We start from the raw sequence: 144,179 nt of genomic DNA, 5'->3' as shown, positions 1-144,179 counted from the left end.
ACCGTCCCCTTGACGCATATCTGAGCCCCCGCCGGCCGCCTGCACGGGCGCCGGGAGCGGCGGAGGCGGGCGCGGCCGCGGGCACCGGCTCCGCCACCGGCTTCGGCTCCGGCTCCGGCCCCGGGCCGCCCCGCAGGACTGCGCGCCCCGCCGCCGCCACCGCACGCCCAGCCCCGGCCGCTCCGGCCCCGCTCCCGCCTTCTCCCCTCTTATTTTTGCCTCTTGCTCCCCTTCCCTCCTGCCCTCCCCTGCCTCCCTCTCTTTTGTTGTTTTTTTTTTTTTTTCTTTTCTTTCTTCCTTCCTTTTTGTACAGAAAAGAAATGTTTTGATGTTCTTGTAATAATAATAATAAATAATAATAATAATAATAACGAGAGAGAAAAAAGGTAACGGTTGCTTTACTTACCTTTTTTTTTTTTAGAAGGACTAGTTTATGAAACTAGTTTTAGACTGAACTTCTGTGTTTTATCGAGACTTTTTGTACAGTATTTATCATTCACCCAAGAGACATAGAGCGTTTATTTGCAAAAGAGGAGAGAGAGAAAGAGAAAGAAAGAAAAAAAAAAAAAGACGGCGAAAAGACAAAAAATATCAATAATAACCACACAAAGTTGTAGGCGATGCCAACTTTTATACCGCGCGGAACCGCTACGATTTCAGTCACGGATCGCTTCTTGCGAAGGCTTTTTATTGCCTAATTAACTCGAAGTTGATGGGGAAACAGTTCTCATTTATTACTCATGTACTAAGGCAAATCCAAAACAACACTTAAAAGTTTTTTGTAGATGTTCTCGCGTTTTTGTTTTTGGGTTTTTTTTTGGTTGTTTGGTTTGTTTTTTTATTTGTTTGTTTATTTATAAAACTTTTTTTTTCTTTTGGAGGCTGCAATGTTGGTTTTTTTTCTGGGTTTTGTAAAACTTTATTGTATCTGGATATTTTTTGTTTGTTTGCTTTCTCTTTGGTTTTGTTTTCTTTTTGTATCATTTCTTGTAAATGCATTGTGAAATAATTTTTATTTAGGCTTTACGAGGGAATTCAGATTGTGTATATAGTTTACTAAAAAGCCTTTCTGCTAAACAGAAATCCTAAGGATGCGTTCAATTTTGAGTTAAATAAATTTCAAAGCGGAAAAAGTCACCTGTTTTTTTTTTTTTTAAAAAAAAAAAAAGAAAGAAAGAAAACTTAACAGTAGAACACAGCAGTGTTTACCATCGTGTGCCTGGAAATACAGCAGGTAAACCTAGAATACGGGGAGGAAGTTTTAAACCGGAGCGGCAAACAGAACCAAGTGCGATCCCGCAGTAAATGTCGACGTCTCCTAATCCGTATAAATCAGAAGGGATGAAGGTAGATTTCTTTTAATACTCGTTCCGTCTTGAGAGGGAAGGCGACTCTGAATTACTTTTCCTAGCCGTGAGCGTTCATTTTTGTGTATTTTATAGCTGGGCTGACGGTCCGGACCTTGCCCGGGGCCGTAACTTTCCCCGCGGGGGGAGGCCGGGGGCTTCCCGCCCCTGCCCGCCCCTGCCCGCCTCTGCCCGCCGCTCGGCCGGGAGTCCCTGCCGGCCCGGGGGGCACCGACCTCCCCGGGGGACGCGGAGTCACCGGCCAGCGCGCCACTTCCTCTCTAATTAACACCATGAAAAGCGAAAGCGCTTCGGTTTGAGCGTCCCGAAAAAAAAAAAAAAAAAAAAAAAAAAAAAAGAAAAAGCGACCTCTAAACGCCCAAGCCCGAAAAGCAGCCCCATCCCTGCCCAGCATCCCGGGGGGCGAGCGACGAGCGGTGGGGTCACTGAGGCGCCGGTTCCAGCGGCTGGTGCGAAAGATGTCGAGCAAAACCAAGAGCGTCTGTTCATTGCAGAATGTTGTTCAATGTTGTGAAATTTAATTTATTATTTTTTTTTTTCCCAGCTGTTGATCGGTACTTTTCGATACGCTCGAATTAAAAGTTGGCTGTAAACTTCTTCTGATAGTCATAACAGCATTAAGCGTCGCACTTAAATATCATGCGGTAGCAAACAAAATTTGAAATTAGTCATAACTGCTGAACCAAAAGGGAGAAAAAAATACTTGTAGCTTACAGGGCGGTAATGTCGGTCGCAACGGGCTGCAGGGCTTTTTAAACCATCTTTTAGCGCTGGCGAATGAGTACTTCATCCACCCAGGAGTGGGGAAGTGTTACTTGGTTAATGGGCAGGGATTTCGGTCCGTGTTAGAGATTGCATTTTACCTATAATGCTGACATGCCAATTGACATATATAACTCTTCGGAGTCATTTTGATAATTTTGTTTAAATCACTCGTTCGTTAAAGTGAACGCAAAATTTTCATGGAAGATGCCTATTGATTTTAAACCAGGTAACAATTTCCCAATTTCCACCACCACCACCCTTTTTTTTTTTTTTTAAATTAATTGAACCTTTATTAAAGCGAGGTATGTGCTGCGGGTTCGGACAGTCAGCAGGGTAGTTTTGGAGATGCTCGGCGTACAAACAGTGCACATAGAAAGCAGGAACCTGTGAGAAACCTTCTGTGGCGTTGGTTACCTCCAGCCAAGCATGATCTTATATGTATTTTTAAAATATTAATAGGCATACCTTTAAATATGCAGAATAAGTTGAGTACCTGTTGAACTGTTTCTTGAAACGCCTTATCCATCCTGTTTATACGTACTCATAGATATCTATACACACTATAGGCAGCACCATGACTGAAGAGAAGTGTATGTGCGTGTGTGTACGTGTGCACATGCATATACATCTGATGCAACCTTGTTACGTGCCTTTTCTTTAAGGGTCATAGCTATTGAGAATCACATTTACTGACAATGCGGAAGAGAAAAATCCCGGGGAGACGATCCCGTGTCGCTGAGCGCGACTGATGGAACAGGCGGATTGGGGCGGTCAAGGGAGGAAAGCAAGTAAACATCTGTAGACGCCCAAACAACAGATATACTAGGAGGAAGTGCTTAAAAAAAGAAATATTAAGGATCTCGAAATGAGCTCCTTTTAACGAGTACTTGCCTCCTCCCCTCACGATTTAGCGGCTCAATGGCGTTACGCTTTGAATAATAGGAATACCTGCACTTTCAACACGAGGGGATTAAACAGACCCAATCTCGGCTATATTCAAATAAGCTTCGAAGATTCTCAGCCCGCCTTTCAAAGAAATGCAATCGCCTCTGCTAATGACCAAAAAAAAAAAAAACCACCCCCAAAACCAGCCCCCCAAACACCAGAAGGGTAGAGTGTTTTGCTGTTCGCCGTTTACCGGTTTGGCAGTTTAGTTTAATTTGAGTTAAACTTCACGTCTGGGTATACAAACAAAGTTAAAACAACTTTGCTAGGCAGACTAGTTGGGTTTAGATACGGTAAAATAATTCAGTCTTCGGGCTTTTTGCTATGCGGGTTATATATAAGAGAATAATTGAATATGCAAAACTAAGAATAGGTTTAAACGATTTATGGTTTAAGTACATTGCATTTAAAATTGTATGAAATGTTCCTCCTATAACATGATTGACAGAGCTATTAAAATCACCTATGTGAAAGAATTAAAAAAAAAAAAAACCTATCTCGTTTTCAGTAAAAGGAAGGAAAATCCAGGGAGTAAGGCGAAGGGGAGTTGGGCGGAGGTGCCCTCTCTGTGAAGTTAGGCTGCGTGTAGCGTGGGGGGCTTGGGGTCAGGCCCCCCGCGGGCCCGACCGTGCCTCCCCCCCCTTCACCGTTCTGCCGGCTGGTCTCTCTGCCCTGGGAGGGGGGCGGTGGCAGAGGAGCCAGGAGGACACGAGGCACAGTGAGATAACAGGTTTGATCCGCTTCAAACTTCGAGCCAAAACGCAAACTTGGCCTGAACTACACAGCTCTTTTCCCAACCATTCTCCCAACCATTCTCCCTCTTTTTCTTTCTTTTTTTTTTCTTTTTTTTTTTTTTTTTTTTTTCCCTTCATTCCCCACCTCCCTCCTTTTTCTGTGCGTGGCTCGCTGAGCTCTTAGGAGTGGCGCTGGGCCCCGGGGAAAAGCCTTTCCCTCCAGCTCCACTCCTCCGCGCCCTCAACTGGAGTCACACCGCAGCAAAGCCCGGGGAGAGGGGAGGGAGGGAGGGGGAACGGTGTGGGGGGGGACATCGATGGGACGGCTCCGGGCCTCTGGGAGCAACAGAGCGGGGGAGGGGGGACACACACGTGAAATTGGCCATGAAAATAAAAAGAGGGACGGCTCTAGAAATCTGCGCAAGGGGGCCGTGAGGGCGCAGCCCCAATGCTCCCGGGAGGAGCCACAGCGGGGCAGAAAGCCCCCCGAGATGCCCCTTGGCAGAGCTGGGGGGGCTGGGTGGGGAGGTTCCTCCCTCCCAGCTGCGCCACACGCAAGCAGCATCAGGCTGGGGGCACCTGAACGGCTGACGCCGTTACAGCTTTTTATTATCATGCGTAAACTGCCACGGAAGGAAAAAAAAATAATTAAAAAACCCCCACAAAACACCACCCCACACCGCCGAAAACCAAAGCAAACAGCAAATCTGAGCGTTGCTGTAGAGTAAAACGCAGCTAAAACACGCGAGCTGGCAGCTGCTCGTGGGTTTAACGCGTGAGCCGGAGGGGATGCGCTCCCGGGCCCCGTGACGCCCCCACCTTTCCCGGGGGCTCATCGCCACCTCGCCGGGCCCTTTTCTGTCCCGTCCCCCCTCCCGCACACTTTCTGGCCGCTCCCCCCGGCAGTCTCCAGCTCTCCCCTTCCCTCCCACGCTCAGCAACACGTGGGGAGCGCCGGGAAGGGGCAGCCCCGTGGGGGCGGGCGGCGTCAGAGCGTGTCTGTCCGTGTGTCCCTGTGAGTGTGCAGGGGGCTGATCTTGCGGGAAGGCCCCTCCTCGCTAAGCAAGACACCCCCCACCCCATCCCCCCGGGGCCATGGAGCAGTGGGCCTGCGGGGTGTTGTTCGCGGGGTGTGCGTGGGTCTGTCTCTGCGAGATGCAGCCTCGCGGAGTGAGGTGCCCCCGGTGCCGTCGGAGGGGCTGCAGATGAATGATGCAAGAGGAAGACGGGGATGAAGGGGGAGGAAGAGGGAGGGAGGGAGAGCGCGGGGGGGGGGGGGGGGGGGGAGGAGGGGGGCCGGTGTTTGGAGAGCGAGGGATTAGCGAGGAGAGTCCTGACCCCGAGATCAACGGCCAGTCAAACCCGTTTACAATCACCCAGCGGAACACCGACGGCTCCCGCTGCAAGCCAGCGGCCGGCCGGGCAGCCAGCGAAACCAGAGCCCCCCCGTGGAGAGAGAGGCTGGTTGGGGAGGCCCCGGGCCGGCTGCGGGGAGAAGGGAGACGCCACAGCCTTGGCGGGGTGGGAAGAGAGGTCCCAGCGGGAGGTCCGGGGGGCTGCAGCGGGCGGCGGTGGGGCGGACGCTGCTGTGCGCCCCGTCTCCCGGCCGCCCTGTCTCTTCTGGCCCCTCACCGACGAGCTGGGGCGGGGGGGGGGGGGGGGTAAGGGAAAACGTGGACCGGCCAGAAATAGCTGGGAAAACAAGAGCGTTTCTGTCAACCGGGAAAGGCCGGTCTTGAACTCCACACGGGACCCTCCTGGGCTGGGCCGCCGGGCTCCCGGCGACACCAAAGCCCGGCTCCAGTCATGCGTTGAGCGGCGGGCGGGCCCAGGCCGCCCTCCCGGACCGCAGGCCATCTGCCGCACGGCTACCGGCGCTGGGGGGCAGGAGGGGGACCGCCCTCCGGGGGGCCGCCGCCGAGGCAGGCCGGCAGCAGCGGGTGGGCGCCACGGCCGCCACTCCGCGCCCCGCGGGGCACCGGCGCCGCCGCTCCGCCGTGCCGTTCACACCCCACGCACACAGACGCTGCACGGCGAGGGCGGCGGGGGGACGACACACAACATATACTGACTTTTTTGGAGGAGGGGGGCAAGCAAGCGGTCCCTCCAGCTCGCGGCATTTTGGCCCGTCCTCTTCCAGAAAACGCAGCACCCCACAAAACGAGGATGCTCGGTGGCTCGGCACTACCCCATGAGCGACGCCGAGCACCGATGCGGACATCGGCCGAGCTAAAGGGGAGCTACAGTAGATGGGCCTGGCCGGCTTGGAGGTGGCAAGCAGGGGCCGGGAGGTACGGGTCAAGATTAAGCAAGTCTCTGTGGGTTCGTGCTAAGGTTAGGGGGTGGATGCTGCTTCCCAGGGGGAAACTGAGGTCTGGGGCAAGTGGATTCACGTGGCTGAGGGGTCGGACAGCAAAGCTTGGCTGAAAAGTCGCTTCTGGGGAGGCAAGGCCAAAAGAAAGGCAGAGGAGACGAAACAGAAAGGGTGGCAGGACACGGTCTTGCAGAGCTCCGAGCCGGGCACGGAGGAGAGGGCTGGCGTGAATGGGGGCGGTTGCGGCGAGGGGCGTGGGGGAGCGGTGGGAACCGATCCCCCGCTGCCCGGGCGGCGGGAAGGAAAGCAGAGATTATGCATACGGGGCGGGCAGGGCCTGGCCTGGCCTGCCTGCTGCTTGCCTGCCTGCTGGCTCCGGCCCCGCCGCGCCTCTGCTGACTAATGTCAGGAGGAGCCGTGAGACGGGCGGCTCCGAAGGGGAGGGCGGCTGGCGAAGGAGCTGAGGCTCCGGGCACCGGCTGTGAAGCTACAGATGTAACGGGAGGCTTTCGTTAGCAGGAGGTCGAAGGGAAAGCCCGTTGACTTTTACGTGCAGTGAGCCATTCTGCTGAAACTTTGAGAAAGTGAAGGTTAGCAACCCAAAGTTTGGAGACTCCGGGCACTTTGCTGTAAGAGCAGTGCGGTGTATGGACATGGTAAGGGGTGCTTGCAACCCACCTAGTCCTTCCTAGTCCTCCTGTCTAAAATCGGGACACCTCTGGCGAAGTCAGTAGGAGCTGGCTGAACTGAGTCGCACTGTTGCATGAGGTGTCAAAAAGTCTGGAAATACCAAAGGGCAAGGACCAGAGAAAATACCAGCCTCCTGGTGTGGAGTGAGGAGCCGCCGCCCAGGGAAGGCAGGCTGGTCCCTGTCTTTGGGGTGGAAGCAGTGAGGCCTTGTGACAAAGAACCTCCCAGCATCCTATTTACAAAGCCTTGGGGTGTTCCTGTGCAGTTTCATGCCTATCTTTCCTGGACGGTGTAATTCCCTGAAGGGAGGAGCCTTCAGAAAGGTCTCGTTTCAAGAAAGTCATTCAAGTGCTGTAGCATGGCCTGTCAGGATGGGTTTGGGGGTAATATGCTTCATGCTCGGTAAAATCCCATTGTCCACGCTTTCAGCCTGGGCACCTCTCATTGATTTGGAGAAGACGTGTGCCACAGTTAACTGCGGCTCCCAGACAGAGGGACTATCCCTCAGAAAGCTTAAAAAAAAGAAAAAAAGAAAAAAGGACAATGAAACCGAGGAGAAGCAGGAGAGCATCTGGCAGTGGTCAAACAATTGGGCAAGTGCTAGAGGGCGAGCTGAGCTTCGAGGAATGGGAAAAGGCGGCTTCAGCTCGGGGCAGACCAGCATGGGCTGAGGAAGTGCAGCTGACACGGGGGGGAAGGACCGGAGTCTGCAAAGTGTGCGTTTAGGAAAAGAATAGCTTTCACCGGGAGGAGGTGAAATATAGTTTACCAAGGCGTAAAACTCTCCATAGCAACTAGGAACTAGCGGTGAACAAAGACACCATACATTTTGGGCAGTATAATTTATCCACGGGGGAGATGAGCGTGCGGGAGGGGTGTGAGGGGAGTAGGGAGATGTTTATTTCCTACTGAAAAATTGTCTCACACAAATTTCAGAAGTACTGAATTCAGCTCTCTCTCTTTTTTTTTTTTTTTTTTTTTTTTTTCATTCCAATGCAGAAAAAGTGTATTGGAAGATTGATTGTCTTACTCAAACTGTTGAACAGTGAATAGTTCAATCCTAATCAGATTAGCAGAATGAAGTAACAGGCTCTGCAGACTTGAAGCTGCAAATGCAAGATGTGCTTGAGGAGATAACGAAAACTCCAGACACGGGAGTTCACAACGAAGTACCAACACAAAAACACCATTCCCACGCAGTGCGCAAAGCTGGGGGCTCTGAAACTGTCTACGGTGCCTCAGAGTTACACATACCCCAACCATGGTCTTCCCCCTCCTGCCTTACACACAGGTTAATATCTTTATCTTTCGGAAAACTCTTGAATAATCACCTGGATTAGCTTTCCTTATTACCTTTTGTTTTACCTGTATGTAGCAGAAGACAGCAAGGACTTTGCTTTGGTTTAGGATTTGTTTGGGGTTTTTCCATTATCTACGCCTTCCTGCGTTATCAGTCCGTCCTTCCTCTAGATTGCTTTTCAGCCACAGAGCAGGTGAGGGCTGCGTGTTTCTCCCCTCGATGTTAGAATGTAGAAAACAATGCGAAAAGCAAGATGCTTGTACAATCGAGTTCCTGTGAACAAAGTGTATTTCCTACCTGGAAGGACAGTGAAAAAGAAAACTCGATGGAAAACGTCCTTTAAAATACGCAGCAGCAGGGGAGACGAAGGCTGCGTGTTTCAGGACGCAGATATCTGGAGGAAAACTGTGAATATCAGATTCCAGAAATATAGCTCAGGAAGATTAAAATTTGGGGAAATAAATAAAAAAAAAAAATAAAGGGCGGAAGGAGGGAAGCGTGGAGTTTAGCCTAACAGACTTCTCAGCGGTGTGTCTCGAACTGACGTAAGAGTGAAGAGGAAGGAATACAGGCACGCAGTGCCTTTTCCAAACGGGGACTTTCCATGCTCTGGTATCGCATCATTACTTATGTGTCTTGCAGAATAGACGAAAGAACTAAGAAATGAGAGCAGAACATGCATTTCTTCCCCCCAAAGCACTTCGTCTGTTAATGTCCCTCTCAGTTTCTAACTTTCTAGCAAGGCCGATGAAGTTTCCGCTAACTCTCCATCCAAAAGGTCCATTTAGCATACCAGCCTTTGGGTCATTACATAGGGACAAAGAGTCTCCTAATCGTTTTGCTTTGAGCAGACGGCTGAAGGGAAAAGCCCTGCATGATTTTCCCGAATATAGCAACATCTCAGCTTTAGGAGTCGCAGAGCAAAGCTCACTAGGTAAGTGGGAGAATCTCATCATGACAAACGTGCTACAGATCCAGGTATTTAAGATAAGGAAAGCAATGAAATCACATTATTGCAAAGGACATCCTTGGGCGACCAAATGAGGTATTCGGAGCAATTTGGTAGGAGCTTGCTATTTAGTTGTATTATTTAGTGGGTAGTTCCGGGTAGATAAACTAAATGTGTTCATGTGTCTCAGACATGTTTTAAATGTTTTGTAATGCCTAAATCGTATGTTCATGTATTCACAGTTACGTTGGGTTCCTATTTAGGCGGCTGTATTTATCATCCGTCTTAGAGTAGCCTTAGATGCTGAATAAGAGAAGAAGATGCTACAATTGAAAGGTAATTTATTTTCATTAGAAGGGCCAAACTCGGAGTCCCCTGTTCAAAACATGGTCTCTGCTTCTCGGGATATTCAACTTCACTAAAAATATGCCAGCGCGTGGATAGTAAGTGCTTCATAAATATATGTCATGGAGTCATTTACTTGGGAACATCCCGTCAAACTGACGTTTGCTGAAGAATGCAAACCTCTCTCCGTACGCACACGGGTGCGCACCCGAGTCAGATGCCGGCGCGCCAAAGTGTCTTGTCGTACCTTTTAGTTGTAATATCACATGCCCATTGCCTAACAGGTAGAAGACCCCCTTCAAACATGAAAACTAAATGATGAATGGAAGAAAGGAGGCGGAAAATCAGAGCTAAAATTCACGGAGGATCCGGGCTGGCTTTTGTGGTCCGAGACAAAATTATAAAAACTTGAAGAAAGGACAGAAAACGTATTACAGAAGCTCCGTTCCCATTCTGTGAAGCAGCCGAGCAACATCTGGAATGGAGTCCTTTCCCTCCTCGGACGTCATACACTAAAAACTGCCGCAAAACACTTGAAGGGAAAACTTTGGCGGTGCGCACGCCTCGGTTAGCAAAAACACCCGGATTAAAGGGATTTCGAGTGTCTCTCTGGGGATGACAAACGGAACGTTGAAATGTTGTTTAAAAAAAAGAAAACAACAAACACAACCTCTTCGTGCTTCACTGCCTTTTTCCTACGAAGAGGGAGAAAAACGCTCTTGCGTGGAAAGGAAGGGAGAAGGCAGCTGCGGGGGGGTACTCTCCCGCCACCCCGCGGGCAGGGTCAGCCCTGCCTCCCGCGAAAAGAGCTGCTGACTAAAACCGGGCCAGGCTTTAGCGTCCGTTACTTACTCTGAAAATCAACCCCATTAATCTAACTAGTTGCCAAACGCCGTTTACTGAAGTCCCGGACCCGACTATCCTAAACGCAATCCCTCCCCCCTCTCCCCCCCCTCCCCGCCCTCCCCGACAGAGGCGAATAGTTTCTTACAGTAACCGGTGTGAGTGGCCCCTTCCCGCCCCCCCCTCCCCCCCCGTGACACTGCCACCCGGGGGACAGCCGCCCCACGGGCGTGGTTCTTTCATGGAGGAGGTTCAGATCTCCCTCTCCGCCCACCCTCATGGCGTCGCAGCGGGGATAACCGCCTCTCGCCCCTGGCGAGAAGGGGACACGGGACAAAGCCGTGCCCCGGATCGAAGTCGGGGAACCGGCGGCAGCCGGGCTGCGAGGGCCTCCACGCTGCACTTTCCCGAGTGGGACAGGCGGGATCTGGCCCCCGGCTGATTTTAGCGAGGGCTGGATGAGCCCCCGGGGTTGTTCCCTGGCCGGGGAGCCCGCAGGTGGCTCCAGCGCAGGCACCCACTGCAGCTGGCAGCCCGAGATCCAGCTGTGGCCCAGAGGTTGCCGTGCGCCATAGGCTTTCTCCCGATTCCCTTCATTTTTGTTCACCAGTGACCAAATAGCAACTTCTATGATCTAAGTCATGGAATGGGTCGTTTTGGGTGAAGCCAGCTAATTCTGGGAATTTGAGAAAGCACGACTGTTTTTAGAAACCTTTTTAGGAGACCTGTGAAAATATTAAGCTTGGGACTGCAGTATTTTTGCCCATGCACAAGGCACAAAATATGAACCAATTTAAAGGAATACGTCAGAGGGGAAGAAAAATAAATCCAGAGTCATTCGCGGGTAAAACAAAAGGCCAAAATATTTTCTCGTCTTAAACGACTAGTCACTAAAGAAATATCTTCCCTTATATCAAATGAGAGATATTTTGAAGAGTTTTCCAAAACGAAGCGCCTCTGTGACGCGAATTTTTTGCTTCAGCAGGAATCTGTGTTTTGCTGAGTATCGTTGTGCCACCAACACAGGGAATACACAGCTGGAGAAGCAGAGTGTTGACATACAATTTAATAGTTAGTGACTTTCTCAAAGAACAGGTTATCTCCACCTGACAGGAAGTTGCTAATAGAAAATAATAGTAGGAATTTTGCCGCTGCACAAAATACTTTCTGAACTTGTAAATAAACATAAACCCAACAAATATTATTCTCATTTTGGAAACTTTACAGTACAATTCCTGCAGACTACTAAGATCACTCCGCTGACCCTCAAGCATACTACACAGATATTGCCAAACTGAATTCCCTTATTATTTCTCAGAGCCAACACTTGTTAAAAGGAGAATGCAGCATCCCTAATTTAAATGTTAGTTTTCCGGGAAAAAGGAAAAAAAAAAAAAAAAAAAGAAAGGAAAAAAGAAAGCAAGAAAAAAAAAAGGAGAAAGCTGTATTTTAAAATGAAAGCAATTTGAGAAGTCTGTAGGAAAATGGTCTAAAACTGACTAGACTAGTGTTGTCTCTTGTTCAACCTACAAGTCTTCTGCAGGCTATTTTTCTCTAGTACAAATGTAATTTAATAGCCGAGATGGATATTGTTTCACTTTCAGCTATCTGCTCTATAGTCCGGTCTCATTCTACACTAGATGATTACCTTACTGTCCTATATGCACAATTTAAAGGGAATTACCTATTACTTCAATTATTTGTTTCTTATCAACTGATGTTACACTACAAGGATTTGCATTGAAAGGACACAAAGAAAGAGCAAGTCATGGCACATTGCCAAATAAAAGAGTAATGTTCTGGTGAATTTAGCCTAAATAATTTACTGCTATATAAAAGTGGAAAAGTGGAAGGTGAACCCTTTGACCAATAAATCTCTTCTGCATGTGAAACCCTTATCTTGTCCCCTCCAATATATTCCACACTAGGAAGCCATCATCATTGGCTCTGGTTTGTTATTTGTAAACCTTGATCTTCTGCACTCGGTGTCCTAAATATGGATAATTAGCATCAGTTTATCACGCCTCTGCATATTTTCTCTTCTCTCCAAACATGCATGCTTCTATTGGCTGCCATTCTGTCACAGAAGATTATGGAGACAGATTGCAGAGAATGAATGTGCTAAACGAGATTAGGAAGGAATAGAAATAGCAACTTGGCCAATAAATTCCTCGTGAGAGCCTTATCATACAATTACACGTTGACTTGTTTCACACTCTCCCAGCCTCTTAATCCAACGCCCCCACCAAGAATAAAATTTCACTAATTTCTGAATTACTGCATATCCTCATGACTTGTCACTGAGAATGGTTGGAAGAAGCAACACGGTCGAAAACAGCACATCAAACTTCCAAAAAGAAAACAAACTTTAAAGACAAAAAGAGATGGGACTTTAAACCATTTGAGGTCACATGTAGAAGTTTTTGTGCCGCCGCAGTTTCAAGGGTCAAGACTTCAACATCACACGTTTTGCTTTACGATTTTACTCCCGGATTCTTTACAGTGGGTATTACGTTATCCTTTAGAGAGACTTGGGGAGCAGAATATGATGCACTGATGCTGCTAAACTATTTTACGTGATCGTCTGCTGTGCAATCAGTTCTCACAGCTGAGCCCTTACAAACTCGTAGGACACTAATGGCAAAAACACCTACTGCTGTCATCGATTTCTTGGACTTTCCTGAAGATGCGATATTAGAGAAGACGCCAAAAGCATGACAGCAGAGTGCGATAAAATCCTGCTGAACTTACAAGAAACATCTACCAGCTCAGTGGAATTAATTCTGTCCGTTTTGCAGGGCTTATTTCAGTGTGGACGTCAAGAAAACATGATTTCCATGACGTAGTAAAGAGGCATGGCAAAACCCTTCAGGACACATCATCTCTGGAAATGCTAGAAGTCTCCATTTCCCCCCTTATACTAGCCCAGGAGGACTTGCAAAAATAATAGTGTTGTTTTCATTGGTTTAGATAGGTGTAGAAAAATAAGAAGAGTAAAAACCCCCAAGATCCGACGATAAAGCCTTGCTCAGTGGATCTATATACTCTTAACATAGACTGGATGCCACAGTGCACTTGTCTTACAATTTTAGCAGTTTGTAGGGTATTTTATAGCGTTTATTACTGTGAAAGGGCTGCTTTAGAAAGCAAGGTATTTGTATAACTCGAGTAACTGTACCCTCTAGTAAATGTGAATCTTCAACCACATACAGACCTTCAGAACCCAGATGAAAAGCGTGACGAAGTCGTGCTACGTATTTGGAGATGCTTAACGTCACACCTGCCTGTGCAACGAGATGCCGGGGAAGTTTTAACGTAGCAGTGAAGCGGTACATGTCGCAAATGTTAAGGATGCTCAAAATAAGGCGATTCCCTCCAGTGGGACCTTCCCTTCGCACTTTTCTCTGGGGTGGAAGAGATCCAGGCGGCAACACAGCATCCCCACTCCCCCTCGAGTATGGCAAACCCATCCTGCGAGTACGATAGAGCACGAAGCACCCCGTGAAAATTTCACGCCTGGGCTCTCTGTTATCTTACCATAAAGTGGGTTTATTGTTTGTGGTGATGGTGTTGATTTTTTTTTTTAACCTGCTCATTACTTTTCTCTTACTCTCCCATGGAGTTTTGGTCGGTACTCAATCACCTCCAGATCGAAAAACCAGGCTGCAACGGAGGGTCACTTTCACGCACAACCTTAAAACCACACCGTTGCAGAAAATACTGAGACGATATAAGTGTGACCTTGTGGGACAGCAAGACAGCCCACTACCTGTTTGCTGCCACAAGAGCCTCTGAACGCTTGTGGTCATATACAGTTAGTTATTAATAACGGTCCCTTATCTCCTTCTTCCTTTTCTTGTTATCCACATATGCATACATACATATTCATATGCAAGTATATCTATATGCATAAACACACACACAAATATATATATATATATGTACACACACATCTCCCGAGTGAATTGGTTAGCTGCAGCAGGGAGAGAGGCGTTTGCCATTAATCTGGGAACAAACCGCTAACCTCGGTGACTGGTATTTTAGCTTTTCTTTTCTCGCCTCTCTCAGTGCGGGGAGAGCAGTAAAGCTTGTGTGGACTGATTGTGAGGGGCTCTGCTGGAATTTGGCAGGCCAGGGGCTTGGAGAGAAGCCCCATGCTGACTCCTATTCAGCGGGCCAGTTTTCTGCGAGCTTTGGAAGTTTCACTCAGCCGTGCACTCAATGGCTTCACAAAGCTGATTACAAGCTTCAGCGCATTCCTGAAGGAGCCAAAAGCGACGCAGGTGCAAACGAGCCGAGGGAGCCCCTTATCCCGGTGACAGAATGGGACAAGCTGGGAAAGGCTTGGACCACACAAATCCAAGGCTCACCAGGCAGCAGCAAGCCTGCCTTGGGAACCGGGGATCATTATCCGCTCCATTCAGCGGGGACCCAGCGGCGGCAGCGGCACGTCCCGGGGCTGGGGACGGCTCCCGGGGCTCTCCGTCCCGGGTGGGAGCCGAGCCGCTTCACCTGACATCCCCTCCCCTCTCCCTTGGCAGCTGCCTCACGCAGGGACCCGAGGTGCCCCTGCTCCCCCGAGCCGACGTCAGCCCGAAGCTTCACCCGAAAAGCCCCTCTTCCCGCCCCTGTCCCTCTCTCCCTCCCCACATTAGCACCGCGCTTCAGGGTCTGTCTGGAAATCCAGCACAGAAAAAGCACTGATCAGAAATGGCAGGTTTCCTCCCGACTGAAGTTCTCTAACAAACACCCTATTTTGAAGACTGCCTTTAATTCCAGGGAGAAACCAGCCGAGAGTGCACCCCTTCCCCCCCCCGCCCCGCTCCGCAATTACTCGAGCCATCCGATTCCCACAGAAACCTCCCGCCACACAAACGCCTGGTGAATGCTTTCTGACTCCGTGAAAGCAGCCCACGGTCCTTGCCCTTCCTGCCTCCCCGGGGAAGTGAGGGGGTGGCGAGGAGACGAGGGGGGTCTCGGTGCCGGAGAGGGTGAGGCGTGATTTTCTTTAATTGGGGGTTCTCGGGGGGAGTTCCTCTCGCCTCCGCTCCCTCGCCCCCTTTCCTCTCTCCTAGCCCTTCCCCTCCAGCCGGGAGAAGAAGCTGCACTTTACTTCGCCGCGAAATTAATTACGGCCCTTCCCCGCTATCAATTACGGAGGAATCAGCCTTTCCTAGGGAGAGGAGAAATAATCAAAAGGCTTTTCAGTCTGGGGGGGACCTCGGACCGCCGAGCACATAATGCGGCAAGGGGACTGCCGCGCTCCTGGCCGCTGGTTTCATATGCAAATGGCGAGCTGCCTCCAAGTTATCATTACGGTTTTATTTTTTTCCCTTTTTTTTTTTTTTTTAATGTTATTATTGTGTCGGGGTTTTAATAGCCACATGCTCTCCCCCTTCCCTTTCAGCGAGGTTTCCTTGGCGATCAGCCACGCCGCTTCTTCCCCGGGCGCGCTGCCTCCCGCCCCAGCGCCTGCCCCACGTCCATGTTAATTTCGCCCTATGGAAATGAAAGCGGCCCGGCCGGGCAGCTGATATTAAAGCGATCCCCCGGCCCCGGGGCTCGCCCTCCCCTCTCCTCCGCATGAGCCTGGCGTGGGGGAGCCGTGAATCCCCCCCCGCTCCTTCTCCACGGCTCCCCCCCCCCCGCCCCAAGCCCCCGCCGCCCCTTTCATGCTTGCGAGATGCTGGGGAGGCAGCGGTGCGTTTTGCTTGTGCGGAGCACACCGCCTGCAAGCGGTTGCCTTGGCAGAAAGGTGCAGCTTTCTGATGTTCTTTTGTCTGATAACTAATTCAAGTTAATGCGATCTTTATGTAAAGCTAACAGCGGATAATTGTCTATTTTCTCGCCAACAATCTCCATCACAATCACTTATCTGGAAACCTGCGGTTGTATTAATCGTTATATTCCCCGAGATAAGCGTCTCTCGAATTATCAGTAAACACTGGAGGGAAATTAAACAAACTCCAGAGCCACTTAAGTTTCCTCGGCAGCTTTTAACCCCCTTCTCTAGGGGGGGAAACACCCCCCCCCCCTCCCCAAACCAACCTGGGACCGGAGCACAAGATGAAAGGGGGTGTGTGTGCGTGCGAAATAGTGGAGAAGGGCCTGAACTTGGGGATGATTTTGCAGAGCCGAGTCCTGCTCAACGCTCCTTCTTTCCGAGGTGCCCGCGTTGCAGAGGCCCGCTCCCACCTTACGCCCCGCTCCTCCGGGAGGAGGTCGGTCTTTAGCACCCCTGGGACCATGTTGGCAATTCTTATAAATCATGTAATTAAGTGTATTAGTCGCTGCAGGGGAAAGACGAGCAGCTAGGAGAGAATACACCGGGAGATTAAGCAGAAGGCGGATGGCTTTAGGTCTGCCGTACGAGGAGGAGAGAGTTCTGCTTCCTTCCGAGAATCACCATATTAGCACAATTATTGGCAATATTTATACCAGAGAGTGATCTGAACCCCAAGAGGGTAACAGAGAGTGCGAGAGCGCGAAACTACTGTGGGAATATGTTTTACTGCTCAGATCCCATCAGTTCCGTTAGGTGTAAAGAAATTATAGCAAATTGTGCTGGAAACCCCTCCAGGGAAAACATACTTGTATGACAAAGATTTTGTCTTTTTGAGATGAAGTCAAAACATCGGTGTCGAATGAAACTCAGTTTAGGGGCGCTGCCGTGTGTGTGTTTACTCGAGTGCCTTGGGGAAGCGGGGCGGGGGGGGGGAGGGAGAAAAAAAAAAAAAAAAAAGCCCAAACCATGACATTTCAGTCGTGAATCCGGGCCAGCACAGAGAGTTTGCAGTTTCTCCGGGGAAAACGAGGCGTGCTCCAGCCTTCCCCCCCATCCCCCACCCCCCGCCCCGCAGCCCCCCGCTCCCAAGCCGGCGCCCAGGCTGGAGCACGCCGCGGTCCCGCCCGCCTTGTGCGGGGCTGGCTAACAGCTCTCTTCCCGCTTTGCATTTCTAGGAGGGTTTTTGCACGTCGAAAGCACTTTATGAACATTAACTAATTAATCCTGGCGCTTAGTTACGGAGCAGGCATCAAGGAATTTCAAAAGTCGCCTCTATGATGGGATTGATTTATTGTCGTCTTACGATTTTTAGTAAGCAAACTTGGATTCACAAGGGTTTCCAATGGCACAGCTCCCATCTTAGCCGGGGGAAGGTGAGGTCTGGGATGGAAAAAAAAACAAAAGACAAAAAACCAAACCCCACAACACAATCAAACACATACAAAAAAAAAAAAAAATACCGCAGCGAAACACACAAACCTCCTGTTACTAGTTTGTGTGTCAAGGCAGCGTATTTCCAAATACGATGAGTTTCTTAAAAAAAGGAAGAAAGAAAAAAAATCCTTTAACTGCTTCAGTTCTCGAACTGTTTCTCTTGCGGTAAAAGTTCCCAGGGTAGCTTTTTCTTACGGCATTTGAGAATCATCCCACTTCATCTCTCACCTGAATCTTGTCATCTGTGCCATCTTGAAGTGATCTGTGAACAATGCTGGTCCCTTGGACAGCCCAAGCTGGTCAATCAGGCAGAACAGACTATGCAAATGGAATGGAAAGGCGAAGCGATGGAGAACAGTGGCCCCCATTGTCTTGGGCATTTCAAAGCGAAGCCCAGCTGCAGCAGGCGTTGCTGTCTCGGACCCTTGGTTGCTACTCTAATGTCATCATTGCAAAACATCACATTTTGAAAACTCTACAGTCTGAATGCATGAGCAGCCCTCCGCAAAGATTTCACTTTGCCTTGACATCTTTCGGAGTCACCAAAAAAAAGAAAAAAAAGAAAAAGGGGGGAAAGACACCCAAAACACAACAACTGGGGACTGGGATCCCAGCCACATTGCCTGCTCACATCCCCCAGTCCCCTTCCCTGTGCTCCTAATAACTGCGGTACAGCTGACGTTAAAAGCCTTTTGCAACCTTTTGGTGAACGCATGGCCTTTTTCGTTGTTTTTACAGTCGAATCGGATGATTTAAGTTGCATTTAACTTATTTTTCTGTCAGCTCTCTTTCAGGCACTCTAATGAGCTAACGCCGAGGAAACGTTGCTGTGAGCAAGCAGTGAAGTATTTATTCACAATCGCTTCCAAAACTTCATATATGCAGGGCTTTAAAAGAGTCAGGCAGTGTCTTTGCGAGTGATTAAACCGGCAGCTAAGCTGGGTATTTACAGGTCCGTTAGGAGTTTCTTTGAATACTTAGTTTCTTAATACAATCCTGCAATTGCTGTTTCTAAGTATTGCTGCCAGCCCTGCTCCAGCTCTGCTTCCCAGCACTGGTCCCAAAGTTAGCCCAGCCATGAGAAATGAACTTTCACTGCAGTAAAGCTGAGGGCTGCCGGATGATTAATGTGCATTTTCAAGGAACTAAAACATTGCCCATGTTGCACTTACCCTTCCTTTTCATTTTCTTTTGTCTGTAGGTGACATTTGTGATCACCATGTGGTGAGCAGAGCAAACTCCCCTCTCTTCCACCCTCATGTCAGGAGCCTAGGCTCAAGGAGCAAAGGTCTGTGCTATCAGTATCTTAAAATGTTAAGGGTTACCCTTCCCTCCTCATCATCTCTTATCTCACAGGAATTAGCAAATCCAAAGCTTCTTCTCTAACAACAGCCTTACTACAGTGAGCCTACAGAGATGGATAACGCCATAACCAGCCTCAGATGCTGTCCAGCTCAGAGATGGAGCGGTCACACATTTTAGTGGTCAACTTGGAGTGCGGACAATGTTTTGCATTCACACAGGAACAGAGAAGAAAGTTTCATCGGGCTAAGAGACCTGAGCTAAGAAACTCTTAATTATGTTCTTTGCAGGACCAAGAATAGTTCAGCGTTTCTTTCCCGCTCTCTAAACTGGCTCTTTCCCTTTTACTAGGGTAATGTATTCTGTAATAAGGTGACATAAATTACAAAGGAAGCAAAGGATGGAATTATTTAAAAGTAAATACTTATCCGTTATGATTTGATTAGCTTCCTAAATTTAAGTTTGCCCCTTTCAGAATGCAGTGTGTTGGTAAGAAGGAAAAGATGAGAGTAATAAACAAAAGCAAAGAGAGGTTGAAGTGAATGCGGCAAATAAATTACTGCATAGGTGCCATTTAATCTTCTGGCTGGAACTTTCTTTCCTCTCACCAAAGAGTGTTTTCCAAGGACAAGTACTGGATTAAAAGAAAACCAGTTTCCAGCTACATTGGCGTCTTGGTCAAATGAGCAGCAGCAGGAACTCAGACTGCTACCTGCTTCATACAGATATTTCAATAGAGACAATATGCACTGTAAGCACCCTTCCCCGCCAGGTATTTGTTAGCAGATGTCCCCAAGACTCTTTCCCCTATCAGTTCACCATCCTAAAACTTTACCTACTTGACAAATGGATCTCCAAAATTCTCCTAGGAGGTCTTGAGCATGATTCAGGTACCCTCCAGGCCCTTCACTTGCTAAACTGAATGCAGAAACCCAGAGGAAAAGCAGCCAAAGCCTACACAGAGGACAACAGCAATGCACATGGCCAATAATGCACATACCCTGTTGCTGTAAGCGGGTGAATCTCCATCTGGATCTCTGCTAAAATACTTCCAGAAAGAGGTTGTGAAGGAGGAGGATGCAGCAGCTTTCAAAGAGGAGCAGCTGCTCTGTATATCTCCCATAGAGGTGTTGCCATGGGGCTACACAGAGATGGGGGTCCCCTCTGTGGATACCACTGCTCCCACTTGATGGTGGCATGGATGGTGCTCATCAGGGTCCAGACCATGGGTGGGGGACAGGGGCCCACCACCCAGACACGTCCCTCTCCACCAGCAGCCCTATTCCCAGCCCATGTTGCCATCCAGACCTCAACCCCTCTCAGCAGCCCGCCAGCCTCACACCCATGGTTGAAAGCCCAGGGGCAGATTAGGCACAACCACCAGGCTTGCTGTCCCTCCACAGCAGCAGACAAGTTCCCATCACCCAAGGTTAATGGGATGGGAGGGAAATGGCTCAAAATCTGCCCCTCAGGCAGTGTTCTGGGATAACCAGGGACAACTTCCTTTCCCAGTGGCCCCCACGTACCCCTGCACACGGGAGCTAATTTGAAACAAGAGCAGTTCCTCCCTTGAGGAGCTGAACTTCCCTTTCTTTCACAGCTGGAACTTCTGCCCCTTCCCCCTACCCGCCCCAGCCCTGGTACATTCAGCCACAGTTATCTCTACTCGTGCACTGACTGTATTTTTCATGTTTATTATCATCCAACCCAGTGTAGTGCCATCTGGCACATGCACACACAGGGGGAAGAAAACCATATATTCAGCAAATGGAGCATACAGGGTTTAGGTTTTGTTTTGTCTTGTTTCTCTTATTCTTCCAGTTTCTGTTTAAAATTATGTGGAAGGGATAGCTGAGCAATTCACCCTCATGAAAAATGATCAAAATCCCCAATTTATGAAATTAAAAATTACAGGAGAGCAGCGACGCCAGAAAGGGACAAGAACACTCCTGCTGAAATGCAGTTTCTTCTTTTCCTCCTTCTATGTTTCATTTCAGCTCATACTTTAAATTGTTTGTATTAACTCTTATTACTGAGGATTTGTTCTGGTCTTTCAAACAGTTACTTTGCTGTAAGACATGTATTTTTAGCAAGTGATACGTAAAAAAACCACACTCCTCCGAAGCACTAGGGCACTGCGAGCCATGCTGCAGTCCTTGAGATCTTTGCTATTTTCGCTGCTACAATAAAAATGGATATAAAAATACATCTGCAGAGTAGATGTAAAAATGCACATAGTAGTTTCAGTGAAAGCTAGCAACTAAAGCATCACTACCTTATTTCAAAGATACTTTTGTAACAGAGTTGTATAATCAAAGCATTTTTCTTCCCTGATAATTCATGCACTGTAAGATTATCAGTGGAATTGCCTATGGAAAAAATACTACACAATGTATTGTATTACTTGATTCATTTTCTTTCAATTTTTACTTTAATTTTGTCTAATTACTATATTGTGATCTAAGTCAGCAATCTTAAATTAACTATCAACTTAACTTTTGAAGAAACCCTACAAATACATGATAATGACAAAATTTAAATTACTGTCAGTTATTGTGTAATATCTACACCACGGAAAAGCAAACCTTCAGGTATTTTAGTTCCATTAGCATACATAGCATTGTATTTTTCCTGTTTCATTTTTCAGAGTAGAATTCTCTGCCATTTCCAAACTATAAAAATACTATTAAAAAAAAAATGTTTGGGATAGTTATGGTTTGTTTTGGGGTTTTTTGGTGTGTTTTTTTTTTTTTTTTCCCAAATTAAATGATAGCCTTGATGAAAATGTGAAAGAAAATAGTTCTTGGAACTAAATTGTCAGCTACTCGGATTTCTTCAGAAAAGCAACTTCTTGTTTTACAGATACACATGCAGAGTGGTAAAACTGTTCCCTGATCCTGCTGAAACAGAGAAAGACATTTCAGTGCAATTGATACAGTATCTGTATATTGAGCTACATCCTGGTCTCACATCTGTTTAAAATTCAATATATCCTTTGCTCAAGCCCTGTTCCAAGTGTAAGTGATGTCACTGTAATGACTTCAAGCGGGCTTTGGATCAACGCCTTTTACACCACTGTGCCTCACGTCACTAGGCTGAAAAAAGCTATTTTTACTACATCTTTTCTTTCTTGTGAAACCAGATTAATTTGGAATGAATTAGAAATGCTTGAACAGAGATGCTCAGGGTTACTTTTTATGACAATACTTTTCATTTTAAATATTTCTTACAAATACAATTTGATAGCAAAATAAAAATTTGCACTTTCCAGTATATTTCGCTCATCTGTGGTTTTTGGGTGAATCGCACTTTGCTTTTACATGCATGTGTTCATTGCCTTATTTCTGGCAACAGAGCATTGCAATTTTTATGTAAATAACAAGCGAAAAGAGAATCTATTGTAAAATACAATGTATGACAAATTCATTGAAACAAGCAAAATAATTTAAATAATGGTTATTCAATAAATGTCAGGAAAGCAATCCCACACCTTCGCTGATCGAGGCTGCTATGTAACTTGGAAGAAAGCGAACAAGGCAGACTTTTTATGCAGTAATATATGGAGCCTGTTCCAGTTGTTAAGCACATAATTAGAAATTCAGCAAGTCTTACCAAAGAGGGTCATAAACAACGACAATTGAAAACTCAAATCTCTCTCTGCTTTGTATGGCAATGTGTATGGGGGTGGGGGTAGCAAAACCTGTTTGGTTTTTTTGGTGATGACTCAGATTAGTTCCAATTAAACTTAGCTTTAACTCTGAGATCTGCAAAGCGAAGCAAGCAGAACTTTGCAGCTTATTGTTAGAGGTTGTTTTACTTACAAACCAGTAGAATTGCTTTGAAGCATCCCCAACAAAAGAGGTATAAAGGAGAAATCAAGGTGGAAGTAACAGTTAGGATGCTAGAAGCATAATGCAAAAACCTTATGTATGGGTAAGCGTTAATAGGTAACAAAGCAAACTTGAATCAACGCATTGATTTTCTTCACCCTGTATGCACTGAACAGATTGAATTACAAGAAAATCTTCCCGTAAATTACTTTAGTTTTTAGAGTTTACGGTGTTTCCATACATATTATTAATTCTAATTTCCAGAATCAGTGTAGTCTGGTTAAATAATCTATAATCAGTAAATTCTGAGCAACGATCAGACAGCAGCAGAATGGTATTTCCATATATTGAAACTACCTCGTGCCACTTAAGTGAACTGAAATGGCAGAACAGACTTGCCTCATTAAACCATGTCTGGGAAGACAATACACGGGGAAAGAAACCCCATCATAATTAAGCATCACATCTAGATTATCATATTAGTGTTAGGTCATTATAAATGGCTGGTAAGTGAAGCAATGTTTCTTTTCAATGGTAAGTGCTTTGAAAATTTTAAGGAAATTAAATGCTTGAAAACATTTTCCAGCTCACCTACTTTCAGCGTCAAGTTTTGCCCCTGATTTCCCTATTTATTCCTCTAGCTCTCCTGAAGTGGCCTTCAAAATGCATAAGCGTGGATTTATTGTAAACTTCACTGTTGCAGCTTCACTGTGGTTGTTCTGATCATTTCAGGACAAATGTGACAGTTTAAACCAGTGACTGAACATCTATTGTGTTAGTGCTGTTTCCTGGTTATCTAGTTATTATTTATTTCCTGCTTGTTCCATTGTTTCTTGCCTTACGAAGACTCCTGTTTGCTCTGATAAAATTCCTTATAACATGGCTGCAAAACCAAGGGTTGGGTAAAAGGGGTCCTCTGAACGATAACACAAAGAGCATATAAAGAATCCATCACAGCAGTCAGTAGTATAATGCAATTTATTTTCACGAGACATCCTCTTCACTACTGGATTAGTCACTTCACTAATGAGCAAATGACCTATAACTCACAGGAGTGGGAACTTAATGTGCAGGTCTTGCCTTCACCACTGCAGATGAACTGCAGCATGCTCACCATTATACAATCACTTAATATTTATGGCTCTTCCCATCTTCCTTGGGCATTCCATATGCGGTGAGTGTTTCAGGTGGGTGAAAAATGCAGGACCTGATGGCAAAACAAATACCGGGCTTTATATTTTTTATTGTTCCAGAAAACATTAATAGAAGATACCTCTTGCATCCGGATTCCACCAGGAGCCCATTAGCAGAGAATGAACCGGCTTTAAAAAGCGATCTTTGTACGTGCTAATGCATTCAAGATGCTATTTTCTACCACTGTACGCTAGGCATCTTTCAAATTTATTGTCCAGATCTCACTTTAGCATGACTTTAAGTTTAAAGAGAATTTATCAGGTCATTCACTGTATGAATGCAGCTTGTCTCCCTGTGCTAGGAAAAGTTGACACTGTGAAATCTAAAAAATTCTGAGTTTGTCAGTAAAAGGAGAGTTTACACTTCCAGTGGAATGAAAGAACTTGTGACATCTTGCTTTTAAATGTGGTTTTTTTTTCCCCTTTCCTTAATTTCACTTATTGATTATATGTATTTACAGAGCCCAGAAATTTGAGTCTATGATTATTAATTATTATATACTTGGAGTTCAGAATGAAATTCAATCAAAAGGAAAAAATATTCAAAATTTTGAATTGATGGATCACCCTATGTGACCAGGAAAGAAGAAATGGAAGCAAAAGTATACTCTGTACCTCATTTAGTAAAGAATAATGACAAGATTTCCACACCCAGCTTTATTTTAAACATTTTACAGTAAATTCTACGACTCATTTTGTTCACTTAGTCCAGAAATAGTTTCTTAGAGAGACTTAGAGAGGCTTATTGTGTTCTTAGAGACACAATAACTTTTAGCTTTCATGGTAGGGCTGCAACTCTTCTGCTGAAATCCCCAAGATAAGTTTATTCCCAACTTTATACCCAGCAGATCACGGAAAATTTACCTGGCTGACACAATGAACCCCATGGTAATTAGAAGGATTCTAAGCCTTTAGAAATATTCTAAGCCTTTACGCACTTACAAATAAGGCCAGAAAACATTTTTTTTTTCTGTTTTCTCAAATCCCAAGTAAGAGCCTGGACCAAATCCCACCAAAGTCAGCTGGACTCTTTTCTATTGACTGCCTTAGATCTGAAATCAGGATGTATCTGCAACGCTCTTTTGTTGTTCTGCATCAGTGATGGTTTTGTGCAAAACCTTGGATAAAGTATTGCCAACAACTCTCAGGATAGAATTAGCTGAGCAGTAAAATGGAACGATTGGCCTGCTGCTGTGTTATGTATTACATTTTACTGGTACAGCAAGTACTATATGTGTTAGGTCTATGAATGCCTCTGATCTTTCCTGAATTAATTCCTCTTTTAAATCAAAAAGCAGTGTTTAAACTGGTGTATGCTTTAGAAACATGTTTTATTTGGAGAATTTTCAAGAACGAAAAACCCATCACAGCCTTCAGTAGACAATTTTAGTGGTTAGTTGCCATCACCTTTAACCATTTAGGCCTTTCTTTTAAGTCAGAATTTATCTAGTTTGAACTTCCAGGTGCAGTGTAACATGTATTCTTTTGTCTGCTAGACTGAAGAGTCTTCTACAGCCATCCTTCTGCCCCCATATAGATACTTACATGATGAAGTCACTCCTTAACCTAGGCTTTAATATGATTTATCTGAGTACCTTCCCTTTCTACTACATACACTACCAATAATGCTTTCCAGGCTTTTAATCATGTTACTGCTTTCCTTTGAAATCTTTCCAATGTCCTCTAGGTTTATAGCAAGGTGTTCTCAAGCTGCTACGCAGAATTAAGACTATTTTAAACCTGGAGCAGTGACTTATATTAAGTTCTTATTAGAATCACATTAGTCATAAATGCACTGGAAATAAATAGCAACAGCTGGCAAAAAAAGGTGACATACCAGCTAGTACTTCAAGGTTAGAGCTTTAGGGACAGGGGCTTAATGGGAAAATAAAAAGTATTTGTGCCTTCAGCACTTAAAAAAGTCAGCCTTTGTTTGGATTTCTAAATATAGACATAGGAGCCTGACAAGAGGTGCCATTTCATAACCTAGAAACACCCTCCTTTTATTTATTTGTAAATGTGGTTTAACATCCTAAATTTTTCCATGTTGCTTTGGGTGAGGGCATCATCATAGAATCATAGAATGGTTTAGGTTGGAAGGGACCTTAAAGATCACCGAGTTCCAACCCCCCTGCCATGGGCAGGGACACCTCCCACTAGACCAGGCTGCTCAAAGCCCCATCCAGCCTGGTCTTGAATACTTCCAGGGATGGGGCATCCACAACTTCTCTGGGCTACCTGTTCTAGTGCCTCACAGTAAAGAGTTCCTTCCTTATATCTAATCTAAATCTCCTCCCTTTCAGTTTAAAATCGTTGCCCCTCATCCTATCGCTCCAGTCCCTCATAAAGGTTCCCTCCCCATCTCTCCTGTAGGCCCCCTTTAGGTACTGGAAGGCTGCTATAAGGTCTCATCCTTCATCTTGTTCTTGGAAAGTTGCCTAATATTTGTGTCCACTGTCAAGGTGACTGCAAAAACACGGTCAGAGGACTAATGTTGTGTAAAGCAACGATCCCAGTAAAGTTTATAAAGCACTTGCCCTGGCAGCAAAAGTAACTTGTTAAACTTTATCATAATTGCATTTTGTTTGGAAAATTATTTTGTTATACTCATACCTGCTATAGGATCTCCAGTGGAACAACTTCATGAAAATGTTGCTGTGTCATGTGAAGAGGCTTATAAAACTTCAGCCAGTAATTGATAGTCAGTAGAGTGGTCTGTGACACAGATATTTCATGCAGTGAGCATTTGGCATTTCCCACCCAATCACGCCGGTACCTTATGAAGTTGCTCTAAAAAAAAAAAAAATCCCGTCAAATTTGGAGCACTGAAATATTCTACTTTTCTCTGTTTTGCTGAAATACATCCTACCAGTAAAGAAAGCAATACCTTTGTAAAACTGTATATCTGTTAAAACAAACAGACAAACAAACAAATAGTTCAATGTGTTATTTAAGCAAAAATGCTCAGTTTTCCCATGATCAAGTTTTTCTGCTAGCCTTTTCTGTCAGGCTTTTTACTTCTGCTTCTGTTGGTTTAGTTCGTGCTCTCAATCCGTCATTGTTTCGTACGCTCCTCCTTTTTTTCTCTCCTCTCCATTTCCTTCCACCTTAACAAGACCAGGTGGGATGAGCAGAAACACAGACTTTTCTGACCACTCTGGTTTTTGAACATGGGGTTTTTGTGCTCTAAACAGAGGTAAACTAGGGAATGGCTGAGATCGGGGCTACATTGTTTGTTTAGAGAATTAAAAATGAGACTACTGGGAGAAAGAAAGCAGGACTGAAAAACAAATCCTGACAAGAAGGGGTTTAAGAAATCCCACCCTGTTGTGCAAGTCTAAAGCCAATTTCTGAGGAAGAATATGTCTGTGCAATAGCCCTAAGCCCTGGTCCTGTCAGGGCAATTTCTCCCATTGTACAACTTCAACGCTGCACTAAAATTGTGACATGGTTTCACAAGTCAGTTCAGTGCACAGCCATTTCACCTTCCCTCATCCCCTCTCGCTCCTGCGAGATGAGTCTAGGGTGCAGCAACAGCCATGAGTCAATCAAGGATGGTTCTGATTGTAAATGCCTGCAATGGTATAAATGACAGTGTCGAAGGTGATTATATTCAGAGCCACATACATGCTGCAGAGGTCCCACCTTGAGATTAGCCTAAAATACCACCCAGATCTCTAGGTCCCTCTCAATTAGCACAGCCAGGCAATCTTCCTGGCACTACAGAGGCAAAGACATATTTTTAGCTCAGTGCTGTGCTCTCTCCCCTGAACTCTTGGAGCCCTGCTGAGCCAATGGAGTCCCAATCAGTGGGCTAGCTCTGATGCTGCCCCTTCACAAAATTGCCTGTAAAACCAGTTCAGCGAAGGGATCTGTAATGAGCTCGGCAGCTTGGGGCTCTCAGTAAACCACAGTGGTGAAGTGAGTTCATGGCTGAAATACCAGCCCTTTTATTCATCGGAAGCACATCAATTAGTAGTTCAACAGGCAGAGGAAAGATACAGCGAGTGTTCATTTAATATTAGGCTGATTGTAGTCTGCATTTGTGCTAACTCTGGCAAGTTTTCCACATTTTAGTACTTGAGGAAGGTCATTTTCTTAATTTAGTTTCTCCGCTCCCCACACTACAAAGAACCTGCCAGCTAAGTTCCATTGCAATGTATAGCATCAAAACGTAAAGACTAGTAAATAAGAAGTTAAAACAATTCTTCTAGTGGATTGAACAATTCATGAAGAAAAAAAGGTGTCCTAGGATCCCATAGGATTCATATATGACTTGTGATATTGTTGCTATACTTACAATTCTGGTTTATTACTCTCAGAGAGCATTAAGCATTAATGATTTGCATTATACAGGAAACACTTGTGAGTTAATCAGTGCCTCAAGTTCTTCAGTGGTTCCACCCTTTCTTTCTTCCTGTCTTACAAAGAGCTGATTTTATTACTTAATTAGTTCCTCTGGTCAAGGACTATGGACCCAAGTGTTGTCAAAGTTAGCAGAAAGAAACATCTGTCCACTCAGCCGGAGTTCTCTCCCATCAGCGGGAGGGACAGACAAACAGTTGATGGCAAACAGTATGTTCACCAAATGATGGGCAATTATTATTTAACAAACTGATTGGAGGAGTTTAGGGTTTTTTGTATTTTGTTCTTATTTATAAGTATTCGAGAAATAATTGATGGGAACATATTTCAGCCAATTTCAGCCTATTACACGTTGGATCTGTGCCTTCATTATTCATTGCTTGTTGCTCTCCCGGAGTAACCAGTCCTCCAAGTCACACAGAGTTTTTTCTTGCCCATTGCTGGGTGAGTGGAACTAATAAATAGGGGTGAGGAATTATGAATTAATTTCTGCTTTCTTACTGGGAAATAGATTCCCATTTTCTTTGTAGGCAAGCACAAGCTTATCTAGCTCAAGCTTAATATATGATATTGGAACCCTGGGCTCTTGATTCCTTCAGAAAAAAAAAGAGAAGATTTTTTTTGAAAACCAGCAATTATAATGAATATTTCAGATTTTAAGTTGTTTTCTACCGTGCTGTTCCTAGGACTCTATGATGTGAAGTCACAAGCTTTGGACAAATTTAATATTAATTCTTATTCATGAGTATTGCAAAGAAGTCTTATTCTCAAATATTTATTTGCTCTGTTCTGAGGCAGAAAAAGAACAAAACAGTTCAGAACTTTTTACTATCCCTATTTTTTAATATACCTGCGTAATCACTGCTTTTTCTGTTATCTTAAAATGTATTCTGCGAATCAACTTCATGACAAATCTACCGACGTCTACCACATGACAGAATACTGACACATTTATCCTCCCATCCTGCCTAGCAGTCTCTGTAATAGACCATCAGTCAGTTTTACTGGGCTATAAAAGCATCTCTGTGTCTCTGCCGCGTGTTGGGGCTCCCTAGAAATGCAGCTTGATCTCTCCACCTCATTCACCTTTTAATGGCTCAGATTTTCAACAAACTCTGCCACAATTTTCATAGTCCCACTTTTCTATGTGTTCTGAGACTAAAATAGTCCTTTCCAACAAGGCAAAATTGTATTCCATGCTACAATGTTTTCTTTTAATTTATTACATGCCTATTACTCTGACAGTTACGTATTTCATGTTTTCTGAAACTCCTCTCTCACGGTTGCTTCACCCATCTGACCCATTCTTCAATCCACATGTCTTGCCCCATGAACTGTCTGTTGCCTATGGAATCAAAAGTTTTCTCGCTGTGCCTTCAAGGGTCTGCATCGCTCTGCTCCTGCCTTTACTCTAAACCTCCCTGCTAAGGATGGTGTGGTGGTTTAACCCCAGCCGGCTACTAGGACCACACAGCTTCTCACTCACTTCCCCCATGGCAGGATGAGGAAGAGAATCAGAAGAGTAAAAGTGAGAAAACTCATGGGTTGAGGTAAAGACAGTTTAATGAGTAAAGCAAAAGCCAAACACGCAAGCAAAGAGAAACAAGGAATTCATTCACTACTTCCCATCGGCAGGCAGGTGTTCAGCCTGTAAAGCAGGGCTCTGTCACATGTAACAGTTACTTGGGAAGACAAGATGCCATCATTCTGAATGTGTCCCCCCCCTCTCCACTTTCTTCTTCTTTCCCCAGCTTTATATACTGAGCATGATGTCACGGGACATGGAATACTGCTTTGGTTGGTTGGGGTCAGCTGTCCCGGATGTGTCTCCTCCCAACTTGTTGTGTCCTCCCAGACTACTCGCTGGTGGGGTGGCATGAGGAGCAGAAAAAGCCTTGACGCTTAACAGCAACCAAAAAACATCAGTGTGTTACCAACACTATTTTCATCCCAAATCCAAAACATAGCACTGCATCAGCTGCTAGTAAGAAAGTCAACTCTATCCTAGCTGAAACCATGACAGCTGGTCAGAATGATTGTTGCACAAGGGGTTTTTCATCAAAATATGTTCTTTTTTTGTGAAAATGCCTGAGTTATTGCCAGTGAGAACAAAACTGAATGTTACAACCTGGGAAACTGTCAGAATGTAAAACTGTTGCCATTGGCCATGTCTGCTTCCACCTGTTGTCCCTGTTGCCGCCTTCTTTCTCTGCTCCCCAGCAGACATCAGATCCAATATTCATTTTATCTTCCTTCTTCAAAAGCACCTATACTCAGTCTCCCAGACCAGCCTTTATACAAATAATATTATTTCCCAGATGCTCTAAGTATTTGACTTTGCGTTTTTTCCTGATTCTCCTCCATTCTAAAAGGAATAAGTAAGGAGGAACAGCTGAGAAAGCAGTCAATATCTCATAGAATCATAGAATGGTTAGAGTTGGAAGGGACCTTAAAGATCATCAAGTTCCAACCCCCCTGCCACGGGCAGGGACACCTCCCACTAGAACGGGTTGCTCAAAGCCCCATCCAGCCTGGCCTTGGACACTTCCAGGGAAGGGGCATCCACAACTTCCCTGGGCAACCTGTTCCAGTGCCTCACCACCCTTACAGTAAAGAATTTCTTTCTGGTATCCAATCTATATCTCCCCTCTTCCAATTTAAAACCGTTATCCCTTGTCCTGTCACTACACTTCCTGACAAAGAGTCCCTCTCTGGCTCTCCTGTAGGCTCCCTTCAGATATTGGAGGGCTGCTATGAGGTCTCCCCGGAGCCTTCTCTTCTCCAGGCTGAGCAACCCCAGCTCTCTCAGCCTGTCTTCATAGGAGAGGTGCTCCATCCCTCTGATCATCTTCGTGGGCCTCCGCTGGACCTGTTCCAACAGGTCCATATTCATGCCCATCTCATTGATAGGACTCATCATATGGATTTCTTATTAGATCCATGGTCCAAATGCTCCTTTTCCCCTCTTATTCCCTTTCCTGTCTTCTTTGATTTCTCAGCACGTTGCTTGTTTCCCATCAGATTCAGACATTGTGCTATTCTGGGGAAGTAGCACAATGTATCTTTTTTGGGCTTTTTCTGGCACATCTTTAAAATTTTCGAGTCATTAAAATATTAAGAAAAGTTATAAATTATATAATAGAAAGTATAAAATATAATAATATAAACACATGGCAATGGCATCTACTAATGCAAGTAATTGGACGTAACACATATATGATAAGTCCTCCTTCTGAATGGCATGACCAGATCTTTGTTTGCTCCTCAGGCCTCTTGGGAGGCGTTCCATGATGCCCACACAGTTTTGTCAGTTTTGCATAAAGGCAGAGCTACCAAGGCTTTGGTTGGTGCTTGGTAGGATCTTTGCTGCATGGTGTTCTTCCCCACTGCGCTCCTTCCCAAACTAAAAACATATATTAATATATTCACAAACTGAGTTATGTTGGGTGCAGCCTCCAGTTTATGGACAGGCAATAGGAACAACTCCACAGAATCCTACACCAGGGAAGAAGGAAGATGTATAGGTGGCCACAGCAAAATTCACCCTATTTTGGAAGGATCTGTACCTCGCATCCTCAGAAGCCTCGTGCTGGCTGCACTGTTGAGGTTGCCACAAACATTTGCCACCCATTGTGGATCCCCTACATTTTCCCATCTGGGAAAGACAGAGCTAGGTCCCTGCAAGACCTTCCCCATCAGAGTTCCAGCTGACACTATGAGGAGCAACTGCACAAGGATCTTCTTCTGCTGTGGCATTGACAAGTAAACAAGAAGCAGCAGCAGATGCTGAAGGCCACAGAGAAAGGCATGTGGTCCTCTCGTGGGTACTGTCAGTACAGCTTTCTCTTTCTCTGCTGCCCAGAAAGGGAGGCAATAGGTGAGCTTGGCTGAGGGAGGCAGTGGTCAGGGAGAGAGGGAAGTTTCTTTAAGTAGCCGAGATACTGTATGAGCTGTTGTGCTATTACAGGATGCTAGTGGAGACAAATTCAATGTAACTGGGGGAAAAGCGGTTGTGTGTAGAAGATGCCTTCAACGTATCTTTTTCCGAGGCAGCAGGAATAATGTTTGTTCCCTCTGTGGAGATGGGATAGGGAGAGATTTCAGGTCACTGTCCTCAAAATTGGGGCATGTAGGGAAAAAATATGGGTTACTAATAGCAATATATCCTCATATATGTCTGAGAAAGAAAATCTGCAAGTAATGGCCTTCATTAAAACTCGTGGTTCTTTTACTGGTGATAACCCTGTATCAATGAGTCAAATGAATGCAGGGATGAGGACCCTTTGCAGAGCCCTCAAGAACTGAAGTGTTGGTGCTAACCTGACACCAAAAAGGGTGCATAGGGTCCAACCTAAGCCTGGCAGTCAGGTCCTTGTGACTGTCTTCCTCAGAGGCTGCAATTGGTATTTAAAAGTTGCATTCATGCACAAGCTGGTGAGCATCCAGCAGATTCTGGAAGGCAGAGGAAGCATGGCTTCATTTCATGGTTTATTCATGATTTTGGAGGAGCCTTTAAATAGCATATGATATGAGAGAAGAAAACTTGATGATATTCCTGAGATTTCTGTGGTTTAAAGATGAACAGGGTACTTCTTTGACCCAGCAGACTACGTCTTACTGTGAAACTGCTTCTGGGAAAAACTGAGAGGATAGGTGGTCTTGTCATCTGAGATATACTACACCCATGAGCCTAAATTATATACAGGAAAAATGAAGAGTATTTTGCTTTCCTGAATGTTTGTAAAAAATCTGCAGAAAAGGAGAGTTTGGATTTAAAATTAATCTAAATATTTAATATCTGAGTTTAGATAAAATTTCAGTTTCTGCTTTCCTTAGTTGTTGCTCCTGGAGTCTTCCCAATATGTTTTCGATTTCTGCTCAGCAGCCTATTTTTCAGAGTTGTATAACTTTAAAGTTTCAAAGAAATATATTAGTCAGCAGCCTCACCTTAGCAACTGTTTGGATTTTTTCTGGTATGTTGTCTTGTAAATATGACTAGGTCTAATAATCTTCTGCATTACAGCTTGTGAAACTCCATTAACATTCAAAGGTCTGCATAGGTGGAAAAACTGGTTTTCATGGTTATTTAGGATTTTTTTGTATGCTTTTTAGGCCTTTATCGGGTTTTTGGCATTATTGTACAAGAGTAGGATAGCACAATGTTAGTAGGAGCTACATATTTAGGAAAACTTCTTAGCAGCATTATAAAACATGTTTAAAATTGTCAACACTTGAAATTATCATACCACTTACTTTGACCTTGATACAGAGTGAATTTATCTTCCCTTCTGTATTTGTATAAACCTGTTAATACCTTATCTGGAATAAGAAAAATTGCAATGCATCTTTTTTAGTTCATACGTAGGAAACCTCTCTCTTTATATAGCAATGGAAATGGGAAACTGTACAGTATAATACTAATACAAATGGTATCATGAAATCCCACTTCAAGAAGATTTCAGTGAAAAATAGAAAGTAAATCTGTCTTCAATATATTTGATTAACAGAAGTAAAAAATTTTTGACACCAGTTTGTTCTCCCTCATTTGGACATAGCCAAGTGTTTCTTTACTCATCAGAGATCCGTTGCCAGTTTTCAGAACATACATTGCAATGGCAACTGTTCCTCAATAACATCGTAAATAGTGTGTGAATACAACACAAGGACTGCTGTGAATACAATACCTGATGAAGTTCTTGAAGTTACCAAGTAATGGCAAGGGAGTTTTAGACTGAGAAGCAATCAGAGTTTGTTTTAGACTCAGAAGCAATCAGAGTTTAAACAACTGATCACAGCACTGCTCTCCAGTGACTGTCACCTAGTGCTTTGGACAACATCTTGGGGTGTCCAAGGCTATTTTTCCTCTACTTCTCAGTAACTGCCCAAAACACTGGGTGCCTCACTGTTCAGCCTGAGTTTCCTAGGTGCCCAAAGTTAGCTTTCAAACACCTTTAGAAACTCTGAGTCTGGAAATCTTGATGACCAATCTTTTGCCTAAGATACTTTATGATCTAAATGCATTCAAAGGGATCTAAATGCCACCTAAGTCCCGGAAGAGGAATTTTCTTTCTCAAAAATAAACAAAACCATTTTTGCCAGGACTGTCTACTCCTCAATGAGAGCCTAATCCTTTGCCATCTTGTACATCCTCTTGCTGGGAAACACGTAATGGTATTCCTCTTCCAGCATCAGCAAGATGGATGAACAATGTGCCCACCGAGTGATGTGGGGCTACCTTGTGGGTGCTATAGGTTCAAACCTTCTCAGGGTCTCTGATCCCTGTGGAACCACTGCAGAAAAGGGTCAAAGCACGTTTTTACCTGTGCTTCAGACTGAATGTTGTTTGAATATGTTGTTTCACTTTTTGTTCCTGTGGTGTGAGCCAAAGGAGGCCTTCTCATCGTTGTTGGGATACCACTCCACCAAAATTGACTGGGCACTCTTGAACCAAGCAGACTGAGGTGGTACATGTGCAGTGCAGAGCTGAGCCCTGCTGCCTGCAGAAGTGTTGAGGAGCTCAGACGGACCTTGCTTCTGTGGCAGCTCTGGGCAGCTGCCTTTGCAGCACACAGTCTTTGGATGTGTCCCACCTCCTTTGGTGGTTTCCCACCAGCCAGCAACTAGGAACACACAGCCACTTGCTCACTCCCCCCATGGTGGGATGGAGGAGAGAATTAGAAGAGTAAAAGCGAGAAAACTCATGGGTTGAGATAAAGATAGTTTAATAAGTAAAGCAAAAGCTCTGCATGCAGGCAAAGTGAAACAAGAATGGGGTTGTTCAGCCTGGAGAAGAGAAGGCTCCGGTGATACCTTATAGCAGCTTTCCAGTATCTGAAGAAAGCAAGCTGTAGTGATAGGATGAGGGGTAATGGCTTCAAACTTGGAGATGGTAGATTTAGATTAGCTATTAAGCAGAAATTTTTCACTATGAGGGTGGTGAAGCACTGGAAGAAGTTGTCCAGGGAAGTTGTTGAGGCCCCATGCCCGGAAATGTTCAAGGCCAGGCAGGATGGGGCTTTGAGTAACCTGATCTAGTGGAAGGTGTCCCTGCCCATGGCAGGGGGATTTGAACTAGATGATCTTTAAGGTCCCTTCCAACCCAAACCGTTCTATGGGTCTATGATTCTATGAAGTGGAAAGTCCTGTACCCAGGGAGGATCAATCACAGGTACCAGTACATGCTGGGGGCTGCCCAGCTGGAAAGCAGCTCCACAGAAAAAGTCTTGGGGGTCATGGTGGACACCAAGTTGAACTTGAGCCAGCAATGTGTCCTTGTCACAAAGGAAGTTAATTGTATCCTGGGCTACATTAACAAGTGCTGCCAACAGGTCGAGGGAGGTTATCATTTCCCTCTACTCAGCACTAGTGAGGCCACAGGAGGAGTACTGTGATCAGTTCTGGGATCCCCAGTACAAGAGAGACATTGACACTCTGAAAGAACTCCAATGAAGAAGATGATTAAGGGACTGGAGTACCTCCCATATGAGGAGAGACTGAGAGAACTGGGACTGCCCAGCCTGGAGAAAAGAAGGTTCAGGGTGTATTGTATCAATGTATACAACCACCTGAAGGGACAGTGCAAAGAGAGTGGATCCAGGCTCTTTTCAGTAGTGCCCAGTGATAGGACAAGAGGCGTAGGGCACAAACTGAAACACAGGAGACTTCTTTTAAATGTAAGAAAAGACTTTACTGTGAGGATGATCAAGCACTGGCACAGGTTGCCCTGGGAAGTTGTGGAATCTCTGTCCTTGGAGATACCTTGGAGTCCTGGGCAACTGGCTCTATCTAGGTGTCCCTGCTTGAGCAGGAGTCAGACCAGATGACCTCTGGAGGTCCCTTACAACCTCAACCATTCTGTGATTCTGTGAAGTTTATGCAGCTAAAAGAACCACATTTCCCCAGGAGTCCTAATGGTTTGAGGACCTCCAAGCCAATGAAGATGACATGCCAGAAGTACATCTGTGCAGCACAGTTATATACACAGTGGGTCAGCTAGCCAGCTACACTGGCCTGGTGAGATGAAGCTTTAAGAGAGCCATGGACCATCAAGTGAGGGCAAATCTCACAGACAAGGCAGGTTGATGTTTGTCACAACAATGACAGAGAACAGTGTTTTTGAGAACTGTTAGACATAGTTAATGTTTAGATTAACATGTTCTTTCATAAAGAAAGGGGTCAAATTAGGAGATTGGGCTACTGTATCTTCTTTCTTCAGCAGTTGGGGATCACAACACACTCTTACCATGTAAAGGAGGGGTGAAATAACAGATCTTTTTACACTGTTTTTTGAGCAGACAGGATTACAGTGCAGATTGTGTTGTGAAACAAAGAATAGCTCCACAGGAGCCATGACTCTTCCTATGAATCATTCTGTCTCCCCTCTCCCCTTCCCATATACCCTTTCTTTTTGTAATTTTTCTTAAAGGCAAATATCTCCTAGATGGGAATGTCATACTAACTGAATGGCTGGACTTAAAAATGGCTAAAGTTGGCAGTTTACTAGCTACAATTTTATTAAATAAGCAGTGGCTGATAATGGTTATTTGCCTTCCTACTCAAAGACGGAAAATACACTTTAAACATAAGCATATGCATTGTCAAAATTATAAACATACCCTTCCCCTAAAGAGCCAAATAGAAATAAAAGTCATAATACACCTCCAATTTCAGGAAAGAAATTGGGGTGGAGGGCCTGGAGAGATGGGGTATATGTTTTTCTGCATAATGTTATGTTAACAACAGCTATGAGTGAAGAGAAATTACATATGGAGCCATGCTGATATTTACAGGAACCGTTGTGGAGAACCTGAAGTATATAACAGAGAAAATAAGAGATTTGGAGTTAAAAGGTTACATCACATTTAAAAATCGAAGGAAAAGTGTGTTGTGGTTCATGATAATACAGGTGGAGAAAGGATTACATGTGTGTCTAAGGACTGCTTGGAGAGAATTAATGGATGTTGTTTCCCTGTAACTTTCAATGGGCGACTGGTCAAATACTCCCTGATGTGTGTTTCAAAGTGAGTGCTTCTTTTTGTGCATCCAAGGTACTCTGTTCCTATTCCCAAGGGCTGATTTTTCTCCCTGGAGTAAAAAAAGAGCAGTCATGAGACTGCCCTGACTTGCAGAGGCTGGAGTAGCCTTTTTGGACTGAGCCTAACATCCAGTGATTACAACATAAGGTGACAACAAAATCTTATTTTTCCTGGCCCTCTATCTTGGAGGCAGGGACACAGTGGACAGATAGCAGTATAGCAAAGAAAGATAATTTTAAGCAAGAAAAATGCTATCTAGCTGCTGAAGCCTGCTCTGTCTCTCCCGCAATGCTCAGTGGCTGGCCACGGTCTGGCCCAAAGCACATTCACTTGCAGTAACACTGACAGACATTATGTGTCACATATCACTTCACAGTAATTTCCTGGATTCAGCAATTATTTCACTAATGTTTTGTTTCAAGTCTTCAAAAGTGTCTAAGTGTCCAGATTTGATTTTTCATGCATATAAGCAGTCTTAAGAAGCTGTGGCACTTTTGTACAAAAGATGATGTTTCAGGAGCTCACTACAGCATGAATATCTACTATAAGTATTATTTCTGTGTTTGTGCTCATTAAAATGTGAAAAAGGAATATCTGAATGCACATGCATGTTGCAAATATTTTTCTGAGAAAATATTTTTTCAAAATATTCTTACTGACTTACTGAGATGCTATTGACATATGAATCACAGAATCACAGAATCACAGAATCTTCATGGTTGGAAGGGACCTTTGAGATCATCGAGTCCAACCACAAAAAAAAAAAACCAACAAAACAAACCCAAAAAAACCCCCCAAAAAAACCAACACCAAAACAAACACCCTCCCACAACACACCCACAACCACACACCACACCCACCCACAAACAGACACAAACCAACAATCTCGGGCACTAGAGCATGCCCTGAAGTGTCATGTCTACATGTTTCTTAAATACCTCCAGGGATGGCGACTCCACCACCTCCCTGGGCAGGCTGTTCCAGTGCCTGACCACTCTCTCAGTAAAGTAATTCTTCCTGATATCTAACCTAAACCTCCCCTGCCGCAACTTTACATGATTTCCTCTGGTCCTGTCATTATTCACTTGGGAGAAGAGGCCAACACCCACCTCTCTACAACCTCCTTTCAGGTAGTTGTAGAGGGCAATGAGGTCTCCCCTCAGCCTCCTCTTCTCCAAACTAAACATGCCCAGTTCCCTCAGCCTCTCCTCGTATGACTTGTTCTCTAGAGCCCTCACCAGCTTGGTGGCTCTCCTCTGGACATGCTCCAGCAGCTCAATGTCCTTGTAGTGAGGGCCCAGAACTGAACACAGTACTTGAGGTGAGGCCTCATCAGCAACAAACAAGTGCAAATTCCTATGAAAAAGGAAAAGGAAAAGAGGAAAAGGAAAAGGAAAAAAGGAAAGAAGGAAGGACAGGAGAGGTGAGGGCAAGAAAAGGAAAAGGAGAAGAGAAAGAAGAAAAAGAGATCTGACATACAGAGGAGTGAATATGAGCTTTAAAACAGTTTAAGGACTGGTCACAGGAAAAACACAAAGTAGGTACGGCTTTATGTAGGAGATACAAACAAGACATTCAGCTTGTTAAAAGACATTTCTAAGCACTCACACTTCTAAAGTACCATCTCCAAAGAAAACAAGATCTTCCTTTTAGTAAGTACATAGCACATCAAGGCTGATCAATTTGTTAATGTGAACATTCGAGAGAAGAGAGATTACAGCAATAAAGGTTCTGACATGTAAATTAAAGTAGTTGGTTTAGAATGAAAGAATATTGTAAAACGCCACCTGTACCCAGCTTTGTAGACAAAATCTGTAGGATTTTGGGGGGAGCTTTGTGATCACAAAATTAAGGACTGTGACGGTGCTAGCACAGCTGGGTTAGAATGAGTTTTGTCGCTGGTTTTGTGAGCACAGGTTTAACCGCACACGTAGCCCCATGAACCCCATGTTCCTGGGCAGACTGGGGACAGAAGCTTCACCATTACATGTTTTAACTGTTTTGCAAAGAAAATCCAGTGAAAGCTTTTGGACAGGAAAATTGCAGGATTTAGCCCAAGAGTGAGAAATCTTTGGATCCCTGGTTAATTACGGATCTGCTTTGTTAGAGTAACAGAAATAGTGCTAGACAAAATGAGACAGTTATTCTTTTGAAGATAATGTGCTCTTACTATTATTTTATTTGTGTTCTTCCTCCTTAAAATTAGCCAGTGCTTATAGAGTATCCACAATAAATCCAAACAGTGGGATGGAGACAGAGATTGACTAAGTGAAACCTGCCCTAAGTGTACACCCAAGAGATCAACAGAAATCAATTGTCTTGCAGAGGTAGGTGGTTATACATAAAAGCTGAGAAAAATCATACTGGAAACCACGGGAACACTTTCAAGTGGGAAAATTGGGGGTTGCCTACTGCATGTGCCCTTGCTACTGGAGAGTGTGTGTATGTGTGTGCGAATCATGGGGAGAGATACCAAGAGACAGAGAGTGGAAAAGAGAGAATAAGAGAAAGGGGCTAAAACAAAAAGGGAGGAAAAAAGAAATCACTAGAGACACACAGATGCAACAGCACAATGGTTGTATTAAATTATTTTGAGCTTTTCGTACAACTTACATAATTCTCAAGTAGAAGAAAATAAAGCCATAATTTATGCACAGTTCTCCCTAGCAAGTAAAAAAAAAAAAAAAAAAGAAGTTATTTTTACAACCCCCTATATTGATTGTATTTTTAGAACACTTTCTAAAATAAGTAGAGAATTCAATCCTACTCTCTGAGGCATGTCAATTTGTGCCCACATAGTGGATGGAAAGATTGAACCCTAAGTGCAGATCATGACATTCTGCTGTGATAAAAGCTGTTTCTGTTTGCTTTAACACTCATGCATAGTGGTAAATGCCACCTGTGACACATTGGGATAAGTATAACTATCTCTATTGCATCCAGTGATTGCAATACACTGAAAGTTGTTTCTGAAAGTTACTTGACTTTCTCTACTTCTATAACTTAATTTTCTTCAAGTGTTTTAAGACAGGAGAAGGCAGCCAAGCAAGAGATACAAATAAATTTCACTTTCCAGGAGGTTTTTTTCAGAACATGATACAAATTAACCAAAACCAATACACGTCTTAACAGAAAATCAGTCTGTGACCTACTTAGGCATGTGCTTATTTCTAACCCTGTTCATGAAAAGCCTTGAACTCTTGCTTAGATCCTCCTTAATTGTGCCTGTAGGCATTGCTTAATCAGCGCTATGGTAAATATCCATTCGCCCCACCACTGCCCACCATATGTTTTACGCACGTAAGGGCATGTTTATATTAATAATCAAGATCAGGTCAGAAAAACATCCTTCAAGCCTATTCTTACCATTGCCTTCCAGACACTGGCCGCTGTTATTTAAGTCACTGTGGCTATGAAGGCAGAACCAGAAACTGCCAGAACAACCCATATCAATGAAAATCTGTTGCTCAAGAAACCTGAACATGTCTCACAACATTATGTTCCCAAATATAAAGGCTATAAGCTAGCCATGCTGCCAATGGCACATTTCTTTTGTATGGTATGGAAACACAGGGAGGGCAGCAGGGTGGCAGATTGCTGTCCCATGAAAACTTGTGCAACTTTTCCAGCTGTCTCTTCATCCTCTGGGTGTTTCCTGCTTCAGAAAGCTGTTCACTGTCACAGACCTCCGAAGGAAGCCTGTGTACATGTTTTTGATTGACTTTGGTGCCTACTACACCTATTATTTATTAATCAGCTCTTTGGGTGGGGAACCAGCTGTCCTGTTTGTCTGGGAGCTCATATGCCGAGGTTGTGGTCAATGCATGGAGCTCCTGCACACAGTGCCAGCCCTTGTATTATGAATTACATGGCAAGAACAAATTTTCTTCTTCTCTGGCTGTGCTGGCTGTCCAGGTCCTTGTCTGCCATAAGGATGGAGAACTGTCAGGTTCCAGCTCCAAAAATCCCTCCTGTTCCCTCCTCTGTGCTGCAACCCACGCTGGCCTAGATTTGAAGCATGCGGGATAATGGATGTGAGCAGCTATAATTTCCTTCCATGTAAGCTAATGTGCCCTAATATTAATATTTCTAATATTAATTTCAAGGCGACCTCAAACTCTTTAGCAATTTAATAAATCCAAGTGGACACCAAAAAAAATAGTGAGTATTGGCAGATCCTCTGATAACAGCAAATAAGTGAAAATGGCTGTTCTTTAAAATTTTGCTGAGAAAATATTTTTGTCCTTGGGCAACATTTTGTTACTATGCTTGCATGCCTTGGTGTTTCCCACTGAGCTGGCTATATAGCTCTATAGATATAACAATGCATATATGCACGCATGCATTATCTATATATCTCTTGTTTGCTAAACCTGAAGTAATTTATGTAATTATACACATAATGTATTTTAGCCAAATACACAAAGAAGATTTTTTTTTAAATGCCACTTAGGATCTAGATTTAACTTAAACCACTACTTAGTCTATCTTCCTTAATAGGATACTAAAAAGGAATTTTATGACAACATTATCAGTAGCATTTTGCTGATAATTAGAATAACAATAATAATACTGAGATATTTTTTCAGTAATAATGGTGTTATTAATGAGATTTTTATGAAAGACAGACTTCTTTAGTATAATTATGAAAATTGATCTTTTGCATTTTACTTATTCACTGAAATCAGATAAGTGGCTTAACTACATGTATTATTTCTAATAAATATTCAAAAGAATGCATTTAAACAAGGCACCTCATTCTATTCTTGCTCATATTCCTTGCATTTAAATAAAAGTGTAATTGCTCTGCTTTTTTAAACTGCTAGTTTGGATTAGCTGTCTAACCTGTACAGTGTAGCTGTTTGCTGTTTGCATTTTTAATAGCTTTATTACCATTTGGTGAAGCCTTAATTTCTCACTCCCTTGAAGAGTCCTGCCTTTAAGTCAGCTCTACAATTTAACCAGCAATAATCTGTCAAGATAAGATAAAGACCTACACCAGATGAAATGCAGTATTTTTGTGTAGCATTCTGTCATTGTTAAAGGAAAGATCTGAGTATGTCAAAATGTAACACCTGAAAGTTTAATAAACTTTGTAGCATAATTTTACAGTTCACATTTTAAAATAAATTGTTCTAGAATAAATTAGCTTGTTCACTAGTGAAATCAGTTAAATATCTATATAAATATGTTTGGGTGAAGGGAGCCAGCAGTTTTTCAACAAGGATAAAAGTTCTTTCAGTTTTCAAGCCTCGGATTAAGTAATTTCTAAAAATCCTTGCTTCAATTCAGTTCTATTAACTCTGCAGTTTCCTTGCAACTCCTTCATAATATTTGGCCATAACATCACTGCAGAGGTTCATTAAATATTGCAAACATTCTTTTTTTTAGAGTTGCTAATACTGGGGTAGTTGAAGTGAAGCATGCTTAACTCCTCACTTTCAGGGCTCAGGCTGTGATCTTTCTCTGCACAACCCAGGAGGGGAAGAAGCTTTAGGATTTCACACCCAAGATTTTAGGATTTTTTTTTTTTTTTTTTTGAGTGACTGAACTCTCATGAATATTGGTTTGTTTGGTTTTGCTTTTTCTTTTTTTTTAAATTTTAAATAAAAAGGTGCAGTAAGATAAAAACTAGTTGTTTGTGAACATTCAACTCAGCTCAGTCCTTGGGCTCAAGCTGTTGTCTCTCTCCACAGTGACCAGCCTTCTCCTCTTAGGTTGGTTAAACCTTCCCGGGGCAGCTTTGCTAAAACATACGCTTCCATGAAATGGTTCTATTTTGATGAACCATCATTTTGCAGTGAAAAAAAAATCTGATTTGCTGCCAAATTTCTCTATCTGTTTAACTTCAGTATTCCATCTTCCTGGGCTAGTTCTGCACTGAACTATATTAAGCAGCAGCCCAAAATGCTCTTTTGGAGGGCTCTGAAGGTTTGGCACTGCAGATCCTGTATTAATTACAAATGCCGTAGTACAGTGTATTTCCATTTCTCACAGTCAGTGATTTATGAACTGCAGAGCCATCATTGAATAGACTTTGACTTATGAGAACCAGGCCCTGCCTGAAACAGCAAAAGTTGTTAATTTCACTCTGCTTTGACATAAACTTGGTAGTTCTGTGGGGCTTGGTTATTAGTTATGAGCTACAGAATCTGATTTTTAGAACAAACAGGAAAGATATATCTGCAATAAATACATCCACTGTGTGCTTCATCAAACACACTGCTGCCAGAAAATCTGTTCAATTTTAGGCTTAAGGCCATAGGACGATTCTGTATTGCTCACATGAGAAAGGCCCATAGTATGTGGTCTTTCCAGGAAAAGCACTGAGATACAAACCTCACATTTAAGAAATAGGTGCATTTAAAATTAGGCTGCTAAGTCCATTGTTAACGACTTAAAAAATATTCAGGACTTAAAAAATATTTAGTAGTGGCTGCTACTTCATGGCTCAGTGATAGTCATTATCCCTATTCCATAAACAGTAGTACGTGATATGTCAATAGTAATTCTAGCACTGATGTGTGTTGGAGAATTTTCCCATGATAATGATGCTGATAACTGGCCTGGCTTATAGCTGCTAAAATACTTTTTAAAGGAATCTCAAAATATGTAAATATTTTCTAATTTGACTTTGCAGGATGACCATTTTTTTTTTTCTACATGGATATTTGGGAGCTAAAAATGGGAATTAAGGCAGCTTATGAACAATGTCACAAGCCCATAGTCCATGAAAAATCATGAGAGAACCTGCAGTGGGCACAGTCCTTAACAAATGTTGAATGTCTGTGTGTCTGCTTGAAATATACTTGCTACAAGCACAGGTCTCCGTTCAACAAAGCATTTAATCACATTCCTAGGTCTACGCTTGTGCTTAGGGCCTGATCTCTGTCTCAAGGACTTTTTGGAATTGCAAACTGACATTCCTATGCTCTGGCTCCCTCTGGGAGATACAGTTTATGCTAAAAGAAAAGGTTCTTCAGAGGCTGAATTAAATCAGTTCACAAGACCACAAAATATACAGGGGCAAGAGAGCTCATCTGCCAGCATCAAGGGCTGGGAGATCAGCATCTCTTACACAGAGGAATGAAGCTGTGTAAGACGTTCCCTCTTCCATCTGTACTAGGTGAAAGTGGTACAGTGTGGAGATGTTGATCCCTGACCATCACAGGAGGTTCTGCTTCAGCAGCTCTGGCTGCGTGAACTATCCTGTAAAGCACTTTGGCCAAAAGCAGCCAGGTTAATGCCAGCTGCCCAAGTAATCCAAGCTAACCCCACCAGCTTTGCCTGCAGAACGGCAACAGCAGTGACCTCTAGGAACAGGCTGGTGACACCCTTGTCTCACACAGCTCTTTGCATAGTAATTACCAAGTGATTATTTTCTTCACTGTCTGAAATAAGGCATGGATACAAACATGTCTTCATACTAGCAGCCCAAGCCTACATCAACCTGGAAAAGCATTTATACAAGCCTGAATCAAGAGAGGAGGAAGGGCAGGTACACCTTCCCACCGAGCAGGATGGGAAGCTCTGATGTGCCCAACAGAGCTGAAACCAGTTGGACTTCGAACGTGCCCAAGAGCCTTCCTAACTACAACCCTACAGCTGCAGTCTCAAAGCAGTCTCAAAACAGGATCTCACATAACATGTTTCAGACAATTCTCACCACACGAAAACAACCTGAGTTTGAGACTAATCCAGGCTGGAAACACATGTACATTTGAGGTGAACGTAATGGACTCCTTGTCTCTGTATCTCATGACATTTTTTATTTTTTAAAAAATAGGAGCGCTACCCCACATGCGTATGATGCAAGGGTATGTGTCAATTAAAGGTGTGAAAAATGATTACAGCAAAAGGCTCTGACTAGAATAACCACAGAGAAGCCAAGAGGCTCGTGGTTCAATAACGAGTTCATTCAGAAAATCACAAGGCAATGTGACAGCTGGAGTGAGGAAAGACTTGTGGCAATATTTTTTTAAGAATTGCATGATGAAAAAATAATAATAAACATTAACAATGTTTTTGTTGTTTTGGTTTTTTTTTTTCTTCTTTTTTTCTTTCCCATGACATAATAGTACTCTGGTCATAAGCCAAAACCTGACAAAGGTCCAAGGTTGAAAAGGGTTTCTTTGAGCCTGTCTTCCTGGTATAATTATTGTAGGTTCAGAGGAACCAGATCTGGAGTGTTGTAAAACTCAACACAATGAACTTGACAGACAGCCAGATTTCTGTTTTCAGCCAGTTTAGGGTTACTATAATCTCATTATTATGCTTGAAAGACAACAAGTAATAGAATCTCAGGTAGCCGTTCTGTCTTTACTCAGCCGCATCTTCTCTTTTATGCCGATTTCCCTTGATTACCTGAACTAGTGAGGCTCGGTTTTCAACCACTTATCTTCCAGAAATAATCATCTGATCAGCCTTACAAGGTTCTCACTGCACTCAACGGTTTTAATGGGTCAAGCGTTAAATTAACCCTTTAACCATACCCCAGGAGAATACAAAACTTATTAAAAAACAATTTACTATTCAGTCATTGTTAACTTTGTAGAGGAGAAGGAGTTCCTTAGCCAGCTTTGCTTGTTGTTCCCTCCACTCATGTCCTGTTTTACTGCATCTTTGCCCTTTCTAACACACAACATCTTTTTAAAGCTTCTACTTAAGGAAACATTCTTCTGGTTTCTTACTTCTACAAAAGCATAACATGAAGCCACAGGAAAAAGGGGAAGTATCTTACATTGTATTTTAAGGCAGCTTTTTACAAAGGTTAAATTAATTTTTTCATGTATGGAAAAAACACATCTGCAAAAATGTGACTCATGACAGTCAATGCTGAATTGTAAGGTCAATGAAACTCCTATGGACCCATCTATGTGATTGGAAAGGATTTGCAACTCTCTCTGGCACAGGACAGTGTTTGCACCAGCTTCAGCTATGGCAGGGAAGCAACCAAGGAAGAGGTCACTTACTCGTGTGGATCTGTGATGGTGTGAAGAGCAGTCAGCAGCTGTGCTGTCACTTCCAGCCAGCCTCCCCAGAAAACTCCGGAGTCCCCTCTGGGAGGAGGCTGGAGGCAGGAGCCCAAGCAATGCTCTCTGGCTTCATCTTTCCCCGAGACAGTGCACAGCCAGCAGAAATATGCCTTCTGCCCTGACTCATCCCCAAGCTGGGGAAAATGAGGGTGGTGTGAGAGGATGTGGTTCTGAAGAGGCAGCCTTGGCAAAGCTGCTCCTAGGTACAAGTCTCCACAATCAGGGAACTGCACCATCAGGAGGGGCTTGAACAAGAGGCAGACGGCACCAATGGCTGTACCAAACCTTAGTTGTTCTTGTGAAGCTAATGCCCCCTGCATACAAGAACTGCCTTTGCAGAGCAGTCTATCCATTCCACAAAGGGGCAAATTCTCCCTTTCAGCAATATTCCAACAGTAAAAGGAGACCAGAGCAGAAATATTTTATGTAAACCAAGGCCAGAAAGAGCCTCAATTTACTAGTTGTTATGAATGAAGGGTGTGCTCCATCCCAGTGTTGCTTCTTACAACAATAGTGTAGTAGAGATGCCCAGGGTCTAGATCTGCCTTGCTATCTTCAACCGATTCTTGCTCACACAAAATTCTCACTGCCATTCACAGGGGTATTGCCAGGAAATGACTTGAATGAAAGATGTGGGGTTTTTTACAGCGAAATCTCATCCAACACTTTCATCACTTTTAGTTTGTACAATCCCAAATCAGATCTTTGATGACAACCGGAACTGCTTAGGGGTCTTTACTAGCTCAGGTTAGTAGTCATCAAAGGAACGTCAGGACTATAAAATTTACTATGTGTGTGTTTGTCATTACTGTGTATGTTAGTCATTATGTGTTCATAGAAAAATAATGTGGTGATTTCAGTCTCTTCACAATATATTGGTCCTTTACAATGGAGGATTGGAAAAAAAGAATGAACAGTGCCTAAAAGTTAGATGGCATAATGATTTTGAGTATATGGGCTTTTAAGAGGAATCTAGGATGAACCCCCAGGCCCTTACACAGAAGAGGGAAGAGCCAGTGCTAGGGATGTTGAGCGTCGTCAGCCTACTGGGCAGGGCACTGCCAATAGCCAAGAGAAACACTAAGAAGTAGGTTTAATGCTCTGCTGGGAGACCATTGGATCTATCCTGCTCTCCCAAAGGCATAAAATGCCTTAAACTTGTCAAATGTAAGATTATTCTCTAAATATTATCTCACAATGTAGCTCTGAGTCACCTTTGGATCAAAGGCTAACTTCTTACTTGCTTTAGCTTGAACAAAGTTTCCTCTAATTTAAGGGAAATTGCTTATAGTTAAACGATAAAAAATGGCAGTAAACAGTACCCAAAAACTATATCAAAAAGTGCTTCTGAATTAGGGGTGATTTTCTAATAGATAGGGAGTAGATATAGTATAATACATAATAAGAAATCAATGGAAAGTCTTAGTGGTTACAACATAAAAACTGTTAGCAAAATAAAAATATATTGCAGCAGAAAATATGCAACTCAGGCATGATATTTCTGTTTTCTAAAACTAATTTTCTGCTTTACACACAGAGAAATTTATCAAACTGAAAACTCCTTCTGTAAGTTGACAATGGTTTTTAGGTTTTTAAAAGGAGTACGGACATAGTACCTGCATAGCTGTGTTGTAATTCACTTTGAATAGCAAAAATGGGAAGTTCTTAGTAAATTTAATTAAATCTTTTCCACTGTTAAGACAAAGCTTTTAAGGATGAATAACCTGACAAATAATCAAAGCATAACCAGACAAATTATTTTTTATGAGTGGGGCTGATGGCAAATTCCACTTGAATTGCTTCCACAAAGATCAGGTCTGTGAAAAATGTGTGTGCAAGCTCTTTGAGTGAGAAGTCAGATTTTCATCTATTTGTGCAGTATTTGTATGCTGAAGGTCAAGATGCCATATAAACATATAAAACCAAGGAGTGAAACCTTGGCCTTACTGAAGTTATAGCATTATTTCCAATGCGTAATTTCTCGCATCAGATTTCAGCTGTCTGAAATTTGGCTGTCCAGACTAAACTACTTGCCGAAGCTCTTTCTATAACCTTTTATACCTATAAAACTCTGTAATCTCTCTATGCCCCTTTCTTAGAGGGCAATTCATGCCATCCTCAGATCAGTGTATAAAATATATGGTCCTCTTTGTCTCTATTGGCTATAGCAGGGTCATAGATATCTGGCTTAGACTGGTCATCTAGATTGCTGAAACCATCATCTAGATGGCTGAAGACAGATAAGAGGAAGTCTACTCTCCATGAGGGTACCACTTGCTACTAAGGTAATGTAAGCAGAGAACAATTTCAAAAACCTTCAGGGAAGTCAGTCCTTCTTTGGATGATGGATTTTTTTATGTATTGGGCAGTTTCTTACATATTTTAATGAATCAAATAAAACTCTACACAACCTTCCCATGTTCTCCCAGACACAAATACCCAATGACTGCTCACGGAGGGGTGGCAGTGGAGGAAACAGATGGAGTTTTGCCTAGACTTTAGATCTGCTTATCCTTAGTAAAGCCCTAATGGGCAGTGGGCTCAGGAGAGGAATCATTATTGCGGGACACAGGGATGTCTGCTCCACGCCTGCTTCTCCTGCTGACCTCCTGTGTGGCCTTGGGCAAACTGCTCCACCATCTGCTTCTTTGCCCTGCTTTTGTCCTTGCAGGGGATGGCTACAGGGCATTTTGCAGTCAGATGCAAGCAAGCTCTCTCCACGCGCTCACCCAAAATGGCATGACCAAGGTGGTGTGGTGCCAAGCCTGAGGAAACATACCCAGAGCCTTAGAAAGGCTCTTCAGCTCCATCTTTATGCTTTATTAGCCATAGTGACACTGCTTCTGCTCAGCTCGTGGCATCAGCAGAGCACAAGTTTAGGTAGACAGATCCATAGGCTGTGAGCACCTTCTCACAGGAGTCTTGTGTCTTTTCTTCAGTGCATGCAGAGCAGGGAACACAAAGGGATCTGTAAACTCTGCCCTAGAGATTAATAGCACTGACTGCACATGTGAGTCCGTTGGTCTGGCTAGCCGCATGGTTCATGCACCCACAGGGTAAGAGCAGATGTTCAGTTAGCATGGTGGCATTTTTAATTAATCCTTCACTTCCTATAAAGAGCAGAAGCAGGCTGCAATTAACCATGGAGGTCAAATTTAAATGAATAGTATAAATGAAAAATAGTGCGTGTATATACCTGTATATGTATCTCTGTGTACTTACACATTAACCTTGTTTCCTGAAGAAACTACCTTGTTCCTCTCTTTCTTTTCCCCCTCCTGCTTTCACTTGGAATTTTTGGTTCAGTCAAGAAATGCAACCATCTTGTCTTTGGAATCAGTGAGTTCACTTACTACCCAGGACATAAAAATCACAGAGGTACTGGAATCTGAAGCACTGCTATGAATAGATACTTAGCACACAAGAATCCTGTGCTTCTCAGCTATTCAGAAATGATCTTAGAAATAAGGAACCAGCTTATGTTAAAAATCCATTAACCATAGCAGGATAGCAAACCATTTTAGAACAAAAATGATTGTGCATATTTGTACTGAAGGGCCTTGTCTAATGCATTACTCTCATGCCAGGCTCTCATACTCCAGGCTTGCAGTCTTCCAACAAAGTTTCAAAAGTTCAGAAGAGGGTCAAATGAATGTTGCCGGAGACGATTCACAGGCATTACATAAACTGGACATTAAAAGGTAGTAGTTGTTGAAAGAAAACTCTCCCTGAATCTACCTCTTTTGGGGTAGATGCTGTGCATCTCTTTCCAGCAGAGCATGATCCATTACCCCATTACACCAAGCGGGTGCCTGCAGGTGTAAACTCCCAGCAATGAGTTCTTCTTTCATACATGAGGGAGATTTTGTGTAGGAAAGTTGATCCAGCTCTCTCAGATGAGAAAAGCTCATAATTCTCCTTCCCAACCTGCCTTGAGCTCCTGTACTGGGGCTTCACACAGGGCATGGCTGATACAGAAGCCAAATTGGGTTTCTTTTGCATATGGTATGCCACAGTGTGGTTTATGGTCTGGCAGACTTAGAATTGAACCAGGAGTTTGTGGAGAAAAGGGCAAGACTCTCTTAAGTTTGAAATGCAGAGCAAAGGTTTGGAAGTCTGTCCTTTGGATTTGCAACAAAACCCGTTCAGTTCTGGCTCAACCTCTCTGCTATGAATATTCACCCTTCCCAAAACCATGCTTGTTTAATAACTGCACTTGAACTTTGGGCCTGTAAAAGAAAGTACAAGCCACAGTAAGTACAAGTTTGATCTAAGACTCCATGCTGACAGGTGTAACAAGTGCACGCTATTAATGTTACTGTCACCTCTCTAAATGCCAAAATCTAAGCTTGCTTGTTCTTTCCCTTGAAAATATCTTCAGAGGAAGTATTGAAAGCATAGAACCCGAGTAAGAACGAATCACTCTTTCCTGCAATACGTCTCCTCCTGCATTTGTCCAAGACAATTCAGAAAAATGTGTAGAGTTTTGCTTCTCTTCCTTTCAAAGCCTCAGCACTCTCCTTTCTCCACAACTGACAAGCTACATCTATACCTCAGCTGCGGGATCCAGAAATATGTGCTGGGCACACCTTCAGTATAAGGCAGCCAGGAAAGCCTGCCATAAGGTCCGCCCTTTGAAGAGTGAGAGGTTTGCCCCCAGCATGGTGGTGGGTACCAGAGGATATGTATGTCAGTTCAGCACAGTCACAGATTTCCTAAGGCTTCGAGCTCTCAGGTTGGCAGTGCGAGGCCATCTCCAGGGATCCCTGGCCTTGGGCCTCCCACCAGGCATCCCACCTTCATATACACTCATTATATGCGCTTGCCAGGAGATTTCTCTGCAGAAGAGGGGAGCAGTGTCTCCACCAACGCCAAAATCACAGATGCATAAACTGAAGACAAACAACGAACAGCAGAACATCAGACTTGGTTTTCTGTATCACACATGCCTCTACCTTTCATCCCATGGACCTAGACAGCCAGGTTAGTCAGGCAAGCATTTGACAAACTAAGTGTCATAGGTGGAGGAGATACAGTATAAGGGAAGTAAGGGAGTAAGGGAAGTAAGGTAGCTCTGTCTGCCCTGAGGTCTGGAGGGGTGGGAAAACAGCCAAACAAGCTGTAATCCAGCTACCCAACTACAAACAGCATGAACCCAGTGATGCTCTGACTTCACCACCACGAGCTACAAGATTAAAGCAAAGTACATCAACATAAGAAGCCTGGGCATGGTCCAGTCATCCCTCTGGCATGAGCCCCACACGGAAAAAGAGCCCTTTGCAGAGGCTAGGGATGGTGATAGGGAAATACTCCTCTTGCCTCCCCCTGCAACACTTCTAGAGAGAGAGATTTGTCCCAGGCCCGACTCAGTGCTCCTAGCTAGTGAGCACAGCTACAAGTCCCACCCTGTTTTGGAGCAGGTCCTCCTTTCTATCCAAGGAGCGCAAAGGCTTTACAATAGAAAAAAGCCCCAGTGCACAGGCAAGTTCTCAGGTCAAAATAGTTCTCTGATCACCAGTCACCTGCCCATCAGCTGAGCCCTGCATCTTTGCTCATGTCCAGCTGATCAGGTGGTGTTTCATCTTTCCATGTTGCTGTTGGAATGTTCTGCGGGACTTCCTATGGGGAGACTGTGATGACACCTAAGGCTATCAAAAAGTTGAGGTGATAAATCATTCAACTAGTCAACTTTCCCCTCATAGGCAAGATTCGCCTCCTTTTGCAGCTGGTCTTGCAAATTGTAGTTGTTAGGAAATGAAAGACATCAGGCAAGTCTGCTGAGCTAAATGGTTTTGTCATTCACCCCCCCCCCCCTTCCTTTAAACTTAGGTTGCTGTGGTGACTGAAATAGTTGCCCTTGCTTGGGTAGACCAGCACTATAAAAAATCTACAGTCTTGTAAGAGTTAAACTTATGAGCTTTAACCATTCAACATACAATCATGTATGTCACTTTCGTAGGGGTGCTCACACTTTCCCTATCAGGAAAAGAAAGGCTTTGTAAAGTTTACTCCCCACCCTCATCATTTCCTCTCAAAACTTTGTTCTGGTAAAAATTTGGATTATCATGCATGGCGGTTTACTCTTGCAAAATCTCCTCTACAGCAATCAAATTTCATACAAAGAAAGAGAGATGAATATTATTGAGCGCTCCATTAGGGATCTGGGATTTCACAGCCTTCAGAACAACATTTCCATGCAGCGTAAATTTGTTTGGAAAATAAGTCCATCTTTTCTTTGAAGTAGTTAATTACCTTGCTAGAGGAACCAAATGAAATAAAAGATTTATGGATCCCTCTTTCTCATAGCGAAGGAGAAAGTGATCTGTTTGCAGGAGTTATATTTTCAGGCACTTTGCTGAGACACCCCAACCCCCCTCGGTTGCTGACTGTAAAATAAGAAAACTATTACCCAGCTGGGGTAACAATAGGCTCCCACAGTGCTTTTCTGCTCAGCCCGCAGCTGCCAGTGAAAGTGGAAACTACAGCAGCAGGATAACATTCTTTTCTTACAGCCTGTTTCTATGGGCAAGGAGCCCTCCCACTGCTTCAATGTATTTTCTATGCAAAACTGTAGAAGAAGTGACATTTTAAAAGTTTTGACCTTTGTTTTTTTTTTTTTCTTTCCTCCCCCCCCCCCCCCCTTTTTTTTTCAGGAACCAAGGCATACATTTTTTAAACCTTCTGACAGGGTGTGTGTTAGGAACGACAATAGCCATTACTATAATAATAAAATGTTTCAAAATTTGAAAATTCTATATTGAGTGTAGTGTACTCGTAACCTCTGTGCAGAAAAAGATAGTGATGAGAGATATAGAACTCTTCTGGTTATTGTCACAGGCAAACACATGATTGTGGCAGGGCTCATACACCTTTGCAAGATGGTGTCTTTGAACACCACATTTTCATTTGCTGATTTCAGATTTTAAGGCTAAAATTTTAAAGGATTTTGCAGGGAAAGATTTTTTTCCCCATCACTCTGCAAGAAAAAAAAGAAATATTAGCCAATTTTATTAAAATTGCCTTTTAAAAAAAAAGTGTTTACAAAAGTAAAATCATTGGATAGAATAATGCTAGTGAACAATAGCAAATTAGCTACATATGCATGTATCCAAATTATATGGATCTAATTTGATAGGAAATTGGCATAGTTCCCAATTAGATTACAAATACAACAAAAAAATTACCCTACTGGTTAACACATAAAATAACACTCTAAATCTCAGGAAATGATAAAGGATGTTAGAAATGTAAAACATATTTTCCCAAACACAAGCAAAATAAATGAAAACTGTTCAAGTGAGATGGGGAGGGGGGAAGGGTTGCCCATGAGTCATTGAAGTGAATGCAGAACAGATTCCAAAAACAAGCCTGGCAGGTTAACCCATGTGAGAGTCTTCCATTCACTACTGATTCCCTCTGCTAGCTTCCACCACTAGCTATCACCAGCTCACCCGTATGCTCACCAAGGGCACTGGCCCTGCTGTGGGTCCATCTATGTATCTGTCTCTCGGGGTCTGACCCCACATTCTTTTATATCCAACCCTCTCCCCTTCCTGCATTGAAATCAATGGAAATTTGACCGATGCAAATGATGACAAATAGGCCGATAGGGCAGCAATGTTCTGAAATAATCAGGTTTAAAAGCTGTTTTAAAATTCAGTAAGATTTAGAAGAGAAAGTAGAAAAATCCCATGTTTTAAACTGGTGGCTCCACTGGTGGATTGATAAAGAGCTAGGAAGACTTCTTGGTAACGTGAGTCCTCCATCAGAACAAGATAAAATCATCTCTCACTCTACAACACACACACTGTAACCAAATCCATCATTAGCAAACTACATCATTCATCATCAGGCAACAATCTGCTATAAATTACAATGGGTCCATTAAAAGATCTTGAAACCTAACAAAAAAAAAGCAAAAGAAAAAAAAAAAAACAGCCCTCCCGGGAGGATCTGTGTCAAGACAGAAAATTCTTTCAAGTCTCCTCGATCTTTGCCTGAGACACTGACACTCCATCCCCAGGTAAACAGGGCAAAGTAAGTCCTAATTTCTACCCAAACTGTCTGGTTTTTTGTTTCCCTGGGCAGAAAATCTGTAGATTTTCAAATCTAAAGTTGCTCTTTCCGGTCAGTGAATCAACAGCTTAAAAAAAACCAAAACAATCAGAAATGTTTTCATGACAAACCTTCCAGCAGCGACCCAGGGACCAGTAATGGCTCTGGAGAAGCCACCAGGGTACCTGCACCTTTCCTGAGGGCTCTTCCCGGGCTTGGGCACAGCACTCTGGAGGAGTTTCCTGCCAGACCCTGCACCCACTGAAGGTCTTCTCCTTGACTTTGATGGAGTTGCAACCAAGTCAAACTAAGTTAGCAGTTCGAAAGAGTGTCTCTCGTCATCTGCTGTATTAATAGTTATTTGCATGTTATTTCCTGGTTTCTTTGCTGTGATATGTGGGTGCAGGCAGAAGAATTCTAAAGGATTTTTAGGCTGATAGTACTTCCATTATTCAGGACAATGTGCTATCCAAGGCAGGCAGCTATTTGGGATAAATAGCATATCCCCATTTGTCCAAAATAGCCAAATGTCTGGCATGAGTCATGCCAAACAGGCAGCTGCTCGGCAGGAGCGTGGTACTGGCATACTAAAAAGCAGAAGATATTGGAGGGGGCAGAGAGAGCTAAAGGTGGCACCAAGGTACAGTGGCAGAGGGATTGTGGGGTCAGTAATACACAACTATCACACTCACTAAAACTGTCAGACAATGCCATCATAAATGTCAGCATTTGTCTGCAGTTTGCACACAGCAGTTTCCAAGACACCACTCATCTCCTTAGTACTTAAAACAGACAATAAACGAATATCTTAGAGGCCGCTATGGGGGCCTCCCACCACTGTGGGAGGTGCTGGCAGGTATTACCTCTGGAGCACACATATTGCAAGTATTATATCACCGCCAGAGAAACACACTGAGCACGGACAGAAAAGTCTTGAGAAAGAGTTTCTTTAGTAAAGGTGTTGCTGTGTGATTTGCACGGCACAGGGTATTTCCTCAGCTGCCTGAGGTGGCTTCCTAAGAAGTAGTGGCATTCACAAGGAGCAGGATGGGTGTCGCAGGGAGGTACGTGAATAAATTCCCAGGTGAGTGAAGGTATCCGTGTCTTTAGTTGGCTGCCGGGTCAAGCCATGTATGTGCAGACTTGTGAGCACAGTACATATCCGTGCTGTGCACAGGCACCCTCCTCCCCTGTCCAGGCTATGGAGTCCCTTCCTCCCTTGGCATTGCACGAGTACTAATGATTTAAGCTGCAGATACTCCTGTGAAGTAAGCAATGAACTTCATTTCACAGAGAGAGAAACCAAAGCTCTAAAATTTGTGCCAGACCCAACGCTGCAAAGGAAGCATGGGGCAAAGCCTTGAATAAAGCCAGCTACTGAGAAACGGTCTTCTACTACAAGAATATCCTTTGTCACAGTCACTGCAATGCAAGCTCAGCAGGTGCCATTTCAAATTCAGTATCTCAGCCATCTACTTTTCTTTTAAAATAAATGAAAACAGTCCCTGGCATGTAGTAAACTGCTTGCCAAACTTAGGAATTCTTTAGCTTACATTATCTTTAGCGCATTTAAGTGCCAAAAAAATAAAAATGAAACTGGGTAAATGTGTAGTTAGTCATGCTTGTAAAAATGTCAACGCTGTCAAAAATATTTGTGTGAAAATCATAAACAAAATCTGCTGCCATGAGAAGTTATTTGGTTCTTAATTATGGGACAAAATGACTTCTTTTTCATGAAGACTTAAAAAAAAGAGCGCTAACACTGTGATGGAAATATTGGCACAATCTTGACTCAGCTGCTTCCCTGGGGTAATAAAGTTGCTCGCAGAAAGAAGAGGATTATAATCTTCACAGAATACCTTAAAAATCCGGCTAGTATGCCAAGCTAGCTTAGCAGGTTCCTAATAGGATGTGCAGTCCGGCACCTCTAAGTATGTTTGGAAGGGTTCAGGTACTTAAGGCAAGAGAGGGGTGGTTAGTAGTCCTTTAATTGGCATTTCTGAGTGGATTTCTTGAACTGCAACTCTCAGATTTGCACACTTGCTTACAGAGACTGGATAAGCATATTTTATACCCTAAAAAAATAAACAAAAGCAGTAGGTCACCAGACCAAATCATGCAGGTCAGTGGAGAGGAATACCTATAGCTATCTTGCGGTTTGTGTTCGCTGACCTGTGGGAACAGTTGGTGGGCCCACTTGATTTCTGAAGGACAGATGTCCTCACCCACACACTACCACAGGTGGCAATGCTGTAGTCAGCAGACCCCATGGGCACATCCCAGGAATGAACCCCTGCAGAGGGGGTTCGCTGGGGCCAGGTACACAGGCAGGGCCTTTAGAGAAGTTGTCTTCTCTTCCCCCTCTCTTCTTTGCAACTTTATAAAAGCAGACTTGCACTCTTACAACTCGTGGTTAATTGAGAAACTTTTACTAATAAAGTCGCAGGGAGGGGAAGTGAGCATTCAATGGTATGGCCATTCAGGAACTTAATTTCCAAATCATGTGGTAAGTGCAGACATTGCCATCTTCTCAGAATAGAATCATACATGTTCGTGCATGGTTGTAAAGTATAATACTCAGCAGATCAATATTGAAACAGATGGAGAGTCAAGGTATTTATTTCTCTTGCCCTGAACTGCAAAGACACCTTGTTAAAAATTATGTCCAATACGGTCCTATTCAGCAGCATTCAGGTTTCTCAAAAGTCTGGAGAAATGGCACTGAAAGTTCTGTCACAACGTGGCACAAAACAAGTTACTGGCAAGAAGCAAATTCCAAAAAGGACAGCAGGAACTGAAGCAATATTTCCTGCTGAGCTCTGGGGTTCCAAGGCCTCTTACAGAAATGGTTTCCCATCCCTTAATATCCCTGGGGGTTCAGTACTAATGTGTTATATTGCAAACCTAAAAGATTTCCTGAAAGAGAACGAAGATTCATAAAATTCATCTTTTATTAGTCCATTTCATGTCTCTCTCTTGTTATCTTCCCTGCTCATAGAATTTCAGATTACTGCTTGAAAAGGTAAGGGAAAACAATCTTATATTAATACTCACTAGATTTATTCATGGGGGTTTACGTTATCTTATTTTATAATTGAAAATATCTGCATGGAATCGAGATACAATCAAAACTCAAGAGAAAAGTAACATTTTTCATATCACAAAAGGGATAAAACCTGAAGAAGAAAAATGTGACATTAAATGAACAAGGGCTGTGTTATGTTGGCTCATTTCAATCATGTCTACCTTCGTTCCTCTGAACAACTCTACTGAGAGTCCTGCTACCTCTTTCTTGCTATCACCATGAAAACAAGTTTTTGCTGGAAGGAAAAAAAAGAGGTGAGGCTCTCTTATGCCCTGTCTTTAATGCTTGCTTTTAATCAGGTAGAGGAATTGCTGAAATATTTCATGCTTCCTGAAAAAAAAAGAGGTAGAACAAGAGCTGGAAAACTTTGTGCCACCCATCTCTGGTTTGTCTTGTGAAAAAATGGCATTGTTTTAACAATAAATTAGAGCAGATTTGTTACAGTGTTCAGGGATTGTGAGGACTAGGGGAAAGGCAGATCAAGAATAAATGGATTAAAGAAAAGACAGTCTTCTAAGCAGGAGAAGAAAATATTGCCTGGAGATATTTCAGTGTTAAGTAACACAAGCAGTAGTCTGTGGACTGCCTTGCACAAAGGGCAGCAGGGAAATGAAAGGTGCTTTCTACCTCTGATCATCCTTGGATGGGGCAAGGGAGGTGTTGAAAGCACTGCCCACTGGTGAGGACATTCCTCCCACTGGTGGCTCTGCCCATCCTCTTTATCCCGGCAAGTCAGCAGGAGGACTTGTTGTCATCAGGCCAGCACAGGATGTGCCACTTCTGGAATAAGGCAGCAAGACTGTCACGCTCTGAAATGCCATCTGCTTTCTGGTCTGTTCCTAGGACAGTACCAAAACATGTTGCCAATGGCTCACTCAAGGGAGTGCCAAAAGGCATCTGAATTTTTTCTTCTCTTGGGAAACGGGGTCCTCCAAGGCCATCTGTTTCCAAGGTCCCTAGCACAAAGGCAAGCAAAGTAGGTTCTTTTACACTACACGCAGTGAGAAGGTTGGCTCAGCCTTGTTGAGAGCATCATCAAAATTGAACCTGTGTAACAAATTGTCAAGGTTTGTTTTCCACAGACAGGCTCTCAGCTCATTGTCCTCAGGTTGTTAAGTGACAGAAGAGGGAATCTGACATCCTCAGCTCTCTGAGTGATTACTTAATTTTTTCTACAAAACCCTGTCTCCTTCTGTTAGTTTTTCTGGGGTCCTGAAAACCTCAGATCTTCCTTTCTTCACTGTCAACATTTTAGGGTCCAGAAGTTGGGTCCTCTCTACTGGGTCTGAGCACAGTACAGTATTGCAAACATTACAACTAGTTCACGTTGATGCAAAGGATGAGCAGAGAAGATGTGTGACATAGGAAAATGTGGGTCTGTTTCCTGATAGGAAAGGTCATATCCTGGTGAGCTCAGGAGTAAAGCGCTTTCCCTCATCTTGTTCAAGTCTTCTGTTGCTATCCCACTTCCAGACAGAATAACAGAATAGGTGCCTAGAGATACACTTAGCCTTTTTTGTTGACCTGAGTCTTACGGACAGAGTTCTTCCAGTGCAATGATGTGCTACAGGTAAATGCAGTTGCCTGTCACTTTTCTGATCTTACCAGCAGGCCTGAGGAGCAGTTGGAGAATTCTGTGAGACAACGGTACGTAATTTCCTATTTGGCTGTATAACTGTCTAAGTAGATATAGAGATGCCTATATCTAAGGCTAGGGTTGAATAAACTCTAAGCAGAGGAATTAAAATCCAAAATTAAAATGCTACCATTTTGTGACAGTGGTATAATCTATTTGGCAATTCCTGAATATCTGGTTTGCATCATCTCTGCTCTATTCACCAGCTAGTTTACTACAGTTTAGTTTATGTAAGGCACCATAATGTTAAACATCTACAAAATGTAGGCATCTGCATCAAAGCTGTTAGTCCTTGGCTTTTTGTAATTGCAAGTTATGTGACCTATAGTAGCTGTCTAATTCAGGATGAGCCAAATTGCTGCTGGGAAGCACTTACATTTTTCCATTGACTCTAACAGGGCAAAAGAAGAGCTGGACTAGTTCAGCTGTCTGTACTGTAGATGTCTTAATTTCAGTCATATATAAATTTGAGTTACTTAGCTCCACCACAAGTGTCTCCACATGGTTTAAGAGGACCCATTAAAAACACATCTTTGCATATGGGGCAAAAACCAAAGGTTAGGTGGTGGGTAAGAGGTGTGCAAATTTTCCACAAACAGGTTCAAGCTCACTTCTGTAACAGTTTAGGATGAAAATCAGCCTCAGAATAAAATGCAGAGATTGCTTGTTTGGCATAGCTTTCCCACAGTAAATAATAGATACAAAATTAGCTAGTGAGGGAGGAAGGGAAAGAAAGACATAGATCATTTGCTTTCACTTGTAAAGCTTTTAAAGCATTCAGAACAATATAAATCCTGAGACAGACAGAGACTGTCCTCTACAGATGGGCACTGGGCATCTGCAACAAAACACAGTCATGACCCTACATATAAGTTTCTGTGAAGGGCCATTAGATGGGAGACAGCTCATTGTGTGCACATGTGTTTGGATGAGAAAAATGAGTCACTCCCAACTCTGGATCAAGCAGGTGATGTAAAGGATTGGCAGGGAGAATGATGTAGACAAAGGCTCTGCTTTCTGAAAAGCACTGAGTCACATCCCAGGAAAACGCATAAAAAAGGAAAGCAAAACTGTATGCAGTGATATCAGCTGAGAGCTGGGAGCAAGGATGAACACACCTACTCCGCTACTGAGGATGCACACCTGTATAAGACAAGGAGCCTAGACTATGTTTTGCAGCGGCTTCTGTAAAGCCTGAAGATTGACACTTTCCATCTGTTCAGCAGCAGGTTCATTAGGAGCAGTCTTTTTGTAATCTCACACATCACACCTCAGCACAAGGTAGAACTTCTCTGGAATGACAAAGTCTTCGCTGCAGAAACCCGGTCACAGGGCTGGTAAAAAGTGATCTGCTGAAAATGAGAATGAGTTTCACCATCTTTCCAAAATTTTGCTGTCCTTCTTAGCAATACTTCTAACTTGGTCTCAGTGAAAGGGTGACAACCAGGAGACAAGCCATTGCATTTGTAGTATAAGAAACGGACCAAACAATGTTATGCTATTAATCCAGTGAACTCTTAATTCCCCTGCTATGTTTTATCTGGGTTTCACAGCACCAGGAAGGCAAGCGGAGTTTTTTAGCTCTAGGCTATGGGCCAGCTTTACTGGACCTGGGCTACCTTTGTGTTGAGCTGCCCACATACCCTGCTCTCCTCCCCAATACCTTTATTACCTTGACACCTCAGACCCCCTCTACTTACCATGGATAATGGAGATTGAGACAGTTCAGTTTACTGACTTAAAGGAATTCAGCTCACACTGTGACACCTATTTATTGATTTTACTAACCACTGGCCATTCACAAGATGGAAAAAAAAGCTGGACACATCTAATCTAGAGCAGGAAGATATCCACCAGCTCCTTCATCACCTTCTTGGATGTGGTAAGGCATCCATACTTAATCCTTCAGGGGACCGGCTTCTGATATGAAAAACAGACTCAGAAGCCTGATTTCTGGGCTTGGGACCCCTCAAATGAGGCAGCAGCTCCCCTATTGCTTTACAAGCCTCTTTCCCTATACACATGTAACAATTGATCTGGCAGATGCTCTGAGAGCTAAAAGTCACAAGAAAGATGAATACAAATCGAGTTAAAGATTAAGGTGAGAAGTGATGTTCAGGCACTATGAACTGACTTAGCTATATTTTAAATTTTTGGGCATCCAAGTCCTCCTATTTCCTCAAATTTGTACTCAGTTTCCATTATGTTTCGTATGGCCCTCAGAAGACCTTGTTGCTTTGCATCTGCCCTGGTTCTGCTTCTGTGAAAGCAATTTTTGTGTATTCTGGGAAACAAATGTGAGTAAGAGAGAGATTTGGATAGATTTGAGGATTGTCATTCTCTTGACACTTTTCTGGAAGTTCAAAGAAGTACTTACCACTCAACCCAGGCTTTTGGGAAGAAACATGGGCCAGTTTTGGGATACAACAGATTTTTGCTGGGCTCTCACAGCTGGCGTTTGAAACCTTCTGGAGAGACCAGGCTAAAGCCCAAGACCAGAGTGACACACGAGACAACACGTTAGACCTCCCCATCCCCCAGTGAACTTTTGTCGGCCTCTTCTCGTCCTGAAAGAAAGGGGGAAAAACATCCTTTTTGTAGTGGCTGCTTATTATATAAAGCAAATCAAGAGTGAAGGGAGGGAGCAAAGAGATGGCACAGAGCCTGATAAGTGCACCCTTAAATCTATAATTAAAACCAAAGGCAAGTTCCCAATATAGCCAATTCAGTTATATAAGTTCTTACAAAAGCTTCACACTGTTTGCTGGGTTTTGCTTTATTACTGTTCCCTCTCCTCAGAGTTCACTTCAGGTCAGTAGTGGATGAGGTATTGCAGTCAGAGTTTATGGCAGGGTAGAAATCTAACAGTGCCCTGTTTGTAAAGATATGCAAGTGTGCACCCAGAGGGAAAAAATAATCACTGGCTCTACTTGAAAGAGAAAAAAGTTAATGGTCACTCTGGAGCTCAGTTTAGGCCACCTCCAGCTCCGGAAAGGGATTGCTAGTTAGTAAGAAATTACTTTAAATGATGTCTGAGAGTCTGTAAAAGGCTCCTCCTTGCTCACTGGTCAGAGAAATATGACAAAACTGCATGTAAGACAAGAGATCAGGCTGGATATGCCCTCGCTATCCAGCCAGACTAAGCCATGAGGATACAGAAGTGTTCTCAGAAAGCCCATGACAAGTCTATACCACATTTCTTCATGACAACTAAAAGCAGTCTGCAGGAAAACATGAGTTCAGCTGGCATTTTTGTAAGTGTAGGCAGCTCACTGTTCTGTGCAACTGTACTGGGAGCAGCTATCTCCATGTGGGAGTTGGAACACGTATCAGAACCACTACATTAAATAGTATGCAAGCTAGGTTTCAGAAATATAAATAAAAAGTAGTTATCATTAGTGATAAAACCCTTCACTGCTGCTGCATCCTCTTGCATTCTTTACAGCAGGGGTGGGAAGTAACATTCCTAAAAGCAATGGTTTCCTAGGGCCATGCTGAAACTAAGCTCTTCCTCCATATAAAAACACCCGAACAACCCAAACCACCAAGAATACCATGTTTAAACACAGTAGAACTACTCAGCAGCAGTCAGCACTGCACAGACATCCATGTATTTCTGCAGTACCAGGTTTCAAAGATAAGGAGAATGTGGATGCTGGGGAAGAAGACACTATTGTCTTCTCTACTTTCTGGTTAAGTTACAAAGTACAGGCACATGCAACACGCGCAGGCTCCAATTCCATCAGTTAATGAATTTGCTGAAGTCCCAGACACCAGGGTGATAAATGTCCTCAAGAACTTACCTGGAAGAAGATGACGATTGCTGAGTGTAACACCAACATTCACAGATCAAAATACTTTCATGTTCTACACCCCAATTATGTTTAGATTGATTTGTCCCACAAAAGCAGAACTAGTGCAAAATAAAACGCTTTCAAAAAAATTCCTAAAATACTACTCTTTTTTCCCAGTGGCAAATGGGAAAAACATTACCAGAAATGTTACCATTTTTTACCAACATGGTAGTAGCAAAAAATGGGAACAATTATTTGCAGGAATGTTTGTGAAATCTATGACCATCTTTTCTTTGCAATGTGAAACCTCAATGAAATTTACCTTTTAAAAATTAGGAGGACACATTGATTTAAAGGATATGTTAATTGTTTGAACTCTGTTGTCTCTTTTGAGCTGTGACAGTTCCCAGCTTGCAAATATTGTATGCAAAAGTACAGAGGAAATCACCATGGTCAAAACTGTGTTGCTTATGTAGTATACTTAAAATATTTTATCTGATTGGATTCAATTCCAGTTCCTCTCGCATGCCTTCATCAGAGGATTTTTGTTATTAATATCTGTCAATGTTGGGCACTAAAATGGTTATCCAAAGAGTATTGTTTAAATTGCACTGGTTTGAGAGCCGGGGCACAGCTCTGTGAGGACTTGCACAGTAGAGCTGTGGGAAGGAGAGGCTCAGGGATCATCCCACTTTCCTCGTAGCCCCACCAGCCCTCATGGCAATGTGGGCGCTGGCAGAGCTCCATCCTCACACTGACAGTAGCACAAGGCCCTTCAAAGGCAGATTGGTCTTTCCAGTGCAACAGCTCCACACCTGCCACGCAAGCCGACAGACCTGGTGGTATGCAGGAGGAAGGCCTGCTTACTCTTTCAAAAGCTTGCACACAGTGCAGAGACACACTGGCTCCCAAAGGGCATCTGCATACAACATAAATATGATGTTTTCACAAAGTTCTGTGAAGTCATGTCAGATGTATAGGACATAAATGAGAAATGGGCCCTTGAAGTTTCATTGGGATGTAATACCAGCCCAGACTGTATCTGTTGATACCACTTGAACTCACAACCACCACCAAGTAACTACCTGCAAGAAGGCTGACATCTCTATACTAAAAGGGAGGACTGACACTAAAAATTAAGGCTCACGTTGTTAGTATTTTCATCATTAGAGTGTGTCCTGAGCTGTTGTTTTCTGAATGAAGACAGATAGTCAGACAAGCTTTTGTGATGCTATCACAGAATCACAGAGTGATCGAGGTTGGAAGGGGGGGTCTTTGTCATCTTGTCCAACCCCTCTGCAGCAGACAGCTTTTGAATATCTCACTATGTATAAATAATTTTTAATATCTCCTTATCTATAGCTCTATGTAGTCTTCCAGCTGTATATTCAATATGAAAAATAGCAGTAGTAAGCAGCCATCATCCATTTACCAGGTAATGTTCTCAGACAAAACCCAATTTTTACCTGGGGAAATAAAAGAAAGATGGAAACAACACAAGCTCTTAGCACTAGACTATAGAACTTTGGGCATGTTTAATTTGGATGGGCATGTTTAGAGATGGGCATGTTAGTTTGGAGAAGAGGAGGCTGAGGGGGAACCTCATTGCCCTCTACAACTACCTGAAAGGAGGTTGTAGAGAGGTGGGTGTTGGCCTCTTCTCACAGGTGAATAATGACAGGACCAGAGGAAATCATGTAAAGTTGCGGCAGGGGAGGTTTAGGTTAGATATCAGGAAGAATTACTTTACTGAGAGAGTGGTCAGGCACTGGAACAGCCTGCCCAGGGAGGTGGTGGAGTCACCATCCCTGGAGGTATTTAAGAAACATGTAGACATGGCACTTCAGGGCATGCTCTAGTGCCCGAGATTGTTGGTTTGCATCTGTTTGTGGGTGGGTGTGGTGTGTGGTTGTGGGTGTTGGTTTTGGTGTTTTGTGTTGGTTTTTTTTTTTTTTTTTTTTTTTGTGGTTGGACTCGATGATCTCAAAGGTCCCTTCCAACCAAGAAGATTCTGTGATTCTGTGATTCTTTCTTTCTTTGGAAGGGCATCACACATGGTCTAACAAGAACTTTTATAAGCATTCTGAGCCTAAGTGAGAAGCACCACCAGTAGTTCCATGTACACAAACTCTTCTCTTGTATCTACCTAGAATGTTTGAACCATTTCCACCAGTATACTGCCATCTCTCATGTGTTCTTATAGATAGAAATTCAAGAAACCAGTTCATCTGGAAACTTTTTCACAAGCAAAAGATGGTCAAGTTCTGTGCAAATCTCATGAAGAAGAATCAATGTCTATGCCAGTCTTACGTTGCTTTCTCATGTGATGTCCACTCTAACTGAGATCACTGGGGAAAAAAAATCATTCAATGACTCAAAAGTGTCTGTAAGTTTTGTAGTGTTTTCTACCTAATCAAGACAACGTAATCAAGCTTGAGCTCTAAAAGCTAATCAGGTTCTGGATCAGATTGACTTGAATACAGGATTCTACTTCCTTGAATGCTTTTGATAATTATTACAGTCTATCAGCTTGGTAAAATAACCTCTTTGTGTCGATGCTAGCACTAATTGACTCACTTTCCAGGGCTCAGATAGTCTAACAAGTATTTTATTCTTGATATTTGTTTCAAAACTAATTTGCACAGTCTCATAGATTTTCAGCTTTAAGTGCCCTGTCTTCTTCTCCTATAATATGCTGAAAAGCAAGTTTCAGTTCACAGTGCTGTGCTGACACCTCATTCCTTTTTTTTTTTTTTTTTTTATATATTTTACATCATAAAATAGCACAAATGATTTCAAGGGACCATTCAGATAAGGTACATAACATGTATATGACAGATCTTAGGTGCTGTGTCAGAGGATAACTGCTATAAAACAGCCTCTGATTTCTCAGTACAGTAACAGCCTCTTTCTCATTAGAGTCGTCCACTAACCTATCCTTTTTTTGTTTATCCTCTGTTTTGATTTCTCCAAGCCTTCCACTGTTTCTTTTATTTTCATCTCTGGTGTTTTCACTTTAGATAGACCAATTGATAAAGGAAATACCAAGTGGAGTTTCAATTTCCATTCATGCTATTTTCCTCCCTTAATATTTTCAAGATACTTTTCAGTTATTGGTTCGGTTTCAGTTATTACAAAAACCCAACAATCCTCAGAATGTACGCATTCAAACTTATGCTTAATAACAGTGAAAATAGAGATCACTATGGCAAAGGTGAAGTTCAAAGGCTTTCTCAGTTTCTTTGCTGTTCTTTTTCAGATGTATAACTCACAGAAAAACTGCCCATGATTTTCAAGACTTCTCCTATTCTACCACTTGGAGCTGTTAAATCTAGCAGAGAACTTGCTTCCCAGTGCAATTTCTGAACATGTTTTGCTCTGAGGACTTCAAATTCTTCTCACGTGACTTTTTTCAAAACCACACTGTGATCAAGTGCCTGGATGCAAATAAATTGGTCACCAAGATAAGGAGTAAGTAAAAGGCTTCTCTTAAATAAGCCAATTTAAAAAGTTTTTATCATAGAACCCTCTTTATTACCAGTGCTGTGCACTCTTTTAGAACTGATTTTTAATTTCTATATAGTTGCAAAGATAGCTATGAACAAATACTTCAGCAATGCACCTGCACATAACATACTTCTGAAAATAGGCTCAAGAGGAGCTACTTATGATGTCCTGCCCCTCAGCTACAACAAGAAAGAAAAAGAAAACTCAGTCCAATCTTTGAAGCAAACAAAACCCACAGAAAAAAAGTAAAAATCTGTGATCCCCTTCTTGTCTTCTTCCCAGGGAAACTGTGGCAGATGAGACCCAGGGCAATAGGAAAGATTTTTCTCAGTCCTTCAGAATTATTCACTCTTCCTACTTGTGGAGGTAAACCAGAAAATACAGTGATGGGTCCTAGTCCGATCTGCACTTAGGCATGGAAACTGCTTCATTCCAGTGACTGTACAAAGAACCATAGTTTGTTAGTAGCAGTCTGAATCACTGAAGATTTTGGATGCTATAGTAGTCAGAAAGCCTAAATCAGGCACCCCAGGTAGTCAGCTGGAGTCTAAAAATGGGAAAAATAGGGGAGCACCATAAATTCAGAGAGCAGATATTTTTCTATTTTAAGTCTTCGAATCTGCCTTAAATCTATGCTATGAACATAGCACGTTGATTACTTCTGTTGTGGATAATGAGGCATCTTCTGAAAGCACTTGCTAATTACACAATATCTGAATGCAGGATGGGATTATGGCACCTCTCTGCTGTTTTAGCATTTCACTTGCAGGCAGAAAGTGCTCTTATCTACTCACATGCTGTCAAAAATGTGTGCGCCTTTTGCGTCCCACAGAAGTTGCGTGATGAGAACAGGTTCCTCCCTAGAACCCATCCCTTACACTGCAGGTATTTGAGCTTTCCAGCCTGCTGTTAGCAGGCAGACATATATTATTGGTAGTGCCAGCAACTGTTCTCTTGTCTTAGCCCAACGTGGAAACAATTGCTCAGGGGTCCTGTAAATAATGGTTCTTTGGTATCATTTTCAGAAAAAAAAAAAAAAAAAAAAAAAAAAGCCCCTCTACACAATAAGCTGGCAGTAATTTTCACATTACTCTAGACAGTATCCCATTCATTGCTTGACAGATCTGTTTTTAATTCAGATTCCTACTTCTCCTTTAGCTCTCCTGTTGCAGGTAGGCAACAGAATTTAACTGTTTGTGTCCATCACCCATGGCTTTATTTGCTGTCAAATTGTTTCAGGAAGATATCTAGCAAACAGCACAGACTAGTACTCAGAGCTGTCTGTTCTACAGAGAGCACAGGAATTTGGGGGGAAAAAAAAGAAAGCTAAGAAGACCTGATGGTAGCTAGTGTGAAGACCACCTCACATGCAGGAGATTGGTCTTTAAAATACATCTGCCTGACTCAGCTCAGAGGTACAGTATAGCAAATAATGAGAAGATTGGAGAGGAAGAAGTACAGCTCTGAGATAAACTGCACCCCAGCCTAGTGCATTTAAAAAATGTTCCCAAAGTGATTTTAAGTAATGCAAATTATGTCAGAGAATGGAAAGTACTCATATCTCAATCTGCAGTTTTGTTACCTGCACAGAATCCATTGCCTGAAACATCTCTAGCAAGCCCTTGGTCCACTTGCACATGTAACAAGTGTATTTGTTTAGTCAGGGACAGAGAAGAAGAGAGGGAGCAGAAGTAGGTTTCAGAGAGTGCAAGTATTACTGCTATGAGCCCTATGTGGCACAAAAGCAGTTTCTCTGAGGACCAGAGGTTTGTCTGTACACAGGGAGGCTGCTAGGAAATCAAAGGCAATATTAGGTCTGTCAATTAGAATGAACCCCTCTTTCCAGCTGTCATAAAATCAATGCTTGCCCCTCTATGCTTGCCCTGACAACTATGCCATAATAAACTTCTAGAAGAAGCAGTTATGAAGTATTACCTGAAGATAGTGATTGTGCCTAGGTGAATTGTTCGCTCCCGATACAAATGCTAGTCATAGGTTCCCAAGTTTTTTAATTCTCCCCACAGCAACTGAGATGCAGGTGTGCTACTCAGAAAAATTCCTGCCTGGGATATCTGCAGCGTGCAGTAGTGTCTGCGCAGAAACAGATGATCCTCGCGCTTGTGTCAGCAGACCTGCGTGACTGGGCAAAATTAGTTTTCAGAGCAACAATTCTGAGGTGCCATCTGCAAAGCACAAGAATGCATCATACCATGAGAGTACAAAATATATGCATCTTCATCCAAGATGCTGGCCTATCTCCCCCTGCCATATGCTCCGACTGCTAAGCTAAGTTCCCGCTCCTGAGTATGTGCCAAACAGTAAAAACAGCATAACCCCTTGAGTTATATCCAGTAACGTAGGGCTACGGGATCTTCAACTGATCATGATTCAGCAGCTGAAAATTCAAATGAAGAAGTAATATTCATGGCTGATAGTGAAAAGTGAAGAGAATTAAAAAGTAGGAACCAAAAGAAAGTAACCTGAGATAGGCTTCATCTTTCATTTTTCTTTCCTTTTTTTTTTTTTTTTCTCTGTGTTAGACTCCTGGGTCTCACACAGTGGGAGGGAACTCGTGAAGGGATTAAAGAAAGAGTATAAGCCAATATCAAGTAAGGGGTAAGTAACTGAGAGGTTGTTGAATTTAAATACGAGTGAATTCTAATTCACTCTTGCTTCCTTATTGAAAATTTAAAAAAGATCTTTCAGAATTTAAGAATGAAATTGATAGCTATTAACAGAAATTCAGATAATTGAGTAATTACCCCAAATTGTTATAGAATTTGCTGGAGAAATAGATGTCTCATGAATTTTTTAAGCCAACATAAAGAATCTAATGGAGAATCACAGCCCCCCTAGCACACCACACTACCTTTAAAATCTTTCACTCTACTCAGAATGGCCAGACCTGAACTCCATGTTTTCAAACCAGAAAAGATAAAAGTAAGCCAAAAGTACCTACTCCGAAGACTACCGGGGAATTAATGTTGATTCTCAATCAGTTTTTATCCAAATTCAATAGTGTGGGGTTACGCTTTCACTGGAATGAAGGTTTAACAAGCACAAGAAAGAACCTTGGAACAATAATTAGATAATTACAGAAATGCCATCCCTTTAAGTAGCACTGAACTGCTCCCACAGGGGATTCACAGGAAGACCCTAGTACAAAATGAGTGGAAATCCAGCACTAGTGCTGAGAGATATCGGCCCCGGTTCTACACTTACTGATATAAATAATCTCACACAATGGAAGTCCAGGCTGTGTTGATTTTCACCTGTGCTCACCCCTGCACATAAGAAGCACATATTATTTGTTGGAAAAATCCTTCCCTGGTTACTGTATTTACAGATGTCTCATTTGCAAAGCAACAAAGGTTACCTCACTTCACTAGAAAAGTAGGCAGTAGGATTCAATGAGGGAAGGAATTTGGGTGCTTAGGACCACTGGGTGACAGGAATATCAGCTCCATTGAACCATCTTCCTCTTCACAGCAGGTACAGAGAGTTGTGAGGGTATGGGGAGCACAAAGTAGAGAAGGAGCAAATTTAGAAATATGGCTGCAGCTTGAGCCTTCCTATACCTTCCTCTGCTGTTGGCTACAGCCATTGCCATAGAGCAGCTGCGGGCCATCAGCAGTTAAGCAAGCTTCCAGCCAGCCCAGTTTATTTGCCCAGTGTCCAACACATGACTATTCTGTGGGATCCTGAGCAGGAAAATGACTTGTTCCTTGCACATCAGTGATATCCAAATATAAAATAAAACATTGTGTACAACGCAGGACATCTTCTGTAACCACAGTATTGGTCAAATCTTGAGGAAGACTGTAAAGACTGAGGCAGGGAAAGTCAAAGGCACACTTTCCAACACAAGTAAACCTATAAATTATATCCCATGTTGCCAGCAGATATCAGGGTTTTTTTCTAGTCATTTGTTTTGTTGTTCTTCTGTTTTTAATGTTTGCCATCTCAAACCTGTACATATGAATCTTTTTTACCATATATTAAAAAATATGTTTCAACTAGACTTGGCAAGCATTTAATTTTCTTTCAAAGCATCCTAGGAGCATAAGCCATCTTGGCTTTACCATCTCTACAGTAGTGCATCTCCTGTCTACATACATAATTCCCAAGTCGCACACATTCCTGGTGTTGCCTGGCAGGACTTAGAGCAGCAAGACAAGATGTCGTAATGTGCACATCAGCCCCACGCTGACTATTGTGAAATGGGGGAAATAGAGGTAAAAGCATTCACAGTAAAAACATGCTCAGCGTAGAGAAAAGCAAGCAAACAGGAATCAGTTACATGCATACAATACAATGGATGTTATCAGAATCTGGGACATGTTTTATATAGCTACACCTACTATTCTTAATCTTCTTTAGTTTAATTAAGGCAATTATTCACTGGGCTCTAGATACTGTGCAGAAAATTCTATCTTTTTATCTGCAAAGAGTGCTAGTTGCACATTCCTTTCAGTGGCTGGGTGATATGGTGTAGACACTTCCCCCTATCAAGAAAAAGATGCCATTTTTGCATGAGTTTAGTGATTGTGGATGCTTTCATTCCTACCACTCCAGAAATGTATTTATACAGAACTGCTTCCTTCAGCACAAGTCCCCTCTGCCTGGCACCTCATTACTGGACTGGTGTGCCTGGAGGCAACCAGAGCTTTAGCAGCATCTTTTTTGGTGATAGAATGTGAGGTTTTAGAAGGAGGCCGTGATTCAGTACATCGCTTGAGCACCTGCTTGACTTTAAGTGTGTGTGCACTCCTCTGCTTATTCAGCAACTGCTTGAGGCCAGGCCTTACATTACAGCTTATGCTTAAATTACATGGAGCCCTTTGGACTCAAACACGTTTCAGTGCTTTGTGAAATAGGATCCACAGTGATTAGGAACCCAGAAAACATCCTGAGTATAAACAGATTCTGACAATTGTATTTTACTTGGACTAAATTTGCTTGGGCATAGGACTGAAGTAAGTGGGTTTGAACACAAACGTGTCCAAGGTGCTTCTTTGTTCTGAATTTTCTGAGAACAAGTACCCTGTATCTATACATTTTTCTCTTGATATCACCTTTTCTAATGAGTGGTTAAGAGACACTAACCTTTAAATTTGAGGCGTAAGACCTCTGTTCATTAACTTTAAAAAGTATCTAGAGGGATTGCTGCACTGTTTTGGAAAGTGGCCGATCACTCCACTTTATCCAACTATATGGGTCTCACAGGGGGGACCTGCCTCCAGGTTCACCACCACCATATGCATTTGAAGACATTTAAGAGATCTAGGAAGAAGAAAATCAGCTAAAGGCTGATTTCCCTTCCAGCACATTCAGAGAGGCCAAGGGTTGAATGCACTTGGCTTTGTTGTGTGATGGGATTTCCTAGGAAGAAATCATTGTTAATAAGAAGCTCAGCCAGAAGGCTTGTTCTCCAGCCTGCTACTGAGATGCCTTAGAAGAGCTCACCATTTTTCTCTCTCTTTTTATTTATTTTTTAAACAATTTATCTTACTTACCTTACAAAATGCCTAGCTGAGAGTGTCCATGTTACTGGACCAACTATTCAGACAAATAAATGGATATCCTCAGAAGAATACATAAAAGCAAATAGTTGTATTTTATGTAAGCATCTCATACATCAATGAGCATTCACCAGGACACATCTGCACAGGGCAGGGACTGATTGTAATAGATTGACTGGTCTGACTTTAAGCTGGCATCAGTATGAACACAGGACAAACCCATGGCTGGGAAGAACCACTCTGGCAAGGATACCATTGAAAATGTCTACATAAATAGACAAAAATGAAAGTATATGGAGCTAATGTCTTTCTTCCCCTCATCTTTGTGATTTTAAATCTAGCTTAAGAGTCGGGTGAATGCTGAGGGAGGGTTGAAGGGTTAATGTTCTGCCCCAGGCAGACAGCAGGGAGTCTGGAGGTTTTCCTCTGGGTTTTGTTTCAGATTGGTGTTTGTTTTGAAGCAGAGGTTGTATCAGAATTTTTTTACCCATGGGCATTTTTCACAGATACACACAAACACAGGCACACACAGGTTGCCCTTCCAAAAATGGTACACCTGCAGGACTCGGTTATGATGTGCAAGAGGTCAATTTTGTGCTATTTATTGAGGGCGCTACGTGCTGTAGCAAAGCATCTTTCTTGTCTCCGACACCCACTCTTACTAATACAATTGGAAAGTAGTATTTGAAATGAGGAATGAGTATTCCTGCAGAAGGAATATCAATGACGATGTACTTAACTGTAGTTACCGCACTGTCACAGTGTGTACAAGAAAGAGGAGGCTCCTTTAAAGTTCCTCTGATTCTTCAGTTCTCTAGGATTTTCAGCAACTGTCAGAAATAAATGCAGAGAGATATATTCTTTTGGTCCATGAAGTAAACTAACCATAACACATTTATAATTAAGAGATTAATTTACATTTTGTTGCACGAAAGACACATGCTGTGGCAATGATATAAAACAATCCAAAGCCGAAAAAATCTGATCCAAATGTTAGACATGCAACAATTTCCCCAAGATTATTCCCAGTAAATCTTCATAGCTCCTGGCTCAATGTTTGTATTTCAAGATTCTATCTCTTTTTCTGAAAGACACACACATCCCACTTTTCCCTGGCATCTCTTAAATAACCACTACATATCCTTTCCTTCCCCCGCCTCCTCCCCCTTGCCTTTCTACGGGGTTCTCTTCTCTTTTTTCTTCCTTTCCTCTCTTGTTCTCCTGCCTCCAGGACCTCATAGTTACTACTTCATGCCCAATCGCTCCTATTCAGTCCTGTCTCCCTTTCTCTCTCTCCACTGGTAAGGAAAACTAAGCAGAATGCGGTATTCTCCAAGCACTCTTTTCATTTAAATGTGAAGAAGAGTCATCTGAGCCTCTGTCCTAGTGAAGAATTGGTCATTTGTCAGTTGAAGAAGTTTCTTATCTTTATATACTCTTGAATAAGTTAAGATCTTGTTGTCTTATGTTTTGGTTGTAAAAACAACCTTTTTTGCGGGAGACCGAAAGGAAAATGGTATTATTCTGTCTAACAAAAGTCACAACCAAACGTTTGAGTGCTTAAACCCCCCAGCTATGCTTTTGACTGTAAATTGCTTTCTAGTAACTAGTTTATCAGAGGGAGCAGAAAGTTTCGTTTCCCAAAACGTGCAGAAAGGCTGCCTTCGAACTCCGCACTGCTTAACTTTCAGACATGCTTTCCCTGGTGCCGCACACCAATTCCCTCCCTCCCCGCTTACATGCATATTCAATGGACCATATGCTTGATCTCAAATATCTCCAGGCATTATGGATCCTATTCATCAAGAAGTGGCTTGTACAATCATGAGCAAGGGGGGAAAAAAAAGAAGAGGCCTTTTCAAAGAGCATTCAAGAGTTTTCTGAGAAAGAAATCCCAGTACACAGTGACCTGTACGTACTAGGCCATGGTCCACTTTAAACTAAACCCACATGTTTCTGCCTAAAACACACACACGGGCATTAAGAAATTCTCATTATTTTGCCATAAAGGAGGTCTGTATAGAGATCTTGTGAGGGATTTAAGCGGGAGCTTATTGACAAACACAAACCTAGTGATTCCTTGGAATCCAAAGTGGTTTGTGGGGTGACAAGGAAGTCCCATCACTAACCCCCGGTATGTGACAAAAGCAGAGGCAGCTCCAAAGCCGACACACCAACCGCCTTGGGATCCGCCACGCAGCCAGATGCCGTGTTGGAAATTTTTCCCTGACACCGTGGCATATGGGCTTTGCATTGCCATTTGAAGAGCACGAGATGGACAGAAACAATCTGGAGAGGGTGGGAAGTGGATGACACATCAGCCCCGTGCTTATGTTTGCTATTTGGTTATTAGGCGGTGCTTAAATGCATCTTTGGCCTTAAGGCAAAGGAAAATCTTGATCCAAAGGAAGCCCTGTTGTAACTGTATGAATTCCAATATAGTTAGTGTGGGGAACAGTTTATCAACTTGTTTGCTTTTTGGTTTTTTTTTGTTAAACAAATTCAAGTAATTTTCTCCCCCTGTATGTTGTCAGAGAAATACAGGAGCAATTTAGAATTAAATTCAAATAGAAATTATGTCACTATGTAATCATACCTGTTTCTCAAAGCTATGGTAATCTGTTCACTGCTTTGTCAAACCCAGATTAAATAGTGTCTGCAGCCCTGTCACCTACTGCACCAGACCCAGCAAAAACTAAGAGGATACCACATGTGACTGACTTACAGGTGCATGGAGGTGCCGGATCTATTCTTTGGTCCATCATTAAGACTTGTCTGACATTGCACCACTGCACTAGTTTTTGCAGTGCATGAAGAAAGCACTATGCAAGCAGTGGACAAACTGCTCAGTGTCGCAACTGTAAGGTAGTACCTCAAAAGTAACATTAGTTTTGCTGTTATTCCTTCTTACAGCCTTTCTCCACTAAGGTTCAAGCCCAAAATGGGCTTGTGTTCGTCCAAGCGAAGTTGCTGTATCCGTTAAAGCCAGCTGCTGCCTTGGGAGGGAAAGGAGCTGGAGACACCAGCAGGGGCTGGAACTGCCAGTGGGAGCTGGTGAGGAGGCAGGAGATGCAGAGGAGGAGGGGACCACATGCTAAAGAAGTACGTACAAAGAAAAAAAATCAGCGAGCATGAGGAACATGTGCACAGCAGGAAGAGGATAGAGAAGAACAGGAATGTAAATAGCACTGCAGAATGTTTGGGACACTTTTTTTTAAAAAAAAAAAAAAAAGAAGAAAGCTGAATCTCAGGAAAAGGATGTAAATTTTCCTGATTACGAAGCAGTGATGGTGCATACTGGTGCTGAAGGGGCCACATATGGGAGTTCCGACAGCAGCAATGTACCATGCTGGCTTGCTTTCATCCTTTTCAGGAGAGTTTGGTCTGATGGTAGTTAAAAGTAGATCAAGTAGTACTAGCCTAAACAACCCCTGATGTGATAACTCCCATTGTCCTCATGGACCCTTCACCCACACATGGGCACACCTGCCTTCTGTACCCACACAGCCTCAGTGTACGGGTCGGCACACCAGCTACCCATGAGGCAGGAAACGCTCTGCTCCTGCTGCTCCAGCTGCTCTGCAAATTCCAGAGCTTGGAGAATCATGACCACCATGTGTGTGTCACCCCACCTTGCTTACATGGCAAGTAGGGATCCCTCATCCAGTTATTCCTGACCCAGCCAGCACTATGTGAAAGGAGGGATGGAGGAAGATCACATTTCTGCACCAACTATTCCCAACACCATTTGCACAAAACGTACCACACTCTGAATGCAGTGTGTTCTCCTAAAGCCAGTGAAGAAAATGGTGCTCCTTCCTGTCCTGCTACCTCCCACGTACCTTTACTATTTTTGTCTCACATTCGTTTTCTTCCACTGCAAGCAAGATTTCTCTCAGTGGTATTGATAAGCTGGAAAAAAGAAATAAGGAGAGAAAAATAAAAATAAGTGAAAAGAAGGAATTACATTTTTCGCCTTGTGCATGCACTGCTTGGACTACAACATTTGTACTTATGAATCCTGAATAAGTGTTTGACCTTTTCATTGTTTCTTCACTTATTGTTCTCTCCGTTCCACTTCCCACTCTCTGTGCTACTGCATCTACTTTGATAGCTGCTCTTCAGCCTGTTTCTTCTTGCTTTGTTGAATTCTGGCTCTGCAATCAGATGTTTGTGCAAAAGCTCCTACTGCCAGCAGGACCCTGACACAGATTTGGGTGCATGAATGTCCCTGTCTTCAGTAGGGTCCTTGACTTTATTTTAAAATAGAAAAAGCACTAATACAATAATACATTTTAATTAAACCATACACAACTCCCTTCACAAGCACAAGGAAAATCCTACCCTATCTCCGCAGTAGTGCTACATAAAAACTGAGAGAATCTTTTCATACCTGTGGCTTTAATGGCAAGAGTCATGAGACATATACAATATCATTTAAAAACTGCACTGCTTATACTTTCACCCTGTGAGTGGCTCCTTGTTGTGGGGTTTACAATGGATTAGTTTAGTCTTAAAAAAGGAGATAGAAAGATAACTCGAGCATGCTGAATGAGGTGCTGTGAGCTTGTTGCGATAAGGATCTGGTATTAGTTGATTGGCGTCAAACATCAAGGATTTATTTGTGGCGTATCAAGCATGATGATGACATGGATGTAGGTTGTCAGAGGCAGTCAGTTCTTAAAGAGACAGCTAAATATTTAAGGGCCATATTTTCAGATTTGCTTGAGACTCCAACCCTTTCTCTCATGAAATCACGATCTCTGTTGCCTTTAGTCTAGGATATCTGGCCTTTCAAAAGAGGTATCATGCTACTTTCATAGCTTCATTTCTTAGGGGGCGTCAGGGAGGCAGACCTGCCCCTGAGGATTCTTCACAGTGCACCTTTCCCTGTAAATGTATAAATGGGATCCAAGATACTTGTACTTTCAGCTCCAGGTGCAAGTTCGAGCTGTGAGCCTGCGTGTGGGCTTAGACCAGATCTAGAGTAGCCAGAGGCGGGAGCAGTAAGAGGCAGAGCCTGGAGAGGTTATTTTCCCATGAACTGCAAGCACCCATCCTACTGAACGAAAAGAATGGGGTTACAGGGAAGACTTAAAATGAAATGGTCAACTGGATAGCCTCCCTGGCCCCTTTGCTTTTGCTTCCAGGCCAAGTTGTTGTTATCCAAGTCAGCAGTTCAGCCCTAGTTCGCCAATATGGACAGTGGCTGCTTTCCAGGCTCCCTCTGAACACCTGCCTGCAGGTGCATTACAGAAGATATATGAAACTTAGAAGAAAAAATGTTTTAGCTGAGAAGGATTTTATTAATTCTATCATTTTCTGGTGTGCGTGGAGAAGGAGATGGTAATTTTTTGGCTCTAAATTCTGCTTTTTACTTTATTACTTGGGCATCACATTATAACATTTACACGTGGGAAAAACTTTATTCAAAAATTTCAGAAAGAAAGAACATGGGTTCCTCACCTAAAACAAAGCATCCCCTGGAAACATCCTTATGATTTTTATCAGATTAACTTAGTGTTTGATGACAGTTTGGAACCAAAGTAATACGTGAAGCTGCCATTCCAATCTATATTTCTAACACTCAGAAATGTGAAAAATAAATTCAGCTGATTGATCAGAAACCAGAGGGACTATGCTTAGGAAGAGGTAATGACATCCACTCTGCAAGATAACTCTAACTCATTGTTAAGACAGCTCCACTGATTGCAGTCGACTTACAAGAGGAGTTAACGTGTTCCACTAAATTAAAAGCAGTCAGAAGATTACCAGGTAAAAATACATATTTTTATAATATCCTATGAAGCCCTTTTTTTAAAAAAAAAACTTTGGCTTAAATCCCTTTTTTTTTTTTTTATTTTCAAACATACACTTACAAATTAAAATAGGACATTTGTATTTGCCAGGCTAGGTCCTCGCTGTTCTGTGCCTCAGCTTCGCAGTTTGGTTTTGCCCAGCTAGTAGTGAGTGAAGTCTATATACTGAACAACTCATGCTGAAGGAGAAGCAGCTGCTCACTGACACTGCTCTCTGCAGCACACAAATCTTGCACTTTTGGAGAAAGAGAACAAATACTTGCAGAAAATACACACGGAGTTTGATGCTCAAGGGCTATAAGATTAGGTCCAGTGTATTGACTAGGGAAATAGCCTTCAGGCCTTAGGCCAGCGAGGCTGCTTGCCAGTGACTTCATTAGGGCTTTTGCCTATGAAAGGGCTGCCTGTTTGGATCCTGGAAACTTACATCAATACGTCATTTTGTGTGACTAAAGTAAGCAGAATGCATCCAAAGCGCTGGCCTGTTATGGACCTCAATCTGCCTCCATTTGCAGGCAATGTCACTCTTAGGAAATCAGGTTTTGATTTGATCCAAGGCTCTTTTCAATAGGACTTTCATCACTGACTTCGGCTAACAGAGTGCCTCATGCAAAGGTCCCCACTTTCTCTTATATCTGCCCACAAAAGACACCGGCAGCTGATCTCCTTCACAGACTTTGTCCAGGAATCCCAGAAACCCCCAAATCTTTGCAAATTCCAGGCAGCACTTTACATCCTCATGATAACCCTCCCCTGCTCTCCACCCTTGCCTCAAGGCAGTGGGGCACTCACAAAACCACAAGGCCAGTGATTCCCAGAGCTCCTCTGCAGGCAGGAGAGAAAGGAAGGAATAGGGTATCATAGCAGATGCAAAAACTGTGCACATCTGGCAGTATGGATTTACATACTTACGTTGCAAAATCTTATAAGATGCGCTTCCAGCAGTTCAAGGGCAAAAGACGGGGAGAATCCAGCAAACGATCTCCTTCTCAGGCTTCAGTGCTCTCTGAGACCATCATGGCAGCAGGAGGAGGGATAAACCAGTTTGGTGGACTTAATAAAATTGCTTCTGGACTTACAATTTTTTGTCAAAGAGCAGATAGAGAAAGCAAAAAACCTAAGGACCAATATCCCAGATCCCTGAATGAACAGTGTACACAGATACCTACAGCATCGACACTCATGTAGGACAAAACCAGGAAATGCAAGAACGCTGAATTCTTTGCTACATGCTAAGAAACTTTACAGCAAGCATTTCACAGATCTGTGGTAAATTATCATCCTTCTGGGGTTTTTTGGAGATTACACTTTTTTCTTTCCTACTTGCTTTTTTTTCTGAAATTCACTGAGAGCATGCATTTTAGTTGCCTCAAACTAACAGCATAAAAATCTTTGTTAAAGGACAAATTGAAACTAACGAAAATAAAAAGCACAATTACTTCTGGAGACTTCATCTACAGCTCACAGCACAGTAGGTCTAATGATTTCTGAGAATTCATTAAGTATTTGTGTCATTATAAGCATGCTGTAAGTGCCACACGTGTATTTATTACTCTGCTGAATCAATGTTAATTTGATCAGCTTACCTCTGACATCAGCATTTCATAAATTTCTTAGTCATTTCCCCATGATGACCTCACAAAACACACTCTAAATCAGTCCTAAGCTGTTTGAATGCTTTCCATCCTTTTCATTATGCAGCCCTGCTCCTAAAATCTTACTTTTTCCTTTCCGTGTCCCCCCTTTCCCCCCCATTCCTTTTTCCTCTGACCCTAAAATTCTGAATTAGCTGCATTTATCAGCTTACCTCTTAAAATACATGTCCTCATAGTGAAGGAAAAGGACAAGCAAAAAGCACAAAGTCTATTTTTAGCAGATGGGATCTAATTGTACAAAATTTAGCAGGGGTTATTTCTCTCTCCCCCTCCCCTCCCTGATTTTTTATTTTTTTCTGTCCCCCCCCCCTTCCCTTGCCTCCCCCCCAGTTCCTGGGTTGCGCTCCCTTCAATCTTGTCAGCTGTAAAATGGGTCTCTTTTTAACCTATAATGGATCAGCGAGATTAAAGGTGAAGTCATGAATTAGTAGCAGTGACAGCCCAGCACGATGGCCCCGGCAGCAGGGGGTCTCCCTTTGTGCTCGTCCACTCTGACCCCCCGTGCCACTCTCCGCCTGTGGGAACCGGACAAGAAGAATGTCGGGGTGGGGCCGGGGGCCGCCAGCCCCAGCCCCTGCGCCCGGCCAGCGCCCCCAACACATTCTTTCCCTGGAAATATTCTGACATCACCCCGTCATACCTCCTCGCTGGCTCCTTCGTTAGCTCCTTTATGCCTTGCCGGCGACGGACAATGGGTCCTGCTGCAGGGTGGAGGAGGAGGAGGAGGAGGGGAGGGGGCCATCTTTCCCAAGACAACTTTTTCAGAGGCTGTGGACCCAAGGCAAGCTGGGTTTTTAAGATCGGGAGGTGGGTGAATTTTCTAGGAGTTGGGCTGCGTGGCTTGAGGTGCTACTGCCAGTGACAAAAAAAGCGAAGCACGTCCAACAGTGCAGAAAGTTTTATTTGGGTTTTTAAAGCTGAATTTCTAAAACAAAAACAAATGCCATCTCTACCACAAATGTAGCTTGTCCAACATCTACTTTTTTCCCTGGGAAGTATGTCAAAGCTGCCCTTTAAACCATTGCAAATGTAGGATGCATTTCCAGTCTCCTCCATGAAAGAACTGCAGTAAGGCAACATCAGAGAGCAACACAAATAACAGGAGCTTTCTCTTGAGAATTCCTCTTCCGGGGAATACCTGAGAGCAGAGGAAAAGCAACAGAGCTATGCCTTTCTGCAAATACGAGACAGGCTGGTCTTCCTGTTCAGGTTCTCTGGGATGTATTCTGTCCTTACTGAAATGTAAATGCAGTGTTGGCTTCAGCCTGTCTTCCAGGATAAGCAGCTAGACTTTTCAGTGTCCCTCTCAATTAATTCACTAATTAATTAATTACAACAGGATTCCTCATCCTGGCTGATTTACCTTGTTGGTGAAGAAAGTTTCACATTTTTTAACATGTTGTTCTGAAGCTTTTAAAGCAATCCTATTGCACCTACCACCAGAGCTATCCCAATTCAAATCACTACTCTGGGGGATATAATATGTGTGCAGGACCGAGCCAACAAGGACAGTCCCAGAAAACTGTATTACAGAGGATTTTCCCTAGAAAACCATAAAAGCATCAATATAAACAATTTCACTGTGTGAGGAGATGCTTCATTTCTGTGATACCATAAAGTTTGGTGAGAATTCACTACCTCTGTGCCTTGAAGTTCTCTGCAGGAGGCTCCTCCACACACCCTGGTAGAGTCAGGTGGGATTTAGGCCCCTGAAACAGCACAAAGGCATTTTAAGACGTCTAAATTCAATACTGTAATTCCTGCTTAGAGGCTGTCTAGCCTTGGGGAAACAGTAGTTCGCAGCTTTCTCCTATTTTGCTCTAAAAGATGCCAGGCCACTTGCTTTTCTGCCCCAAGTGGAGTAGTTTGGCAAATGGCTCCTCTTTTAACTTACTTTGCAGATACTCCTGGGGTTCGCATGAAGGAAGTCTTGATCCAGTCTTGGAGTAGAAGGTAAAGGAAGCAAAGTCTGTGTTACAGACAGCTTTGTTTTCTTATATGACCCCATTTTGTCTTTTCTGTGGATCATCGGCCACAGACCCCTCTAAGGATGTGGGGACATGTCCCAAAAACTAACTTGGAGAAATTGATGAATGGCCCAGATGAATACAGGGAATGGCCAGGACAGACAGCACAAGCCTCTTCATCTCTTGAGCAATGTGTGCTACCACAACCTCCATCTGACTGGAAAACTCAGCCCAGCCTGATATCACCCCATTTAGCCCCAGCCTGCTCCAGCTCACACCACAGGACGAGTGTGCACGTAGTCACTGCTGAGGGAAAGCAACAGCTCAGAGGGCTTCAGGAGAAGCAGTTCTGTCTCAGGCCCCGAGCAGCAGTGGGCACTGGCTGGAAGCAGTTGGCGAGATGTGCAGATGGCACAGTCTGAAACAGATTTCTGAGTAGATGATCTGACAGCATTTCCACACCAGTTCATGTCAGCTGCGTGGTATCCAGTTACGCTTTCTGCAGGTCTGCTGGACCTTTTTCCCAGAACAGGCTCCCTCCCTGCCTGGCATCTAGGAGGCTGCGATCCATAATGCTACATTTTGAAGACAAAGAGGGAAGTGCACTGGAGCTGTACCTAACCGGCAAGGGAAGACTGCAGGATGCACCTTGCAAAGTGTCGCTTAGCAACATAGCATGAGAGGAGTACACCAGGGCAGGGTGAGTCCTGGGCCAAATGGGACCCTCACGAGTTGCCACTGAAATCCCCTTCCATGTAACGCCCTCCAAGCCCAGGCCATTTTAGGACAAGAGTTCAGATCGCATCCAGCAATGAACAGGCTTAGCAGGATGAGCAAAGTTGCCTTTCTGGTGTGCAAGATGTTCTCTTACATACTGGGTAGATTGGGATCCCTGCAAAGTGCATCATTGGTATATGTCCAGTATCTACAGTGCTCTTCTTTTTCCTTAGGAAATGGGGGATTTAGGTGCCATCTTTCCTCTGTCTCACTCTTCCTGAAGAGGAACCCAAGCTCTATATAGTAGTACGTTCTCAGGCAGGAAAGGTGAGGACAAGGCTGATTTTACCCCTCAAATCTTTCTTTGAAATACAAGTAGATCCCAGGTTTCCCCACTCAGACCCTAGGCTACAGGGGTCATGTTCCTTCTCTCTGGCGTTCCACCAAAACGGAATGCCTGGGTGCCCCAAACTCCTAGCCAGGCAGTAAGCACACCCTGGGAATGCGAGATATGTCTCCCCAGGAAGAGGAGAGACCAGAGCCTTCTAAATCCTAGGCAAATGCACTGGCCAGTAGATGTCTACAAAGGATTATATAAAACACTGGATGTGTCCTACATTTAGAAATAGATGTTATTTAGGTTTTTTGGAAGAAGTGTTTTAGTTTCCTGCAATGAGGAGGGTGGGAGAGGGTGTGCACACAGGTAGGCAGGGCTGACTACACCGGGGGGCAGGGGAAGGTGCCTTGGGGAGCACCTCACTTCAATCCTTCCTCTCCCCAAGCTGGTTATGGCCGGCAGAGTAGGCCATTCTGGAGTCTCTCATACACCGCATGGGGTTGAAGGGGCATGGCATAAGATTCAGGAGCCTGCTGTGAGGAGGAGTGGGGGGTGGGAAGGAGTTCCCCATAGCATTAATTTCTTCCCTTAAAGGCTTCAAAGGGTTTTCCTGGGATTTGGTCCTCACATCACCCAAACACAGAGAGGAAGAACAGCATTAAACTTACAGACTGTTGGTGGTGTCACAATGCATGATTTCATCAGGTATAGGTACTTCTTCTTAAAGCTTGGGCTCTTGGATTCAGATGACTCAGTGGAACTCTCAACATTAAGGAAACAAAAACTGAAGTGTGCTCAGGATCTGGAGAACAGCTTGGAGACAACCAGCTTTCTGACGCTAAGATCAGAGAGCAAACAACAGTTGATAAGTAAAAGTCAAAAAGTACTTAAATGTACTGTTGATTAAAAAGCATTATAAAGAACTAAATTTTTTGTTTTGTTTTGAGATTTTAGATCTCATCTCAAGTTTTGTGGCCCTTGACTCATATCTGCTGAATGGCAGAGCCTGGGAATCCTCTGACTTCACTAGGGCCAGGAACATTTTACAGGTCCACCTCTTTGGGACTGGGGGAGGCTCCTTCAGCGTTGGGAAAGGCTGGGGTAGCAGTGGAAGTCTTCAGCCAGGAGCTATGGGAGGCCCAAGAGGGAAATCACCTCCCAGAGTCACCAGACACCTGTGTATTTGCACTGGACAGTTGTTCCCTGTCTCCCCCAGCCCTGGAGTTCTGTTGATTCCTCCACAACCCAGGACCCAGCCCTGGGGACAACTTGAGTCTCCTTGGTGGCTCATTAGCAGCTGAAGAGGAGACCCAGAGGGAAGCAATCCAGTCCCAAGCCACAGTAATCTCCAGCTCCATTTCTATGTGAAACTCCTGAAGGGCTGCGATTCCCCCTAATTACTGATGTCAAACCTACAAGAGTGCATGGGCTGGGGATAGTGTGGAGACTTGGTTCCCTGTTGTGCCTTCTGCCTCAAGTCTCCAGGTGCAGCCCTGAATCCTCAGAGAGCCAGTGGTGGGGCTTCTCTTCCCTGTCCCTGCTCTGGTCTCACTGGAGACCGAGCTCCAAAGAGCATGCCAAAGAGGCAGTCTTGCTTCTTTGCTTGGGCCTGGGTGGTTTATAGCAACTAGCAAACGTGAGGATGGAGAGCTTTTGCTGAGCACTGCCTGGAAAACAAGAGCATACAACCCCTCGTGAAATCTTCTCTGCTCCTGGCCACCCAACCCAGCAGCAGCTCCTACATGTCTGTAAGGTGCCTCAAGCTCCCTCCACAGTTACTACTTTTTTTTGCCCTCTCCTGCCAGCATGGTGGTGAGCTGTGCTGTGTGCTGGGAGATGGGTTGCAAGGCTGGTGCTCTTCCATCTCCTCTGCAGGCTATCGCTTTCTTCTGTTGCATGAGGAGAAGGTATGCATGTGCATGAGTTTATGTGCACACGCGTGTGCACGTGTATGCAGGAGCAGAGTCTGTGACATTGCTCCTCTCTCTCTGCACAGAGTGGGTCAGGATAGGGGAGGGCATCATTTACTCCGTCCCCTACACACCTGCATGGGAGGGAGGGAGGTGTTATCTGTGCTGGATGTGGGACTGACATGGACTAGGTTAACCTCTATTTTTGCCATTCCCTGTTCCCTGAAAAAAAAGAGGGAAAGTAAAACCAATCCTGAATCACAATGTGGTGTAATCCTGCCTTAAACAGAGCCTATGGCAAAGCCACAGTTGAACACCAGCCCTTTAATGAGTCATTCAAGTAGTTTCTTTCTGGAGGAAGGATGAGATTAAAAGTCATTTAAAATTATCAATGCTTCTCCAGTATTTCACTATCAGTCCAGTCCTTGATATTCAAGAAGAATGTAGCTCTGAAAAAAATCCATTTGCCAAAAACATAGCAAGCCAAATTTTTAATTGTTATGTGGATGCCCATTTCTCATACTGCTCACTTAGAAAACACCACAATGAAACATTTCATTCCCCATTACTAGCCCCTGAGGAAATGCTGGAGATACATTGAAACATCAAGCTTTCAGATGGCTGCAACTTCTCTCAAATGGTATTAAAGAGAACCAAAAATGTCTCCATTAGAAATACAAAAACATTTTGTGACCAATCCTCTCCTGGAAAGGTTTATTACAGTTCTAAAGTCAATTCTTGCTCTTTTTCAGATACCTACTAAACTGCATTGTGAGAAAAGTATAAAGAATTTTTATTTCCATTAGATTTTTATTTTAATCACCTAAAAATCATTCTTATGGAAATGAGAAAGACAAAAAGATTCCCCAGGGACTGAGAAACTTCACTGATTTGCATCATTAACACTGAAAAGAACTTGCCTGGAAATGGCCCCTTCACGTTTTCTTTTATTTACATTTCCAGACAAAAATAAAATTATTTCAACAAGAAGGTTTCTTCTAGATTCATATCCCTTTTTGATTAGTCTAGTTATTAAAACATGAATATATCTTGCTGTGCTTTGATGGACTGATTTACTCTTTGTTATACTGGATTTTTTTTCTTTTTTTTCTTTTTTTTTTTTTTTTTTTTTTAGGTTTTACCCCATTTGTAAAGGGTTTGCAACTTGTGGACTCTCAGTGATCATTGATTGTATTAGCATTCATAATTAACACCAGCAATTGTTAAGACCCTTTTTGAACAATTACCATTTGTGGCACAGAATGAGAGAAAAGTGACATTCATTTAACTAAACTCTGCAGTTTTCATTTAACAAGCCTGTCCAAGCATAAGTAAAAATGAAAAAACAGAGAACACTAAATATATATTTAAATGCAGACAAATTTCTATGACAAAGTAGTTCCTTCAAGGCTCGAATCAAAATTTTAAACAGTTTACCTTCTTTGTGTCTTCTAAAGAGTTTTATGTAACAAACTTTCAGTGTCATCACTAATAGCAGCTCATGCCAAGGATTACTTTCTTAAAACTGCTACTCAAGCCTTGTGATTTGCAGTACACTTCTTATTACAGGATACATTATGCAGAAACCCTCTGCTATGTGATGGGACATGGCAACCCTGCTGTGAGAATGCCTATCAGCGCTTCTTTTAAGGCCCTTTCTCAATTGTCAGCAAAGTATTTTTTAAGGTTAAAAGGTGTAAAATTATTCTGAAATGCTTTTCTGACCTGTCGCCTATCACTGCAAAAAGCTATAGTTCATTTTTTTTCTAAAATTGTATTTTTTAAATGTGGTAATATTATAAGAATAAAGCTAGTAAGAGAAATATAGTTTTCTATGCTTTTCATTATATTTTTTTTGTAATTTTTTTCACTACTGATACACATTAAGATTGTGGGTCCCTTTTTATTTCTGATTTTCTTCATTACGATTCTTCCTTTCCTGTGAGTCAGTTACAATGTGCAATTAATGAGAAACCAGCAATTTAAAAAAAAAAAAAAAAATCTTTTCATTTATATTTTTGTGGATTGTTCAAATGAATTCCTGAATCATATTCTCTAATGTAAAAGTCAAATGCGGTAGGGTCATGAAGCATAATCTCATTATACTGGTATATAAAGCTCACAAGATCTGTCATTCTTCAAGTGCTACCTGTACTTTGATTGAAACAACATTGAATATCAGCAGGAAAACTAGAAGGCGGCTTCTATTCTTTAGACTGGTGGCTGGCTTTTATGGTTTTGCAAGCTGCTTAACTCTAGATTTCCCAGGCTACATGCACGATTCAAGGTCAACGATCCTATAGTTTTAAATCCTGTGCACAAGAGGTTACCATCTCCCATTGTTTGTAGCTTAGGATTTCCAACGTCAGCTAACTGTTTATGTGCTGGTAAAGTGCTGGAAGGTATCTGAAATCACTTTACACTAAGTTTCGTGGACTGTTCTGTAACACAGTCTTATCAACCTATACTGGAGAACTTGGCCTTGTATTAAAGAAGATTCAGACATGAAGGGCCTGATTAACCCATCTGATGTGTGATACAGGCACACAACAATGTGAGTTGCAGCTGAAACCAAGAAGTACAAGTAGGTGGTGGTGAGGAAAACAGGTGCTGTGCCAGCTTTATACCTTGAGTTGTGTGGCCTGTACCAGAACACCAAGGTGATCATGCCCGAGGCTATGACATGGCAATAAGAAGTCACAAAAGCAGTAAGAAAGCACCGTTGTGTTGCACTCAGGTGTCTATGAGGATATGTATCAGTCCTCTCCAACGTGGACTCACCTACTTTTCCTGTCAACCCACCTATCAGTCAGGGCCTCCAATAAGGCTTTATTCCTGCATCCTTTGACGCTGTCAGTGATGAGAAGCAGAGCTCTCCACACTCAGGTGTGCAATTTGGGTGACTACTGTGTACTCTGTTGGCATTAGCAAAAGGGAGGAGGAGATTGCGCTTTCTCCTTCCCATTGATTTTTGTCACATCCTCTTGATTAACTAACTGCATCTCATCAGCATAAAGTCTCAACCTGATTATTAGTACCTTGATGACCAAACAGAACATGGTTACCATTCATGCACACATGTTTTTGGACATGTGGACTGAGTGTCTTTGGCACAACCAAGTGTAGACTGGGAGGACTGCACTGCTCCCCAGCAAGCACCCCCCAGGAACCTGTACTTCAAGAGGCAGACTCTCCCTCTCAGCCCATCTGCCCTGGGTCCTGTGCAGGATAGGAGCAGGGCTTAGCTTCACCCAGCTCCTGGGTGGCAGGAGCAAGTGTTTAGGCTCTGGATGTGGGGAGAGAAATTGAGTCTTCACAGCACAAAGCACAGGGAAGGGGAGCACACATGCTGTGCTCCAAGGATGACCAGCCAGCCAGCGGTGACTCTCCAGCACCTAGAGAGGCTTGCAGCCTCCAGCACACACAGTCTTAACCCCTCTTCAACAGACAGCTGTTTCCAGCAATGCAAGATGGAGTGTTTCCTTCAGGCAATAGACCAGCAAATTTCTAAAACTGTTCCCAAGGATTTTAATCTGTGTATATAGAAGTTGCTAACACATACAAAGTGCAAACAAGGTCATAATTGCCTAGAACAAATCACAAAAATCTGAATAGCGTACAATTCTAGATGAGATTGTTACAGAGGTCACACGATCACCTGTTAAGTTAGACCCTAAAAAATAGTCACTGTTTTTTAAAACATATATACAAAGTAAAAGTAAACAAAGCTATCAAACTGAACAGTTTGTCTTTATTCCCTGTCAATCTTCCTGCAACTGTTCTGAATGCACAACAGCCTTCTCTTACTCATCTCCTTAAAACCTCACTTCTTCCACAGGGAGAAATTCAAGGAGCTTGTGAAGTAAAACCCACCTTTGACTCTCTCTAGACTGTGTCCTTGGAGAAGGACATTTCATGTTCATCCTGTGCATTTTCAGGTATGTCCATGATCCCAAGCATATCCCAGACATAAAGAAATCAGTTAACTTCCTGAGCATATAACCTAATGCCCTCAAGTCTTGACTCTGCAAAAATTTATTCATGGATTTGACTGTAAGTATGAGAGCAATCCCTTGTTTACACTTGAGTGTTTGCTTAAATGTATATATACAGTGTGTATCTAGTTATTGTCCTAGCTTAGTTCCAACATACAGAGGTTACAAAGTCACTTAGTATGCATAGAGAAAAAAATGGAAGAGTCAACATGATGCTAGGCAGTTCTCCGGGACAAGACTAAGACACTTTTTAAAATCACTTGAAATTTGCCAGATTGTCTTCACAGGGGTCTCAGAAGTTTCATCTGTTTTAGCCTTTAAAAGTCATCTGTCTAGATCTAAAATTAGAGTTCCTTTATCATCTTGAAAAGAAATGTGCATATCCAGAGGCACTTCATCTCACACTAAGGTAAGTATCTAAGATTGTGATCTTCCATCCCTGGTGAGAAGACACAATTCACAGACCTACAAGAAGACTAAGATTTGGTAAATACTTACAAGGAACTGCTACTGTTCTTCTGAAGTTTCACATTCAATTCCTTCTGCATCCAAACTCCAACTGTGACCTCTGGAGAAGTGAGGAATAACAGACAAGGTTATTGTCTTGATGTCATTTTAACACTGTCTTCATATCCCTTTCTATATAATCTTTTCCATGAAATTACTACAACGGAGATAAGGTATAAGAAACCTAGAAGGAGCAATCCTCAGGACACTGAGGATTTTGTTTTTACAATGTTTCAGAGACACTAGCCAAATTCCTGCAAAAGAAGGTCCCTATGCAAAATAGGGACCATCTTGAGCATTATTCTTTTCAAAGTATCCACTGAAGCCAATGGTTGGTTTTGCAGGAAGTCTGGATCATAGGCATCTGTGGGAAGTGGCGCCCCACACTATGGAAAGATTAGGAGGACCCATGTTCACCCATAAAACCCAGACTATGACTATGGCCTTATTCCCAAATAAACAGAAATAATGCTGCTAATTGCAATGCTGCAGGTTATGGCATTCAATTATTATCTTCTAATACGAAGGCTGTATTTTGGGCCCTAAGTCAGGATTGTGACCTAGTCACATAAGAGACAGTTCACGTCCCTGCAAACCAGCAGCATGAGGGCAAGACTGTTCTTCAAAGGTACAGCTGCAGCCCACAAACAAGTTTTGTCAGAGTTCCTCACGGACAGTCAAGAATACCTGCCAGGGAGCATGGCCTTCCTGCTCCAGTATCTGCCAAAGATGCTGGGGGAATTTTGCAGATAAAGCAAGATCCTTTACTTGCACAGCTTTCACTGTTTGCTGTGCCCAGTCTGACTGGGGTATTGACTACTGGAGCTCCATTTTGCCCAGTGAGCAGAGAGAGGCTACTGTTCCAGGTATCATTTTCCAGAGCAGGGATTCGGTAGGGAAGAAGTGTGACATTCCTCTAAGCATTTGCAGGGGCAGGCAAGTATGAGAGTCCGTCACATTCATTAGCAATGTGTCCAAGACATATATACACAACTATTGTTTTTTTAATTTAGAGGTGCAAGTAAAATAAATGGCCAAATGACATAAAAAGTTAACAAGTTAAAAATTTTGATATCAAACAAAGAATTTCAGGAGTTAAAAAATAATGGTAATACTACAACAGTATCCAGAATTTTTTAACTTTTGGATTTCATAATCTAAAACATCACATTTTTGCTTAGTAAAATGCATTGTTTTCAATCCAGCATTTCTCATATACACTTAGTATGAATACATTGTTTTCACTTCTTGCACATGACAGTAAATTTTTCTAAGCACTGTACAATATGAAATAAATACCCCACTTTTCTGTGCCTTTTATTCCTTTTGTTCCTCTGGTTTTCCTTTTTCAAGGACTTCCATACTTTTCAAAAGAATCCCATATTGCTGGAAATCCAATCAATTATTTTTTGCATACTGCACTAGCGAGTCATTAGAACAAAAAATCCCAGCAACTTTGTTATCATTGTTCAAAAAAACTTGAACTAAAGCAGAGGGCAAAGGGAAACGAATGTTTTACCTTGCTTTTAAAACATCAGTGGGTTTCCTTATACATACATATGCATGTAAAATATATAGATATACATAAAAAATACAAAGAAATCAGATGAGGTAATAGCACCCCCTTCTGAGAGTTAGGACCAAAGCTTATACCCTCACTTTAAAGCAAATCCGGACACTTTTCACCATGGTGCTACAGTTTTTCAACACATAGCTCCTACTTCATCTTTTGTCCTGCTGCTCTAAACTAGAGAGATGTACATACTATTTACTTGACATTTATCTGTTCTTCCCTCTGTTACTGCAAGAACTGCTTGGTTTCAAGGCAACAATTATAATTTGGAGTGATGAAGTCCACAAAAATTATTTTCTTCAGCTCACCTGTTCAATTATACCATGTATAAAATAGTCCTTGAACTGATTGTTTCGGATGCGGGAGAGAGTTGGCTTCAGTTTTTACAGTCAAAGGATGGGCAGAGGAGGGTGTGAAGGGCCAATGTAGCTCAGCAGGAATATCACTCATTATTCAGCAACTCAGTTTTCCTGGGGGTAGAACTTCTCCTCCTTTGAAATGGGCACAGCCTCCTCTTCCCCATCCCCTCTGCCTCTCCTAGTCTGCAGTTAGGGCAGGAAAGGACCAAGTGCCTGTCTCCCTCTTGTAGCAGCAAGAAGTAGTATCTGCAACACCTAATGGGATTATAGCCAGACCCATTCCAGTATCACAAAGGCTATGGTAAGGCTCTTATGAGCCTCCCTTACCACGTACCTATAGGAGCAAACATTGGCTTGGTTTGTCTCACAGCCTGACAAAAAGGTTGACTTACCTGCCAGAAGAAGTGCATTTTCCACACTCCAAAGAAAAAAAAAAACAGATCAAGATGATTGCCTGCCTCACCCATCCTTTCCCAATAGCAAATTTCCCCTCATGCCGTTTCATCTCAATGGGAATGAGACTCCCCCACTTGCTCAACACAACATGGGCTCAGTTACACAGCACAGCGTGGGCTGAGCTCTTGCAACTGAGCAAAGAGCTGTCCTGTGAACGTCTCTGTTCCACCAGACAAGGCTTTAGTAGCATTGAACCATCCAAGCAGCCCACAGCTCACCAGCCCAAAGCCAAAATAAATTATACCCAATAACAGCAATTGCACCACAAAACCCTCAGAGAGTAATTGAGGAATACAGCCAGGGTCAAGAGTCAAAAGGAGAATATATCAGTGCTTCTCAAATTCCCACTTCTCATTGAAAACTGATTTGTGATATTTCTCACCACACACTCTGGATAAACAGTACTTTGCATAGACATTGCTGCAAAAAACTTCTGTAGGGTCTGCAACACAGCAGCTAAGGAAAAAGCAGCACAGTATTTACTCTTTTTTGAGTAAAAAAACCTAGTAAAAAAAAAAAAGTGTTAGATGAAAGGTGCTAGACTCTAAGGAAAATAGTGAAGGAACTCTGTAACTTAAAACACAGAAATCCACATGACACTGAGCTATGTATAATTTACCGTGACAAATCAGTGCTCTAGCAGAAAGAGTCACAGCATGTGAAGAAAAAAATTAACACAAGCTGAAGATAAGATAGACACCATTTTCTACTTGCAGTGTCAGAAAGAAAGAAAGTAAGAATTAAGCCAAACAAATAGAAACAAAACCCAGTAATACTGAAAGGGAAAGAAACTCTTCCAGGACATGTATACAGAAATGCATCACAGAAATTCAATATGGGAATACCATAGAATCATAAGGAAAATATTTTATAGAATCATAGAATGGTTAGAGTTGGAAGGGACCTTAAAGATCATCTGGTTCCAACCCCCCTGCCATGGGCAGGGACACCTCCACTAGACCAGGTTGCTCAAAGCCGCATCCAGCCTGGCCTTGAAGACTTCCAGTCATGAGGCATCCACATCTTCACTGAGCAACCTGTTCCAGTGCTTCACCACCCTCACAGTAAAGAATTTCCTCCTAATATCTAATCTAAATCTCCCCTCTTCCAATTTAAAACCATTACCCCTTATCCTGTCACTACATCTCCTGACAAAGAGTCCCTCTCCGGCTCTCCTGTAGGCTCCCTTCAGATATTGGAAGGCTGCTATGAGGTCTCCCCAGAGCCTTCTCTTCTCCAGGCTGAACAACCCCAGCTCTCTCAGCCTGTCTCCATAGGGGAGGTGCTCCATCCCTCTGATCATCTTCGTGGCCCTCCGCTGGACCCTTTCCAACAGGTCCATGTCCTTCCTGTGTTGAGGACTCCAAAGCTGGACACAGTATTCCAGGTGGGGTCTCACGAGTGCAGAGTAGAGGGGTAGAATCACCTCCGGCGACCTGCTGGCCACACTTCTCTTGATGCAGCCCAGGATGAGGTTGGCTTTCTGGGCTGTCAGCGCACATTGCCAGCTCATGTTGAGCTTCTCATCCACAAGCACTCCCAAGTCCTTCTCCTCAGGGCTGCTCTCCAGCCATTCTCCGCCCAACCTGTATTTGTGCCTGGGATTGCCATGTCCCAGGTGCAGGACCCTGCACTTGGCCTGGTTAAACTTCATGCGATTTGCACAAGCCCATCTCTCAAGCCTGTCCAGGTCCCTCTGGATGGCATCCCTTCCCTCCAGCGTGTCGACCGCGCCACCGAGCTTGGTGTCGTCGGCAAACTTGCTGAGGGTGCACTCTATCCCACTGTTCATGTCTCGGACAAAGATGTTGAACAGCACTGGTCCCAGTACCGACCCCTGAGGAACTCCACTCGTCACTGGCCGCCAATTGGACATTGAACCATTGACCACAACCCTTTGAGTGTGGCCATCCAGCCAGTTCCTTATCCACCGAGTGGTCCACCCATCAAACCCATGACTTTCCAATTTTGAGACCAGGATGTCGTGCGGGACAGTGTCAAACGCTTTCCATGAGTCCAGGTAGATGATGTCTGTTGCTCTGCCATTGTCCACCAAGCCTGTGGCAGTATTGTAAAAGGCCACCAAATTTGTCAGGCAGGATTTTGCCTTGGTGAAGCCATGCTGGCTGTCTCCAATCACCTCTTTATTTTCCATGTGCCTTAGCAGAGATTCCATGATCTTGCCAGGCACAGAGGTGAGGCTGACTGGCCTATAGTTCCCCGGGTCTCTTCCTTTTTTCCTTTTTTGAATATTGGGGTTATGTTCCCCTTTTTCCAGTCAGCGGGAACTTCGCCAGATTGCCACGATTTCTCAAATATGATGGAAAGCGGCTTAGCAACTTCTTCCGCCAGCTCCCTCAGGACCCGTGGGTGGATTTCATCAGGTCCCATGGACTTATGGACCTTCAGGTTCCTTAATAGGTCTTGAACCTGATCTTCTCCTACTGTGGGTAGTTCTTCATTTGCAGAGCCCTTGTTTTTGCCTTCCGTGACTTGGGCAGTGTGGTTAGAGCCCTTGCCAGTGAAGACTGAGGCAAAAAAGTTGTTCAGTAGCTCAGCCTTATCCATATCCTGGGAGACCAGGTCTCCCGTTTCCTTCCGGAGAGGGCCCACAACTTCCCTAGTCTTGCCTTTGTCCCTGACATATCTGTAGAAGTTTTTCTTATTGTTTTTGATGTCCCTGGCTAGATTTAGTTCTGAAAAAATTATTAAAGTCCACAAAAATCCATGTGATGATGCTGAATCTGAAGGAAGAGCCCCCAGAAAAGTTTTTTACAGCCCAAACCCCATAGCAAGCAAGATGCCAAAGTAGGTATGAATAAAGTTACTGAGGTAAGAACACATGAAGTAATTACATTACATAAAAATTGAAATACATGAAGCCCAAAGGTATGTGCTTTTGGCTCAACACTGTTACGTCTAAGTCTTTTGCATGTGATTAAGAGCCACTTGTAGACCCAGAGAAAGTGCAAAAATGAGACTGATTTTGGGGCATGAGTTCAAACGATGCCTACACACTTGGGATCTTTCAGGTCAAGAGTAGTAAGCATGCAGACCAATGCCCAAATTCCCAAACAGACATACACACAGATCACGATATTCATAAATTCATACAGAAAATAATATATGGGAACATGAATGGACAAGTATATGTATTTTGTTATAGTATTCTTTAAAAATAGTTGCTGGTAAAACAGGATTTCTACTACAAGCAAATAGTTATATCTTTAGTAGTCTTTTGTTAATTTTGCAAATCTCAGTCTCATCAAATAGGAGCTATAACTCCAGGACCTCCTCTGAAAAAGGCATCCTTGGCATCTGGAAGATTGTCCAATTACAATTTGTAGGAACTTACAGCAAGGATGACTGACTAAAGACAGAAGTCATGGAGAGTGTCAGGAAAAGAAAAGAAAGAGTGTGAGAGGGTGTGTGAGAGAGCAAGCGAACTTCACTTTCTCATACATAAAGTGAGGGCAATTACACCTCTCTAAATTTTGCGGTGAGTGGAGTCAGTCCCTGGTGTCAGATTTTGTCAGGTTTTCTTGCTTTTCTTCTGTTCTTTTCTTCTACTTTGTTTTTTTTCTCTCTTGCTATGTGTAGACTCCACATTGATATGAAAAACTTGTATCAATTCTTATGGAGTCTTTTTAGATTTACCTGTGTTATCAAAAGGGGACTCTTAACTTAAAGGCTCTGTTAGGGGCAATACCAGCAGAGAATAGAAGACCGCTGTTAACCCTGGGCTGGGTCAGGAGAATGGTATATGGCTTCTCCTGGGAACAAAAGGAAGGCTGCAGAGAGCCCTTGCCCTGGAAATCCCACCCTGAGCAGCAGCATCAAGAGCTAACAGTTCTTCCTTGCTCTTTCTAGGCACTGGCAGTTTTCCACAGAAGGAAATTGTATTATCATGCCTGGAAGGAGAACCGCACGTTCATGCACTCCCATCCCATCACAGGTATTGCTATCCCTGAGATGGCACCAGACAAAGTCCAATTGATTCAAAAGCATTTGAGATTGAGTACCAATCATGCCCCTTTACTCTTCTCCGTTGCTAACAGCTCCTACCCCACTCACTCTTTGGCATGGCTGGGAAAATGTGACTGTTTAGCCTTTGCAGTGTTGAATCTGACCTTCTGCTTCAGACAGCATAGCTGTGAGTCAGTGGATTACCTGGGTGCAAGCTGGGACCTCTCTGTTGCACCAATTAAATGTTTTGCAAAATCACCTGTAAATAAAACCGGCATCTGATCAGCCATAAAATAATCCATTAAAGCAAACAACATTCTTCCTTGAGGTGAGAACAAGAGACAAAACCCTTGTATGGTCCTTAACATATTTGCCTGGCCCAAAATTTAAGAAAAATCTACTGGCCTATATTTTGACTGGAAAATAAGACAGGACCTTGAAAGTCAACATAACAGATTCTGTGATGAAATATTAAGTTGTCATGCAAGAAAAGAGACCCTGCAATTTTTCCTTGCAGAGGAAGGAAAAATTTCCTTTTCCTTTTTTACATTTCCATCAGAGTTCTCCTAATCCTTTGGAAGACTTGGAGACTTAACACTCCCATTGACTAATTCAAAGACAAAATGTCCATTCAGTACCAGTGATCTGACTTTTCTACTGTTTCTCTGAAATGGCTGCCAAAGATACACACATCTCAAAAGATGGACTCTGGGGGAAAAAAAACCCAACCAACCAATCAACCAACCAACCAAACAAACAAAAACCCCAAAAAACCAAACAAAAAACACCCACAAAAACCCAAACCTTCAACCAATCACAGCAAAAGAAATCATAATAAAAAGGATGCAGAGACTAAGGACCATGCAAAATTACATGCCTCTCAATAAGTGTTTCTGCGAGTTTGAGGCTATGTGTAAAAGTGTACAACATACTATGTCAAGAAAAAAAAAGAAGGAAACTGTTTGATAGATTATAATCCAAACATTTATACCATACATACATAAAACTGAGGCATGGCTTTCTGACCAGCATGGAACTTGAAGTGTTGCAGCAGCCTGCAGACAAGCTGAGGACAAGGTTTGCAGCATCATCAACTGTGGGACAGAATTATGTGCATCTGCCCAGCAATAAACATGCAAAGATACCTCAACACCGTGTGCCATGTCAACCAAAGCAACAAATTGGAATAAATTGTTTCTTTTATGAGAAAATATTAACATCCCAATCAAAAATTCAAATTAAAATTCTGTTTACTGTTAGCAGTCTCAATAAGCTAAATAATGCTTTTGGATTTTGGGCAGGAATATAAATGTTACACAAACCCGAGGAACAATCAAGATGGTAGTGTCATTCAAATGGGGTACAAATGATGAGAGTGACTGAAAGCCTAACACAGAACTGTCACCCTTGCAGGTGGCAGTGGTGGCACAGTAAAGCTAGCCTCATGGCAAATGCAGTGTCAGTGCCTGCAAAGGGCTGGTGAAAAAAGGCAATGCAAAGCACCATCCCATTCGAGGCTGGAGAGCCACAGCCAAATGTAAACAAGGTTACAGCAGCTTAACAAGCCAGTATCTCCCAGCTGAGACACAGCAACAGGCACAGCACCCCAAAGGAAGGTGAAATGCTCCAGCCTTCAGCAGGACAGGGGATGCTTGTTGCAGGCTGATGGTCTCAACCAAGAGCCTAAGCTGATGTGGTTTGGAGGGCATGCGAGGAACTAATACAGGAGATCAAACCCTTAGCCCCATCTTCTGTCTGCTACCAGGCGGACAAGTGATGCAGTACAAACACATCGTCTCAAAAGTGTCTTGCTGGATGGACACAAGGGAAATCAAGTCCCCTCTGGCCAGAAGGAAAGAAAGTCCATGTCTGCCACGGGATGCTTTCCTGAATCAAGGTGTGCCAGGGCTCGGGGCTCCCTCCTTACCCTGCTGATGTGCTGTCACACCAAGCTGAAGTGGCTCGGCTGGATCCAGCACCTCTGGATAATCAGTGAACATAAGTGTGGCATTGAATTGAGGCACAGCATTGCCTCTTCCACTGCTGGCAGGGCTCTTGCTCTCTCCAGCCCCTCTGCTCAGCATGACGGCACATCAGCGGGCCACGCTGAGAAGAGAAACAACGTGAGGCACAAAGGAGCAATGCTAACAGAAGCAGGGGGGTATGGGGAAGGAGAGCTGAAAGCTTGTGAGCGAAGAGGAGAAGGAAGGAAAAATTAGGTTGACGAGCATCTGAATAAAGCCTTTTTGGGTGGAAAAAAAAAGTAATGTATTTCTGTGCTCGCACTTTTCCCTTTACACAGGCAAAAGCAAGAAGCAGAAATGCTGGTTTTAATACCGTTCATGATGAAATTCAGAAAGGAAATAGAAAAGAGATACAAAGGCAGAGCTCTGAGAGCTCCTGCTCCCGGGCTGCTAGGCCAATAATTTTCAAGCTGTGGTCCATTGTGACTTGTACCGCCAGGCTGTGTTTACACTGTGACTTAGTGCCAGCAGTACTGCTGGATAAGGCCTTTCAGCAGATCAGCATCAAATCCTATTTTCAAAGATTTAAAACAAAAACAACAACAACATCAACAAAAGCCTCATTGAAAAAATTTGCTCTGAACAAAACCTTGGCATGATATTGTACATCCTGGACAATTGCCCCACCAACTTTTAAATGAGCATATTTGGGCATTATAAGATGTCCATTTTGTGTGGATTTTGTAGGCATTGTGAAACGTATATAGTCTCAGAGTTTATAAATTGTTTTCTGGGTAAAAAAGTACATCTTGTGCAGGAACATAAAGGAGGCCCACACAATCTAAACAATGCCATTCAAGTTGGATGAGAAGCAAATTAAAAATTACCGAGGCTTTCCAATATTCAGGGTCCACCCTCTTTATGTGTTTTGAAAGCAGTGCATCTGGGGCACTGAAGGATGCAGTCATGAAGCTCAACATTAGCCACACAGAGCCCAATACTGGAACAGATAGCCTCTGTTTCTATGCCATTGTGTCAATAATACTTGTTATGTCTCTGTAAACTTCTCTTATTCACATGAATAGAAAAGCATATTTTAAAGTCTAGACGGAATGAAAAACCTTGGTCACCCTGAACATGATAAGGCTATTGTAAACTCTAGGACAACCCAGGCAAAAGAAATTCTTGCTCAAATGACTAAACGTGAAACTAGAATAATTGGCGTACAGTGCAGTTTTACAGGTAACTTGGCTAACATCCTTTCCTTTGCGTGATATTCTGCCTCATAACCATTTTACTAGTTTCCTTTCTTTCACTCTGTCAAGCTCAATGCTTTTGTCTTATCCTTCCTAATTCACCTTGTGTCTTTCTCCGTTTACTCCTTCTTGCTCCTCTCATCGCATTGATCTCATCCCCTTGCTGGCTGGAATATCAGCCTTGGTTTGACCTCCTACCACAGTAACTGCTTTTTGCTCTAGAAGGTCTCAAAGCAAGCTGATTCATAAGGCTTATATTTACTTCTCTTTCAAAACCCCTCTCAAGCCCCTCTCTGCCACAGCAGTTACAAGAAATGAACCAGTGTTTAATGGTAGGGATAAAGGGCACTTGATAAACTGAAACTAGACAAATAACAGTGTGTAGGAAGGTACATTGCTGGTTTCTGTCTCCACATCCACCATTTACAACTCACTTCTCAGAGCAGAACTTGAAGAGTAAATACAGTATTTCATCCAGTCTCACAGTACCTTGGCAAGTGCAATACAGTAAATACATAAATATCACTTCAATCACCCAACGGCCCAGAGGCTGCTGACAAGCAAATAGTCAAGCTATGCAATGCTGAACATCTTTTTATGACCAAGCATAGTCAAGGAGTAAATTACTCACCTCTTCTAAAAGGCCAGCAGCGCAGTGTCCTGGAGCACCAGCTCGCACCAGAGAGAGGAGCACCCAGTGATCAGCAGGCATCATTTCTTCTGACCCAGATGTGTGCCTTGAGAACACCAGATGCCACAAGTCACATTAGAAAGCTAATGAAGCCTGTCTTCAAGCAAACTGCTACAGCTACTTACCACATGCCTCTAGAATTAGGAACTGCAACACAAAAACAGCAACAGCAATTGATTTCCTATATCCATGATCGATGGGTACATTCAGTTAACTTGGATGCGTGCTGGGGTAGCAGAGCATGTGCAAGGAGCGTGGTACTGAAATACTCTTCAAGAACATTTTAACTGAGAGAGCACCGGCAAAAGTCAAGGTGTGAATACTTTTTCCCCATTACTGCTTCTTTTGCCTTCCCGGCTCCAGATGCCTTTGTCTTTTCTACAGTCTTTCCTAAATGAAGAAGTAAATCAGGTATATGAGGGGGTGTATACCCAAGAACCCTTAGAAAAATCTTAAAACAATACTTGCTCCTCCTGCTCCATACCAAGAATGTGATTTCAGTAGGCACACAATCTCTGTTCTTGCCTGGCTGGGGTAGCCACACATCTGAGCCTGCATTTCTTGCCTGGAGTAGCAGTCACTTTGTTATCCGTCCAGCCAGCATCCTTTTGTTGATCAGTGAAGTTTTGGCACTGCAGATGTGATAAGAATAAAAACATTTAAGCAATCAGTTAATCTAACAAATATGTTAAATATAGCGAGACAATGAGATCGAATGCCCACTGCTTTCATTGGCACCAGACATAAATCTCAGAGAAAATTGCACAGATGCAATCAGAGTTGAACACGAGAAGTGTTTGGCACATTTGAGCTCTGCTACCCTGAAGATAAGACTTGAAAAAAGGACAGACTGCCTATCAATACCTTCACAGAGCACACCCTTTTGAGCTCTATAAATACATTACATTCTCACCACAATACTTTTTTTTTTTTTTTTTCCAGGGCTGTCTTTAAGCATACATGTCCTCATTTCTAACTCAAGATTTTTTTTTTAAGCATCCTTCTGATAACTTTCCCCAGATTTGAATTATTAGTGAGATACTTAATTGTAGCTAACATTTACCAACATTAGTCAAAAGTCTCTGCCAATACCCAAGGCTATTTATAAAATAAGTACTTTTAATAAAATACTTATAATAAGGCAGTTGTCAGCTGTTTGCAGGTGTCCCTCATAGTTAAGTCTTATTAATGAAAGGTGGGAAGCAACTTCCTGGAGGAAGCTGCTCTGAGATTTGCAATTAAAGCAAATCTGTTTCACACTGTAATGGCCTGAGTGTTGTCTCCAAATTGAACACAATGACTCTTTGGGGGATAGCTGAATTTTCCAGGCAATTTGTTTAATTAGAAACTCTCCTAAATTTTATAGGGATTTTTAAAAAATAACTTTTTGAGAATAGACATTATTTTTCACCTCACATTTTTATGTTCCTCTCATAACAAACCATTTTTTAACTTTAAGCATCAAGCAAATATGTTCTTTTCTCATTCAAGATAAGAGATTTTCTTAAAGAAGTTAATTTAAGTTAACTTTTTAATGCACCTTGAGTAAAACATATTCACCTCCCCTGTGGGCTTTCCTATTCAGAATTAAAGTTGCCCTGGTTTGAAACACTTTTCAACCATCACAGCAGGAAATAAATGAAACTAAGAACTAAGCCCATTTTAATTTTCAATGAGAATGTATACATAGAGTTTTAATGTGATTTAGCTAATCCACTTCAATTTCATACCTCTATTAATTCAAATGATCTCTTCTGAGCGTTCACAAGATCATTCTTAGATTATTCAAAAATGCACAACTGTTATTGTGCATTCAGAGTTAAATGGACAGTTCAGTAGCCTTAAGACAAGGTGGGAGACTTCAGCTTCTCTTATGACTCCAGGAACAGCCCATCTGGTGTTTCCATAGCACATGCCTCTCTGGTTAGAAGCCAAAGGTCTTTTAATAACTGGATTGTCACAGCCACAGGATGACAGGGAGCCAGTAAGGAAAACCAATGCCAATTGTCTGATACAAAAATGTTATGCTTTTTTGTCTTGGAGCTGCACTGCTGTCTAAATATTGCTTTACGAAGTGCTGTGTAAATTAACTGGCAATGTTTATGTCTTTGTTGCTTTTAACCTGCTTAAGAATAATTAGAGGGTGAGAAAAATGCTCCAGCTCACTTGTCTGGTGTTGAACCCCGGAATGTCTCCCAGCTCCTGCATTTAGCTGTGCACCCCAGCTGCGTCTGAATCCAGGATAGGGTGAGGATCTGGTGTACAGCAACCTCTCCTCCCAGTTCCTCACTCCAATGCCCTTGTTTTCATGGAGAAAAACAAGGGCTCGCAGACTGGATAGGGCTGTGCCATACTCCAGCATAATCAGGGTGCCACAGAAGAGGATATGCTGCAAAATAACTGAGGCAAAGTCATCGACACCACCACCAGTAAGCTGAAGAAAGACTTCTCTGATTCTGATTGACACCAGATTCAGGTCCCGTAGAAGACCAAGGGCCCAGGCATGAGGAAGCATGTTTATAAAAAACCTTCACAGAAAGTGGACAAAGAGATCCATCTTTTCCGTAAGGTTATGGTTAGGAGAGACTGCAGGAATGAGAATGAGATTTTGCTAAAACCAGCTAGGCCAACAGCAAGTGAGGCATACAGTGATCCTGCAGACACCAAATCATTGGCATCACCCAGCTGGTCAGATGACAAGGGAAAAATGCTGTGCTACTGCTAACCAAGCATGAGATAGATAGTGAAATCTTGACCTCAGAGTCTGGAAGACCTTGACAGGGCTTGGGAAAGATACACATGAGAGTGAACATGAACACTTCATCCATGTGCAGCACTTGTATAAACTGACCCCTGTCATTAAGACAGAGACTTATATGGAACTGCAGTTATATGGCAATAACTCTGATAGCCTGTTGTGGCCACGGAGGCTTAGGACTACCACAGAGGCCATGGAACGGAATGTCTTAGAGGAAGGTTTGATTTTTCTATTGAACTGATGTATCCTGAGAGCAAAAACCTCATGTTGATGTGGACATCTCTGCCCTGTCCACGGGCTTCACAGGTGGGTTACACATAGACTCATGAGATGACTGTCAACATCACAGTCTTCACCTCCAAATACCCTATGTAAGCACATAGCCAGGGATAAATTATTTAGCATGGGGATTGCAAGATATCGCCACTTTTGAAGGAATCTTCTGTACACCTAGTGTGGAAAATATACCAGCTGGAGGTTTGCCTGGTGGAAGCAAAACATGGTGCGGCTGAAATACCACATAATGATGCAATCAGTTGGACAAAGCTGAAAGACTTTCAGTAGACGTGGCCTAGCATCATTTTGGTTAACTGAGGGACACCTCAACATCCAAAGCAGTCAAGAACTGGGAAAGCTCAGTAACTTTTTAAAGTCACTTGGAAAGCTACAATGACTCCCAATCACTACAGTCTCACCTGGCTTGAGTTTGGTCTGAGACTTTTAGAGATGCCATGCACATGCTCCACAGTTCAACCATGGCATGGCATGAAATAATTTCTTCGTTTTTCAGTCTTACACTCCCCTTCATTAAACCTAAAAAAATTACCTAACAAGAAGGAAGTCTCCTACTCTGCTCCTAAGTTGCACAGCAGTGAAAGGTCTGTTACAAATGAACACCAAAACCCAAAAAGAGTGCCTGTCTTTTCCCTTGGTTAGATGAAATTTTGAAATTAGGCAGGAATTCTTGGGGAATTATATTCCCCAAAGTTTGGCTCACTGTGTAAAAATGAGTTTCCAGGGAATTCAAAGCACTTATATTTGGCTGTAAGTAGGGGGGCTCAAAGTTAGCATGAATGACACATCCAAACACAAGAAAGGTTTAAAGTTATCATCAAACAAGCACACCTAAACTGGCAGGTTCTGCCATACTGAAGGCTACAAAACCAGTAAAAGGTTGCATTCTTTTAAAGTACCACAGACATCTAAATATTGTCCTTCAATTTACCATGCCTGAGGACTGCAGTGCAGAAATGTAGACAGATGTGTCTAAAAGGATTTCAGCCTACCCTCATGATAATTTTTCTCTCAAGTTTCACCAGGTTTGGAAAGCTAGAGAAAGGGATCAAATCTGGGGGGAAACAGTTCTGAATAAAAAGAAGACAGCCTGAAACTTCTGAGGAGCTATTGGAAAATAAACTACATTGTATTAACACTTTTCCATCAAATTTCAAACACGCTGGATAAAATGGGACACAGTCCCCGACACTTGGCCACAATATCTTTAAAATCTGTACACAATATCACAAATATGAGGTTGGGTATGTATAGCTTGTGCAATTGCACACAAGTTGCTGTGAGCAGACACAAACATGGAAGTTCACACAATAATTAAATAAACGGAAAGCAGAGCATCTGGGAAGATTCCAAACACCACGTCTTAGTTACTCAATCACCCTGCAAACACATTTCAGATTACACTGTTTTTATTAGCTTCATGTTAAAATGCAAATCACACACTGTAGTTTTAATGAAACAATAAAATAGAAAATAATTTTTGGCATAAAGATCTACTAAATAGATTTTTTTCCCCCAAATTGGCTTCTCCAATACATCCTCTGCTCAGTTTTAGTTCCTTCTCTACATTGCAGTTCTTTTGGTAGGACGCCAAAGCCTGTCAATTAACAGTAAGCCTATCCCTTATGAACAGAAGCAGGGACTGCGATCATGTTCAACTAAGATCAAGGATTAGTAAATCAGCATGGCACCAGATTGCAGGCACTATTTAAACCCCACAGGCCTACAAGCCAATGCAGCAATATTATATTCCAGCTGGATGTGGAGAACAGAATCTCATAGTTACAGAGGAACTCACTTTTTACCTTTCCTGTGCAGGCAATTACAAGTCAACTTAAAATGAGCCCTGATTAAATCATGTTGGCTTTCTCAAATGCCAGTTAGGAAACATCTACGTGCTGCCACCGCTGGTATCTTATCAAGGACTTCCCATCAAATTAAACATATTTCATTACACCTACAATAAATTACAGAAGACTGGATTTTTTACAAGCAAACCAAATATTGCACCAAAGCTGGCACAAAGGTTGCTTTTTAGAGCTTGAAGAACTGTAATGCTATCTCATCTCTTGCCTGGCACATGGGGTTGTTTCAAGGTTGTTTCTGCCATTTGCTGCAGAATCAGGCATACTGCACATGGTGGAACATTTTGTTTGCTTAATAAACAGAGTTTGAGTTCAGAATTTGATTTGCTTTGCCAGAAAATGGCCACCCAGTACAGTTTACATCCCATCTTCCCTATGATCATTCCTTCCTTCTGGGATTTTTTTCCTTTTTTTTTTTTTTTTTCTTGTGAAAGGGATAGATTTCTTTTATCCCAGATCAAGTGACAAGGTAAGGAGGTGGGATGTTTGCTGCCAGGTAAAATACAAAGTCATGGAGGTCCAGGGGGACGTCATTCCACAACCCTACTGCCAGGTTGAAAACAAACAATATTATCAGAAAACGATCACAGAAAGCAAGCCTTGCTCAAAGAAAAACGGTCTGTATTAATCTCTCTTTGAAATAATCTGAAAGCAAAGTCAAAGAACAATGAGGAAGGGTGACCTGCCTCCCTATTGCTGCCCCCACCAAACATCCTCAGCTGGAGCAGTGCCTCGTGCATTGCCAGACTGCTAGTGTTAGCGTGGTGATAGGTCTGCAGCCAGAGAAGACACCTGGGCCTTTAAGCAGAGGTTTTGCTTTAACACCGCCTCTCTTGCTGAGCAATAATTTCCTATACCTGAAAATTAAACCAGGAAGAAACCTGCTGCTCTGATTTTCAACCTTGATGACTTTGACTTCTTTTTTCTATGACAAGCATCATGTAAGGAGGGAGTGAGGCCACCAGCTGAGGGGTCCCGATGTAGTGCTTAAGTGGTGTCTTGGGAATCGAACTACAGCCATTTCCTAACAGGCATATTGGCTATTGCTGCGCTGTGGGACCCCAAAATATGTGTCAGTTCATGGGCCTGGTGGGTTTTGCAGGCATATACCCACCCCATACTGGGATGAGAGCTGGGCAGCAGCCAGCCCCTCTCCTCTCTCCCTCTTTGGTTTTCCTATTAAAGGCAGACATAAAGCCCAGGAGTGCCCCACGGCACTGCCCAGCCAAATATCATTCGGCCTGGGCAGAGGACCATGACAAAAGGGATGTGCATCCAGGCGTACTGTGTATATATGTGCTTTTTCTGGGATTCATCTCTCCTAACCTGATAGATCTGTTACTTAAATGTCTGTTCCCAAGCTAGTCACCATTGGCTGCTTTCCTAGTCAAAAAAGAGAAAGAAGCATTTTGAAGGTGTGATTCATGCCATCTTAAAGCAGATGCCAAAATTAGGGTCAAATTCTCTTCCAATTATTATAAAGGGAGCCTAGGGAGACTCATACACATACACATTTATATTGCAGATATCTAAGACAGCAGATAGGAGTTTTACTCTTTGTGGCTCATCAGCATGGACCCTTTTGCTGAACACCTGGAGTTTGCTGGGATAAGAATGATTGAATGTCAGTGTCTTATTAAGGACAACAATTAATCTGAGACTCCAAATAATATCTGCTTAATGTCATCTGGACACTTCCATATTGCACACAGACCCTGAAGCAAAGGACAGAGCCTGCAGATTTCTGCAATTCACTGCAAGACACGCTAACCAGACCAAGCTGCTTTTGACCTGTTTCACAAGTATCCCACCAAAAACAATTTCTTAGCAAATCAGGTCTCCTGCTCCCTTGGAGCTCTGTGGTTCAGAAATCCCTCTTGCTCAGGACTTCCCTGTGGGCAACATGGCTATCAGCATGGATATTAAACATCAGTCATCTTTTTGCACATCTGCTGTGTTGCGTAAAGGAATTTCTTTTCTTTAAATGCTGATCAGAGGGAAGAGCTGTAAACCACTCAATCTCTTTATTGAGAGCATCTTAAATGATATTACCAGTGATCTCTAATGGAAGAGCCATCAAAATCCCTATGCATAGCAGTGTTTCTTCCAGGGGCTAGCCCAAAAAGAGACTTGCTTCTATTCCAAATGGTGCAGGCACAAGCTCCTGATTTATAAATACAACTTTTTAGCATGAATTTAAGTCCAAGCAGCCTAGGAACAACTAGCATATTCTTGAGTACTTTGCTGAAAAGGTCGCATGAATCATGGCTGCAAGTACGGAGTTTTCTTTAAGAGAATTATGTCCCATATCTGTCATGACAGAGGGATTATTTTAGGAGAAAAGCTTTCTTAAAATCAGGATTTTTAATTCAATTAATACCTGAGGCTCATTACAGAGAAAAGAGCTGCCATGCAAATGAATTCTTTCTAGTGATACTATCAGTTTTATTTCTTTAATTTCTACTTGCAAAGAAAAAAATTGTTTGTCTCACTTGATGTTTATGCTATATAATTGCTCAGATGGACATTTATTGGCTTGCCTGGTGTCTGATGGTCTCTGAACAGCTAAGTAAGAGAAAGGAAATGAACAGGCTGCAGAAGTTCTGATTGTGAAACAATTGCTCTTTGGAAGTGTTACCATGCCAAGTGAAAATACAAGAACTGAATGTAATTTGGCATTGCTAGAACTTGTTAGGGCTTTTTCTCCTCTTAGCAGTATCCTCATGTGACAGGATTTGGTTATGAGGAAACTCCTAGAGCAATGCTGTATCAGGTCCGTAAGGAGTTTCAAAGCCCGTCTGAAAAGAGGGAGGAGAGATGGCAAAGGGAATGGAGATCTACAGGAAAAACACAACGAAGCCTGGTGTAGCTTTCCCAGTTCCCTTTAAGCCAAGATGTACATGCCAAAAGCTCCTCTGTGCCCTTGAATTCTCAAACTATGAAGTAAATGTACACAACCCTTTTTTTCTACCCCAACCACACAGAAAAAAACCTTTGTAATGCTGAATCCGATTTATATGTCTAACTAGAAAACATAAAACAAGTTTTTAAAAGTATCCAGTGCAAAGTACGATTTTTTTTTTTTTTCCGGCAGGAGTTTATCATTGTATTTGTTAATTAGAGGCTGAAATACTAAATAATCACTAACACTATCAGCTGATGGGTAATGTTTGTGTCAAACAGCAAAGCTACTGAACAAGCAGTACTACAGTTTCATAACATGGGCTTTTATTCAAACAAAAAACCCCCACAGGTTTTAGGATTTTTTTTTCTCCTGCTGATCTTCTGCTGAGCTTATCAAGCTGAGCAGTCGTGGAATCAATCTCACTGAGGAGTCGCAATTTCTCCCCAATTCTCCCATGAAGCTTAAAATCAGGGCTTTGGCAGCAGCCCTCCCACCCACCCACAGCTTTCATGGATCCAGATATAATGTAATTTTATTTTTATCCTGTATGCTTTTACATGGAAACTCAGAAATACATTTGCACCATCACACAGAGTCTATGAAAGCAGCGGGAAAGCAAATTCTGCTTTTGCAAGTTAGGGTAGAGATTTCAAATCCTCCAGTCACCAATGCCTTTTAAGGGAAGGGTGAGGGAAAGAAAAAAATAAAGCACCTCTCTCCTGGCTTGTTTCTGATAGCAGGTACATTAGAAAATGGTAAGGTTGGACCTACCTTCTAGTCTGGTGTTGATTTCCTTATCTCTGTGGACTATTTATGCAGTCATAAAATCACAGGACTAATAGGAACCCAGTTATACCCGTGTTCTCTATGCCCAAGCAAGCTCAAGCATCCCAATACCTTTTTAACAGCTACCAGTCTAACATCTTTTTTAATACCTCCAGTAATAGTGAGGTGTCCCAGTGTATTCCAGCACTTCTGCATCTGTAGTTAGAGGGCTTTTTCTGACCTGAATTTCTGTTTGATGCAATGCAAACCAATCATTTCTCTCCCATCCATCTTAGACAAGGAGAACAGGTTAGTCCCTCCCTTGCAGCAGCCTTTCATGTGCTTCAACACCTGCCACGTCACACGTCACTCCTTTAGTGCAAGCAGACCTGAGATGCCATTTTTTATGGAACCCTGATCATTTTCACTGATCCCCCTCCAATTACCCTTCCCAAAATGTGACACCCCATATTGAACACAGTATTTCATACTGTGAAATACTTTCATACATACAAGACCTTGCTAATGTGTAGCAGGAGAGGAGAAGAACTGGACACATCATGTGTGCTGTATTCCTATTCATATACCCCAGCATGACATCTGGCTTTTTCAGTTTATCTCCAATTTGCCAAGAACATTTGAATTCTATTCCTGGTCCAGCACGCCGACAGCCCCTCTCATGTTTTACTTGTTTGCAAATGTATTGAACACAGTTGCTATGCTATCATTTAGGCTGTTAATGAAAACTGACCCAGATCACTGACACTCAGCTGCTCTTTTTCAATGTAGTGAGATGTGTTGTTTCATGGTGGGAAAACACAGAATATTATTTTCTTTTTTAATCTCTGAGTATGCATGTTTTGGTACTCTTTGTAATGGAATTACCTACAGCAGGCCTTCATTTTACACATCCCAAGAACTTTATCAAAATTCAATGCATATACATTTGATGCCTGGTTCTTGCTTTATAGAGCTGGAATTTTTTTCCCATTTGTTTTGTTTTGCTTTGCTTTGTTTCTCAGCACAGAATGAATACGATCAAGGGAAATAGCCACCAAAGTTAAGGAAATTGGGGGTTGGACTAGATGATTTCCAGAGGTCCCTTTCAACCCCATATCATTCTGTGATTCTGTGACATCATTCTGTGAATGGAAGGACTTGTTACAAGAGACTTGAAAATTACCTATTAATTTGCTTGGTAAATTTGCTTGTTTGCTTGGTAAATAAGTTCAAAGTTAAGAATAAGCAACTTACTCTGTAATGATACTCTGTCCCTCCAATAGCTAGGCAAGAGAAAAAATCCTTTCAAAAAGAAAAAAACATTATTTTTTTCTGCAAATTATAAGAGAAAATTAATACTCTAATAATTCAAATAGCTGTTTAAGAGGAAACCTGCCACAACAAATTTATTTCTAGGGTAAATAAATGTCTAAATAAATTGGAGTTGGGTTTAAATGCGGAGTTGGGGCTTAAATGCAGAGTCTTAGCAAACATTTGCTTAAGACACTTCATTAATCATCTCAATTCATTATTCCATTCTCTGGATCCCCTGCCCTACCTTGTCTCAAAACACAGCCCCAGCTTCCTTCACCCACCCCTTCAAACTCTTACACCATACACTGTCATGGGCTGGGTTTTGTGCTGTAAAACCACTGCTCTGGGGAGCCATGACACTGCCCTCCCATCACTTCTGAAGTTTGCAACTGGAGAAACAGATGAAAAACAATAATTATGTCTAAGGGGCACTGCACAGGACCCAGTGACCTGACACATGGACATGGCGAGTCTGTTCTAGAAAAGATGAGCCCTGAGCAGTAGGTTAAACTTTATCAGGTAGGCAGTTTTGATGATCTCCAAAGGGGAAATCTGTCAGTCTGTGTTTAGAGGTCTGACCTAGATTCCACTTTTCTCTGGAGATTAAGAGTTTTAGAAATTTAGGGAATTATTTAAAGAATACTGCCTCTTTACCTGTAAAAAAGTAAGTTCAAGATGGATAAGTAAATCAGGTGGACTGGTGAGGACTTGCCTAAACCAGTACCAAGTTCTGGGTCGCTCAATTACAGACAAAAGTGAGCTATTTGCAGATTGTCCAGAAAAAGGCAAAAGAATGCTTGAGGTCTAAATGCACTTCCTAATGAAGAAGGATTTATCCTAGAGAAGATACAGCAATAGTCTTCTAATACATAGAGGACTATAAGAAACATTCATGTTTATTGATATGTATTCTCCACACATGTTTATCAATGTGTGTTCAGTGAAGGTTGGACAACACTGGAATTAAATGGCAGCAGGAAAACTTCAGGTTAGGAATGACAAAAGACACTGCAGCAAGAGGAATGTAGAAGCAGTTAGACAGCTTGTCAGAGGAAAGAATGGGACCTCCAACATCACGGTTGCTTAAGAACAAATTGGATGAGACTCCCTAAGCAATTAGAATGTGTAGGCAACTCTGCCTTGGGAAGGTCTAGCTCAGTCCCTGAGGTCACGTCAATGACTCTACCTAAGGTTTTATGAGGGTTGCTCATGGGTGCATGACAAGTAGGATAGAGAAGCGAGTACTAGTGAGCAGATGAGAGGCTACTCAGCAACACCTCATTGCATAAAGCAAGAAGAGTTCTGTAAAAGTAGGCAGAAGTTCCCTGGGGAGCTTTAATCTGTGAGTAGATACCAAGTCTGGCAAAGCTACATCTGATTTACACAGCCAGCATGGAAAAAAAACAAGACAAGTCAAAGGTAGACTTCATGTTTAGTTGTTGGAGCATGTCCAAAGAAGAGCAACAAAGCTGGTGAAGGGTCTAGAGAACAAGTCCTATAAGGAGCGGTTGAGGGAACTGAGGTTGTTTAGCTTGGAGAAAAGAAGGCTCAGGAGAGACTCTGTCACTCTCTACAACTACTTGAAAGGAGGTCATAGCCAGGTGGGGGTCAGTATCTTCTCCCAAGTAACAAATGACAGGATGAGAGGAAATGGCCTCAAGTTGCACCAGGGGAGGTTTAGATTGGATATTAGGAAAAATTTCTTCACTGAAAGGGGTGTCAAATGCTGGGACAGGCTGCCCAGGGAAGCAGTTGAGTCACCATCCCTGGAGGTATTTAGAAGACATGTAAATGTGGTGGTGAGGGACATGGTTTAGTGGTGGACTTGGCAGTGTTAGGTTTATGGTTGGACTTGATGATCTTAAGGGTCTTTTCCAACCTAAATGATTCTATGCTTCTATGTAGCTAGTGACTTTAGACTACAGATTTTCAACTTTTTATAACAGACTTGACCTTGAAGCACTGGAGAAGGGCAAGTACAACGTGCAGTTCACCTTAAATGAGTCAGTGCATGTAAAAGGCAAAGGAAGCATGTCCTTTACACCAAAGGGAAAGCCCTCTTCAGAAGTGCTGGGCAGTGGATCAACTCTCCCTTTACGCACGTTTCTCAAATTGTCTTCTAATTTAGTCAGTACTTAATATTTTCTCAGTGTAAAGAGAAGGGAGAGAACACTTCCAAAGCATTGCACCGGCTAGTGCCAAGGCAAAGCAGTACCCTGCTGCCCTAACGAGAAAAATAACAAAATTCAGCTTGCTTTCCTCTCACCCTCTGGTGTATAACATAAACAAGAAAAGTACTGCAATCACCATTATTCAAGAAAACAACAGAACTACCTTTTCTAGTGAACCCTGTTTTTATTCTTCAAGGTACGACCACATTGCGTGTGTGTGAGCGCCTGCCTGCACACGCCACATAACCGAGGAGGGGGAAAGTTAGCATGCAAAATAATGTAATTACTCATTCTTGAATAGAAGGATAATTACTGTCACAGAAACCCACATAACTTGCAGATCTTTTTGTTCTTTTTAAGATGATAAATACAGTATTTTCCATTTTCTAACAGGATGCATCCTTTTCCTTCTCATTCCCCTTCCCCCCCTCTTAAGCTGAATTACATAGGTTTTGAATGAATAACAAGGGTTATCAGTTCACATATAGAAAAAGATAAGCTTATCTAGATTTTTTTAAAAAATAAAAGTAATTCCATGTCTCTGGAGTCACTGTGGTGAGTCACTGTTGGTTAAGAAATTGGACTGTCTCCAGTAACAAACTTCCTTCAAGTATGGATTTCAAGAGCACAGCTGGAAGGGGATAGGGAAAAGGAGGCAGCGGCAGAAAAAGACACACTGACCGACCACAGCCCAGGAATTTTAAAATTCACACTGTGAATCTCATGTTTTAGAGCAACGATAGCTGATGTGTGTCTTGCTGTTGGACACTGACACAGCATAATCTGAGGGCAGCAGCCGGTAGGTGAGGCAGTGCAAAAAGACACCCGAACGGCCGGGAGCTCACAGTCCCCATTGGCTGACTGGGTGCCCTCTTCCTTCCTCCCACCCAGAAAAGCCTTTGGAAATGGAGAGAAATATCACTGTGGGATTAGGGGGCAGTTTAAATGGGGAAACAACTTGCAAGATATTCTCCTAAGTAGCTTTATTAAAAAAACTCTTTTTAAACTCTGTTGCCACCACTTAGGCATGGAGAGGAATTTTTCTGGTACTTCTTTTAGGTCCAAATTTTTATATAGAGAAAAGAAGCTGAGTGGCTTTAGAACATTAGAGCAACAGATGCAGAACAGATACTGGGGACTGCCTTAATGGGACTTCTTAACATCTGCTGAAAGAACAATCCTATCCTTCTTCAGTGACAGTGGGGCTGCAAGGAAAACTTTCAAAGCCCCCACGGGAGACCAGAGCTCACAGACATTTCTGTGTCTCTATGAACCACAGTAGTTTAGGTACCATCTGTTCCTACATCTTCTGAGAAAAAGGATTGGGACGACTCCTCCCCAGCAAATCCCCACTAAGTTTATATTTACATTGCAGTTAGCTTAAAACTAACTGGATTTTGGCTGTATAATTGTGACTCCATGATACCTGATGTGACCAATTTCAGTGTGTTTATTGGCATTTTTCTTCCACCTGTGATCTCTACTGAACCATAGAATCATAGACATAGAATCATTTAGGTTGGAAAAGACCCTTAAGATCGTCGAGTCCAACCGTAAAACTGATACTGCCAAGTCCACCACTAAACCATGTCCCTCACCACCACATTTACATGTCTTCTAAATACCTCCAGGGATGGTGACTCAACTGCTTCCCTGGGCAGCCTGTCCCAGCATTTGACACCCCTTTCAGTGAAGAAATTTTTCCTAATATCCAATCTAAACCTCCCCTGGTGCAACTTGAGGCCATTTCCTCTCATCCTGTCATTTGTTACTTGGGAGAAGATACTGACCCCCACCTGGCTATGACCTCCTTTCAAGTAGTTGTAGAGAGTGACAGAGTCTCTCCTGAGCCTTCTTTTCTCCAAGCTAAACAACCTCAGTTCCCTCAACCGCTCCTTATAGGACTTGTTCTCTAGACCCTTCACCATTTCCATTGCCCTTCTTTGGACACATTCCAGCACCTCAATGTCTTCCTTGTAGTGAGGGGGCCCAAAACTGAACACTGTATTCAAGGAGGGGCCTCACCAGTGCCCAGTACAGGGGGATGATAACTTCCCTAGTCCTGCTGGCCACACTATTTCTGAGCTGTGTTCTGCCTCAATTCTACTGTCAGCAGTAACCTGTTATGTTGGAATATGCTTTTTTGAGCTGCTGTGGCCCAAATGTGGACATAACGTAACAAAACCTGGAGCTGAGAAACACACTATGGTCTGATTTTTTATGTAAGTGTGGTTAATAATTCAGCTCGCATGGTGGTATTCTGAATTTCCCCATCTGAAAAAAAGACAGTTAATCCTAAGAAAGATTACTTTGCCAGCTCCAGGAACTGATACCTTGCTACAGAAGTAATAATAAATAGATGCGAACAGGCTACTCCCCACCCCACCAGAAATAACAGGCTGCCTGCTCCAGGCTCCAATTGAAATTCTGTCTGTTTGCGATAGCATCCTTAGCAACCAAAAAATCGCACAAGACAATTCATGTAGGTGAGGTGTATCCAAGCAGCCAACATTTTAAATGAAAGCTTTTCTCGTGGGCCTCAAAAGCTAATTTTTTACAAAAATCTTGAATTTATTTAAAACTCTTATCCAAGATATCTTTCTCACTCACAGATTTAGCATATCAATGTTCCTGGGAAGTCATAATCATTGCTTTCATTCTATAGATTTCTGTGCCCTCTAACAACTCAGATTGTGTGTTGTCTCAACCATTCCCTTCAAGTCATCTCTGACAGCTGAGTCAGACCAGAAGAATGGTTGAATTAAAAAGCCTGACAATCCTCTACCCCTTATTCAGCCAATAACCTCATTTGTTCATTGATTGGAAATTAAAGATGCTAGAAGTGGTTTTATTATTTTTGGTGGTGGTGATTTACAACTCTGATGATTTTGTGCAAAACTGTATTTACATCTGTACTGATTTTGTGCAAACTTCTATATTACTCATTTGGGGCCAAATTACCCCAGAGGGAAAACAGGAAAGCCCATAGTAAATTACAGTAAAAATGTCAAAGAGGAATGAGTTTCAACCAGGCAGGTGTAGCTGACTGGTGTTCACAGCTCAGCTAAAGGTTTGCTCTGTAAAGCCCTGGTGTTGCACTGTTCCTTTTTGAAGCAACATGCCAGAAAGATGTTTGCAGGATGCCACTTCTCCAGCAGTGGGAACATACCAGTGGCTTCACTGACTCCAGGGAAGCACTGTGCTGCCCGGGGTGAAACTAAGTATGCCAGTCCCCAACTCTGCTAAAACTGGAGCTTGGGCTTGTGTTAGCCTCATTGTGTGTTCTGCTGATAGCTGAAATGTTCTCAGCGGTTCAAAATTCATATTTTTGCTCTCTTAATTATCCCTTAGCTTAGCTTCTGATATTGGAAAATTATCCTCTAATTCTCTTGCTTTAACCAGATGGTTTATATTTTTAAAAATTCTTGATTATACTCATTTTCATATCCCCACTTAAACATAGTTAGCATTTGCTGACCTCTATCCCCCGTTAAAACAGTGATGAATCAACTGCAGTCACTCCAGCTGTTCACTAAATATTTTCCACATTTCTAGAGTGGATTATTCATTCAATATGGGATTGCAACTTCAGTATCTGAAAGACTCCTTTTTTAAAGGCTCTTCACATTTATCCATCCATGCTTTTGACATCTAAAATGTTATAATGGCAAGATCTGAGGTACTTCTGAATATCAAACCATTTCACAAACACTTATTTTCTCAAGGCGGGGACCAGAGCGGGCTATGTTCTTACAGGCTGCTCTGCAAACTGTGAAGGACTCCTGAACTATGTCTCAGAACATCTCTCATCACCTTGTGTCTGCTCCTCTTGTAAAAGATGTGGAATTCAAATGTCTTGATCCAACCTTTTGAGAAGCGTGTCTTTGAATATGTAACGGAGTTTGTGATTCACCATCTCCACTAGCTCTGGATGGTTATAGCAACAATTTGACCTTTGGTAATGCCCATTATCCCTGAATCATATCCAAACTTTTGATGCTTATTTAAAAAATATTATCAGTCTTCTCTGGGAAGCACTGTCTTTTCATTTAATGAAGTGTAGGACTGAATCCAGGGTTTAAAACATCCAGAAAAATTACTGGCAACTTTGTTAAAAAAGATCCGAATAGTTAAAAAAATCTGATATTATACATGGCTAAGTATTTTTCCAAGCAAAAAGCTTTCTTCTAATTTCCAAAATACTAATTCTTTACCTGAGCAGAGTTACAAACATGCATTTGAGGCTCGCAGAACAAAGTGTATTTGAGTTATTAGGGTTCACATAACCTTTCTTTACATCCTTTTTTGATAGTAACGATGGTATTAGAATATTGATATTAGGGAAAAAGCCATCAAGTACTAGGAAGTAAAAAAAAAAACAGTCACAAACTTGTGTTTAACATTAGCTCACTTTCAGACAGACAAATACTTTCTTTCCTCCAAAGGACACAGGAGCAGTATATGAAAAAAACCCTGCATAAACACTGAGGGCATTTCTTTGCAGCACTGAATAGAAGTGAACTGACAGAATGAAAAGACAAATTGTCCACGGGCACCCCAACTTTTTATCCTGTACTAATTGGCTGTCGAAGGGCCCAGAGGAGCCCCTCAGACACTGTGTGCTTGCTGCCTCTCTGGCTACTGTTCCCTGGGGTTACAAGCATGCAAGTACAGGGGAGGAAAAATACCCATCTTTTTGACAAAAGAGCAGGTGCTTACAGGAACAGCCCCCAGTTGCAGGACAGTAACAAAAGAGCAGCCATAGGGTGGATGCAAAACTAGCCAGAAAGTTGCACTAAGAAATTAGTTATCAATGGTCCACCATCAAATTAAAAGGATGCATTGAGAGGGGTTTCCCAGGAGTCTGTCCCGTGTCTGGCACTATTCAATATTTGCATTATCAACTTGGATGATGGAATAGAGAGTGTACTTTGTAAATTGACATCTGACTCTAAGCCGGGAGGAGCTGGAAGTGATTTGGAGGACAGGAGTCAAAGTCTGAATGAGCTTTGAGAAACTGGAATTGTCTGAAAAAAATTGGATGCAAACTTCTACATTCATTTCTGTATTTCAGCTGCATAAATACAGAGTGGGAAATGACTAACTACTTAACAGCTTTGCAGGATCTGGAGTTATCACAAGCTGAATGTCAGCCAAAGACATCATATGGCAGCAAAAAAAAAATCCCAATGTTCTGGAATGTGTAAACAGGAGGGTTGTCTGTAAGACACACAAAGTGATCCTTCTGCTTTACTTGAGGCTGGTAAAGCCTCAGCTAAAGCATTGAGACTAGTTACAGGGACTGGTTTTCACAGAAGTTGGAAAGAGTCTAGAGGGAAGGTGACCCCTGATCAGGGGCATAGCAAACAAATAGTTGAAGGAACTGCAATGGCCAGAAAAGAAAACTGAGGACACTGATCAACAGTTTGCAAAAATATAAGGACCAGTATAGGGCAATAGGTAGGTCTCAATGTAGATGATTGTCACTATCTCCTTGACATGTATGGTGAATACATCTTAAGGCAACTCTTTCCACACCACACATAAGAGGCTCTAAGAAGTCACTGATATGCTATCTTTGTATATAAACTTCTGTGCTCCTTATACCATTTCAGGAAAAAGCCTTGGATAGAAAAGTAAGTATTATTTGTAGGACATCAATCATAATTTCATCTTGTAGTTATTTCATTTTAGAATTGCTTCCTTTATTCTTTCTCACAGACATCTATCATATTAACCTCTTTCATCACATTACTTTTATGCTTGCATACCACAAACTCTCCTTCCTCCTCCAGCCCCTGAAAGTCCCATTAATATATCAACTCATTTCTATTTGTTTTCTCCTGCTGTGGATTCAGGCACCATTCTCAAATCACTTGCCTCCAGAGGCTGGTACCCTGATCAGTTGTGAAATATCTTTTCCTTCAGCATAAGGAATGAGAGAGAAGGCATCCCCCATTTCTCTAAGTCAATCCATTCCGTTGAACTCACCGCATCATGGTCTTCTCTTGAATACCTCACTGCATTGTTGTGTTCGGATGTTTTTATCTCACTTTAGCATGTATAGACAACAGCACTTTCTCCTTCAGCACACTTTAAGGACCCAGAGCGTGCTAACCATTCACAGAAGTACAGTCCTGTCATCCTGCTGGGGTAGTCCCTCAAGGCCAGGAATTAGGGTTCAGTCCCCTGTACAAGCACCTCAGTTGTTGGTACATACTCTCTTTCCCAGCTTTTACCTCATGAGCACTCCGGTTAATAATTCGCATACAGGGGGATATACAGTGATGGAAACGTGTAGTACGTATGTTCCACCGTTCTGTTTGGGATGGTGTAAGAGATGCATAGAGCAATGAAAAATAAAATACCTCTCTATGTGCTCTTGGCATACCCAATGCCCCCACAGGTTACCATTCCCCCAGTTCTCACACCACAACAGAGGTAGGCACCCTTTTACTCCTTCCTCAAGCTTTACACAAAAATCTGGGCTTGCCACTAGGCTGCCAGCGTTCACGGCGAAGGACATGGAAGAGAGCTCATGATTCAGCCTTCTCCCACTGCTTGATAGGCATTAGTATCAAGCAGCCATGAGGAAGTGAAGAGCTTGAGGACCATAACTGAACTTCATCAGACATTTACTAAATCAAAGTATGTCTCAGCACTTCATCTCCTCTAGTTTCCTAAGCGTGCCTTGGGCTTCTCTCTGTCTCTGAAGATGTCTTGAGTCCTCTTTATCTTCACAGGACCTGAATATCACTTTCATCAGGTATTCAAAGACCATCAGCAATTGATTCATTGCTTTGTTATAAATGTCTTTATTGGACTATTTTTCCTGGTCTGCCTACTCAAGTTTTGTTTAGGAACACCTGTTCCTGAATTAGTGTGATTTAAATAACACCTGTTCTCAAAAAAAATCAGTAAAACACTGCAAGAATATCCACTGAAAGATGCACTTAACTAGTGTAACTGCCCTATAGACTTGGTGCAGTACCAGTGAAAGGTTAATAACAGAGACAGCCTGTGCATAGGGTGGTGCCAGGCAGGAAAAAAAGAGGTTTTTCTTGAGTCTACACAAACTAAGTGATGGCCATTGAGGTGGCTGAAGGGCCAATTCAAGCGCTCACCCAACTTGCTCCTGCTTGCCCTGTGGACCCATCATCTGGCAACCCCAGACAGAAATCTGAGTACCCTGGGGCTTGTAGCAGTACGCTTTTATTCACATGTAGATGCTATGGGGATAGCCAGATGTGCTGTGCAGCCTCCAGTTGTGCTTCTGTGTAGCCTCCAGCCATCCGCCACCCCTGTAGTAAATGTTCTGGGTAGAAAAGATGGGTCCAAGACACATCCTTTCCTGGCTCCACAGGTCGTTTCTAAAAGCACTTCAATAATTCGTGTCAAACAGTAGTGGTCCAGGCTGAATTCTGGCTTTTTACAGTATGTCATGTGCTCTGGATATAAGGTATTTTGAAATCAGCATTGCCGAGGGCAGCCTGTTGGGTACAGCTCCATCAGGAGCACAACACATTTATTGTGAAGGTATGGAAATAAAAATTTAAAATTAATCTACTGCAAAATGAGACTGAAATCTTTCATAAGAAAACTACACAGCTTTTTTTTTTTTAACTTTAATTTTCGTGGAACACCCTAAAATTAGTGGTCTATGAATACAACTCTCTCTTCAGAACCTCTATGTTATCTAAGTTTAGTGTATTACAATAAATAAAAATCCTTGTAGAAAGTGAAGTGTTTTAGTTCATTGGTTAAGAGAACATCCATTTTGTGAAAGTTCAAAATTCAGCCTTATTTTACATTTTGGTTCCTGCATATTTATACTTCAGACAGTAGTACGTTACTAAATAGACCAGTTTTTACTGTATATATTTTTAAATGATTGGTCTACAACATTTTAACACTGCTGTATAATAAACACTTTTTCTAAGAAGTTCATCTCACTGGTTCAAATGGAGTGGCATTGTCTGCGAGGTCTCATTTCAAAATTATTGCACTTTTATCTTTTTCGTCATGCCACGAGATGTGAAGTCCAAAATATTTACCTTTCTGATTGTCAGCCTTTCCTTCACAGCGATGTCTGAGTGAAGACAAAATAGACAACTTGTTTTGTTGAATCAATAGAGGCATATTATCACAGCAAGATTATAATTCAGGTGTACAATACCTGTATTTTACCGAGTACAGAAATGAAACTGCCATGTGCTGTGTGTCACAGCAGGCAACTAATATCAACAAAGTACCAGAGACTATGTTCAAATAATGTTGTATGGGTCTAACTTCAATCCACAAAAGCAAGGCAATTCAAAGTTAAGGCTTAAACTCTATCCATAATGCACTCTCTTTAGGAATTGCATTATGAATGCAGCTGAACTCTCATCTCAAGTCTGTGCAGCTACATGCTGCCACACAGACAGTGAGAGAAAGCAAACCCACCATTATACTTACATGCAGATTCCTAGCAATTGTTTTCTATCTGGTAAAGACACCGTCTACTGGCATTGGCATCTACTCGAGCCCGAATCCTGGGACTTTGGGGGCAGGCTGTGACAATTGCAAAAGGTGTTTGGGATGAGTGGTGGGGTTTAGGTGTCTGCAGCTTTCTTGTTGCTCTTTGGGGCATATGGGAGTTTCATGATAGCAGAGGTGGGGAAACACCGATTGTGTGAACTGCTGTCTTCTGACAATAGGAATGGTCTGTCTGGTGTTGGTTTCTGCATCTGTCTGAACTGTAGTTACCAGGGGCCTGAAAAAGGAGGGGATCTAAGCCCATGTTGAAACCAAAATGAAATGGTGTCAGTGGTATTAAGAACCTCTTACTTCAGCCTGTCACTGTAATCAAAATAAAATACTAAGTAGGAAGGAAAATAATCTGTTTCCAGGTAAAGGTGCAGAGGGAAACATAATAAACAGAGCTGAGAAATTTTTTTCTACAATGAAGATTTCAGACTTGGAAACAAAGGTTGCTCAAGAAAGTCAATCAACCTGTCATGACTGTGTGTTAGTCCTAGAAACAAAATCTTTAGCTCCTGCCAAAAGTAGCTGCTACGAGGGCCCTACATTGCCCACTGCTCAAAGACTGATTTCAGGAAATCAAATTCTGCCCCAGGATGCCCCACTTCTCAGGAATATGAGTTATTTGCAGCTCTCTCTGGAGTGGTGTTAGGCCTGGCACTGGGCCTTTGCAGCTTGTCTGCCGGTTTTTGGGGTCAGCAGAAAGGAGAAGGCTCTGTGTTTTTCCACAGGGTGTCAGGGCCTGTAGCTGCACCATGGAAACACAGAGGATGGGAGCACCCTGAGCACCACATCCTCCTCTCCAGCAGTATCTTTCTACCTGCGCTAACTATTTAACTACTTTTTTTTTTTTTTTTTCTCCAGGTTTCAATGATTTCAAAGCTCTGATTAATTTAACTAGCAGCAGAAGGTGAACCTGTATGGCTAATCTGTAGCTGTAGAGTGCATCAGATTGAAGAGCTTCAGAGCCACCATTATAGTAATCTCGAGCATTAAGACATCTTCATTTTTTTGACACAAAAGGTACCTGACGCTACGGACTCACAGCTCCTCAAGCCAGGCAAAGCTTTGCCCTCAATTTCAATGGCAGCTACCACCACAGGATTTTGTCTAGCAGTTCCTGAGGAAAAATCTACAAAATGGTTTCACTTCTTAAAGTGAAAACCCACATGCTGAATGCAGAAATCCCTAGAAGCTGAATTATGGCCATGAGCACCTACAGTCAGGGACCAGTAACATTTTCAATGTTCAATAGTGCTTGATGGCTCAAAGTTGGTACCTTCAAAGTTGGTGGCACTGCTTTTGAAGCAAGCCGCTGGGCCAGACAGGACTCTGCTGATGCTTTCATAGCTGGCTCAAAACTCTGTTTTTCATGCATGGTATTTCTTCGCTCTTGTGTGTTTCTGTGCCCCACCAGGAATTCTCGGGTTCCTTGGCTGGGATTTGCCATAATGACGAGGGCCCATAATCATCCATAAGGGAGCTGTAACTTTGCCACTGCCCTCGAGGACAGGCTAGTGCAGTGCTGGGGCAGGCCACCTGCACCAGCCCACGCTGCCCTGCCCTCGTCTCCAGCAATCCCATCCACAGGGCTGGATGCGTACCCTCATTTCTGGGGAGCACTCAGGAAAGGGTATTGCCTGGCTGAGGGGTCAGAACAAGTGACACAGCCCTAGGCCCAGCGCTGGCCTCTGTCTCCTTGCTCCCCAGGAGAGAAGATCCCAGGAAATGATTTGCACAGCCCTATTCTGTTGGCCAAGAAGTAGACCACGACCTACAGCCTGGCTATTGCCGGAATAAATGAAGCTGTGATCTGAGCTGGGACACGAGCTATTACTGCAGAACAAATAAAAACAGAGCTAGAACTCCGTACTGCAGAGGTATTCATCCTTTGTATTCCCTCAAAGAACAAGCCTAATCTACTAACCCAAGTAGATTAGTAAACAGTACATTCAGCTTTCAGAGACCTTCAGTATGTCTGCAGGGCTTGTGATGTAAAATAATATAAATGAAGGAAATAAATGGAAATTTTAGGGGAAAAAAAAAAGAAACTGAAGCATTATAGCTGCTTACTTTCTCACTGTTGTGAGGAAGATCAGAGAAGAGTCTTTTGTGTCAGTTTTATTTTGAACCCATTTTGCTGCTGAATATGGGAAGAGATTAGTTCACTGCTAATTGTGCTGTTGGTTTTGTGAGTCTATGAAAACCCCCTAAAACTCTTGCATGCAAAACCAATGAGGTAGAACATGTTTGACAAGCTTAGTTCCAACATGACCAATGTAGCAGGAAAAGATTTTAAAATCATTGCCTCTCTTCAATAACAATAGTACATACAAGTGTTTACAAGAGGATTAAAAGCTGCTTTAGCTATTTGTATTAAAGATTCCTTTATCAGACAAGTTTTATCGAAAAACCTGTTGGAGCACTATGTGGCTAATCAGATGCAAACAGAAGCGGGTTATGTTACTGACTTTATTTTCCTTTCTTTAAAAGAATGCACGATGTATCTGTAAAATATACACCATGCCCACAATAAGCCATACCTATTAACGGCCTGCCCAATTACAACAGCAAAAAAAGCTCCACAAGCAACGACCCCTAGCACCTGGTAATTAAAATTGCTAATCACCAGCAATTATCTGGCACAGCTTTATAGCCAGGCGAAACAGTTTGACCCTTTGCCCACTGAAAGAAGAATGTTTGCTGTCTATTGATAAGTGCTTAGGCAAAGCTGTGCTCGGCTCACATCCATTAAGTGGCAACTAATAGGAAGTCAACAAAAGAGCTCTGACATCTGTAGCGGGCACTTCTAGCAGGCCAGGTTTGGGAGCACAGGTGTCTGATGTGCTCCTGCCAAAGACCAGCAAACAGGACGTGGGGACTTCGTCTTAAAAAGCAAACTTGAGCTGCCCGCGTTTCCTGACTGGCTCCTCTGCAGCCAAAGAGTAAATGCAGTAAGTTTCCAGGACAAAGATTAAAATAATTACTCTTTTCAGGGGTGGTGGCTTGTTTTCAGACTGTCTGCATGCATTCAAACATGGAGAGGTATGAAGTCCGTCAGTAATTTAGGTAAAGATTGTTCTTTGGTCTATTTCTGTTCTTATTGAGTTAACGATATATAAAAATGTCTCTCTAGTGTGCTCTTTAAGCCTGGGATAGAGAGTTTGAGATAATAAAGATTTTTATTTTTTTTTCCATAGGACACCATTATGCTCAAAGCTATAAAATACCTTTCTATTGTTACAGATCCTGGAAGCTGCCGCTAGAGATTATTTGAACTACAATAAACAGCTCCATTAAAGCTTCTGAGCTCACCAATGACTCTTATAAGGTCCTAGATAAAAAGATCTGCTTTAACTTTTTCTTTTTTTTTGAGAGAGAGGGGAAGAGAGAGTCTGGCAAAAATATTGCAAGCTTCTAATGATGAAATGACCTACAAAACCTGAAGGACAAAGCATCTCTTAATCACTCAGGAATGCAAATTGCTCCAAGAACAGGCATCAGTGGAGATTACGAAGCCAGGAGCTGCTGATATCCAGAACCAAACCTCTGTGGCTTCATCCCTTCAGTTAGAAGGGGCTTCTGGCATTCTTGGCAAGTTGGAGTTTTGGAGTGAAAGTAAAGGACAAAGGATCAATCCCAGGGTACATATTTACAGACACAAGCAATTTGGGGGCATTCTGATTTGCACACACCATGTTTTTTCCTGCATAAGAGCTCAAAGCCCCTTCATGTACATCTTTGTACTGTGACATGTAAAATACGAACAGTTTTATAAATGGGAAGCAGCACTGCTGGCATGATACTTGATAATATCTGCTAATCCAAAATCATTAATGAAGTAACTTGGAGTGTTCTCTCCCTTCCTAACTCTGTCTTAATCCCGCCTCCCAAACTGCTTCAAGTTACTGGGGTTAAATAGGTTGAAAATAACATTATTATCCAATGAGTATGTTGTAAATAAAGCAGCCACAACTTGCATCTCTGCACCATTTGCATTGATAAAATCTGTATCCTGACTGGATACATCCTGTCTGCAGAGGGCATCACGCAGAACTCTATGTAGCTCCTCTCTAGTTCATACACAAAATTTCCTTTGCTAGAGAAGGAGCAATGTTATGATGGGCACATATATTTCACTCCAACGCGGAGTGAAAATATAGCTAGAGTTTACATCCCAGCCTAGGAGCCTGGAAACACTTCTGGGTCATCCAGTTCAACCATAGCCCAAGAGTTGTCACAATGTCTGTACTCTACCAAGGCCAACTGTAATCATTTAAATAAAATTTCAGATAAAAACATAAATAGATAAAAAGAAAAACACCTCTATATTCCACACAGATTTATCCCTTTGTAGACAATAAAAATTGAAGTTCAATTTCATGCTTGAATTTTGGCACGTGCATGGGTTATTCTCCATTAGATTCTAATTTTTGACATCAGTGTTACCACGGGATTGCTGTCTACTCTTGTTTGTAAGCTCCTGCCAGCGTGAAAGAGACAAATTTCTCTTTGACAAATCTTTAATGAAGTCAGAAAAAAATGAAGTCACTGGAGATACACCTACTTACAAGCTTGGGATGTAAAGTGCAAACCAAGATGAAATGATGGATTATAAATTCTGGCATTGCTTGACATTCAGATTCTTCTGCCTTCATGTCTAATTCAATAATGATCCACAGCAGAAGAGCATGCTAGCAGATTTGTGTAGTCTATCCATCACAGAGTAAATTACACTGAATAACTCTTCTCTGGGTTAGCTGAGGTAATGAAAAATCTGAGGAGGAAGAGGAAGAATAAATTTTCTTACACACATTTGGAGTCTGTGAAATACCAACGGATTTCAGAAGGTTCTGTTCAATTTGGGACTCATGGCCACCCAGGTTGTGAAAACATATTTGTCTACCAACATTTACATTGAATAGTGATTTTTAATACCATTGTCCAAATTGCAAACTAATGGAATGGCCACGGGGGATAAGATATTCAGCTGCTTTTTGTTCCATTTTTGAGAGGGTGAGTGTTTGGGGGTAGTAGTAGCATGGGGGAATGAATTCAGGGAACAGTAAATTAATCCCACCTTTGAAAACTGTGGGATCAAAACAAAGTAGAAGATGGAGATGGAGAGCTAATATGTGGCTTGTGTTACCTGTCATTCAATTTCCATTTCACGTATAATCTGTGCGTAACACAGAATGGATGCACAAAGTTCACCAAACCACTGCCGCACAATAGCTTTCTCTTTTCTCTACACGTAATTCCAAAACAAAACCAGCTCTACCATTTCTCCTTCAGGTGAAAGCCTGGATGTGCCCCACAGGTCAATGAATCCGTTCTGGGCTTCCTTGGAAGAGAGCTCCAGAGTCAAGAGTCCTCCACTGAAAATGTCTCACTAGTGTCTACTAGACAATTAAAGCCAGGGACTTCTTGTTCAAGGGCCTGTTAACCTCTTCTGTCCTGGGGGGGAAGAAGAAATGAAGGAGGTAGATTTCAAACTGTTCAACTGCTGTGCTCCATCAGGAGTGCTGGTGAGGTGTGCTAGTGTAGACTCGGTCCTGGGGAGTGCTCTTTCCTGGGTTGGCATGTCTCAGGTGGCATGCTTGCTAGTGCCTTCACAGACAGCTTACCAGCCCCAAGGATATACCAAGGAAGATGAAATACACCACTCTAGAAATCGGGAAGGCAATGTCTGTCTAGCCACACTTCACTCAGTTTGGCTGCAGGGTAATAAGCACACTCCTGGACTGCCAATGCTTTCAGGAAAAATAGGCAAACATGGAGAAAAAAAAAAATCTCCATTCTCCCAAGTTATATATGTTCATGCACATTCTTTCTTCAGCATCAGCTCTGTCTCACCCAGACTAAAACTCAGTGAATTTGTGCATACCTTCCTCTCAAGCTCAGTCAGACTTTTGACGGACAGCAATGCTGCTCCTCCTGGACTAGACAAACTGCCACTAAGCAGCACAATGTTGCCATGATGGCCCAAATTGTTTCAGCACCTCCCCTACCAGAAGTAGGGCACATTGAATCACGAATGAAAGAGAAAGGTGGAAAAATAGAGCCTACGCATCATGTACCTGGAACAATGACTTGTCCCTGTACATCTTGGACTTTTGACTAGTCTGGGAGACAGGCTCCTACAAGAAAGATACAAAATAGAAATAGAGGGATAAAAAAGTGAAATGGAAAAAAAAATATAAAAAAAAGAAAAAAAACCCCCAAAAAGCTCACCTTTAATTTAAAAAATGTTCATAGACTGATAAACTGATATGTTTTACAAAGCACTTTAATGCTTATTATCAGACTTATTTTCAGCCCAGTTTATTTCTTGCAGACATAAGCAGACAACAATGGGAATGTTAAATCCTGACTCCAAACTTTGCAACCATGTTATGTGAAGTTAAAATTACTTCATTGTCAAAAACTGTAGACCTCACCTTTATGGAAAATGCAGTGAGTCTCACCAATTAGTGGGTAAGCAAGGAGACTACAAAGGGCACATTGTGTTTATATTTGTTGGAATATGAGACTTCTCACACTAAAAGCAGAGCCAAGCCTCTCAAGCACTTTAGAATTTGCAGAGAAATAGGTGTTTCACCTGAAGAAGAATGGCAACATTTTACTGGCATGAGGTGGAGGACCGCTAAGCAGCTGAGGAATTGCTGCACCAGAAATCAGGAATCTAAAGTCAAGATCACCCTTCTCTACAATTCATTTTTACACTGTGTTCAAGTGATGGTCCTGTGCATCCCCAGAAACCTCTTGAATGAAACAGTAGTGCAGAAAATTAAGGTTTTCTTCAAAACATATGTCTTTACCATTCAGAGATACATTTTAATGACAAAACCCCATGGTTTGATTACCAGCTCAGTTACATCCTATTTTAGTTGTTTATGGTTGCTGAATGCATGTTGAGCAACTCTTTCTACTTAACATGCTCCAGAATCATCTCTTGACACCTCTTGACTTGTTTTACCTTTATTATTTGAAAAGACAGATATTTTTGTAATATCTTCTGGATGGAAGGCAGATACAAACAGATTACTTCATCTGATATGTCTCCATCCTCCTTAGAAACCTTCCAGCTTCTTCATAAGTTCAGAAGATTCAGCAACTCTCTGACTACACTTTTTTGCTCAAACTCGAAGTGAGGTTAACACATTGTAAATCGTTTTTAAAACAAAGTGGGAGGGTCTTGGTCAAAACTCCAGATACGTACCATGCTCCTGTAGGCTCTGAACATAGGAAACAAACCAGCCAAGCTGGCAGATCTGGTGGTGCTGGTGGCACTGCTGCCTCCATTTCTGCTGTGCCCCATGCTACTCATGACTCTTTGAACTTAGATCAACGCAAATTTAGCAGCAAACTATGCCTTCCTCTGTAAAATGCCTTCCTCCATAGCAAACTATGCCTTCCTCACTACACTCAACCTGTGAAATAACACCTTTTTGAGAGAGAACAAACAAAAAGCCACTGCCAACTAGTGCTCCTAAGTGCTTTTCTAGCTGGAGGTGTGCACGGCGTGGCTTCTGCCAGACTGAAGAAAGTGTGGGTGCTTGCATCCATGCATGGGGCAGGAGTCAGACACCCAGGTGGTTTGTGGGCCCTAATCTCACAGTAAGAGTGAATGAACACCAAAAGTCTCTGGAATGCTGGTATTATGTGGGCCCAGACAGCCAGGCCCAGGTTTGGTCAGGCATCTGACTGTAGCTTCTGCAAGTCAGATAGCCCCATGCCAGATGTAGCAGGGATTTGGGACAGAAAGGGCACCTGAGCCAGCTGGTTGTCTGCCTTCCCATTCTTGGAAAGGTCTCCAGAGCCTAAAAAGGAGGCTGAGCCAGCCAGGCCACAAAGGCGGTGTTTCTGTGGAAGACAGTAGCCTCCATGGTTGCCACCCAAGAAGGCCATCCTTGTGAAGAAGGGTGGGTTAGATAGACATCAGGATGAGACAACCCCCAGTACACAGAGACCTCATATCTTTCCAGGCCTATGCACCAATGTCTTCCAGTTTTCAGGGTTTCAAATTCCTATGTTTTCTTCTGGTAAATGTACTCCTAGACCACAAGGAAATGAAAAGAGAGCCTAATAGTGGATGGAGGATAACCACAGGTGGCTATAAGTGTTGATATTGCACTGATCTTCCCAGCCTTCTGAATCTGAAGAGAAACTAAACTAGACCTTTCAGACCAGTAGTACAAATGCAAAAATGTATTATCAGTGTTTCAGGCTTGGTTGCAATACTTCCCCAGTACCCTATGAGAAGGCAGAAAATAGCTCCATTAAATAAGAAGCCTAGCATTTTTTTTTTAAATAAATTTTCTGATTGTAGGTTATTTCTGTATGATGAAAATGAAATCTTTGTCCATCAAATATCATCATTAAGCTGAATACCACGACACACTCAATTTCAAAGCATTAGGATAGGGAGATCTTAGTTCAGTGGGTGACAACACAAATAAGTTTCTTCAGAGAGCTTAAATGGAACATTGTTATTAAGATGCAGTGTCCTTGCTGAGGGACATTATGAAGGAAACAGCTCCAGCAAACAGCAGAAAAGACTGCAGGAGATGCTAAGAAAAAAAATAAAGAAGACAAGTGTGGGAATAAGTTAAAAATAAAAATAAATAAAAAATAGGATGTGGAATGGGAAAGACAGCCAAGAAAAAATGTTAATAAAAGGTATTGGATGAAATCCCAGAATAGGAAAACAACAAATACAAACAACTAGCAAATGTACACATAACAGGGTGAATATCAGAGTCTGTCCTCCCCTTGCGTGTGGAACTGAGCAAATGGAGCTACAGGCAATTTTGGAGAATGGCAGCTCTGAAGAATCCAAAGTAAAACATTTCTTTCAGGCCACAAGACAGAGAAACACCAATGGCACATGTGAAGTACTGAGAATGGAGATGATGTACAAAATAGTGACACAATTAAAATATTCCATGTGCCATTTTTGAGATTTCTCAACATGGTTGTGTAATAATGTCCAAATAAATCTTGGTGTTGGCTACAGGGATGTTCCCGTTAAAGAAAATTTTGTACTGACATGAATGCAATTTTGGGCAGGGTAAGCTCTGTTTTTCAAAAAGCCAAACAAATGTAGTGAGGTAGTGAGGCCTTGACCAGCCAACAAGCAGAAAGTTGGCTTCCACTTTGTGGGAGGCAACTCAAATACATGTTAAAAGAAACAAAAATATTATTTGAGGCTGTCAATGGGAAGCGCACTTTGGCTGTACAGCAGTTCTCCAAGCAAAGCTGTAGTTTCAAGTACATCGTAACAATGACAGAAGGGACATATATGTATATATATAAAAATATATATAAATATATATAAATATATATAAAGTGCCTGGGTTTTAGGATCAGCAGGTAAGCTGGGCGATGAAGTCTCAGAGGCCTTTCAAACCATTTTTTCCTGAAGGAAGTGAAGCTTGGAAAATACAGACAGAGAGGTTTAAAGAACTTTCCAAACAGGTCTTTTAGCAGTTTAAGGTAACATAATGTTCACCATTTTGTTACCAACAATGAAGTCAAAACTGCAGTTACAGAGCGGTTTAACAGAACTTTAAAATCTGAGGTGTGGAGATATTTTACAACCCACAATGACTTTACTACAATGTTACCCACATTTATGAAGTGCTCTAATGGCAGCTTTCAGAGGACTATGAGTACCGATCCTGCTGGTGTAAGCCCCTCAACTCACTGAAGATTTAGCGAGCAAGGTAGGGGGTCTTAAAGGAATAGCACCCCTTTTTACAAAAGGAGACCACGTGTGGGTGTCTAAAACCAAAAGAACTCTTGAAAAACACTGAGAATAGACATTAACTGATTAAATTTTCATACTGCATGAAGTTATTACCCAGGCGCAAACGATCATGTTCAGGATAAAAGATGATGAGGATAAGAAGGCTTTTGCTCTTTTTACCCAAAGAATTACAGAAAATTAATACCAAACAGAGCAAATTTCACATGACTGGAAAAAATATAGATGTGAAAGGAAAAGCGATTATTGGTAAAATAGTTGGCATGGCCTACTCAATTCAACAGCTTTGTGGAAGCGATTTAAACCTATGCCATTTAGATATTAGGCACTGCTGGAAGAAAATAAAAACAATGAAAGTTTTAACATTCTTCTCTCCAGAAACATCACAGTTAGGTTTTTCCTATAAAACATTAGTTCAGGTTTTACAAAGTAGGTAATTAAATGTTTACAAATACGCTGCCCTTACAACTGGAGTAGCAGCAACAGTGAGATTCCCTTTCATATTATACTCATAAGAACTGGATGTATTTGGTGCTACTATTTGAGCTTTCAGCACTGTTATCAACAAAATTGTGCCAATTCAGTCTTTACATCCAAAGCTCCACAATCAAAAATATGGCACACCATAGAAAAAAATATCCCGGTAAGACTAACACATTTTATACTGGTGATGAACAAGCCAATATCTTAGGTTACTCCCAATTTAAACTACTCATAAATTTCCCTTCAACACAGTCATCACCAGAGGGTTAAACTTTTTGTACAATTGTATGGATGTCACAAGTCTGTGGGGAACTTCTCTGTAACCTTGTAGCCCTCACCCCAAAAGAACAACCTGTTTGCCCTCACTACGTGTGGAAATATGTGAGCCCCTATGAGTAACAATACTGTTAAATTTGAACTAAAATCAAACCAAATAAGATGTGTCTCATTTTGTTTCATAAAAAATGGAGAACCCATCACTCTTCTCCTTTTTAGAAATGTGAGAGGTAGTTGTTCCGTACTTTCACTCACCCAGGACATGAACGATGTGCTTGAATTCCTTTCTTGGCAGCAAGGAAGTAAATCTATGTGTGACACAAGAGCTGCAAACTGGTGTCTCTCTGTAATCTAACCCAAGTGGCTAGCATGGATGTAGCCTGCTGGCTATGACACTAGCTTAAAACAGAGTATATTAAATAAAGGACAGTGTTTTGACCCATGTTCCAAGGACCATAACAGGACATTAAACAACTGAAGAGCAAAATATAGTTCCAGATTCATCTGCTAAGATTACTGAATGGTAAAGTGCAAGGGGCAGAAAGTAAAAGTTTTCTCCTTGCCTGATCTTCATGGAGTCAGACCTCTGATTCCTACTGACACTTCACTCTGACAGGGGGTAGTTCTTTGGGTTTGGGGGCTTTAGGATGGGGTGGTTTTTTTGGTTCTGGGCTTTTCCTCTTTTCATTCTGACAACGTATATTTACAAACCTTACTTCTGTCTGAGATACAAGACCAGAAATGGCCTCAGGAAGGAATAGAAACCAAGTTATATAGGTGTTATTTACAATGATGTGATCTGCCTGATGGACTGTAAAAGACTATGAAAAGTCCTTGTCATTCTTTGCATCTTGTCTAGTGCTGCATTATGTCCTGGTAAAGGAGGACTACAATGATGACTGTTGCCAGTTGTGACTACTGCAGATGTGGTCCACCATGACCAGCATCAGCTTCAGTGGTGATGTTACTCAACTGATACCCATTCTTTAGTTTCTCCAGGCAGCACACAGTTCCTAAGAAGTAAAGACTTCTAGCCAGATAACTATAGGAAGAATTCCTATTTTGTTTATTTTTTTGCCCAATCTGCTTTTAGGATCCCTTTATGGCTATATTTATTTGTTACATGTGTTACTGTAGGCATCCTACCTGTGTAGCAACTCTCTACCAGGAGCTCTAGTAGATGAATCAAGCCCCCAGTGTCCATGCCTGAGGAAGTTCAATCACCCTGCCATTTCCACTGTATCAACTAGACACAGCTGACCATACGGGAGGCCTTAGGCTCCTAGCCCATATGTGGCACCTACACGTACATACATATCTAAGTACCAATATCCTGATTCAGAGCTGAGCTCCCATGCTGTAAGTCTAGGATAATACAATAGACATGAGAAGTGGATGAGGAGAGAGTGGTGGTTTCTGCATCATCTAAGACATGGTGGTTTCTGTCCACCGGCAGACTAACCACTTTCAGGATTTTTGTAGGCATAGCAGAAGAGCCTCAAGAAGAGATCTGAGAGAACAAGACGAACTGCAAATTTTTAGGAAGAACTTTCTTCTAAATTGGAGAGAGGAAGAAAATGTTTGTTTGAGTGTTGAGTACGTAAGTAGTGGAGGTAGCTTTCTCTGGCAGTGCCAAATAAAATGGGGAATAGCCATAGAAGAAGATGTAAGTCAGTGGAGAGATGTCATGGTCCAACAGGCCACCTTTTCAACACACTACACACCCTTTGGGATTCTTACCTTCCACAGGCCGGGAAACGGTTCACCTGTTGGTACCAATACAGGATGTAAGGTTGAGGATGGGAATGGCATATAAAGAGATACTGAGGTGGTCAATCTGGAGATGGTTCCCATAGTGCACTGGAGGTCTCTGGAGGAAATATAGGAAAGGTCAGTAGAGAATCACAGCCTCCTGCCTGCCCTGCAGCTCCCTGGAAATACAACACAGGCAGCTGAGGCCACAGAGGTACCCAGCCTCTCAGACCACAGCCCAGAAGATTGCAGCTGAGGACAAGAACTGAGAGTACAGCCTTCCACCCCCTGTGAACATTAGAGAAGTTTTTAAGGGGCCTTTGGGGTGCACAGTGGGCCCTGCCAGCCCTCTCCTAGAAAAAGCAACCCTACAGAGATCCAACATGACAGCAAGTGCAGATTAGCACTCCCCAGGTAAGACTGCTCAGACTGCGCCCTCCCCCCAGCCCCATTATTCAATGTTGGGTTGCACACCCCTTGCCTTCCTGAAGATCATCCTGAAATCATTCTGGTTCAGTCAGTGGCATTGTGGGGGCCAAATCCCCCTGGGTGACCTCCAGATGGGACTTTTGGAGGCACATGCACACATCCATGTAGCCACTGGCAAACACGCTCCATACAGATCAGCTCAGACGCAGGACCAATAACCACCAGTGACCCAGCTGTCTCAGACGTGGGGGCTACAGCTCATGTCACAGCCGAGGAGAGGCTACCACGATGAATGGGAACGCCACGCCAGTGATAGACATCTTGTCATGTAGCAGCAGTACCTCCGTGAGCTGGTTATTGCAGATGAGAAGGGAGCAATGCCCAGTTGCCATGGGGGTTTCCCAGTGGTAGGTACAAGCTGGGTGTTGTGGGGCTGATGAGTTGTGGCCAAAGCTCCCCTGGGAAGCATTGTAACCTGGCGTTGATGCAGGGACAGCCTCATGTTTGCCTGACTTCATACACAGGGCTGGAGCAGCAACAAGGATGCCGTGCGTGCCAAGGACGGACAGAGGAGGCCTCTGACCACCAAACTTTTGGGCCAGAGTATAACACTGGCCTCATTAGTTTTAAGAGAGCGCCTTAGCTACTTAAATGAAGGTGACAACATCCTGCAAGATGGCTCCGTGCAGAGTCAGTGGTAATCAATCAGCTGTTCTGTATTCATGACAGTTTGGGGGACACTGAGGCTTATTCTAGCCTGGTGCATAATCCTGAGATGAAGTTCCTTGTCTTACTCCCTAATTATGCACTACGGTGCATTCCTTGTTACATAGTATATGGAGTGGTAAACTCGCTGAAGATCCTGTGTCACGGGTAAATCAGGTTATTACTGTGGCATGTTACTGTTACAGCTTATAAATTCCTGTAGTCATTATTCATATTTGCTACACATAACCGTTGTGGAATAACATAGAAAATAAATGGGTTTAAGATTAAATCTGTCAAAATCCAAAATATTGTGGTGCCTATTATTTCAGTTTTACTTTTGCTTCCCGTGTTTGCATGTTTGTACAATGTCCCAAGTAAATGTTCCCCTGCAGTTTTTTTTATCATTGTCATATTATCAAGGCATGCAATATTATAAACAGATCTGTTAAAGCACCAGTGATGTCTCTATTGGCAGACTTATAAAAGAGCTTGGTGACCTTGGTTAATTAGCCATGTAATAAACCAGAACTGAAAGAGCCTATTCCCACAAACCACAGCACAGCATCCCTCCACCCCCCGCTTGTCAGAGGGGCTCTGAATGGGAAGTCAGCAGACGCAATGCAAAGTGCAGCCACTTAGCCTTAGAGCCCTTTGGAATATATGCAAAGATCCACAAAGACATTTCCTTCCAGCCACTGATTAAGAAACAGTCTTTAAAACAAAAAGATAAGTTTTCTGAATACTTCTTTTACTAGCTAGTACTGCTTAAGTTATCTTTAGATAAATGTGTATCTTCCTGAAGCCTCACAACGTAACACATTTCCAAAAATGTCTTTAAAAATTCTTCTTTCAGAAATGTTTACTATAGGTTATCTATTTGTTTTCATGTTTATTTCAGATATTCCAAATAGAAAAAAAACCTGACCCTTCTTTTAAGTAATAGCTAATATTGTATTTTTAAAATATAATTTATTTTGTACCTGTATGGCTCAGTCCTCTTGAACTGTAAGTCATGTTAATGCAACTTATATGGAAAAGTGTTACATGTATTTCTCTCACACACTTGATTTGACTAAAAAGTAAACCTAAAAAGTTAGAACTATAGTATAAAAATAAAATGGCTGGCCTTGTATGTGAGGGCATGAAGTAAAATGAATACCCATTTTTAGCAGATTCTTTGGCTTTATCCTGGCTTTATCCTCTTTAGAAAGAAAAGTTTATTTAAGTACAAGCAAGAATCACTATGGTTTTAAATTCACCCAAATGTCAGTTTGTAACAAGTATAACCACAATTAACCGCAAAGCCACAGTTAGCATTTTCTTCCACAAGTGCAATATTTTTTCTGATTGTTATAGGAGTTAGTTCTTTCTTAAGTAAACTTATGTGAAGCCCATGACTGCTGTCCTTCTATGGCATGCTCCTGAGTTCTGGCACAACATAGAAAACAAACCAAAAACCCCAAAACCCTAGGAGAAGTTAACACTGGTTTTCATATCATCAGCTGTCACTTCCATACAGCACAGTGATTTTCATTTCATAGGAAAAAACAGTATCAGAAATAGCAGTTTCTTAAATTAATTTTTTTTTCCGGAACACTTTTTAAGTAAACATTAAAATTACCGTGTTCCTATGCAGTGAAACTATGACTATCACTCTGGTTTTAAATCCTATACATCTGTTCATCCATTCAGGATTGGTTTAGCCGCAGACATTTCTTTCAGTACTGCAGATCATAGTAAATTCACACGAGCAGAGAGTTTCACTGGGTCTGCCAAACAGTCTCCATTATTCTGAGGAAGTTTTAGAATATGAAGGACAAAAACATCCTCACCAAATCTGAGATTACAACTGATTGATAGCAGAATGAATATCCAAGAACAAAATTTTTTCCTCAATATTCTTGATTGTTCAATCCCAAAGTAAAGTGGGAGACATATTTTAGGCAAAATATATTTGCTAACTCATTCTTTGTGTTTTCTAATGTGATCTAAGAGATCTCTGGAATGTATCTGAAGGCTTAGGAAGCTACATAGCTACATGGCTCAGCAGCTCATTTGGCAGACAACATGCGTGTGTGTGCATTTGTTCACATTCATAAAACTGAAGATTTTGATGCATGTACTATAAATACAAATGCTAGTACTCATACAGGAATGTGAGCAGTCCCCATGACTTGCAGTAAGAATATGCATAAACAGATCAGGATCAGACACTTCAGCTGAAATTTCCATTCACTGTTCAGCTTCTAGGGTGACTACAGCTATATGAAAAAAGCCTAATTAGATAAGGAGAGGGGTAGGTACGTGCTGATACAAGGGACCACTGTAGCTTAATGTGAAGTTGCAGAAAATACCAGCAAGCAGACAGAGAGGAAGAGGGAGTTGTAAGTTAGTCACGCTCCTTAGGTCCCGATACTGTAAACACTTCTACAAGGCAATCCAATGGTACGCTTCCCAGGAATGAAGCTGGGCTCAGGTTTAGGAGTTGGTAGCACTGGGATTTTCACAATTTAAAAATATTATCCTACATAAAGTACAATTTGTTGGTGGTATAACAATCCCACCAAGAAGACTCAGTAGATAGTGAAAACGCACACGCAAACTATGATCTCCTCTGGCAGACCCTGGCTCTGACTTGTCCCACATGTCTGTGCAACTTCACCAAGACCCCAGGAGCACAGTGGGGCATGCCCAGACTGTGATTCAGGGCATGGAGTAGCTGGGCTAGAGGTTTCCCAGGTCAGTCCAGAATATCACTGGGGAAATCCTGAGGGAGCCAGTACGGAAGCCAGCTCTCTTCCCATGGAAGGTTGCCACTACTGCACAAGCGTATGCCCAGAAGTGTACTTTCCTGACTGCAAAAAACGTGTGCCCTAGGAGAGAAAAGTTTGGGAATGTCAGTTGCAGGTGTGCCTTCCTCTCTGATTTCCAGCTCCTTCAGGTCTGCAGTTGCTAAGGCTGGAGGAGGATGCCCTCCTCTGGCTACGCATCCCCTTTTCATCAAGCTTCGGAGGCTGAAGAGAAATCACTTTGAACACTGAGGCGGGGAGCTGGAGGCAATTACTTGTGATTGATAGCACTAAATATGAAACCGCATGTACCTCATCCATGAAGCATGGAATCAGCAGCATATTGTTAGTGGGGGAGATGAATGGGGCTTGAGATAACCTTGGCAAATTAGGCATATGTTAGCATTAAGCTTTGTCAGTAAGCAGGCTATAAATTACAGACATATTGTAACTCCATAAACTCATCTAATGAATTGAATGACAGTGGTAATTTAAGGCAGAATGGAACTGTTTAACCCTTTTAAGAATTTAGCTGTATTTCTATATTATGCACCAATCCAAACTGTATTAAAAGGTTGGTGTTTCATATATACTGCAAGATACCATAACTGTAACAGGGAAACAGTTCTTCTATGTTTCATGTACATTTTAACAAACGGTTGGCAACCTGTGAATTATTTTACCTATGAGTTCATTAAAAAAGAATGGAAAAAGAATGGAATAGCTGGGGGTGTTCCTTGAACATTCTTTTACTTTATCATTATTTTTCTGTATGATCAAGCTAAATATATTTGAGCTATAAGACGCAGCATGCCATGCATTTCTGGCCTACTACTGAACACCTCAGGAGGTGTTAGAAGATACAAGGCTAAAGGGCAAGTGACTTTAGTCATAAGAGAAGTGCAATAATCCCTTCAAAATGCATGGCCTGCAGTGTCTTATTGTTATTCTGAAATGGAATTTATAAATAAAAATAAGTGCAAAAAGTCAGTCTCCTGCATTTACTGGCTGCTATTGACAGACTTATGCCATCAGTGACAGCTAATCCAGGATTCTGAAGCCATTTTCTATTTTACTGCGTATTTCAGGCAAAGTAACATTTGAAAATCACTGGCACATCAATGGCATAAAAGGACTTAAAATCTAAACCAGAAAATTTTGTGTAATACGTTATTAATTAAAAGGTATTAACATATAAAAAAGTGGTTTTGCTTTTATTCAGTAAAAGTAACTGAAGAAATTAGTGTATCAACTGTACCATAGGTACAGTCCACTTTTAAGGAAATTTTAGGAAAGCACACTTTTTCACACGCTTCTAAGCACTTGATCTTGGTACTCACACAAACCACTGAAAAATTTCTCATCAAACTTGGATAGAATATTTGCCTTACACAGATCATTCCCTTTAAAAAGACACATCAGATGAAATAAACAGCAGCACTTATCTTGGTGCTGAGTGAATACAAAAATCAGGAGGGCAGTCCTGTGGGATGCAAGGTTGGAAGGGGGCCTTGGCAGAAGGGACAGTAAGCAGAAAGTGAAATCCTTAATATAGTGGGTTTTTATTCAGTAAATAATCATTACTTCTGCTGCCCACCCATGATAATAAGCCATATAAGAATTAAAATGTCAGGATTCACTGGTAGCTCAGTGTGAAAAAAAGAGGGAGAGGTACAGTTACAGGTACCTTTTTCATATGTGACACTTTGTAGTTAGTCCTTCATCTGTATTCCATTTTAGAAAGGAATAATCTTTACCACAACACCAGGAAATACAGGTGCATTGTCAGCTCTGCTTTAGCAGAGCTTTAGCATTTAGAAGAAATGCTTTAGCATTTAGAAGAAATGAAGCCTCCATAGGCCTAACCTGGAGTTTCACAAGGAGTCTGCAAAAAAAGCCATGAGGAGCCCCAGTTTTCATCAGCCCCCTTTTTTTAACACATGTAGTGTTAACGCCGTGCTTGGGAATGTGTCTGAGATCAAACAGATGCTTTCTGTGGCCAAGAGCTGTAATATAATTAATTTGAGAGTGCAAGCAAGGTAGCAGGATATTGCAATCACCAACAGTGATACGAACCCAGAACAAGTCAGGGTAATCTGTGAGCAGCTGGCATGAAGAGGTTAGAGAAGGTAGAGATCGTTATCCCCAGTGCCCCTTCTTCCAAACCTGGGTGCCTCACAGAATCATGAAATCATGGAATCATGGAATTATCAGAGTTGGAAGGGACCTCTAGAGATCATGTAATCCAACTCCCCTGCCAAAGCAGGAATGCCTAGAGCACATTACTCAGGGCTGCATCCAGGTGGGTCTTGAAAATCTCCAGAGAAGGGGACTCCATGACCTCCCTGGGCAGCCTGTTCCAGTGCTCTGTCACCCTCACCGGAAAGAAGTTTCTCCTCATATTTAAATGGAACTTCCTATGTTCCAGCTTGTGCCCATTACCCCTCATCCTATCGCTGGGAACCACTGAGTGGAGTCCGGCTCCATCATCCTTCAACCCACCCCTTAGGTACTTGTAAACATAGATAAGGTCTCCCCTCAGCCTTCTCTTCTCCAGGCTAAAAAGCCTCCTTTGCCTGAGGTTCCTGTATGAGCTGGGGCTTTCCCTTCTCCAAGTTCTCAGACCCATATTACCCTGGAGCAGAGTCAAGGGACTGTAATACATAAATAAAAATTTAATAAGGCTGGTCACCTTGCTGTGGTACCAAATGTAAAAGGATATTTTTTCTTTACTTTTTTTCTTTCCTACAGTGCAATTATAGCACGCTTTTCCATTGACACATGTGGAGCAGAATTTCAGACGGCTTCCTCAAGATGCTCGTGGTTATTACTTCAATTAGTTCTGTCCACACTGGTTTTTAAATCATGTTTCAATAAAGCAGACTAAAACTTAAGGCTCATGGTTCAAAAATCCACTCCTTTTCTCTGGATTACTGCTTTAATAGAATCGTAGAATGGTTTGGGTAGGAAGGGACCCTAAAGATCATCTTGTTCCAACTCCCTTGCCATGGGCAGGGACACCTCCCACCAGATTAAAGGAAAAAATTTTGCAGAAAAGTCCATGATTTTCCTATATTTATGAAATATATATTATATTTTCTTATAATAATAGTCTCAAACCTGTCTCTGTGCTTTGTGAGTGTTCAGTGTGCCACAGGTTCAAGGTTGTTGGCAGTCAGGACACAACATAAGGAGTACAAGGAAGGAGATCAGCATTTTGATTGAAAGTAAAAAGGTGTAAGAAACAGCTAAGTGAGGCAAAGGGCGTTATGTTCATAGTGAAAGAATTTAAAGTAGCAGCAAGTGGGAAATCAATATAATTCCTGTAAGACTGACAGAGCAAGATAGGAATTTACACAGAAAATGCTCCATTTACTCAACTCCATTTCTAGCCCTGGTAGCCAATGACACCTTGAGCTACGGGTGAGGATTTTTATGAGAGGATCAAGTAAAATCATTCAGCAGCAAGTGGCCTTTTGTGCGGTATCACAACAAGGAGGAGACTTCAAATACTACATGTTCTGCAACCATACTTTCTTAGTCCAGAAAGGCTACATGCTTGTGGCCAAGAGGACAACAAGCCCCATACTGTAGCAGCTGGTGCTGCAACATCCTTCTTCTGTGTGTCATGGATGGTACCAGGCTTTGAGTAGAAATGGTTCACCACAACCTGGATGTGGCTGTGAAGCTCAGTTGCTGCCAATGTTTGAGCTGGTAGTGAGGTGGAACGGGGGCTGCCGGCTGTGGCTGAAATGAATATTGTCTTCTAATACAGTCGTCCAAACTCTGCTCCCAGAGTAGCTGCTACTGGGTGATGGAGCACACTAATGGAGGCAAACAGCTGTGGTTAAGCCTTAAACTAAGGTGATTCTGAAATGCAGGTTTCCACACAGCCTAACCTCTGGGTTTTGACAGCTCTGATTCAAGGGCACCTGCTCTCAGCCACCCCTCACCTCTTCGCACAGAAGCCCCAGGGAAAGCTGTGCAGGTGCCTCATGTCATCGGGCACCCTGTGCAGCTGAGACACCTGAGATGCTGACAGATCTGATCCAGGATCTTCTGGAGACTTACTCTCACTCTTATAGGATAGCTGGGGAGTCCAAGTCAGGTAGCCTGAGGCCACCTGCAGTGGCTCTAGACCCCTGTGCTTAGGCATGTTAATTTCTGCCGGCATTTACACGCTAAGGTGTTTTCAGGTGCTCGATGATACCTTGTGGTTGTAAAAGCCAGCCTTTCTTCCAAGAAACAAATATATAACTTTCATACTTATATTGCCTCCTTTTAAATGTGAAAAGGATTTGTTAAAACACATTGAGTATCTTTCATGTGCAAAAAGAAGAAATTTAAAATTAAAGTCAACAAATTCCGTTTATCTCATATAGCAGAAAGTATTTCCTCTAAGTATCCCTGGAGGAAAAAAGTGACTGCTCGGAAGAAAAACCTGATTATTTGTAAGCTTATGGGTATGGGTCTGAGGCAGATCCAAGGTTCTTCTCCATATCACAGTCAGAGATCACAGGGCCAGTACAAACACCTCCATAGGATGAAGGAGTACAAAAATGCCTCTGGATAATTATCCTGCTTGCAAAACATGGGAAATTCACAACCCATACATGGAAAGAAAGAAGCTACTTCCCACTTTCTCATCTTCTGTTCAGCAGTGTTATGTTTCACAAATGTTGTATATCAGCGAAACTTTGTAAATGCTTAAATAATGGCAGAGTGTGAGTGTTTCAGAGTTTTTGGTACAGATCTGATCTCTGAATAAAATTGGTTCTTCATTTCAGAGAAGATTACTGTGACCTTTACTTCTCCATTTTCCTACAATGACAAAATTGAATGACTATCTCAGCCATCTGTAAGATTTGGAATTAAATTTACCTAGTGCAAATCAATAAAGTGGAAATCAAAACTAAAAGCCCAGGGTTATTTTAGCAATACTCTATGTGTAATACAACTTCGCATTTAACCTCTGGACTGAATGGTGACTCCATGACTAAGTTAGTCACTGAATGCATACTTTATGTACTTCAGTGGGATCAAACTGTTTAGATCAGCAATGATTAATGAGAAGATCTGTTAAAAGTGATTTAGAGAAATGATACCTACTCAATCCTGTGAGTTTGTTAGGCCACCGAGTCAGAAAACCTACTTGAGAGACATATAAAATGATCTTCTCAATGGAAAATAAGGTGAATTTTGTTTCAGCTGTAATAACAATTACACGGCCTTGTTCTAGTGAAGGGATGTGCGTGGGGGAAGGAATCCCCATCCCAGCAAGGATGCAGCAGTGGAAAGTACATTAAGATTTCAGCCATTTCACTCTGTTCCAGCTGTGGGAATCGCACAGCAGTGGACTCAGGTCTTCTCCTGGTGACAGCCAGCTTCTCAGTGGCACTCACAAGACCGTCTGCGTAAGAAACTCCCTGTTCCTAGGGCTACCATCAAGCTGTTTATCAGCAGACCTTGGAAAGCCCTGCAAGCATCTGATTTTAGGGCTGGCAATCTGTAGGTGTAGATGAAGCTGAAATAATTGGCCCCAAATACCATCAGCAGGGAAGCAGTGTCATGGGGAGCTGAACCCCACTTTTCCCGAGCTCGGGTCCCAGTCTCTATTGAATCACAGTGCTGCTGTGCTGTGTTTCTGGGGGATCAGAGTAAACAGGCAGCAGAACCATCATCTGGTCTGTGGCACCACCACTCCCTATCCCGCTACTCCTTCCCAGTGATAAGAGAACCCCATTTACCTTAAGGAAATAGAAGCAGGCCCAACAAATACTGAAGGACACCAGGACGTACTGGCACGTACCACTTAATCAGACTATTTCTTATTACCTTACCCCAAGAGTGAGTAACCTGTCAAAAGGAACCGGTCTGACGTATCCTTCTTCAACCTAAGATTTAAGTGCATTGGTAGACACTCAGCAGGAGCCAGGGCACACACCTTATCCAAGAGAAGTGATGCCGTGAATCTCATGGCCTGCACTACCTTACCCTCCTCCCCGGCCACCGACCCCAGCCCACACTCTGGTCCAGGCATGGTGGCAGCCAGGACCAGAGGGGTGCTCACCCTTCCGTAGTGCTGCTGGGTGTCACACAAAATCTGTTTGCCAGCCTCAGGCTGCTTGCCCCAAGCTGCTGGTGCCAGCTCTGCTCTGGTTCTTCAGCAGCACAGGTGTGGTGCTGTGGGAGAAAGCATCTGTGCTCCTGCTACCACAGCTGGGAGCCTCTCAAGGACTCTCATCAGCTCACAGGGGCTGGCAGAGCTCCTCAAGCTGGGCAGATAATGGGTAACCAGCTCCTTACAGGTCTCTCTCCCCCTACAGCACCAGTGTAATTAGTCAGTGTTTTGCTGGAGGTAAATATTAATTACCTGAGATGAACCTTCTTTTTACCTTAAGCTCTCAATTTAATTTTTATTCTTGCATCCAGGATACACGTCATCCAAGAAGAACACATTAGTGCGTTAAAACTGAACATTAGTGGAGACTGTGAAAGGATGGGAGGCATAATTAACTTTCAAATAACATACAAGTGTAAGTAGGCAGTATGATAATATACATAACAAATAATAATAATATATCACTGCTTAAGATAAAAACACCTTTTTTAACAAGGAGACAATTAAGATGATTTCTAAATACAGTTTTTGAAAAGTGCCTGTTCATCCCTACCTTGTCTGAACCAGCCTCTACAGGAATGCTCATATGATCTCAAGCACCAGTGTGGCCATGTCCTGTGCCCAGTCAGGGGTAAGACCAAGCACAATGTCCTCCTGTATCCCACCACCTTCACTTTCGTTTCTCCTGGGAGCACAACTAAGGCTTAAAAGGTTTACAAGAAAGCCACAGCTTTTGGATGAAATTATTCTGTTCTTAAGTCCTTGTCTTACTTTTGTGAAGAGCTCAGCCTTATTCCTGTAAAATAAATTTTTGTAAATATGGTGATCTATGGCACCTCCTCAAGCACTGAATAGAATCACACAGAACCACAGAATCACAGAATCTTCTTGGTTGGAAGGGACCTTTGAGATCATCGAGTCCAACCAACAAAAAAAAAACCAAAACAAAATAAAAAAACCCCCACCAAACACCAAAACCAAACCAAAACAACCACACACTACACCCACCCACAAACAGACACAAACCAACAATCTCGGGCACTAGAGCATGCCCTGAAGTGCCATGTCTACACATTTCTTAAATACCTTCAGGGATGGCAACTCCACCACCTCCCTGGGCAGGCTGTTCCAGTGCCTCACCACTCTCTCTGTAAAACAATTCTTCCTAATACCTAATCTAAATCTCCCCTGCCGCAACTTCAGACCATTTCCTCTGGTCCTGTCATTATTCCCTTGGGAGAAGAGGCCAACACCCACCTCTCTACACCCTCCTTTCAGGTAGTTGTAGAGGGCAATGAGGTCCCCCTTCAGCCTCCTCTTCTCCAAACTAAACATGCCCAGTTCCCTCAGCCTCTCCTCATAGGACTTGCTCTCTAGACCTCTCACCAGCTTGGTGGCTCTCCTCTGGACACACTCCAGCAGCTCAGTGTCCTTCCTGTAGTGAGGGGCCCAGAACTGAACACAGTACTCGAGGTGAGGCCAATTGGTCCACCAATACCCCCAGGTCCTTTTCTGCTGGGCAGCTTTCCAGCCACTCTTCACCAAGCCTGTAGCGTTGCCTGGGGTTGTTGTGACCGAAATGCAGGACCCGGCACTTGGCCTTATTAAACCTCATCCCATTGGCCTTGGCCCATTGATCCAACCTGTCCAGGTCCCTCTGTAGAGCCTGCTGACCCTCCAGCAGATCAACACTCCCACCTAGTTTGGTGTCATCTGCAAACTTACTGAGGGTGCACTCAATCCCCTTATCCAGATCATCAATAAAGATATTAAACAAGACCGGCCCCAAAACTGAGCCCTGAGGGACACCACTGGTGACCGGCCGCCAACTGGATTTCACCCCATTAATTACAACTCTGGGCACGGCCATCCAGCCAATTTTTTACCCAGTGAAGAGTACACTTGTCTATGCCATGATTTGCCAGCTTCTCCAGGAGAACGCTGTGGGGAACGGTGTCAAAGGCCTTACCAAAGTCCAGGCAGACAACGTCCACAGCCTTCCCCGCATCGAGAAGGCGGGTCACATGGTCATAGAAAGAGATCAAGTTGGTTAAGCAGGACCTCCCTTTCATAAACCCATGCTGGCTGGCTCTGATCCCTCCGCTGCCCTGCACTTGTAAATTGGTCAAATCATCAAATCAAGATGATCCTCTCTGTGATCTTTCCCGGTACCGAGGTCAGGCTGACAGGCCTATAGTTTCCTGGATCCTCCTTCTGGCCCTTCTTGTAGATGGGCATCACATTGGCCACCCTCC

General features: G+C 42.6%; 1 protein-coding gene across 1 annotated transcript in view; it reads left to right on the top strand.

The window, feature by feature from the left end:
• The window catches only part of SOX1 (SRY-box transcription factor 1), a 1,122-nt gene extending 1,098 nt beyond the window's left edge, over positions 1-24 (top strand). The window contains exon 1 of the mRNA XM_074154189.1: positions 1-24. This exon is cut by the window's left edge and continues 1,098 nt beyond it. Within this exon, the coding sequence (XP_074010290.1) occupies positions 1-24 (24 nt within the window).
• Positions 25-144,179: the final 144,155 nt, after the last annotated feature.

This window comes from Numenius arquata, chromosome 1 (assembly GCF_964106895.1).
Source record: "Numenius arquata chromosome 1, bNumArq3.hap1.1, whole genome shotgun sequence".
NCBI classification, from domain to species: domain Eukaryota; kingdom Metazoa; phylum Chordata; class Aves; order Charadriiformes; family Scolopacidae; genus Numenius; species Numenius arquata.
This window is presented reverse-complemented; position numbering and strand designations above follow the sequence as displayed.